The 144,179-nt window shown below is 40.0% G+C and overlaps 1 protein-coding gene across 1 annotated transcript; it reads left to right on the forward strand.

Annotated features, from left to right (window-relative positions):
• The first annotated feature begins 13,954 nt into the window (after nucleotides 1–13,954).
• hgo (homogentisate 1,2-dioxygenase) lies at nucleotides 13,955–109,016 on the forward strand. The gene is made up of 10 exons (XM_067146879.2): nucleotides 13,955–14,015; nucleotides 23,690–23,825; nucleotides 54,737–54,867; nucleotides 62,156–62,339; nucleotides 63,162–63,241; nucleotides 66,246–66,345; nucleotides 90,404–90,630; nucleotides 99,573–99,699; nucleotides 107,669–107,850; nucleotides 108,501–109,016. The coding sequence occupies exons 1-10, from the start codon at nucleotides 13,998–14,000 to the stop codon at nucleotides 108,639–108,641; spliced, it is 1,326 nt and encodes a 441-aa protein (XP_067002980.1). The 5' UTR covers nucleotides 13,955–13,997; the 3' UTR covers nucleotides 108,642–109,016.
• Nucleotides 109,017–144,179: the final 35,163 nt, after the last annotated feature.

Here is a 144,179-nt window from a genome sequence, read left to right on the forward strand (position 1 = left end):
GGTTATACTATGATTCACAAGTCCTGGAGTCGAACTAGAATATTCCTTAAAGAGGTTTTATTCACTGAAAATTTATAAGTTCTGTAACACCAGAATTAGCCAATGTCCAAAGTTCGCACTTCACTCGGACATAGTCTCGTCTTGTAGGTACGACTTCGTAACACCGGCGAACCAACATCGTCGAGGTGCAGACCACTGTCGAACTGTTGATGCACTGATGACAGTGCTTAGAATGGTGGCCCTTTTATATAAAACTGGCTCTGACGTAACTTTTCTTTTACAAAACCTTGAATATCTCCGTAATCCCTCGATCGATTTTGGAGAAATTAACACGAGGAGGCGTTTGAAATATGTACTATAAGATGCCGTTGTTTTTAAATTGATAGCCTATCTTAATTGGTTCAAGATTTAGAAAAATTATTGACTGGATGTTTCGAGAATGTATGATGTAACCTGTCCTTGATAAGCGCTGGCCAGGCGATGACGCAAGCAATGTTGTGCGGGTCGACTACTTGCTCCTGTGGGACTCAGTTTCTGTAACCGCTAGAAAAATACACACGCCAAAACTTTATGATTTCATCATAGTGAACAGTATAACAAATACTTTATGTGCGGTCAATCCCGGTACAGTACATGCATAAATTAATGAGTTATTAAACTTTATTTTCTGAATTTTTGGCGTGTTTACAAATACACCCTGCTACAGAACGTGTGTAGTCAAATGACTGCTTCTTGTTTCACATCCGAAATACTGCATGTTGTAGTGCTCCTTTGTAAACCATGTATTAGGCAACCCATTCATCATTAGTGCATGCGGTACACTTATACGTAGAAAGTACGTCGCTGGAGGACCACCTGGTAGGTATAATATATTGCTACACAAGCGCAGAAGGTTCACTGATGCTGTATTCAACTGGGGTCCGCTATTTATAGTCTCTAAACACATTTTATCCCTAAAGTAGATAAAACTATGCATATTTCGATTACAAGGACGGAATAAAAAACTATAGCCACATCAACCAGGAGTTAACGAAAGATAATCCTACTAACATGTCCGTAAAAATATCTGAATTAACCGTCTTTAAAAATATTTTTTAAATAGAAGGGAATGCAATTTTAACCCAGTTCAGGTGAGCTGCGTCAATCGATTGTATTATTTATTTATTTATAAACATCACTTTACAGCTCCAGTTTCTCGGGTACTCTTGGCGAGCATCTTCCACTCTGTCTTATTGAGATATGTTCTGTTGTTAATAACGTCCTCCAGTGTCCTTTCCCGATCTGCAATGTCCATATTTATGATGTCCATCCAGTGGATTCTTGGTCTTCCCACCATCCATTTCCCTGCACATGTCTCCCCAAGTTAATATAAGCTGTCCTTGTTGGCCCCATCCTCATTACATGCCCAAATCACCTCAATCTGGACATGCAAACCCGCTCTAACAGTGATGTCTTAATCCCAGCTTCCTTCTTAACCACGTCATTCCTTAACTTGTCCAGTTTAGTTTTTTGAATTGTGGATCTAAGGAACTTCATCTCAGATGCCTGAAACCTTGATGAGTCCTTCTTAGTGGTGGTGAAGGTTTCGATACCTTAGGTTAAGATTGGTATGAAGTACTGATTGAAAATCACCAGAGGAGTGTTCGTACTTGCTCTTGGGAGCTATTCTCCATTTATTTATTTATTTATTTATTTATTTATTTATTTATTTATTTATTTATTTATTTATTTATTTATTTATTTATTTATTTATTTATTTATTTAATCTCGATTCGTATTAGGGAGTATAAATGGTGTCCGATTACTGACAGACAAAATTTTAAAATAGTAAACGATATATTTCAAAATTAATTCACAGATTTAACATTCTTTTAGGAATTCCAAAGTTTCTTTTGGTTTGATTCCTCCAGCTCCAGACCTCATAGCAATTACCTCCCAGTGGCCGGTGTTATATTTATAACCTAAGTAATTGTTGGCAACATGGTTCAAAAATACTTTTCTTCTCCCTGTCCACCTCTCGTTGTTGTTGTTCATTGCTCTCAAAGAGAGTTGTGGGACCCATTCTAAGACAAGGTTTTTTTCTTTTTCGATGATGAACTACGATAGCCTCGCCCGTAGTACAGACGTTTGCGGAGAAGGAGAATCAGTCGACTTCCTCATAGACTTCGCACTGTTATGACGGAGACTAGCTACAGCTATTGAGCGAACTGCATTATAAATAGAATACTCTGCTTCCCTAATTCCGGATCGTCATAAACTGAGTGGTAGTAATCATTTATTGTAATCCAAATTGTTTCTGACACATGCATTTACAACATTCTTGTTGCGGTTAGTTTGGCTATTACTACATTCAGCGTTATAGACAGATATAATGAAAGTCTTACACTCATTTTGAACATTATCAATTGTTTGTCCTAGATGTTAAACAAGGACAAACACGTTTCTCGCAAAATTTTACTTTTAAATCTTATTTCCTCCTTTCTGTAAATTTTAGTGCCCTTATCACTTTCACTTTCTTTCTTTCTTTCTTTCTTTCTTTCTTTCTTTCTTTCTTTCTTTTCTTTACACTCATAATTATACCAACATTTTTGGTCACTTGCCTTTCTCTTGTTTTACAGTAATTTTATTACCAGCTATTACTGCTCTTTCTACCATTCGTATTGCTTCATGTTGTCATTTCTCTGTGAATTTCACTCGGTGTTTTCCTTTTGCCCACAAAAAACCTAAAACTTACTACAGTTTGCTGCTCCTCGCATGTGGACGATACTAGCACATGGGCAGTCCCTGCACACTAGTGACCATTCAAACCGCCAGAGCAACACCTGATCGAGTCATTGCTGTCTACTGACACAAACCTGACGTGTCACCGTACTGAGTCAGGATCGAACCCAAAAAATTGGGCTCAGAAGGCCAGTAGTATACGGTCTGAACTATTCGGCCCGGTCCAATTTGTTGTCATCGCATCTATATTATTGTTTACCTCTGTCGGAGAATAGGCAGAAGATGACAATCTCATTTATCTTTCAATAAGAATAAAAGTTTTGCTCTGAAAATCTCACATTTTGAAATAATCCAGCCAAGAAGAAGTACCAACAAGTATTAGCAAGAAAGCACTTGAGATGCCATTTAAAATAATATTCGAATACCATGAAGGAAGTATGACCAGGTGCATTTCATGCTGCAAGGGGAAGATAGCAGGACAAAAACTACTTTCGAAAAATGATGTAAGTTGTGTTAACATCTATGCACAGCTACATTTAAAACATTACAAAACAAAAGAGGGTGGAAGCGAATGCCGACGTCTACATACATGCTGCCTGCCGAGTAAATCTTACGCAACACATCCCTATTCGGTGCTTAAGTTACACTAGTAGGCAACGTCCGATTATCTTAGAGAACGTTCGACTTTTACCATGTCTAATTCATACCATTCATGTCTTGGTGAAAGCGGGCTCTGGTACAAAAATCATCAGCATGCTCGAACCTGCCTAGGAGCTCTTAATATCCGTCAACATTCAAGAGGAGCCTAAGAGAAAATCGCTATTTGTTGCTAACGATTTTCTACATTATACATACAGATTAAGACTGAAACACTTGCCCGTATTGTGGGAGCCAGGGGCGCAACGTCAGGGCCTGTAATGCAGGCGGGCCCGGGCCTTTAAGGCGCCCCACAGACACCTCAATATATATATACCAGCTAATTTACCCGTGCTTCGCTACGGAATTCTACATTGTATACAGAATTCTAGGCTAGGTAGTGTACACGTTGTGAGCAAGATTGTATAAAATTGCATAGCTCTTAACGTTGCCCTAGAAACGCGACGGGGTACTTACCAAACATATTTTCTGATATGAATACTGGGTTAGGGAATATTCATTCTAATGGTAGTATATTTAGGAATCATACTTATGGACCTTAAGAGAACTGTTTTATAATGGTTTAGTCACTTATTTCTCTACTTCTTTCAAACTACTGTACTTTCAAAATTGACATTTTTGGTATCATCATGGCAACCTGTAAATGCTTCAAGAAAGTTTTGGAATAAAATATCGTCGCTTTGTGAGGAATGCCTCGTATTCCACAATGCTCTTCCTGAATCTTGTGTTCTTTAACACTGGTCACGCCTCCCAGCCACATATGGATATGCAGTCTATCAGAACAACGTTCGTTGTGTTCATTTTCCTATGCGAAAGTGTAAAGGAATATGAACCTTAAATGCGTAAAGACTTCATGAAAATATACATTCCTACAGTATGATAACGTAAGGTTCATCTTCCTTTATAAGCTGGCATAGGGAAATGAATACAATGAACATTCTGACGGACTGCATATCCAAATGTGGCTGGGAGGCGTGAGAAGTCTTAAGGACAATAATTGATAGGAAGAGAATTGTGGGATATGAAGTATTCCTCACATAGCCACGATATATATTGTATATTAATCGTGTTGTCTTTAACAAATCAATGTCTTTCATCACAATTTAGAAATATAAAATACCTTGAAATATTCTCAACGATCAGGCAACAGGAAAACCATCTAAAATGATTTATTTGGCAAATAACTTTATTTAATAACCTAGAAGAATTTCCAGTAAGTAGTCCGACTCATTGGCTGAATGGTCAGCGTTGATGCCTTTCGGTTCAGAGGGTCCCGGGTTCGATTCCCGGCTGGGTAGGGGATTTTAATCGCCTCTAGTTAATTCTTCTGGTCCAACACTTTCCTCTTCATATTCACACAACACACTACACTACCAACCACCACAGAAACACGCAATAGTGATAACATCCCTCCATATAGGGTTGGCGTCAGGAAGGGTATCCGGCTATAAAACAGGGCCAAATCCACATGTGAGACATAGTTCGTGCCCGGGACCCCACAGATGTGGGAAAAGTGGTAGAAAAAGAAAAAGAAGAAGTTCCAATAAGTATTAGAAACAAAGCTAAGATTCGGTTGCCAATGAAGGAAATATGATCAGCTATATTTTATGCTGCAAAGAGAAGATTGCAGGACAAACAATGTATTCAAGAAATGAGGTAAGTTTTTTTTACATCTATGTGTAATATTATTTAAAACTACATTTAAATTATTTGTTGTCAAATATTAGAAAAGAATAAAAAACGAGATTTGCATTTATATGAAATTGATCGCTCTTTGTTGGGTTAAACATGCATATTTAAAGGGATCAGCCTTCCTGATTTTTTATATTATTTAGTATATGACTTTCAGTGCCGGATGGACTTTCTAATTGACACCCATAGGCGACATGTGCATTTATGTGTGAAATGTTGATTTTGAGGTAGGGAGAGGGTGAAACTTGGTGTCAATAGGTAGCTTGTAACCGTACAAAAATCCAACGCCGAACCCAGGATATATCTGCTTTATTAACTACTGTAGTATTTTCTAAACCATGAATATGTCAGTTATATTTATTTATTTATTTATTTATTTATTTATTTATTTATTTATTTATTTATTTATTTATTTATTTATTTATTTATTTATTTATTTATTTATTTATTTATTTATTTATTTATCGTATGGCTGTTAGTGCCCCGAGTGTCCGAGGATATGTCCGGCTCGTGTGGTACACCTCATTCTGTTTGACACCCATAGGTGACCTACGCGTATGGATGTGGGATGATGATGATGATTAGGTAGGGAGAGGGTGAAAACCGGTGTCGACACGTAGCCTACTCCTGCCGTATAACACCAAAGGGGCTGCTCAAATCTTTACGTCTCCATCCGCGGACGGAGCACTGCGAGGAAGTTTGGAATTTAATCCAGGCTTTTGGTACACAATCTAATGATTAGAAATTGTATTCTACCACTTCTCCTGCCCTGCCGGCCAACATTCTGATGGTGATTTTCTTTTTCGACCAACGGGACTCCAACGGGGTAACCATGATGTTAGACCATTTATAGATTTCAACGCCTTAACGATCGTGGACACCAGGCGGGTACATATAATAAACAAAAAGTATTTCAGATCACTTGTGTCAAATTTAGCATAGGTGCATTAATTACACAGGACTAATCAACAAAGAACCGAAAACAAATAGCAGTATTAGTTAGTTAGTTAGTTAGTTAGTTAGTTAGTTAGTTAGTTAGTTAGTTAGTTAGTTAGTTAGTTAGTTAGTTAGTTAGTTAGTTAGTTAGTTAGTTAGTTAGTTAGTTAGTTAGTTAGTTAGTTAGTTAGTTAGTTAGTTAGTTAGTTAGTTAGTTAGTTAGTTAGTTAGTTAGTTAGTTAGTTAGTTAGTTAGTTAGTTAGTTAGTTAGTTAGTTAGTTAGTTAGTTAGTTAGTTAGTTAGTTAGTTAGTTAGTTAGTTAGTTAGTTAGTTAGTTAGTTAGTTAGTTAGTTAGTTAGTTAGTTAGTTAGTTAGTTAGTTAGTTAGTTAGTTAGTTAGTTAGTTAGTTAGTTAGTTAGTTAGTTAGTTAGTTAGTTAGTTAGTTAGTTAGTTAGTTAGTTAGTTAGTTAGTTAGTTAGTTAGTTAGTTAGTTAGTTAGTTAGTTAGTTAGTTAGTTAGTTAGTTAGTTAGTTAGTTAGTTAGTTAGTTAGTTAGTTAGTTAGTTAGTTAGTTAGTTAGTTAGTTAGTTAGTTAGTTAGTTAGTTAGTTAGTTAGTTAGTTAGTTAGTTAGTTAGTTAGTTAGTTAGTTAGTTAGTTAGTTAGTTAGTTAGTTAGTTAGTTAGTTAGTTAGTTAGTTAGTTAGTTAGTTAGTTAGTTAGTTAGTTAGTTAGTTAGTTAGTTAGTTAGTTAGTTAGTTAGTTAGTTAGTTAGTTAGTTAGTTAGTTAGTTAGTTAGTTAGTTAGTTAGTTAGTTAGTTAGTTAGTTAGTTAGTTAGTTAGTTAGTTAGTTAGTTAGTTAGTTAGTTAGTTAGTTAGTTAGTTAGTTAGTTAGTTAGTTAGTTAGTTAGTTAGTTAGTTAGTTAGTTAGTTAGTTAGTTAGTTAGTTAGTTAGTTAGTTAGTTAGTTAGTTAGTTAGTTAGTTAGTTAGTTAGTTAGTTAGTTAGTTAGTTAGTTAGTTAGTTAGTTAGTTAGTTAGTTAGTTAGTTAGTTAGTTAGTTAGTTAGTTAGTTAGTTAGTTAGTTAGTTAGTTAGTTAGTTAGTTAGTTAGTTAGTTAGTTAGTTAGTTAGTTAGTTAGTTAGTTAGTTAGTTAGTTAGTTAGTTAGTTAGTTAGTTAGTTAGTTAGTTAGTTAGTTAGTTAGTTAGTTAGTTAGTTAGTTAGTTAGTTAGTTAGTTAGTTAGTTAGTTAGTTAGTTAGTTAGTTAGTTAGTTAGTTAGTTAGTTAGTTAGTTAGTTAGTTAGTTAGTTAGTTAGTTAGTTAGTTAGTTAGTTAGTTAGTTAGTTAGTTAGTTAGTTAGTTAGTTAGTTAGTTAGTTAGTTAGTTAGTTAGTTAGTTAGTTAGTTAGTTAGTTAGTTAGTTAGTTAGTTAGTTAGTTAGTTAGTTAGTTAGTTAGTTAGTTAGTTAGTTAGTTAGTTAGTTAGTTAGTTAGTTAGTTAGTTAGTTAGTTAGTTAGTTAGTTAGTTAGTTAGTTAGTTAGTTAGTTAGTTAGTTAGTTAGTTAGTTAGTTAGTTAGTTAGTTAGTTAGTTAGTTAGTTAGTTAGTTAGTTAGTTAGTTAGTTAGTTAGTTAGTTAGTTAGTTAGTTAGTTAGTTAGTTAGTTAGTTAGTTAGTTAGTTAGTTAGTTAGTTAGTTAGTTAGTTAGTTAGTTAGTTAGTTAGTTAGTTAGTTAGTTAGTTAGTTAGTTAGTTAGTTAGTTAGTTAGTTAGTTAGTTAGTTAGTTAGTTAGTTAGTTAGTTAGTTAGTTAGTTAGTTAGTTAGTTAGTTAGTTAGTTAGTTAGTTAGTTAGTTAGTTAGTTAGTTAGTTAGTTAGTTAGTTAGTTAGTTAGTTAGTTAGTTAGTTAGTTAGTTAGTTAGTTAGTTAGTTAGTTAGTTAGTTAGTTAGTTAGTTAGTTAGTTAGTTAGTTAGTTAGTTAGTTAGTTAGTTAGTTAGTTAGTTAGTTAGTTAGTTAGTTAGTTAGTTAGTTAGTTAGTTAGTTAGTTAGTTAGTTAGTTAGTTAGTTAGTTAGTTAGTTAGTTAGTTAGTTAGTTAGTTAGTTAGTTAGTTAGTTAGTTAGTTAGTTAGTTAGTTAGTTAGTTAGTTAGTTAGTTAGTTAGTTAGTTAGTTAGTTAGTTAGTTAGTTAGTTAGTTAGTTAGTTAGTTAGTTAGTTAGTTAGTTAGTTAGTTAGTTAGTTAGTTAGTTAGTTAGTTAGTTAGTTAGTTAGTTAGTTAGTTAGTTAGTTAGTTAGTTAGTTAGTTAGTTAGTTAGTTAGTTAGTTAGTTAGTTAGTTAGTTAGTTAGTTAGTTAGTTAGTTAGTTAGTTAGTTAGTTAGTTAGTTAGTTAGTTAGTTAGTTAGTTAGTTAGTTAGTTAGTTAGTTAGTTAGTTAGTTAGTTAGTTAGTTAGTTAGTTAGTTAGTTAGTTAGTTAGTTAGTTAGTTAGTTAGTTAGTTAGTTAGTTAGTTAGTTAGTTAGTTAGTTAGTTAGTTAGTTAGTTAGTTAGTTAGTTAGTTAGTTAGTTAGTTAGTTAGTTAGTTAGTTAGTTAGTTAGTTAGTTAGTTAGTTAGTTAGTTAGTTAGTTAGTTAGTTAGTTAGTTAGTTAGTTAGTTAGTTAGTTAGTTAGTTAGTTAGTTAGTTAGTTAGTTAGTTAGTTAGTTAGTTAGTTAGTTAGTTAGTTAGTTAGTTAGTTAGTTAGTTAGTTAGTTAGTTAGTTAGTTAGTTAGTTAGTTAGTTAGTTAGTTAGTTAGTTAGTTAGTTAGTTAGTTAGTTAGTTAGTTAGTTAGTTAGTTAGTTAGTTAGTTAGTTAGTTAGTTAGTTAGTTAGTTAGTTAGTTAGTTAGTTAGTTAGTTAGTTAGTTAGTTAGTTAGTTAGTTAGTTAGTTAGTTAGTTAGTTAGTTAGTTAGTTAGTTAGTTAGTTAGTTAGTTAGTTAGTTAGTTAGTTAGTTAGTTAGTTAGTTAGTTAGTTAGTTAGTTAGTTAGTTAGTTAGTTAGTTAGTTAGTTAGTTAGTTAGTTAGTTAGTTAGTTAGTTAGTTAGTTAGTTAGTTAGTTAGTTAGTTAGTTAGTTAGTTAGTTAGTTAGTTAGTTAGTTAGTTAGTTAGTTAGTTAGTTAGTTAGTTAGTTAGTTAGTTAGTTAGTTAGTTAGTTAGTTAGTTAGTTAGTTAGTTAGTTAGTTAGTTAGTTAGTTAGTTAGTTAGTTAGTTAGTTAGTTAGTTAGTTAGTTAGTTAGTTAGTTAGTTAGTTAGTTAGTTAGTTAGTTAGTTAGTTAGTTAGTTAGTTAGTTAGTTAGTTAGTTAGTTAGTTAGTTAGTTAGTTAGTTAGTTAGTTAGTTAGTTAGTTAGTTAGTTAGTTAGTTAGTTAGTTAGTTAGTTAGTTAGTTAGTTAGTTAGTTAGTTAGTTAGTTAGTTAGTTAGTTAGTTAGTTAGTTAGTTAGTTAGTTAGTTAGTTAGTTAGTTAGTTAGTTAGTTAGTTAGTTAGTTAGTTAGTTAGTTAGTTAGTTAGTTAGTTAGTTAGTTAGTTAGTTAGTTAGTTAGTTAGTTAGTTAGTTAGTTAGTTAGTTAGTTAGTTAGTTAGTTAGTTAGTTAGTTAGTTAGTTAGTTAGTTAGTTAGTTAGTTAGTTAGTTAGTTAGTTAGTTAGTTAGTTAGTTAGTTAGTTAGTTAGTTAGTTAGTTAGTTAGTTAGTTAGTTAGTTAGTTAGTTAGTTAGTTAGTTAGTTAGTTAGTTAGTTAGTTAGTTAGTTAGTTAGTTAGTTAGTTAGTTAGTTAGTTAGTTAGTTAGTTAGTTAGTTAGTTAGTTAGTTAGTTAGTTAGTTAGTTAGTTAGTTAGTTAGTTAGTTAGTTAGTTAGTTAGTTAGTTAGTTAGTTAGTTAGTTAGTTAGTTAGTTAGTTAGTTAGTTAGTTAGTTAGTTAGTTAGTTAGTTAGTTAGTTAGTTAGTTAGTTAGTTAGTTAGTTAGTTAGTTAGTTAGTTAGTTAGTTAGTTAGTTAGTTAGTTAGTTAGTTAGTTAGTTAGTTAGTTAGTTAGTTAGTTAGTTAGTTAGTTAGTTAGTTAGTTAGTTAGTTAGTTAGTTAGTTAGTTAGTTAGTTAGTTAGTTAGTTAGTTAGTTAGTTAGTTAGTTAGTTAGTTAGTTAGTTAGTTAGTTAGTTAGTTAGTTAGTTAGTTAGTTAGTTAGTTAGTTAGTTAGTTAGTTAGTTAGTTAGTTAGTTAGTTAGTTAGTTAGTTAGTTAGTTAGTTAGTTAGTTAGTTAGTTAGTTAGTTAGTTAGTTAGTTAGTTAGTTAGTTAGTTAGTTAGTTAGTTAGTTAGTTAGTTAGTTAGTTAGTTAGTTAGTTAGTTAGTTAGTTAGTCAGTCAGTCAGTCAGTCAGTCAGTCAGTCAGTCAGTCAGTCAGTCAGTCAGTCAGTCAGTCAGTCAGTCAGTCAGTCAGTCAGTCAGTCAGTCAGTCAGTCAGTCAGTCAGTCAGTCAGTCAGTCAGTCAGTCAGTCAGTCAGTCAGTCAGTCAGTCAGTCAGTCAGTCAGTCAGTCAGTCAGTCAGTCAGTCAGTCAGTCAGTCAGTCAGTCAGTCAGTCAGTCAGTCAGTCAGTCAGTCAGTCAGTCAGTCAGTCAGTCAGTCAGTCAGTCAGTCAGTCAGTCAGTCAGTCAGTCAGTCAGTCAGTCAGTCAGTCAGTCAGTCAGTCAGTCAGTCAGTCAGTCAGTCAGTCAGTCAGTCAGTCAGTCAGTCAGTCAGTCAGTCAGTCAGTCAGTCAGTCAGTCAGTCAGTCAGTCAGTCAGTCAGTCAGTCAGTCAGTCAGTCAGTCAGTCAGTCAGTCAGTCAGTCAGTCAGTCAGTCAGTCAGTCAGTCAGTCAGTCAGTCAGTCAGTCAGTCAGTCAGTCAGTCAGTCAGTCAGTCAGTCAGTCAGTCAGTCAGTCAGTCAGTCAGTCAGTCAGTCAGTCAGTCAGTCAGTCAGTCAGTCAGTCAGTCAGTCAGTCAGTCAGTCAGTCAGTCAGTCAGTCAGTCAGTCAGTCAGTCAGTCAGTCAGTCAGTCAGTCAGTCAGTCAGTCAGTCAGTCAGTCAGTCAGTCAGTCAGTCAGTCAGTCAGTCAGTCAGTCAGTCAGTCAGTCAGTCAGTCAGTCAGTCAGTCAGTCAGTCAGTCAGTCAGTCAGTCAGTCAGTCAGTCAGTCAGTCAGTCAGTCAGTCAGTCAGTCAGTCAGTCAGTCAGTCAGTCAGTCAGTCAGTCAGTCAGTCAGTCAGTCAGTCAGTCAGTCAGTCAGTCAGTCAGTCAGTCAGTCAGTCAGTCAGTCAGTCAGTCAGTCAGTCAGTCAGTCAGTCAGTCAGTCAGTCAGTCAGTCAGTCAGTCAGTCAGTCAGTCAGTCAGTCAGTCAGTCAGTCAGTCAGTCAGTCAGTCAGTCAGTCAGTCAGTCAGTCAGTCAGTCAGTCAGTCAGTCAGTCAGTCAGTCAGTCAGTCAGTCAGTCAGTCAGTCAGTCAGTCAGTCAGTCAGTCAGTCAGTCAGTCAGTCAGTCAGTCAGTCAGTCAGTCAGTCAGTCAGTCAGTCAGTCAGTCAGTCAGTCAGTCAGTCAGTCAGTCAGTCAGTCAGTCAGTCAGTCAGTCAGTCAGTCAGTCAGTCAGTCAGTCAGTCAGTCAGTCAGTCAGTCAGTCAGTCAGTCAGTCAGTCAGTCAGTCAGTCAGTCAGTCAGTCAGTCAGTCAGTCAGTCAGTCAGTCAGTCAGTCAGTCAGTCAGTCAGTCAGTCAGTCAGTCAGTCAGTCAGTCAGTCAGTCAGTCAGTCAGTCAGTCAGTCAGTCAGTCAGTCAGTCAGTCAGTCAGTCAGTCAGTCAGTCAGTCAGTCAGTCAGTCAGTCAGTCAGTCAGTCAGTCAGTCAGTCAGTCAGTCAGTCAGTCAGTCAGTCAGTCAGTCAGTCAGTCAGTCAGTCAGTCAGTCAGTCAGTCAGTCAGTCAGTCAGTCAGTCAGTCAGTCAGTCAGTCAGTCAGTCAGTCAGTCAGTCAGTCAGTCAGTCAGTCAGTCAGTCAGTCAGTCAGTCAGTCAGTCAGTCAGTCAGTCAGTCAGTCAGTCAGTCAGTCAGTCAGTCAGTCAGTCAGTCAGTCAGTCAGTCAGTCAGTCAGTCAGTCAGTCAGTCAGTCAGTCAGTCAGTCAGTCAGTCAGTCAGTCAGTCAGTCAGTCAGTCAGTCAGTCAGTCAGTCAGTCAGTCAGTCAGTCAGTCAGTCAGTCAGTCAGTCAGTCAGTCAGTCAGTCAGTCAGTCAGTCAGTCAGTCAGTCAGTCAGTCAGTCAGTCAGTCAGTCAGTCAGTCAGTTAGTTAGTTAGTTAGTTACAGCCGATGGGGGCCATTCACACTCAATAATATAACAAATTTAAATAAATATAATAAGATAACCATCCCAATATACAAAAATATTAAGTATCAACAGTAACTTGACAAAATAACAATGTAACTGAAAACGATAACTGGCAAGGATTAGTTACAGAGTTAACAAGAAGAAAGGTTGGAGGGACGGAAGAAAATAGAAACATAGAGAGGACTTCAAAGGAATCTTTTAATTTTGTGTTTTAAGGATGCAAAGGGTGTGAAAATGTCGACATCGGGTAGTGAGTTACCAAGAGTAGGGAGACGGTGGAAGACAGAGCGTTGTTGTAAGGTTAGGCGCCAACGGAACACATGATCACTTGATCAGTATGTCGGTTGCGTGTTAGGCGAGTGAGCTTAAGGTAAGTTCTCTTAGTGACTGACTTTCTTCTTCCCGAGAGATCCACAAAAGCAACAGTATATCACTTCCGAGTACATTGAAAGAGTATTGCATTTGGTATAGCAATTTCATATAGGTAACAAAGATCGGAGAAAGTAAACGGCTTCTCAGGTCAAGTATGCCCGGGAAGTTCAAGAAGTTAGATTTAGTTGTATTCTTACAAACTGGATAGCAAGTCTTAACAATGAAAGTGAAAAAAGTTAAAACTACTATTTAGTTGAGATATGTTTGTGATAACAGATGAGGGCCAAATAGGGGAACAAAAGTCAGCAATGGGAAGAACATAGGAGATGAAGTGTAATTTTAAAGCGTTAATGTCATTACGAAGATGGATGCACTCTGAGGCTATTAAACTAATTAATGAGAGGTTGGAGGAGATTACGATGGAACGACCTTGACCTTCATTGTTTCTACTGTAATCGTTAGGTCACTCTACCAGCGACGTGCAGACGGACAAGAATAAAAGCCACAAGACATTGTTTAATTTTTTTTTTTTTGCTAGGGGCTTTACGTCGCACCGACACAGATAGGTCTTATGGCGACGATGGGATAGGAAAGGCCTAGGAGTTGGAAGGAAGCGGCCGTGGCCTTAATTAAGGTACAGCCCCAGCATTTGCCTGGTGTGAAAATGGGAAACCACGGAAAACCATCTTCAGGGCTGCCGATAGTGGGATTCGAACCTACTATCTCCCGGATGCAAGCTCACAGCCGCGCGCCTCTACGCTCACGGCCAACTCGCCCGGTTTTATTAATTTTAATGTGTGTGCCGGGCCCGCGGTGTAGGGGTACCGTGCCTGCCTCTTACCCGGACGCCCCGGTTTCGATTCCCGGCCAGGTGAGGGATTTTTACCTGTATCTGAGGGCTGGTTCAAGGTCCTGTCAGCCTACGTGATTACAGTTGAGGAGATTGATCTAGAAAGCGAAGAATAACGACCGAGAGGATTCGTCGTGCTGACCACACGACACCTTGTAATCTGCAGGTCTTCGGGCTGAGCAGCGGTTGCTTCGTAGACCATGGCCCTTCGGGGCTCTTGCGGCATGGTGTTTGGTTTACGTCACTGCCAACGATCAAAAACACGGTGTTAGATCGAAAGGTACTTTTCCTGGGACCTTGATAGTGCCTGCTGATTGGCTGACAAGGAACGAGCCCATAATGTGGTCCTCGAGTTGCTAACTGCAGCCTCATCTCACCAGTCCGTCGTAGACACTAGTCGCAGCTGGAGTTACCATGGCGAGTGAGCTTAAGGTAAGTCCTCTTAGTGACTGAGTTTCTTCTTCCCGAGAGATCCACAAAAGCAACAGTATATCACTTCCGAGCCTCTGTAGGTTTCATAACAGCCCGCCGTACAGGAACGTACTTTGTAAACACTCTGACTATACCTTCGGTGTACAAAGCCTAAATTGAGTGACCATCCTGCGTAGCAGCGACCGACTCACGGTCCACGATAGGCCTGGGAAGCTGCACCGATCACATATGCTAGCGTTACAATAACAGAGTGTAAATTTTCCTTGGTTCCTTTCAGCACGAACCTCAGGCATGTGTAGCGATACTTGTCTTTAGAGGCATGATTTTTTCGCATTAATTTATGTTCTATTTCACGAAAAGGAAAGCATTTTTCGCGTTATTTTGCGAAATAGGGCTGACACCGACGCTTTAATTTTGCTTTAATAATTTACTAAAATTATTCATAAAAAATGTAATTGGTGATATGCAAGAATGTATTTATGAGAACGCATGGGCCCTATACCCAGGGGCAAGGTGGGGACGCGCCCCCTCCCCCCTAGCTCTCAGGGAAAGGAAAAAATCTAATATAGTCAGCTATTTTTCTATCAAGAAAATGGTTTAAAATCGGTATTACATAGAAGTGATAGGGGATAACGTGTGTGGTATTCTACCGTGGAACAGAAGTCGACATTCATCTTCCAAAATATTAAAAATACTACATACCCCCAGGTCTAGCAACCCCCCCCCCCCCACTAAATCATTCATTATTCCTTATGGAATCTTGATTAGGGCTATATAATATTATAGTCTTAATCAAGATTACATAAAAAATCACTCTTTCACCCTACATGATCATAGCTTTCACCCTATATGGCCTATAGCATTAAGGGATTTTATAGAATATTAAAACGAACAGGTATATCAGTCGAGTCGAGAAATCCTTATTCTGTCTTCCGTTTCCCTTCACACGCGTGATATCGGAAAACAATTTCAAGTTCGTTATTTTTCATTAATTTCGCTCCAGTTTTTTTTCCTACTTATCGCAAAATAAGTAAATTTCGCTTTAAACTGGCCTTATCGCTTTAATTCGCTGTAATTTGCGAAAACAAAATCACTAATTTCTTAACCAGAATCGTATGATTCGTTAAGATATCTCAAAATCACTTCAAAATATCTTTTGTCGCGCGTATTGTTAATGCGAAAAATCATGCCTCTACCTGTCTTCAGTCAGATAGTAAAAGCCCTAGAGCTCGGAACTTGGAAGCGAGTTGAAGAATAGAAGGCCTCCACTGCTTCCAGTTGCTTCTCGCTTTCATCTTATTTATCCGACCTCACTTGGCTCCTCCGATCGATTGTTTTAAGAGGAAGTACAACAGGTCAACCATTCTTTTTCTTTTTTTGTTATTGTTATTGAGCTTATACGCCGCATTGGACCACTGTAGTCAATTTCTATCCGGTCTTCTATGATGTGTTATAGTTTTTTCCTTTCTGCTCTTCCAGTATTTCTTCATTCTACCTGATCTTCCTTTTCGTTCTTCCGAATATACCCTTTCAGCTGTTTCCCTTTTATCAATTTTTGGTAGGAATCTAATGTTACTATTTTTTAATTTATTTACTTTGTTTGATTTGTTCTTTAAATCCTCCGGTCATACGTCTAATTTCTTCATGTATTCTTTTATTTGTTTTATCCAGACAGGTTGTTCTTTTTGTTTCCAAAGCGTCTCCAAAATTCTGCGTCTTAACCTGTCTTGAGGTGATATTCTCTTCTTTCTTATGAAATCCGTTATAGGTTCTATTTCCTGATATACTGCTTCATTTGGGATGATACGCCATTCTCCTTCTTTTTGGCACTTCTTATTAATGCATGTTCTTACCATTCTTCTTTCTATTTTTAAAATTGTGTCGATGTTATTCCCTTGCCATAGTTTAAATAATATTTCACATCCATAAGTAATTTCAGGTAAGACTACAACCCTTAATTAAGACCACGGCCGTTTCCTTCCAACTCCTCCCTTTCCTATCCCATCGTCGCCTTAAGACCTATCTGTGTCGGCGCGACGTAAAGACAATAATTGTAAAAGAAACTTTCTGGCCATTGTACTTCTTAGGCCGCTATCTTCATTTCTCGAAGTTTCGGAGCTCTTCAGTTGTTTTTTTTTATTTGCTTTACGTCGCACCAACACAGGTATGTCTTATGGCGACGATGGGATAGGAAAGGCCTAGGAATGGGAAGGAAGCGGCCGTGGCCTTAATTAAGGTACAGCCCCAGCATTTGCCTGGTGTGAAAATGGGAAACCACGGAAAACCATCTTCAGGGCTGCCGACAGTGGGATTCGAACCCACTATCTCCCGATTACTGGATACTGGCCGCACTTAAGCGACTGAGCTATCGAAAAATATTTCCAAAATGTATCCAACAAGGTACATTTACAGTATTCAAATAATGCACTTGGACACCTCAGTGGCAAACATAACCTCACGCAACGAAAGAAAAAAAGAAACCCTATTCAAAGACGAGGGAAAATTATGCTGGCTCCCCTGTGCAAGTGCTTTATTTTTTGGATTACTGTACTGTTTGCAATAGGCTTGATTCCCTGTCGATCGGAAGATTCGTTGTCTCTTGCAACACTAGAATCCTCTCCTAAATTACGAATGTACGAGCGAACACTGAGGTTACTTTTGTGATACAGTAAAACCTCGTTAATTCGAACTCTTTGGGACACAAAACTCTGACTTCGAATTACGTGATTTCGAATTAACTACCAACTCGAGCTTCAGAAATGCCAACTCTTGCCACGTCACAAGATATTCAAGATCAGTTACTGCATGCAAATGTATCCAACAAGGTACATTTACAGTATTCAAATAATGCACTTGGACACCTCAGTGGCAAACATAACCTCACGCAACGAAAGAAAAAAAGAAACCCTATTCAAAGACGAGGGAAAATTATGCTGGCTCCCCTGTGCAAGTGCTTTATTTTTTGGATTACTGTACTGTTTGCATTTTTAGATGTCTTGTACTTGCACGGAAAGTACCCGACGCCCTTCAAACATACGTGGCTTATCTAGCTTTCCTATGACGAGGGGAAGAACTACTGCATTGCAACACAGTACAGTGACCACATCTCGTTTAGAAACGTCCGTTTTTGGCTAGGCATTAAAAACAGTGCAGTTTGATTGGCATTGACAGTATTGTTCGATGCGTACGAATTGATTATAATTATTATGACCCACGCCTTTTCACCTGCTGTCGACATCACCAGTGCTCGCGGATTCTTGTTCTCCGCATACTGCCTGTTACGTGATATTGTGCCGTTCCTTAAAACGCTGAATACAAAGGAATTACGATTTCACTCGAACTTGGCAACTATGAAACACACCGTCGACACAGCGAAGTGAAAGAATGTGCGGAAAGCTACCCCTGCACGTTCCGGAAGACGAAATCTATCGTGACGGAGAAATTTTGAATTTAAATTGCACTGTAAAATACAATTTTTTAATGTAAATGCAGTTTTAAATTAAAAGTCTGAGACGTGTTCCGTTTAAATAAGATATATGGGGGGCAGTTTTCTTCCATCTGCGGTTACACAAAGCGTAACTGTACATCCAACATCGAAAACTTGCCAACCTCGACGCAAATAAAACCCGCGCCCCAATTTCGTGCCTCTTTTTTTAAATGCGGAGATTATTCGTGTAAATACCGTGATGATGATTATGATGATGTCTTTACGTCCCACTGCCTACTTTTACAATTTTCGTAAACGCCGAGGTACCGGAATTTAGTTCCGCAAGAGTTCTTTTACGTGCCAGTAAATCTACCGACACGAGGCTGACGTATTTGAGCGCCTTCAAACACCACCGGAGTGAGCCAGGATTGAACCTGCCAAGTTGGGGTCGGATGGCCAGCGCCTCAACCGTCTGAGTCACTAAGCCCAGCCATCCATTATTTATTTTATTTTATTTTATTTTATTTTATTTTATTTTATTTTATTTTATTTTATTTTATTTTATTTGTTGATCATTGTAAAGATGGTAGTGGTGGTGATTATTGTTTGTAGAGGAAGTACAACTAGGCAACCAGCTTCTATATGATATTAATCAGAGATAAAAAATGGAAGAGATCCGACACTTCAAAAAATGACGATATCGGCCAAAGAAAGACAAGGGTCACGAGCGCGTGTAAATTACTTCCCAGGCCTCCATACGTAATACCGTCGGGGTCGAAAAGGAGCAAGAGTTGACCAAGGGAGGTCGGATGGGAGAGATGAAAGTGAGGAGCTGGCACAAGTAAGTGGAAGCTATGCCAGTACTCAGCTAAAGACCCCGTGGTCGCCAACCCACGCTCCCAAGTTAAGAGTCCCTGGGGTACCTTTTAGTCAGCTCTTACGACAGGCAGGGGATACCGTGGGTGTTATTCTACCACCCCACACTCACAGGGGTTCATTGTTAAGAGGGGATAGTTGCTTGGTTGTATTAAACAATAGTCACCACCTTGTGGTTATGACATAGATTAGTACACCTTCTAACAAACTGCAACAAGAACGGCTTCCATTGTACTGTTAGTCCAGAATCGTCCGGCTCCTAACTAAATGGTTAGCGTGCCGGCCTTTGATGCAGGGGTTGGCGAGTTCGATTCCCGATCGGATCGGGGATTTTAACCTTCATTGGTCAATTCCGATGGGTCGGGAGGCTGGGTGTGTGTGCCGTCTTCATCATTAGAATTCATCATAGTCAGAGCCCCATCCTCACAGACGCGCTTCTACGATGTCAACTCGAAAGACCTGCAGCAGGCCTGGTCGGAGGCCACATGCGGTTATTAGTCCAGGATCAGGGATAGAGTGTCAGCCTCCGGATCCCAAAACCGCGGGTTCAAACCCCGTAGAGGTTGTCGGATCTTTGCAGGACAGAAAAAAAAAGTCCATTCGACACTCTATGAACCCCTTCCATTTTTTCTCTCTGATTAGTGTTGTACTTCCTCTTAAAACAATAATCATCACCACGACACTCCATGCCATTCGAGGTCGGCATATAAAAGATCTCTCGTAACACATTTGATGTTTACCGACAAAATTAATTAAAACTCAACCATAGAGCGCCCAACAGAGATCCGATTCGCTCTGCCATCTGGTAGGGTAAAACAGAACATTGAAACTGACACATACGCAGCCTAAATGGCGTCGAAATAAAATGCCTGCACACAGGCCATATGATTATAAGTAGTACTTTCCGACCCTTTAGCTGAGTGGTGGACGTTGAGTTCTTCGGTTCAGAGAGTCTCGGGCTCGATTCCTGACCAGCTAGGGGTTTAAATCACGTCTGATTAATTCTTCAGGCTCGGGGGCTGGGTTTTTGTATTTGTCCCAACACTCCCCACTTCATATTCCGATAACACATCACGCTACCAACACCACAGAAACATGCAAAAGTTATTACAACCTTTCACATAGGGTTTGAGCCAGGAAGGGCATTCGGCCGTAAAACACGGCCAAATCCACCGTTTGCACCCGCGACCTCACGTGTATGGGAAAAGCGATAGTAGTAGAAGTCCAGGAATACAATGTATCTAGAAAAGTAATCGGAAGAGAACACAAGCTTCTTACTAGAGTTCTGCTAAAAACAGACCATCTGGGAGATAGTGGGTTCGAATCCCACTGTCGGCAGCCCTGAAGATGGTTTTCCGTGGTTTCCCATTTTCACACCTGGCAAATGCTGGGGCTGCACCTTAATAACGGCCACGGCCGCTTCCTTCCAACTCCTAGGCCTTTCCTATCCCATCGTCGCCATAAGACCTATCTCTATTGGTGCGACGGAAAGCCACTCAAAAAAAAAAAAAAAAAAGAAACAGACCACGCAACAACCTAAGGAAGGTGTGTCTCTTGGCTAAGCAGTGATTTGCCAGAAGACAAGACGCAACATAACAGGTTTTATGGTGATCTTGGTGAAGGTCGGCCACATCTTATAGTAAACAAGTTCAATGTCATTACGTTTCAGAGAAATGTGTAAATATTTACTTTATCTCAGCATTGCAGCAGATCTGACTTCAACAAGTAGGTAGGCCTATTCTAAAATCGTTGAATGAATAATTTGCTTCTGTAATGTTAGCTGTAAACTTACCATATTATTTCAGAAGGGGATTTTTTTTTTGCTTTACGTCGCACCGACACAGATAGGTCTTATGGCGAGCATGGGATAGGAAAGGGCTAGGAATGGGAAGGAAGCGGCCGTGGTCTTAATTAAGGCACAGCTCCAGCATTTGTCTGGTGTGAAAATGGGAAACAACGGAAAACCACTTTCAGGGCTGCCAACAGTGGGACTCAAACCCACTATCTCCCGGATGCAAGCTCACAGCTGCGCGCCCCTAACCGCACGGCCAACTCGCCCGGTGGAAAAATCCTGTCTTAGCTTCTTTAATTCATTAACTATTTAGTGCTGTTCTTCTGTAAATTAATTTTGTGCAATCAGTTGGTCCTTTTTCTTTTACTAGACGTTTAACGTCACACTAACTCAGATTTTGTTTAGGCGGCAGTGGGAGAGGAAATGGCTAGGGCTGGGAAGGAAGTGACCGTGGCCCTTAATCTACAGCCCCAAGAATTATCCTGGTGTGAGCTTGGGAAACCAGGGTAAACTATCTTAAGGCTGTCGACGGTGGGTTTCGATTCAACCATCTCCCGAATGCAAGCTCACAACTATGTGGCACGTACCACGCAGCCAATTCGCTCAATGGTTGGCATTTAACAGAGCTTAAATGTGAGAGAGATGATTTACCGATTGGGGCCGATGACTTAGATGTTAGGCCCCATTAAACAAAAGGCATCACCAAGCTCGGTAGTTGCAGTCGCTTGAGTTCTACCAGTATCCAGTATTCGGGAGATAGTGGATTCGAACCCCACTGTCAGCAGACCTGAAGATGGTTTTCCGTGTTTTACTATTTTCACATCAGGCAAATGCTGGGGCTGTACCTTAATTAAGGCCACGGTCGCTTTCTTCCCACTTCTAGCCCTTTCCTGCCCCCATCGTCGCCTTAAGACCAATCTGTGTCAGTGGCAACCAGCATCATCATCATCATCATTAGATTTACAGAGCCGTTTACTCATGGCAATTGTGGCGTGGTGTGGCGAGTTGTGACATTGTTTCCACTTACCTGTAACACTGCCTTTGCCCTCACGTTCATCATTCCTATCTGTTGGTCAACTCCTGTTCATTTTCGTGTCTTTTGCCTTTCCCTTGCCGATACCTTCACTCTTCGAGAAATTGGATCTCTTCCCGCTTCCTCCATAACTAGCGTAAAAAGGGGAGGGTTATCTCATCCATCCCCATTGAAATAATTATCACCATCATTAACGGAGGGACACGAATGTCTCTCCTCTCTCCCTGATAACCCTGTTAGCCCCTTAAAACAATAGATGTAGGTAAGGCGATATCAGACCCCCAGCTGAGGATGATACACTTTCCGTGTAGTTGTGCTTGGCTCTTCCCTTTCATCTCTAATATCCGACTTCCCTAAGCCGAGTCTTGTTTTCTTCCGACCCCGATAATAGTAGGTTGAGAGGCGAATAGAACCTTTTATTTTCATGCTCTTCGTCAACCTTTCACTGATACCTTCATCGTTCGAAGCATCGGGCCTTTTCTTTTTACACCTCTGATTATTGGGTGAAAATGGTTACCTAGTCCTTTAAAACAATAATCATACCAACACCATCTGATCTAGAAGTTATTAAGTTTTCGATCCGTTGATTGTCAAGGTCCTTCCCATTCTTAAGCCGATACCCTCATGCTTTTGAGAGATTTGCCCTCCCCGTATTTTATTAGGACTAGACATAATGTGTAGGAGGTGACTGAGAGCCTTAACTTTGCTACTTGTTGGGTCATAAAATAAATACATTATTATTATTATTATTATTATTATTATTATTATTATTATTATTATTATTATTATTATTATTATTATTATTATTACACTAGCGGAAATGGAAAATGTTACACCATGAACACCTTGACCGAAAGCCACCTAACTTATACCCCAGTATTTCCATGCCTGTGAGATATGATGATTAAAATTTCATCCTCATACGGTCTAATTGTTAATACAGGTTAACGCCGTTCCAAAAGATGGCGGCTGGTGTGTGTTGGGTGTGTCTAACGTTACTATCTCTTTTCAAGTAGAGATCGTAACACAGCATGCCTAGAGGACGTGCACAGGCAGCTTATCACCATCTTTCGAACTTTGTGAAAGGTCGAATCATTGGCATGAGGGATGTGGTAACATCATACCGAAAGATTGCTCAGACAGTTGGCTGTAGTGCAATGACTGCAGAACAAGTAGTGACGAGATGGACTCAGGACAACAGTGTGGCACGAATAGCAGGCACGGGTCCTTCCAGAAGGACTACACCACGCGAAGATCGTAGCTTTCGTCGGTTGGGTCTGACGAACAGACGGATGACAGACAACAGCTTAAGTCCGAGCAGAGGTTACAAGCAGAGTGTCACAACGAACCTTCGGGAACAGATTACTGGAAGCTGGGTTGAGATCTTGAATTGCCATGCGTTGTTTACCGCTGACACCAAACCACAGACAACGGAGACTTGCATGCTGTACAGCCAGAGTCAACTGGGACATCGAGTGACATTCTTCGGTGTTCAGCGATGAGTATCGCTTCTGTTTGTGGAGGTCAGACCGACGTGAACATATCCGTAGGCGACCTGGTGAAAGGTCACAGGAAAAAAATTATCGAGGCGCATACCTCTCCAACTTGCGAAATCATGGTGTGGGGAGCAATTGGATATGACAACAGGACGGATTTGGTACGTGTTGAAGGGGGACTACATGCTCGCCAGTATGTTACAAGAATCGTAAACGCTGTTGTCATGCACTTCATGACGAGGGTACCAAATGGCATATTTCCAGCAGGATAATGCAAGAGCCCACACCGCAGATCACACCAGAAACGCCTTTGGGAATGTACGGATCCTTGACTAACCTGTCCGGTTCCCTGACCGTCACCCATAGAGCATGCCTGGGATGTGATGGGAAGATATACGGCCATACCAGTTTCCAGCCAGCAATCTTCATGAACTGACACAGCATGTGTTTTAGGAATAACAAGAAATCCCTCAAGATGACATTCGGGGGCTGTTCGCTTCCATGCCACGCTGAATACAAAAGTGTATTCATGCCCGTGGGGGTCATAACTCATACTGATGATGATGGTGATGGACAGTTCCGAATGGACTGAAAGTTTAATCATATAATACCTGTTATGTGGTTAACATCCCCACAAAGTTTGATAAATATCGGAGTGGTTCTTCTAGGTGCAACACTTTCCATTTCCGCTAGTGTATTATTATTATTATTATTATTATTATTATTATTACAGGCGGAAATTTTCGCAAACTTTCTACAACTATATTGGTTGATTATGCCTTATATATCAGTGCTACCAATTAACATAAGATAAATTAATGTAGGCCATTTGGAAATGAAATCTTGAGTAAGCTGAGGAAATTTACGCATTTATTATTTTTTAGGCAGGCAAAATAGGCACTATCAAAATTTGTATAAACTTGTTTTAACTACTTGACTATTTATTTATTTATTTATTTATTTATTTATTTATTTATGTATTTATTTATTTATTTATTTATTTATTTATTTATTTATTTATTTATTTATTTATTTATTTATTTATTTCAGTACCTAAGTGGTTTCGGCAATGAGTTCCAGTCCGAGGATCCTCGCTGTCCAGGAGCATTACCTCAGGGTCAGAACAATCCTCAGAAGTGTCCCTACGGACTGTACGCAGAGCAACTCTCGGGAACAGCTTTCACAGGTAGCCTATCTAAGCAGTGGCGGCTGGCGCACAAAGTCACAGTGTCACGTGCCCTCCCAATAATCATGAATCTTTTAATTTTTACTTCTCAGTACATTATACACAGGAAAGATACAGGTTTTAAGCTCATATGAAGGTGACTATTGCTTATAAACTGCTAAATCTGGCTTCAGGATAGAGCGTATAATCATGTATATCAGCTCCGGGTCACAACCACCATGTGACCGTCGAGCAGCCGTTTAAAGTGCATGGTCTCCAAACGTTGCCGCTGGCTATATTCCTTGGGGAAGGGACGTGCTGTTTTGAAAAAGCCTCGGTCACAAGCAAATAGTGACGAGAAGGTTAGCAGGTAGTTAGTTCTCTTGGAAAAAGAAAAAGAAAGAAAAAGCTACACAATTCTTTGACTTGTATTTCTTAATGTGCCATTGTTGAAAATAATACAACATTATACCAATGACGTTATATAGAATAAAGATATTCCTGAGAAGTACAATGGCAACTGAGAGGTAAAAATGCGCAGGCTCTGATCTACAGTTAAAGAAAGAAGAGTGGATCTGATACAGGAATTAAGGACAAGGCACACCTAGGTGTGTTTTGGCATATTGTATTTTATTGTTTATGCTTGCATGCGTAAATATGTGTATTTTAGATTTACAGTCCATTATTCATGTCTGTATTTAAACCATAACGTGTCCCTCCTATAAGCAATTAATTTAATTTAGTATTTAATAGCAACTCTTGTATTGTCACATTAGTTGTTAGTTGGACATATACTGTATATATAAAATAAGAGTTTTGTCTGTGCATTGCTCAAAATTTTTTTAAAAAATGGCATTTCTGTGTCGATCGTGCCCACAATAACAAGAATATGCACTTTTTAATTTTTCGCCATGTCTGTCTGTCTGTCTGTCTGTCTGTCTGTCTGTCTGTCTGTCTGTCTGTCTGTCTGTCTGTCTGTCTGTCTGTCTGTCTGTCTGTCTGTCTGTCTGTCTGTCTGTCTGTCTGTCTGTCTGTCTGTCTGTCACGAGAAAATGGCTGAAGAGACTTTAATCAAAATAGGTATGTAAACTCGGGGAATGAGCCACTACAATCTAGGCTATAAATAATTTCATTCCTGCCAAGTCAAATGGTAGTTTAGGGAAAGGCCTAAAATTTAATTCTCAAATATGTATGTTATTAGTGTTCCTATCGATAAATACTATATAACTAAAGTTACACAAAATTCAATTTTCGATCATTTATGTCTTGTACCGTACCGGTTATGTTAACAGAGATATTCATGAACTTCGATTTTGTTGCTAAGTCGATATCAACGAACGCCGAACCACGAGAAGATGGGTGAACAGAATTTAATGAAACTCGGTATGTAAAGTCGGGGAATAAGGAACTACAGTCTAGGCTATAAACAATTTTATTCATGCTGGATAAGGCACCTGAAATTTAAATTTTAATACTTGTTATTTGTCCTATCGAAAAGTACTACATAACAAAGTTGTAGAGAATACATTTTGCAATCAGTTATGTCTTATTCAGTTTTTGTTTTTTTGCTAGGGGCTTTACGCCGCACCGACACAGATAGGTCTTACGGCGACGATGGGATAGGAAAGGCCTAGGAGTTGGAAGGAAGCGGCCGTGACCTTAATTAAGGTACAGCCCCAGCATTTGCCTGGTGTGAAAATGGGAAACCACGGAAAACCATCTTCAGGGCTGCCGATAGTGGGGTTCGAACCTACTATCTCCCGGATGCAAGCTCACAGCCGCGCGCCTCTACGCGCACGGCCAACTCGCCCGGTTTATTCAGTTTTACCGCAACTACTATAATAAGAGTGGTGGTGGTGGTGATTATTGTTTTAACAGGACAACTAGCCAACCATCCACTATATAATACTAATCAGAGAGAGAAAAATGGAAGGGGTCCGACACTTCGAAAAATGAAAGTATCGGCATAAGAAAGACAAGGGCCGCAAAGGGCATGAAAATGATCCCTAGGCTTCCATACATAATGCTGTCAGGGTCAGAAAATATTGACGAAGGGAGATCGTAAAAGAACGATCGCTTGAAGAATAAGACAAGAGGGAGGAAAGGAAGACTCCCTGTACATTAGATGCCCCAATATCTCAAAGTCGGAAGAAAACTAAATGTGAAGGCCTACACTATCGAAAGATCATAAAACTGATCAACAATAACATTACATTGGCCATTGTTATTTGTTTTATGCTTTGTCTTTTCTGACGCCACTCATCTCTGATAGATGGGATTACTGCTGCGTATGGAGTATAACAGCCTCCCTGAATATTGGCGGGAAGTAGCTGGGGAGTTACATAACTTTCTTCTTTAGCATGCCAATCCTCTGGTTCATAAATTTTCTGATACTACTGGTCCGTAACACACTGGTTCATCATCCAGCTATTGGATCCCTACTCTGAAGCGCTGATTGGAATGAGCAGTGTGCACACTTAAAGGAATAATGGCAGAGGAGTGTTCATGGCTGTCTGCGTCCTGGTCATTCCAGCTCTGGAACTTTGGACTGTTCGTTAAAAGTGTGAAAATGTGCGTGTTTTTATTTGATCGACTATTTCATATGATTGCATTACTTTTAATCGTGACATTCCTCCTGACCACTGTAATAACCTATGTTGACCTATGTTGATTTCATTTGGGATGTAAAAGGTAAGGTGGAGAGTGAGTGTCCGCCACTATAATGAAAATTGCCCAACTCGACTGACTGGCGGTAGGCAAGTGGGCCTGCAATCGTAATGAAAATTCCCCAAATTGATTGTGACTGATAGTAGGCAATGGAAATTTCCTAACCCAGTCTTCGCATAAGAAAAGACGTATCGTGACTTTACCGTCACGTTTCTGAGGTAACGTTTTAAGAGCTATGCAATTTAATATAATCTTACTCACAACGTGTACACTACTTAACCTAGAATTCTGTATACAATGTGGAATTCGGTAGCGAAGCATGGGTACATCAGCCATTTTCTACTAGTACGACATTAAGGAAGTCCAGTTGTTCAGCACGAAAAATTCATCCCTATTATCAAATAAATCGCTTGTATTTCTTCAAGAGTAGGACTTTGAGTTATTATTATTATTATTATTATTATTATTATTATTATTATTATTGCGGGGATTTCCGTGGTTTACAGAGGTGTAAGAAGGTGCCGAGATGAATGGGTGGACAGAGAAAAGATCAGAGCAGAAATTAAAGCACTAAATTTTGACATTTTCTCCCTTTCCTTTTTTCTTTGAGTTTAAAATTTGATAGATAATCTGAATGAACAACAACAAATATCAACAGTATGGAATAATGATGAGCTCGTCAGCTCTGATAACAAGGATGACTTAAAGTCAAAAATCAGGTACAATGGAGAAGTTTTTCAATACAATAGTTTACAAATGAATGAGCATGGTAGCCCTAAAAGGTGCATTATTTCAAAGAGCATATTTACTCCACTCACTTACATCGCACAGTACTTTGAGCTTCAAACATTAATCCAATCCAGTCTCTTCGAGGCACCAATTTACACTAGGTGAACTTCAAAAACTGTGTTTACTTTCATTTCTGCTCGACAGTCTATTACACACACACCTTTAAATAATGAGAATTTAACAGGGGCAATGAGTGCCATTCTAAATGGCCTAGAAGTACAAAAGAAACGGTTTAGGACGATCGGCATAAACAAAATGCTAGTAGTCGAGACACTTGCACTCCTTTTGAAATACACTTGAAATCCTACACGGGGTTTTGGCCCGAAGTTACAGAGGCTAAGCCTATACTACAGAGGGGTGACTAGATGGCGACATATTAAGTACCAAAATAGTTTAGAAAAATGTAGAGTTTTAGAAAATCATAGTCACCCACATACCAGATTGAATGGGAATTAATAGAGGGTGTATGTGTGTTGGTATATGGCTTTCTTTTCTTTTTTTTTTTTTTTTTTTTTTTTTTTTTTTGCTAGGGGCTTTACGTCGCACCGACACAGATAGGTCTTATGGCGATGACATATGGCTTTTAGTGCCGGGAGTGTCCAAGGACAAGTTCGGCTCGCCAGATGCAGGTCTTTCGATTTGACACCCGTAGGTGACCTGCGCGTCGTGATGAGGACGAAATGATGATGAAGACGACACATACACCCAGCCCCGTGCCAGCAAAATTAACCAATTAAGGTTAAAATTCCCAACCCAGCCGGGAATCGAACCCGGGACCCCTGTGACCAAAGGCCGGCACACTAACCATTTAGCCATGGAGCCAGACTTAATAGAGGGTATTTATTTATTTATCATGTCAGAAGTACAAAGTAAACAAGACAAATTAAACAGAAGAAATTTTATACACTGGTTGACCAAAAAATTGACCACGACAAGCGCATTTGGAGTTACCCTCATTAAGTCTTCTATGGTACAAGTGAGTGGAGAAGAAGGACACAGTAGAAGATGGTCGTTAGTCTGCTTAATACCACACTTCCAGTAAACAGTCTCCACAGGAAGGCCCCATTTCTGTAGGTTGGTCTTGCATCTCGTGGTACTGGAGCGTAATCGATTGAGAGCCTTCCATGTTGTCGACTTTTCAGAATGTTCAGGAGGAAGTTCTTCCTTTGGAACCATCCATTCTCTCAAATGTTGACATTTTTCCCATCACATTGAGATTCTTGCTTGCTGTGGTGTTTCTTTAAGAGCTTCAGTGGTTGTCAAGAAGCTCTTTCTTGATTTCAACTTAGGATGTGCTGGTTGACAGGCATACAAATGGTGGGCTTCCATAGTCATAGCCTTGCTTTTCTCGTACCTAGCAGCAATCTCACGTCGGATTTCAGGTGGTGCTATACCAGCGAGACAGTGGAGTTTATCTATGGGAGTAGGTCTTAAACAACCTGTGATAATACGGCAAGTGTCATTTAGTGCCACATCCATGTTTTTGGCATGGCTGGACTTATGCCACATGGAGCAAGCTTATTCAGCAGTGGAGTAGCACAGTGCTAGCGCACTTGTTCTCATTGTGCAAGGGTGAGCTCCCCAGGTGGTGCCTCTCAGTTTCTGCACTATGTTGTTTCTGGCAGACACTTTTTGTTTCACATTTAGGCAGTGTTTCTTATACGTAAGCGTACGGTCCAGAGTCACTCCCAGATATTTTGGAGTCGAACAGTGTTGAATAGGGATTCCTTCCCAGGTGATTTGTAGGGTTTTAGCTGTTTTTTTTTTTACCGAGTTCGATAGCTGCAGTCGCTTAAGTGCGGCCAGTATCCAGTATTCGGGAGATAGTAGGTTCAAACCCCACTGTCGGCAGCCCTGAAAATGGTTTTCCGTGGTTTTCCACTTTCACACCAGGCTGTACCTTAATTAAGGCCACGGCCGCTTCCTTCCCACTCCTACCCCTTTCCTGTCCCATCGTCGCCATAAGACGTATCTGTGTCGGTGCAACGTAAAACAACTAGCAGCTGTTTTCTTGTTATTGAGATGAAATACACAGCTCTGAGTTTAGCAGGATTTGGCCTCAAGTGATTTTCACTGTAGTAGTTGATAAATTCTTCCACAGCTTTGGATAAAGTCTGTTCTACCTTTTCAAAACAGTTGGGTTGAGCATTGACTGCACAGTCATCAGCATAGACAAAACTCTGGGTACCTTCAGGTAGAGGCTGATCGTTAGTATGGATGTTGAATAACAGTGGTGCGAGCACACTGCCTTGCGGTAACCCATTCTTCTGTGTTCTCCATCTGCTTCTTTTTCCCTGAAATTCCACAAAGAATCTTCGATTTTGGAGAATATTTTTAATGTTGCACATTAGATGGAAGTCTTTGGTGATGTCATACAATTTTGTTAGAAGAAGCCGATGGTTGACTGTGTCATAACCTGCAGAAAGATCAATGAAAACAGCGCCTGTAATGAGCCGATTCTCGAAGCCATCCTCAATGTGCTGTGTCAAGTTTAATAGCTGTCATGTGCAACTTTTTCCTTCTCAGAATCCATCTTGCTGTGGTAGGCTATAAGAGATGACTCCACCTTACCTATCAGTCTCTGAAGAATGAGCCTCTCCAGGACCTTATACAGGTGACAGAGCAAGGAAATAGGCCTATAGCTTTCGGGATCCAACCGATCTTTGCCTGGTTTAGGGATAGCAATGACTCTAGCCTTCCGCCAGATTTTGGGCATCTTGCATTATTGGACACAGATATTCATTAATTCCAGTAGCCATCGCCTCATAACAGGACCAAAATTCTTGATCTGCTCTACTCGAATTCGTCTATAGAGCGTTCCAACCTTAAATTGCAGTACAGCAGTAATGGGATAATTCCGTCTCTTTCCTTCTCCCATGTTTTGCGGATAGCGCTGTCCTACTCTAATGCAGCGGGTTTGCCAAATATCCGTGAATCAGAATGTTATCGGTTAAAATGGGTGAATATCGTGTTATGTACATAATTTCAAAGGGACATTTGATGCCGTTGACAAAAAAAAATGTAAAAAAATAATTTAGTGTGAAAATGGTAATATAATGGAAAGTTTCGCCAAATGCAAAATCTTCATTGCAAAGAACTTATCATGCCATAACTCCTATTTTATATTCATTATTTTCCTAAATTTTTCACTGCTGGTAAAGAAACATTTTAGCTCGATGTAGATAACTTTATTTTTAAATTTAAATGATAACAAAATGCAGTATATGCGTTTATTTTCAGTCATGTTCAGGGAATTGTATGTGTAGGCACGAAAAAGTCAGTCGCTGGCCAGCGTCTTTCCTATTGAATTTGCATGGGAGGCCAAAGCGAGGCAAATGGTCTTCAGATATGGAAGTTATTTTTAAAACAATCCCGAAGTTCCTATCTTGCTTAGTTATTAATTTGTGACAGAAAGAATATCTCCTTGAATTTTGGTTTCGCGCGTGACTCGGCTGGCTGGCTGATGTACCGGTAGTGATCTCCCAAACATGCGCTTTTAACATTTCCAGACAGTCGCATGCAGTGCAGTGCGCATTTCGTCAGTAGTATGTATAATAGTGATTAAATACATATCAGTGACATATGTACAATTCTTGAGGGAAAGTGTATTTCGTTTGTGTGGTTCGTGAGTTCGTGCTCGTGCGTGGGGATCTAATTTCAAAGAAAATGTGCAGAAGGATCATGGCGTGCTTAAAGCAAAGCAAACGCTCTTCGAATATCGAAGTTATTTTTAAATCAGACCTCAAGTCCCTATCTCGTTATCTCTTAATTTATGACAGGGAGAACGTCTCGTTTGTTTACATTTCACGAGTGACTCGGCTGGCTGAACTTTTAAATATACTGGCGGTTACGTGCCAGATGCGACCGTGCCGGATGCGACCCGGCCTTTATCGTGCCAATAGCGACCGAGCGGATATGCACCGTGCCGCATGCGACCCATCAATCACTTACAATTGATCTGCATTAAGGGCTGTCACCAAGTGGCAGATTGCTTATTAGTAGCTAACTTGGTCTTTTCTAAAATAAAGGTCTGACACCGTTGTTAGCAGGTTCGAGTGCCGTTGGTCGAAAGAAAAATATGATAATGTTGCTGGCTTTACGTCCCAGTAATTACTTTTATGGTTTAAGGAGACGCCGAGGTGCCGGAGTTTAGTCCCGTAGGACTCATTTTACGTGCCAGTAAATCCACCGACACAAAGCTGACGTATTTGAGCGCCTTCAAATACCACCAGACTGAGCCATAATCGAACATGCCAAGTTGGAGTCGGAAGACCAGCATCTCAACCGTCTGAGCCGTCGAGCCACTTAGCCCGGATGAAAAAAAAATTTCACCATGAGAATGTAGGCCGGCAGGGTAGGAAAGTTGGTGTATAGAATTTGTAATCACTAGATTGCGTACCAAAAGCCCGGATTCAAATCTAAACCTCTTCGCAGTGTTCAAATGAAGTGAGGGATTATGATGCTGTTGATGGTGATTCGGCCGTCGGATAGGGACGTAAAGCATTGAACAGACCCCTTGGTATTATTTGAGAGGAGTAGGGTACGTGCCGACACCGGGTTTCACCTTTCCCTACCTCATTATCATAATCTCACATCCAGACGCGCAGGCCTCCCATGTGCGTCAGGTAGAAAGACCTGCACCAGGCAAGCCGAACACGTCCTCGGACACTCCCGGCACTAATAGGGCACGATAAGTAAGTAGGCCTAAGTCGTAAATAATTTCAGAGAATTAGGATTTTTTTTTTTTTTTTTTTTTTTTTTTTTTTTTTTTTTTTTTTTTTTTTTGCTAGTGGTATAACGTCGCACCGACACAGACAGGTCTTAAAGGCGACGATGTCCGACTCGTTGGCTGAATGGTCAGCGTACTGGCCTTCTGTTCAGAGGGTCCCGGGTCGGGGATTTTAACCTTCATTGGTTAATTCCAATGGCCCGGGGGCTGGGTGTTTGTGCTGTCCCCAACATCCCTGCAACTCACACACCACACATTACACTATGCTCCACCACAATAACACGCAGTTCCCTACATATGGCAGATGCCGCCCACCCTCATCGGAGGGTCTGCCTTACAAGGGCTGCACTCGGCTAGAAATAGCCACACGAAATTATATACATTATAGGCGACGATGGGATAGGAAAGGACTAAGAGTGGGAAGGAAGCGGCCTTGTCCTTAATTAAAGTACACATCGACTTTCACATTTGCCTGATGTGAAAATGGGAAACCACGGAAAACCATCTTCAGTGCTGCCGACAGTGGGATTCGAACCCACTTTCTCCCGGATGCCAGCTCACAGCTGCGCGCTCCTAATCGCACGGCCAACTCGCCCGGTAGGAAATTTATTGAACATCTCCCTTGGTAAATTATTCCAATCCCTAACTCCTCGTCCTATAAACGAATATTTGCCGCAATATGTCGTCTTGAGTTCTAACTTTATCTTCATATTGTGATCTCTCCTACTTTTAAAAACACCACTCAAACTTATTCGTCTACTAATGTCATTCTACGCCATCTCACCACTGACAGCTCGGAACATCCCGCTTAGTCGAGCAGCTCGTCTTCTTACTTCTAAGTCTTCCTAGCCCAAGATTTGCAATATTTTCGCAACGCTACTCGTGTGTTTTGTTACCAAACATTATCGATTGTTTTTTGAAAGGGATTCAAACTTAATGTCGGAGTCCCTGGTACAGCATAATTAGATTCTGATACAAATTTAGATATGACTAGCTAATGTACCCGTGCTTTGCTACGGAATTCTACATTGTATTCAGAATTCTAGGTTAAATACTCTACACGTTGTGAATAAGATTATATTAAACTGAATAGCTCTTAAAGTTACTCAGAAAAGCGACGGGCAAGTCACCATACGTATTTTCGCATGTGAAGACTTGGTTAGGAAATTATAATGGCAGGTCCTCTTGCCTACTGTCAGTCACAATCAACTTGGTAAGTTTTCATTATGATGGTAGGCCCACTTGCCCACTGCCAGTCAGTGGAGTTGGGCAGTTTGATGATAATGGCAGGCACTCACTCTCTACCTGTCTTTTTACATCATCAGAAAGACTGTCTTTGTGGTTTTGCCAACTGAAATTATCATAGGTCATTACAATGAAGTCAACAGAAATGTCGCAGTTACAAGCAATGCTATCATAATTATGAAATACTCGATAAAATAGAAAACCGCACATTTTCTGATTTTTAACAGTACTATGCTGCCGATCTAACAGTCCAAAGTTCCCGAACTGGAATGACCAGGCCGCAAACAGCCGTGAATAATCCTCTGCCATTATTCCTTTAAGTGTGCACACTGCTCATTCCAATCAGTGCCACAGAGAAGGAATCAAATGCGTGGAGTACTATGATAAATCAGTATGTTACGTACCAGTAGTACCAGAAAATCGATGAACGAGAGGAAAATCATGCTAAAGAAGAAAGTTATCTAACTCCACATTCCCCTGTGGAGGGGGGCGGTGGAATTACACCCACGGTATTCCCTGCGTTTCGTAAGGGGCTCTCAACTTGGGAGCGTGGGTTAGTGACCACGGGGCACTGAGTTGAGTCCTAGCACTGCTTCCACTTACTTGTGCCAGGCTCCTCATTTTCATCTATCCTATCCGACTTTCCTTGGTCAAATCTTGTTCTATTCCAACCCCGACGGGATTAGAACTTTTTAGGCCTAGAGAGTCGTTCGTTTCCACGCCCTTCGTGGCTCTTGTCTTTCTTTCGCTGATATCTTCCTTTTTCGCAGTGTCGGATTCCTTCCATTTTTCTCCCTGATTAGTGTTAAATAAAGGATGGTCACCTAGTTGCACTTCCTCTTAAAACAATAATCACCACCACCACCACCACCACCACCACCACCACCACATTAACACGTAGAATTTCTCCTCTAATGGTTGGCGTCAAGAAAAGCATCCAGCCGTAAAAAAATGCCAAATCTGCTACACACCCTGACCCGCAGTAAGAACCGGATAGAGCGGGGAGTAATAGAAACGAGCCCAGTGGCATCACTGCTCGCTTCTAATCAAGGCAGTCCGGGTTTGATTCCCGGCCAATATTTGTGGGATTTACGAAATGAAATACCACGCCCATTTTCCTGGAGATGAAAAATGGGAAACCACGAGAAATAATTTTCGAGGATGGCCGACGGGGTATTCGAACCCAGCAGCCTACCGAAGTAGCTGTAACTAGTCGTCCGGCAACGCACTGACCTAACCTGCTTGGTACCTTCTCCCAGACATGGAGGCGCAGCTCCATATATGGAGATATTTTAGGAAAATACTATTTATTTGCTAATGGTTTTACGTCTCACCGACACAGATAGGTCTTATGGCGACGATGGGATAAAAAAAGGCCTAGGAGTTGGAGGGAAGCGGCCGTGGCCTTAATTAAGGTACAGCCCCAGCATTTGCCTGGTGTGAAAATGGGAAACCACGGAAAACCATCTTCAGGGCTGCCGACAGTGGGATTCGAACCCACTATCTCCCGGATGCAAGCTCACAGCCGCGCGCATCTAACCGCATGGCCAACTCGCCCGGTGGGAAAAGACGTAAACGCATCACCATATTTCGTGTTGTAAAACGAGTTTCCCCCAGAAGTGTTATCTAAAGTAGGGGCAGTAGCTGCTTATAAGACTTTTTGAAATTACATTGCACTTCGTTTAGCGTACCTTATCTTGGGTGATGACACAACTTATCAAATGACAATTTGCTTGTCAACGCCGGTCGCATCCTGTCAACGCCGGTCGCATCTGGCACGGTTACAGATTATGCGGTCGCTAGTGGCACGGGTCGCATGCGGCACGGTCGCATCTGGCACGCCACCATACTGGCAGCCGTGTGCAGTGGTGTTCATTTAATCAGTATTATAAGATTGATTAAATAAAGATCAGTGATATATATAATATTTAATGGCGTGTGGCCTCCGAAGAGGCCGAGTGCAGGTCTTTCCAGTGTTGACGCCGCATAGGCGACCTGCGCGTCTATAAGAATGGCCCCCTACCTGTGATGAATTCTAATGCTGAAGACGGCACACACACACCCAGCCCTCGAGCCATGGGAATTAACCAATGAAGGTTAAAATCTCCGGGAATCGAACCCGGGGCCCTCTGGACCAAAGGCCAGCATGCTAACCATTTAGCCATGAAACCGGACAAGATCAGTGATAAATGTATAGTTCTTGAGGACAAGTGGATTGTGTTTGTGTAGTCTGTGTAGTTGTCAGTTCGTGCTCGTATGCATAGTTCTTAGTTCGAAGAAAAAGTGCAGAAGGATGTATAATGGATCGTCAAATTAAAAAGAAACGTTCCGTAGGTAAACTCAGGGGAAAAGAACGCAATATTATAATGAGTGTCCTGGATTATTTTTTAAAGACTATGAATATGAGCAGCGCAATCAGTGAAACAGCTAAAGCAACAGGTTGTTCCGAAAGAACAATCTATGCTATAAGGAAGGAACACACGCATGGTCCTTTGCGAACTCTCAGAAAAAGAAAGAGGAAAGGACGACAGAAAAATTAAATATGATGAAATTGTTAGAAGTGGATGCGTCGGGTGGTTCACTCTCTTTTATTTGCTAACACACCACCGACATTGAACGTGATTTTGAGTCGCGTAAATGGAGAAGATTCTTTGCCACGATTTTCCAAAACTACGTTGTATCGCTTCTTACATGATATAGGCTTCCGTTATTTAAGACGGGGTAATAAAGCAGCTTTCACTGAAACCGATGAAATTATTAATTGGAGGCACAGATATCTCAGGGAGATAAAACGTTTGAGGGCACAAAATAAAGCTATAATTTACACAGATGAATCGTGGGTAAATATTGGGCAGACAGTGACAAAAGAATGGAAAGATACGACTGTGAAAAGTGCACGGCAGGCTGCTTTTGAAGGGGTGAGTTCGGGACTTAGGCCACCGAAAAGCCGAGGACCGTGATTTGCCTTAGTCCACGCAGGTAATGAACATGGTTTTGTTCCAAATGCTGAACTAAAATTTTTATGCCATGAAAACATAAGGCAATTGGGCAAATTACGTGAACGAAGTAAAAAAAAATGAAAGTTTTGTGGAAAGCAGACGAATTACAGGACTCAGTAAATGGTGGGGATAAGATGTTGCTCTCCTGGTTTTAATAGAGAGTGAACACTATTTATTCTCAAGGTTAAATATTTCCCAGCAGGGATTGAACAAAGTCTTCACACTTGGCTGAAAAATTACATTTAAAAGGTGATATTAAACTTTAGAATTTTACATTAAGAAGGAAGTTTGAAACCTTCCCCTCAAGTAATCTGCCTGGAGCTGTTACATATTAAAAGACGTCTGCCATTACCTTGAGCTGTTGGGCCTTCCAACGACGGCAAGGCTGCCCCTGCCCCCTACTATGCCGTACACACACTTAAGACCGGAACGATGAAGATGGCGATACGGCCTTAAAGCGCCCAGCTTTTATAGCAACTCAGGGGGAAGTTTGCTGAACTCTCTTGAAGTAGGCAGAATGCCAGTACATACCCCCTATTTTAATTGACTATAAAAATATATACAAAAATTTCTGATTGGTTCATAACCTAAGGAAGAAGGAAACCGTAGTAGTGCTGACAATCTCAGCACATACAAAAACAATTTACAAATACTTACGATTTACCAACTTAGACAATAGCAAATTCCCTTAAACATGAATTGTCCATCCTTCCGCCAGAGGGGGAACATACTAGTGACACCTAAAGATTAAAGGTCCAAGTGTCTTCAGATACGTAGTTCAGGGTTCACAGCACAGATGGCCTTCTACTCGTAGGTGGTGGGCAGTTCAAATGGACGGAGAAGGCGTACCCCCAGTACAATTATAATAATAATAATTATTATTATTGTTGTTGTTGTATATTCAGGAATCATATTATTGAGTCCTCCCTCAGATAACTCGCATTTTAATGCAGGATACCTACCTAATTACAGTGAAACCGCTCACTTTGGACACCCCTTTCGATTGGACATATATTGAATACGCCGTTTAATTCCCTATACGTTCACATGCTAAAAATCCTGTATACATTGGACACCCCTCAACACTGAACATTGGACAGCTATTAAATGACAGTTTGGACTGGTTCAAAACTATTTTGTTTTGTGTTTTATAATGGTTTAGTGCAAGAAAGTTTAGCATTGCCAGTGGAAATGACGCCTATGATGACGATGATGAAGATGATATATGCTTGTTGTTTAAAGGAGCCTAACATCTATGCCATCGGCCCCTAAAATGGTGCCTGTCCAAAAGAATTTGAAAACAATATTTTTAAGACAGAGAGTCTTCCTGTAATTTGGCTAAGAAGTGTAACATTGCAATCGAATTTACACGGAGTGTGACGGTTCTCGACGCAATTTGCTGGATTCGTGGTGCTTGGATGGGCATATTTAATGAAACAATTGTGAAATGTGTTAAATGGGGAATTGAAATGTCTCCCTAAAGTCCTTGGCAGTGATTTTAGTGTTTTTAGTGATTTCGATAATGTGTTGGAAGTCCACGATGGTATTCCTGGAACAATTGATGGATTATTACAAAAAGTGATTTCTTCAGAAGAATGATTGTCTTCAGAAGAAGAAGAAATAGTTTGTCCCCAAGGAACCACTTACTCATCAAAATGCTGTGTAGTGTATTAATGAGTTGGAATGTTATGTATTGGTGCATAACCAATCAGAAATGATTGAAACTCTATTTGGATTATGTAGGAAAATTGAATCAGAATGTGCACATACAAAAGTCAAAAAAAAAACCCAGTCTTGTGATGTTTTTCACTAAGCAGTGAAGGGTGAGTACTGAACAGTACAATATGCAAAATAAAACATAAGACAATACTGTAGTGCTTTTTTTTAAACTTTCAGTAGGTATGAAATTCAGTTTTATACTGTATATAAATTCAAGTGCACACTAGCTCACAGTGTTTCCTTTCCTGCACTGTCAGTGAACGGGCAAGTTAGGCGTGCGGTTAGGGGCGCGCAGCCGTGAGCTCACATCCGGAAGATTGTGGGTTCGAATCCCACTGTTGGCAGCCCTGAAGATGGTTTTCCGTGGTTTCCCATTTTCACACCAGGCTAATGCTGCGGCTGTGCCTTAATTAAGGCCATGGCCGCTTCCTTCCCATTCCTAGGCCTTTCCTGTTCCATCATCGCCATAAGACCTATCTGTGTCTGTGCAACGTAAAGCAAATAGCAAATAGCAAAAAAAAAAAAAAAAGCACTGTCAGTGGACTTTCTGAAAGTCAGTAAACCCACCCTCTAGATTGGACACCCCACTACATTGGACACACATTTAAGGAACCGCAGGTGTCCAACTTAAGGGATTTTCCGTGGTTTCCCAATTTCACACTAGGCAAATGCTGCGGCTGTACCTTAATAAGACCACGGCCGCTTCCTTCCAACTCCTAGCTCTTCCCTGTCCCATCGTCGCCATAAGACCTATCCGTGTCGGTGCGACGTAAAGCAACTAGCAATCCAAAAAAAAAAAAAACTTAAGGGATTTCACTGTACATGCCTATTTATTTAATCAAAGTAAATCCTTTATAGATATTATGGACAGCCAGTGGTCAAGCACATTATACAGAGACCGTGTTCTCTGACACAGTAGACTATAGTACGATGTAGATGCACCGGACCCAATACGAAAAAACATATATATAACCGACGGGAGATTCGAGGACGTGGACTCCGATCAGGAGAGGCAGATAACAGCCTCGAACTGAAGACGTTGATTAATAATAATAATAATTCATGACAAGGAAAAACAACTAACTACCAGCAATAAAAATCAAATGAAATTAAATGAGGGTTTATTAAGATAAAACGTAAATGCAAAAAGGAAGCCACCCAAAAAAAATAATAATAATAATTGAAACATTATTACATACGTGCTTTTGTCCTTCAGGTTAGTAGAAGCTAGCATCGTAACCTTTTGAGCACAACATACCATAAACATATGGATAAACAATACCTCACGGCTTAATTGATATTTTCACATCTTTAAACACCTACAACAGGAAGGATTCTCACAGACTTATTTTGGTCATTTCTTTCCGCGAAGCAGTTCACATTTTATTTACTAAACGTTACTCAAGCCTCCATCATTATTACAGCATCAACAATGACCAACACAAGGATAAAAGATAACGCAGCCTCTCGGAGTAGAGCGAACAATAGTTACATGAAGGCAATGAAGGTATCGAGATGGCCAGGGGTGCAGCATCTCTGTACCAAAGAGCACACAAAAGGCAAAGAAAATAAAGCGGGTGTGCGCATCACCCGAATTGAAATGAAACAAAATGGCGGCCATAAGAACGAGCAAAACGGTCATAAAATAGACCAAGATAAAAATAATAAATACAGTACTCGAAGTGAAAACCAAGTATACGAGGAATAAATGAAAAGGAAACATAAATTAACTAACCGATACGACATCCTTTTAGCCCCTCGCTCGCTCTCACACATACACACAAACATTCAGGCATTGTCGACATCGGGCAACAATAGGGTCAATAACCTCTTTTCAAAACAGATCGTAAACACATGTAGTATGACTCACCTGGCCATAAGTAAGTTCCCGCACACGACGTAGAAACGTGCACACTGCAAAAATATATATATATAAGCAGGACGATATGGACCCACGGCCCACGTACAAGCCCACCAACACAGGCACTGGGTACGACGTATCTCCGTGTCGACACCCAGAGCCTACTAACATTTGGTGGCAATAAAGAAGTATAATGTCGTGCACATGATGACAATTCTCGCAGAGACCCAGTTACCTCGTCACCACCACCACAATAATGCCCGCAAACACACACCCATTCATATCGCGGGGCAAAGACGTATATCAGTCAGTCGCGATTACGAGGCACTAGAAACGGCCACAAGGTAAACATAAAATAAAAGCGAAAACACAGCTCACATTACCTGAGGTTGAAGCTGATCAATTAGAAATCAGAATATGAATACAGGCAGAGTTTAAACCTGATAAAAACCCATCGATAATTCAAAAATGCTACTCCGAGTAGAGGCGACTCCATCTTTCTTTCCTTTAGGCCATAACAACAACAAAGACATCATGTCAAGGAGATAAAAGACTAGCGGAAGGAAGGACCATCCGTTTACAAAGCAGGGGCGCTGCCCTCTGCGGTACAGTTTGGGAAATAGTTAATAGCCAGTTTAGTGAAGTCAAACGAGAGCTAATGCAAGCTCTTAGCAATCACAGATAAACCTACATGTTATGAACATGCTAAACGAGCATGTTTCATCATCCCACAGCCCCGTTTTAAAATGTGTCTTCCTTTGGTGATCAGCCAAGAGACACATTTTAAAATGAGACTCAAACCTAATAACTAGAGTGTGCACACATCTAAACCTAAAGAATCTTACATCCTAACTACAACTAAAACACACAAGACAGATACAGTTACGAGCTATGTACACAACAAGGTATCATGAAATTCTGTTCATGTGATTTTTAGGTTCAGTACTTTCTTGATTAACAATAACAGGCTGAATTAATCAGTCTCTCTTCCCCTTTTTTTTATCCCTTCTTTTTACGCAATTTATTTAATGTCTCCACCAGCGATGGTCGGAATAGCTGAGCGAAAGTGAGATTGGGAGTCCTCTCCTCTCCACGGAATCTGCATTCATTTCGTCTCATCTCCAATTCACGACATCCGATTATTATTTTTCCCGCTCCGGTCTCTCTTTTTCATCAATATTATCCCTGAAAGAAAAGGAATTTTAGAAGATTGCCAATTTTGCTACAAGCAAAGAACAAGTACAAGTATTAAACATAATATGGCAAATTAATGAAGTATTATTGGCTCCGTGGATGATAAACTTTCAACAAAGACACGAGAGCCTTACTAAATTTGTTACTTTTCAGGTCCTGTAGTTCAACGGTGACAGGTCCCAAGAATCTGACTTATCTTTTTGGGGCCCGACCATTTATGACACAGTTTGGCGGTGACCTGGTTAGCTGCAGAACTGACAGGAAACGTTTTCACCACCACCAAGTCTCCAATTTGCAGGGCGACCTCTCTTCTGCCCCGGTTGAACCGTTCAGCCACCCGGTCTCGTGCACGGATCAAGTGGGCGACTGCTTCTTTCCATTTCTGTTCAATCTCTACGTTCCTTGACGGTTTGCTCAGGTATTCAATATTCCATTTCAACTCCAATGGGTCAGCCAGATTTCTACCAATGAATAATTCTGTCGGGCTGCGGCGATGGGACTTGTGGACTGCACTGTTGAAGGCTAGAACAAAAAAATCAAGATTTTCATCCCAGGTCCGCTGATCAGCGCTATGGTAAGCACTCAGACAGGCCTTGAGATTGCGATGAAATCTTTCGACGTGTGAGGGTTTGGGATAGTGGGGGCTCAAAAAAACCTGCTTCACTCCCCATCCGAAACACAGATGGCGAAATTTATTGCCACTGAAGGTAGACGCATTGTCAGTTACTAACATTTTCGGGGGGCCATAAACCCCGAAAATATGGTGAGATAGAAGGCGAATGGCGCTGCTGGAGTTAATTTTTCTAACCGGAAACAACCAGACGAATTTCGAGAAGGCGTCAACTACCGACAGAATTCCGATGTTGCCATTTTTGGACTTCATAAGAGGACCAAAAAAATCTACAAACAACTTTTCTTCGGGGTAGGATGCAATGTCAGCGGAATGAAGACCAGTTTGACAGGATTGCGCAGATTTGCACCTTTGACATATGTCGCAACTTTTCACATACTCCAGTACATTCTTTTTCAGGTTGGGCCAAAAGAAATCCCGAGAGATACGATTCAGGGTTTTGAATTGACCCAGATGAGCACCTAGGTAAGATTCATGGTAGTAGTGTAACATCATGGATCGTAATGCCAGAGGAACGAAAACCTTGTCTTTGCCATTTTTACGGCTGCGGTGGACTAACAGACCTCGTTTGACACCAAATGATTTGTCTCGAAGAGACCCATCGGCGACACCCTTCATCAGCTCATGACATTCAATATCATTTTTTTGATGTTCGGAGATGTCTGTGAAAGACCAGGGATAACTTTGCAAAATGTTGACGCTTTCAACAAACTCGGATGGATAACAATCGTCTTCGGGTTCGACCTCACTCTCCGGCACTCCGTCGAACATGCGCGACAGACAGTCGGCCACCACATTTTCTTTTCTTCGAACGTGAACAATGGTGAATTTATAAGCTGACAAACGGAGTATCCATCTAGCCGTTCTACCGAGTCGTTTGACATTAGCGATCATCCATGATAGCGCTTGGTTGTCCGTATGGACGAAGAAATGTCGGTGTTCCAAATAAGACCGGAATTTTTCAACTCCCAAGACTACGGCTAGGCATTCTTTTTTCATAGATAGAGTACCGCAATTCAGCTCCGTGCAACAACTTGCTGAAGAATGCAATGGGGACCAGCTTCCCATCCTCATCGGATTGATTTAATACGGCGGAAACTGCAAGTTCACTAGAGTCGCACTGTAGAACGAAATCACGGGAGAAATTTGGACTGTGAAGAACAGGGGCTTGACAGAGGGCATCTTTCAACTGATTGAAGGCATTGGCTTGGGGTTCGTCCCAGACGAAGAGACTATTTTTCTTTTTGAGAAGGTTTAAGGGGGCAGAAATTTGGGAGAAATCCTTAATGAAACGACTGTAGAAGCCAACCATACCCAAGAATCTTCTAACGCCACGTACATTCTTTGGGCGAGGAAATTCTCTAATACATTTGACTCTGTCAGGGTTCACGGCAACGCCGGACTCGGAGATGACATGGCCAAGGAAATTCAGGCGCTTAGAGCAAAGAGACACCTTTCTGGGATTGATGGTAAAACCGTGCTTGCGCAAACGGGTGAGTACCTCGCGCAGGTGAGCTGGGTGTTCGTCGAAGCTCGAGGAATATATGAGAAGATCATCCAAAAAATTGAATACATAAGAAAATTTTAGGTCTCCGAAGATCGAGTCCATCACCCGACTAAGCGCTTGGCCACCAATTGAGATACCCATCGGCACTTTATTGAATTCGAAAAGCCCAAAAGGAGTGGCGAAGGCGGTGCAAGGACGACTTTTGGGGTCTAAGGGGATTTGGTAGTACGCCGAATTGAAATCAAAAACAGTGAAGAACCTTGCGCCATGAAAATGTTGAAATGCGCTTTCGATGGTAGGCAACAGGAAACTGTCAAAGACGATGTTCTTATTGACTTTTCGATAGTCGATCACGAACCTAAATCGACAGTCCTTTTTGGGGACAAGGAAAGCGGGGCTACTATAGGGCGATTTTGAGGGACTGATGACCTTCCTTTCTAACAACTCGTTTACCATTTCGCGCATGGCGCACAATTTAGGGGGTGAACAGCTAAACGGAGGGGACCTAACAGAGGTGTCGTTTTTGAGTTCGATTGAATAGGAAAAATTCTTGGCACAACCCAGATCGGCAGTCAGCACATCGGAAAATTCTTTTAACAGACCGTTCAACATCAAGGTTTGATTTTCAGTCAATTCACATGAGGCGTTGGGCAGTGGAGATTCCACGATGGCGCATGCGGTGCCACGCTGAAAGGGGGTTTCAAAGGGGTAACTCACATCAGATTTGAACCGAAAGGCAAAGGTACGACTGATGAAATCAATGGACAAACCAGTTGCCAACATGAAACCGGAACCTAAAATGACCGGGACAGACAAGTCGGGAACAATATTGAACGTCCAGTCCCATGACAAACCATGAATTTTGATATGACACTCGACACGACCCACGGCACACACCTGACGCCCATCAGCGGACATGAACTTTCCCAGGTTCTCACAGGCTGGCAGATACGTCAATTTGAGGGAAGATACAAGGGATTGGCTGATGAACGAAACACTCGACCCAGTATCCAACAAGGCATAAACTATTCGCGATCCTATCAAAATCTTGGCCCAGGGTGTAGACGAGGGGAGACCCCAGATTCGTTTATTCACACATATATAAGGCGCCAACGGCGGGCCATTACGCCAGCGCGCCTTCAGTTTCCCTGCTCAGGATTGCATCGCGGACACACGCGCCGAGTAACACCAGTAAGACCACAATTAAAACATTTGAGAGGACTCTTAGACCGGCAGTACTTTGAAATATGTCCCTGTTTACCACAATTCCAGCATTTTCTAGCAGAGGCGTTTCTTACGGTAGTTGGATTAGAGGGTTGAATGGCGTTGACATAGCGCCGAGGTGGGGATGCAAGGTCGGACTTTCGATCTGGACTGCCACAAGGCCGAGATGAAGAGGGGGTGGCACCAAAGGAAACCGACTTGATGGGTACACGACAGGCAACATCGGGAAAAGAACAATTGGAAGGAGTAGGAGGTGGACGATACAGCTTGTTCTGAGTTACTGTCGATTCGAACTCACGGCCTAAATTTATAATGTCTTCAACACAGTCAACTTGGGACCTCTTTATATATAATTTGTAGTCAGGGGCTAGATTTCGATAAAATTGGTCAAAGACCTCATATTCCAGTGCCTTAACGCTTAAACGATTGAATAGGGTTAGAATGCCTGTGGCGTAATCGTCGATACCTTCTCCAATTCCCTGAGTCCTTCTAAAAATTTCCTGTTTCAAACAATAATCCATGTCTGATAAACCAAATCGCTGCTTAATGCGGACGGCGAAATCATCCCACGACCGAATATTGCCTTTCGTCAATCTAAACCATCTCAACGCCGGCCCTTCTAACATTCCGGGGATGACGGGTACGAACAGATCGAGGGGTAGCGAGCTGCACTCTGCGATGTCTTCCACCCGCTCTAAAAATACAATCACGCAAGAACTATTGCCTTCCCCCGAAAAATGTAATTTCCATTTACGGACTACATCAAATACAGGATTAATATTCGCATTAGCGTTCGGATAACAAGCAGGTCTGGAAATAGGAGAAACGGGCTCCTCACGGTTCAGGTCAAGGGCACGATTATGACACTCAATAACATTGCCACGGTCAGGGCACCTAGCACTATCATTATCGGACGCAACTGAAGCATTAAGCTCATCAGTATCCTCCGTTTTATCTCTCACAGCGTCGGGCATTTCCGTATTCAAAACATCGGTATGTTTACTCATCTCAATGGTTTTCTGACTCTCCATTATCAACACAATGCTATTCAACTCAAATAAACACAACGCATACACGCCGCTTGGCACAACAATGCAGATAAATAGAATATATGACTCAAAATTAAGGTCAGAATAATAGTGGCTTCACAAGATAAATTAAGAGAAATTGAGGCTTCACATAAAAAGATAAGCATAAATCACCATCTCCAGTTCCATCTCGTCCGAGTCTATTACAGAGGAGACGTCCTGATCGAGCACGCATCTGCTACCATTTGCACCGGACCCAATACGAAAAAACACATGTATAACCGACGGGAGATTCGAGGACGTGGAATCCGATCAGGAGAGGCAGATAACAGCCTCGAACTGAAGACGTTGATTAATAATAATAATAATTCATGACAAGGAAAAACAACTAACTACCAGCAATAAAAATCAAATGAAATTAAATGAGGGTTTATTAAGATAAAACGTAAATGCAAAAAGGAAGCCACCCAAAAAAAAAAATAATAATAATAATTGAAACATTATTACATACGTGCTTTTGTCCTTCAGGTTAGTAGAAGCTAGCATCGTAACCTTTTGAGCACAACATACCATAAACATATGGATAAACAATACCTCACGGCTTAATTGATATTTTCACATCTTTAAACACCTACAACAGGAAGGATCCTCACAGACTTATTTTGGTCATTTCTTTCCGCGAAGCAGTTCACATTTTATTTACTAAACGTTACTCAAGCCTCCATCATTATTACAGCATCAACAATGACCAACACAAGGATAAAAGATAACGCAGCCTCTCGGAGTAGAGCGAACAATAGTTACATGAAGGCAATGAAGGTATCGAGATGGCCAGGGGTGCAGCATCTCTGTACCAAAGAGCACACAAAAGGCAAAGAAAATAAAGCGGGTGTGCGCATCACCCGAATTGAAATGAAACAAAATGGCGGCCATAAGAACGAGCAAAACGGTCATAAAATAGACCAAGATAAAAATAATAAATACAGCACTCGAAGTGAAAACCAAGTGTACGAGGAATAAATGAAAAGGAAACATAAATTAACTAACCGATACGACATCCTTTTAGCCCCTCGCTCGCTCTCACACATACACACAAACATTCAGGCATTGTCGACATCGGGCAACAATAGGGTCAATAACCTCTTTTCAAAACAGATCGTAAACACATGTAGTATGACTCACCTGGCCATAAGTAAGTTCCCGCACACGACGTAGAAACGTGCACACTGCAAAAATATATATATATAAGCAGGACGATATGGACCCACGGCCCACGTACAAGCCCACCAACACAGGCACTGGGTACGACGTATCTCCGTGTCGACACCCAGAGCCTACTAACATTTGGTGGCAATAAAGAAGTATAATGTCGTGCACATGATGACAGTTCTCGCAGAGACCCAGTTACCTCGTCACCACCACCACAATAATGCCCGCAAACACACACCCATTCATATCGCGGGGCAAAGACGTATATCAGTCAGTCGCGATTACGAGGCACTAGAAACGGCCACAAGGTAAACATAAAATAAAAGCGAAAACACAGCTCACATTACCTGAGGTTGAAGCTGATCAATTAGAAATCAGAATATGAATACAGGCAGAGTTTAAACCTGATAAAAACCCATCGATAATTCAAAAATGCTACTCCGAGTAGAGGCGACTCCATCTTTCTTTCCTTTAGGTCATAACAACAACAAAGACATCATGTCAAGGAGATAAAAGACTCGCGGAAGGAAGGACCATCCGTTTACAAAGCAGGGGCGCTGCCCTCTGCGGTACAGTTTGGGAAATAGTTAATAGCCAGTTTAGTGAAGTCAAACGAGAGCTAATGCAAGCTCTTAGCGTCCGTCGTCGTCCATGACGTCATTTCATTCCTCCCGAAGGGGAGGCGGGCCATCAGCTGAACAAAGCAGCTCTTCGGCCATGAGAAAGAAGAAAATGTAACTGGAAGACATAAGAAGAGAGTATGTACCGTACATACGTAAAGGACCGGGTTATAGCTGTGGCGCAGGGGGCCGTGAACCGCAAAGGGGCCCACAGGGCAGACCCACACCACACACACCGGGGTGGACCCCAACTGGGTACATATTTATTGAGGGAGGAGTTGGTATATCTCGGGCGCGCAATAGCAGAAAAGAACACAGAACATGAAAGTGTTACAGAAAAGAGACAAATATTCACAAGTATTGTGGAGGAATAGTGAGGGGGTTCGAAAAGGAGGCATAAGGAGAAGGACAGGGGGAGTATTGAAGAAGGAGGTAGTACAGATTAGTCGTGAGATTCGTAACGGAAGTGGCCAGGAGACGAAGAAGTTCTAAGATGGAGAGTGGCGGAAGGCTGAATGGAGACTGGGGAATTGGGGGAGGGATGGGTGGTGGCGGGGGAATGGGTGGCGGCGGGGGGATGGTTGGAGAGGGAGAAGGAGGAGACGTGGAACGAGTAAATCCAGCAAGCCGCGGGGGGGAGCGAGAACGCTCCACCCGATGGAGACGTCCCCGAAAACGGACGCCGGTGGTGAGAAGGCGGTCGACATCAGCAGGGGATTGCAAGTGATAAAAATCATTGTTGTCCGTATTGAAGATACTGAATGTAGGATGTTAAAAGGTTTGTTTTTTTCACCTATTCAATACATATAAATTTTATAAATTAGGAATTTATTGTAGATTCCACTTGAGACATGTTTCGCCCTTCATTGAGGGCATCATCAGTCAAAATATCACCTCAAGGTAAAAAATCAGGTAACTGGTTAGTACCGGTAGTAGACATGTACAAATTAATACATATTATTAACAACATATAAAAATTAAGTATGGGAAAAAAATTTTTGCACAAAAGTGATGGTTGAACATGTAGGTTTAGATGAAAAGTCAGCACCAATGTCTAAAAATAACAAAGTAGAGTTCTGCAGTGGTGCTCTGGAGAAACATTTGACGCAATCATATGAAAATAAAAAGTTTAAAAAATATTTACAATAAAACAATTAAGGGAGAAAAGGTGTAGTGTTTGGCATCAATGTTAGTAACCAAAAATTGATGTCAAAGGTTGGTAACTATACAGTATTTACATAGTTCAATTGAACAGTTGAGATAAAGTTTTTAAAAAAATATTTACATTTAACATTTAGCGTAAATGTTTGTAATAAAAACTAATGTTAATGATTGGTAACTATATAGTAATTACATTATCTAATTGAAAGTTGAGAATTTACAATTATATACATATTTACACAAGAGCAGCTGGTGCGCAAGGATAAAAACTTTTAGTACCAAGTGCGTCCTGATGTTTTAGAGGTTGGAAGAAAGAATTAGCATTGACATTTCAGAAATATGTAGAGCAGATTATTTTAGTTAAAAATCACCGGGGGTAGGGGAAACTTTTTATAGCCAAATGAGGTTTATAGGCATCAAGCTGAAAGTTTTCCAGTTGAAGCGCCGAGATCGGGACGGAGACTGGTCAGTGTGGCTGGAGATTCATGGGTAATCCGTGCGTTTGAACAACAACAATGGTGACAGTTAAAGTGGGTAATTGCTAATTAGGAAAAATGTTGTGGGTTGAAACTTCTGCTTATTCTTTTAGTTGACTTCTGTAGCATCGATTGTGATGTGGAGACATCGGTGTGAAATGCCGGTGAGACAAAATGATATTGTTCCGTGTTCATCCCGTAGTCCGCCTTATTTTATTCCACGGAACAATATCATTTTGTCTCACCGGCATTTCACACCGATGTCTCCACATCACAATCGATGCTACAGAAGTCAACTAAAAGAATAAGCAGAAGTTTCAACCCACAACATTTTTCCTAATTAGCAATTACCCACTTTAACTGTCACCATTGTTGTTGTTCAAACGCACGGATTACCCATGAATCTCCAGCCACACTGACCAGTCTCCGTCCCGATCTCGGCGCTTCAACTGGAAAACTTTCAGCTTGATGCCTATAAACCTCATTTGGCTATAAAAAGTTTCCCCTACCCCCGGTGATTTTTAACTAAAATAATCTGCTCTACATATTTCTGAAATGTCAATGCTAATTCTTTCTTCCAACCTCTAAAACATCAGGACGCACTTGGTACTAAAAGTTTTTATCCTTGCGCACCAGCTGCTCTTGTGTAAATATGTATATAATTGTAAATTCTCAACTTTCAATTAGATAATGTAATTACTATATAGTTACCAATCATTAACATTAGTTTTTATTACAAACATTTACGCTAAATGTTAAATGTAAATATTTTTTTAAAAACTTTATCTCAACTGTTCAATTGAACTATGTAAATACTGTATAGTTACCAACCTTTGACATCAATTTTTGGTTACTAACATTGATGCCAAACACTACACCTTTTCTCCCTTAATTGTTTTATTGTAAATATTTTTTAAACTTTTTATTTTCATATGATTGCGTCAAATGTTTCTCCAGAGCACCACTGCAGAACTCTACTTTGTTATTTTTAGACATTGGTGCTGACTTTTCATCTAAACCTACATGTTCAACCATCACTTTTGTGCAAAAATTTTTTTCCCATACTTAATTTTTATATGTTGTTAATAATATGTATTAATTTGTACATGTCTACTACTAACCAGTTACCTGATTTTTTACCTTGAGGTGATATTTTGACTGATGATGCCCTCAATGAAGGGCGAAACATGTCTCAAGTGGAATCTACAATAAATTCCTAATTTATAAAATTTATATGTATTGAATAGGTGAAAAAAACAAACCTTTTAACATCCTACAATCAGCAGGGGAGGCGAGGCGAAGGCGTACCATAAACGTCGGGCCATCGGTGTTGAGGATGCGAAATACCCGGCGGACAGGGAGTCCCTCCTGTTGCAGTTCTTGAAGAATATCCTGGTCCAAAACGTCGGGTGCAATCCCACGGACGACACAGCTCGGTGGGACAGATGGCGGAGAAGTCAATGTAGAATGGGCGGCAGGGCCTTGAGAGACAGACGAAGCTGCGAGAGTATCATCCAGGTGAGTTGCAGGTGACGAGTGAAATGTAGGAATGGACGGAGTGCAGGAGGTCGGGGCGGTGGACATGATAGGGGAGGAGTGACTGTACGTGACGGTAGAGGGAGAAGTAGACGGAACACAAGAAGGGGAAGGAGAAACGGAAGTTATGGTGGTAGTGGCGACAGTAGTGACGGGAGGAGTGGTGGACACGGGAGAACAAACGGTGGTTGTGGGAGGCTGCGCTAGGGAGGGAAACTTAGTTAAGAAATCAGGATCGGAGGCGAGTTGCTCAAGAATATGGGCCGGAGTAGGAAGAACGGTATGATCAGAATAGAGGAGGTATAAATAGCCGGAGCGGAGAGCGCTAGCGCACAGGCGGAGGAACTGAAGAACACCACGATGTCCGGTGAAGGTTGTCCCGAAGAGGCATCTTGAAGGCGCAAGACCACAGAAGTGGGAGTATTGTTATCACACAGCCATTGGCGAAGTTGAGCCGGAGTATAATGAGTGTCCACATTTTTAACTAGACAGGAGTTAGACAGCATGGTGAGGGAAGGCGACAGCCAACGAGGCGTCTGCCCATGTGATTATTCTTGGGCCGACTGAGCCGCAGCAAGAAAGAGTGCCACCCAGCCGAAAAAATATGTGGACATGCGTAGGCTCTTAGCAATCACAGATAAACCTACATGTTATGAACATGCTAAACGTAAACGAGCATGTTTCATCGATTCAGAAAATTACTTCCACCTTAGTTCGTCCATTCACATATCGACTTCCTCCTTCCATAAACTTTATCTGATCACAATTATCCGGAAACCTACGAAGCATGACAATGCTGAAAGTGATCTCCAAATTGGTATTCTACCACAGACAACACGCAGCTGGTTTATACAGCTGCTCGGATAAGTGTTCGTCCACATACATCATGTGAGGACAATAGCTAATAGCACTAATAACAAAAAAAGTTTATTGTAAACAAATTATAGTATGTTTTATTTATCTGAACATCTGAGAACATAATGCATAGCACTCTAAGCACTGGGATCTTTATATTTGCAGTTATTGATGGATTCTTATACAGTTCATACAGCTCTTTGTTGGTCCTAATTCTCCAGCCACCCTTCTCGTATACCGGTACTGCACCATATATCTTCCTCAACACTTTTCGTTCCCATGCATCCAAAGTATTTCTGATTTGCTGCGTAATTGTCCATGTTTCCGATCCATACATAACTACATGTTTTATAATCGTTCTATACACTGTCAACTTCAGCTGCCTTGAGATGTTTGACAATCGCAACAAGTCATGGAAACTATAATAGCATCTGTTGCCTGTCACTATTCTTGCCTTAATCTCTACTGGTACTACATTATCTTCTGTGACTGTTCCTCCCAAATACTTGAACTGATTACTCTTTCTAACCCTTCAAACTGCTCTGTCCCTCTCCACCTGGTTTTATTTCTGGTGTTGATCATATATTTTGTTTTCTCCTTACTTATGACCAAGCCCAGTGTAGCCGCTTCTCTTTCCAGAACTGTGTAGTTCTCTAGCAGGTACTTTCTATTCCTCCCAAGCATGGCTATATCGTCTGCAAATGCCATACTCTGGAACGTTCTGTTGAATATAATGCCATCTAATTTGCCTGGCAGTTTGCGCATGATCCCATCCAGTACCAGATTAAAAAGTGTCGGTGATACAGAATCTCCTTGTTTTAGTCCTTGATTGATTGGAAAATTATTGGTATATCTGCCATTTGCTTTTATTTTGCAACTGGTGTTGCTTAGAGTCATTTTCATGAGTCTCCTAACTTTGGTGGTATTCCCAAATCCTCTACCACCTTAACAAGCCCCCTTCTATTAACACTGTCATACGCTGCCTTGCAGTCTACATAAAGTTGGTGAACCGTTACGTTGTACTCGTAACACTTCTCCATTATTATTCTGAGGGTGAACATCTGGTCCGTTGTTGCTCTTTCCTCCCTAAACCCACACTGGTATTCTCCTATAAAGGCTTCTGCATATGGTCGTAGTCTCTTGTTCAATATCCTAGCAAATACTTTGTATGCTGCATTAAGCAATGCTATTCCCCTATGATTATTACACTTTGTCCAATCACCCTTTTTATATATTGGTACAATAATGGCTGTGTTCCAGTTTGTTGGTATTACCTCGCATCTCCAGATATTCTTTATCAATCTATGCATTTCCTTTAATAACTCTATACCACCATACTTGAATATTTCACCTGGTATCTTATCTTCTCCCACAGCTCTATTATTTCTCATCTCCTTTGCAGCTTCAGTTACCTCTTCCAATGTTGGTTCTTCTTCTTCTTCTTCTTAGCTGTCCTGTTTTTCCCCCTGTTCCTCATCTTCCCACTCATGGGTTTCATCCGATTGCAGCAATTCTTTGAAATATTCTTGCTATCTTCCAATAATTCTCATTTCATCACCGATCATCTTTCCTTCTTTGTCCCTGCATATTGTTGTACAGGGCTGCCATCCCTGTTTTATCTCCTTTATACCTCTAAACATTCTTCTTATGTCCTTTAGTTTCTACATTTTTCAATGTCTTTCAGTATGTTTTGCTCAAATTCTCTCTTTTTTCCTTCTACACATAGTTTTTACTTCCCTTCTCTTTTCTTCAAAGTTCTCTCTGGCAGCCCGTGTATCCTTTTGAAGCATCTTCTTCCTTGCACTATTTCATTCTTCTATTACCTTCTCATATTCCTCATCATGCCACTCCTTTCACTTATCTCTGTTTTCCTGAACCAGCTTTGAGTCCATTGTTTGCCGTATTGCTTTTTCCATTTTTTCCCAATGTATCTCAGGGCTTTCCTCCTCCCCAACCGTTATCACTCTTATTGCTTCTTTCATTCCTCTTTGAAATCTCTCTTTCTTTTTTCATTGGTGCTGATTCTAGTTACATTATACTTTCTATCCCTTTCTACTTGGTTATAAATGGTTGTTGATATCCTCTGTCTGAACTTAACCAACACCATGTAGTGGCCTGAATGAGCATCTGCCCTTCTCATCACCCTAACATCCCTTATATCTGTGCCATGCCTTTTTTGAATAAGCACATGATCTATCTGATTGACTGTGGTTCCATCCGGTGACATCCAGGTTCCTTTATGTAATGTCCTTATGTGGAAAAATAGTGCTGCTTATGGTGAGATTTTTGCTTACCACAAAATCAACCAGCCTTGTTCCGTTGTCATTGCACTTTTTGTGTAAACTATACTTTCTCACATTTGGCCGATACACGGTTTCCCTTCCAACCTTGGCGTTCATATCTCCTAGAATCACTTTGACATCATTTTCAGCAATTGTATCATATGTGCATTCTAGCTATTCATAAAAGGAATCTTTAACCTCATCAGTCGTCTCTTCTGTTGGAGCATGAGCACAAATCAATGTCATATTGAAGAATTTCATTTTAACTCTCAATGTGCATATCCTGCCATTAATTGGTTCAAAGTTCAATATCGCCGCCTTGTATGTTCTGTGTACAAGGATGCCTGTTCCAAAATTAGCTGTCCCACTACTACTACAAAACATTGTGTAGTGCATGTTTCCTTCCACCTAATCTCCTGCAAAGCTGCTATTCCTATCTGTTACTTCCTCAGTTGATCTTTTACCTTCCTGAAAGCTCCTGCTCTATTTAAACTCAGTACATTTCCACGTAGCCATTCTTACATTAGTCCGTGTCCATTGCTTGGTCGTCGCCATTGGGACTGTCCGGTTTCTACATGTGCTCGACATTTTTGTGATTACTTATTTTTTCCTTGGTAGAGAAGTCACCCCTGCGCACAACCAACAGGGGGTCTGCCCCTTCACAGCCTGTTGGGTGGCTGTCTTTTCTATCAGGGATGTTCCCTTAGCCTTCATTTATAACCATATTCATTTTAATTTCTCCGAATATCTAGTCAGCCTCTCTGCCTTGGGTAGACCCCCCTGTGGATGGGAGTTGTAGAATAACACCCACGGTATCCCCTGCCTATCGTAAGAGGCGACTAGAAGGGGCCCCGTGGGCTCCCTACTTGGGAGCCTGGGTTGGCAACCACGGGTCCCTTAGCTCAGTCCTCGCATTGCTTCCACTTACTTGTGCCAGACTCCTCACCTTCATCCATCCTCTCCGATCTTCCTTGGTCAACTCTTATTCTTTTCCGACCCCGATATAAGGAGTCTTACATTTTCACGCCCTTCATGGCCCTCGTCTTTCTTTGGCCGATACCTTCATTTTTCGAAGCTTCGGATTCCTTCCATTTTTTCTCTTTGATTAGTGTTAATAGAGGATTGTTGCCCAGTTGTACTTCCACTTAAAACACCACCACCAGTAGCCAAAACTAACAGTATATTTCTTATTTGTCCTAGCTCCTAGAAGTGAAAACCAGAGATCGTGGTTGTATCGTATCCGACCATCCGTCCTTCACCAACCGTTCGAAAAGGTGAAAAATGGCCACGTTACTCACGACTGGAATGAACAGCCACCTAATCCCAATCAGGTAAGAAAATATAAATAACAACATGATTGCATTTTTTAAGGCAATGATGAAATTAAATAGTCGCAATAACAGCTCTACAGCAACCATCTACTGCAAATTCTTGTGTAATAATTTCTTCACCTGCAATAGTAAGAGTTCTATATGGGCCGCTGACCATGATATTTGGCGCCTTAAAACAGCAATCGTGAAGGCGTCCACTTTTCCCTGTCATCTTTCATTCCAGCAACACTCTCCATTTAATTTCATCTGTCAGTCATAAATCAGCCCCAGAGGAGTGTGACAGGTTTCGGCCGCTAGATCAGGGCATCATTCATTCCATCCCTGACCTGGTCTAATGACTGGAAACAGGCTGAGGATTTTCAATAATAATAATAAGAAGAAGATAATATTCGTACGGCCTCAGCTACCGTGTGCAGACACTTTTAATTTGCAAGCAGCTACGCTGCTTGAGCTTCAATTTTGACATTCCGTTTTACTCTACCAGATGGCAGAGGAACCAGATTTCCGTTGGGCAATCTGTGGTTGAGTTTTAATTAATTTTGCTGGCTAAACACCAAATGTGTCACCAGAAATCTTTTATATGCCGACATCGTATGACGTGAAGTGTCGAATGGACGTCTTTCCACCCTTCAAAAAATTGACTACCTCTGCCGACTTTGAACCAGTGATCTTGTAATTCGGAAGCCGATACTCTACCATTGATCCACAGAGAGAGATGGTATGGAAGAGTATTTAAATGCTAGTCTCTTGACATCTTAAAAAAAAAAACATTTCCAGGAATGAATTGCGACAATCTGGTGTCTCGTAAAACCGTTTAGTAGTTGGAAGGATGTAAAATTATTATTATTCTTTCATTTCATTGTCCGTTTAACTTCCAGGATAGGTCCCTCCCCCCTACCTCCCCACCCCCGGACTCAGTGGAGCTATTGCCATTACAACACCTTTTTAAGGTCCACCGATCCAAGACGGGATTTGAATCTGTGAACTCGGACTCAGAAGGACAGCGACTCAAACAACTGAGTCACATGAAAAGGAGGCGTTTTTACTTATTGTTATAAACAGAAACAGTTATTATTTTTACAAATGTTTTATGAGGAGCATTTATTAAGACATACATTTTCCAACTGTCCTAGGTCTCCTTATTTTAGAACTTTACTTAAGACAGAATTAAGAAAAGGCATGGGATGGGAAAGATACAGTCTTGTTTGTGGGTGCAATAGAGTTGGCCTTGAGTCTCCCGTAATCGAAATGTCTGACCTGGAAGGTAGTCACCTTCACAGGGCGTAGTACGAAAGTGGTTTCTTTTTTTAATAAGACAAATTAAATGAAGATGAAGATTCTCTTTCCTCACAAACAAACAAAGAACGATAATATTAATTTTACGATCAATTTCAATAATGCAGCCAGTTTATGTTAATTAGTACAGAAACTATGATTTCAATTGTTGGATATAATTACATCATAATAATCATAACCATCAATATCTATTGAAGATCCATCACCGCACTCTGTACGACCAGCTTTCTTTTCATATCCCTCTCCCAAGGAGAAGTCGTATCCATGCTACTGCCCTAGACTTACACTCGCACCCACTGAAATTATTTTCTGGGCATGCTACTGTAACCACTCACCATTTAAGGCACAAAGTACGCCCAAAGAATGACTGGAAACTCAAAATACACCACCATAATGATGCATTTATTGTACAAAAGTACTAAAGAAAAGTAAGCAAGCTTAGGGTTCGTGGGATTTTAAATCTTATAATAAACATTAGCAATGGGATCCACAGTTTTAAGTAGAATCCAAATCAATAGAACGTGACTTTCCGTTTCAAAAATTTTGCATGCATCGACTGCAATTCAAGCCTTGGCCACCTTGATGAGAAGATAAAACCATTGGAACTGAGCTATCACACCCGCCAATTAGAAGTGTTACCCACACTTTTTATGGTGCTATTGATGTCCCCTGACATTTGACAAAACAGACAGGGGTACCATCTTTAAAAGAAGTCACTAATATGACACAAAGGGAGGAACTAACGTGCAGCTCACAATCCTGTCACAGTCTTCCCAAACTGCAACTTAAATGCAGCAAATCTCTCAACCATGGTACAACCCAACAATCGCTGTGGCAGGGTCCCTGGAACATTGTTGTATCCAGGAACGAAGATACAAAACCTGACACGATGATGTAAGCTTGCAACTGTTTCTGGCCCCGTTATCTCTGTGGTCATGTTCCGGTCCCATAGAGAGTAATCCTTTGCTAATTACCCTTCTCCTCATCTCTTGATATTTGTCAACATGCAGTTATATTCCAAATACTGAAGCCTCAACAAAGGAATATCCCTGTGCATCACAATCCTAAGTGCTTTCCTTTCATTCAAGGTCCTTCAAGCTGTATAGACTTGGAGAATTATGTAAGGCCCTACTGAGCATTGCTAGTAGATTCTTTGTCACTTCATTAATTTAACATTTTTGTGTAAATTCTTAATTTGTTCATACTATACATAAAACAACGGCTGATCCTCACTCTAGTTTCAGGAAGTCTTTTGGGAAGGGCTGGGCTATGCCAGTGGCTGGTGGTCAGAGATGGTCTGCGATAGGTCCCCAGTGACCATTTCATCATCAACACTCGATTCCAGTCCATGTGTTCCATAGGTGTGGTAAAAGAACTGGACTTCTTGGAATTATTCAGTTCCATAGATATCCCTCTATCCTCCAAATGTGTTTATGGTAGTTTCTGGTCCATTTAAATTGAAAATATTTAGATGGTTTGCAAATTTAGTACAATTTTCAAATTTTCAACTTACCTGTCATGAAGTTATAGTAACTAATGGTAACTAGTATGATAGAGTTCAATGATACAAATGTAATGATATGATTTATAACATTTTTTCACCACAGAGTCGTGAGCTATATTAATTTTACCACATTACAATTTTGCTTTAAACATAAAATAGTGGATGCCACTCGCCTTGATGTCGCCTATTATTGAAACTATATTTCAAATAATATTTTCATCATTCTCATTTATAGTTGAAAAGTAATAAAGCCAAACTTAGTATACATTCCTGTATGATGCTCGAAATACTACGCTTGGCACAGTATGTGAACAAAACAAAAGATGTATTCTGTGTCAAAAAGTAGGCGGTGGATGACAGCCGTGAACACCAGTCAGACAAGATGATGCGTTGATTATCACTGCACTGTTTTTTCTCATTATTCTTCATTCATAAAACTTACTGGGATGATATTTCTCTCCGCCATCAGTGCGTCCTTTTTTCTACTTCACTACTGTTTTGGATGGTAGTGAATTACTTCACTGGAGCACTTTCAACTACTTTTTGAGCAGTTGTCCTCGTCGGCTCCGACATGATTCTTTGTTATCACTCATCATCATTAATAACGTCTGTACCACTTGGTGACAGAATCTGCTACGTGGTCCCACTCCATTTAGTTTGGTTGTGGGACATGCTGGGATTTAGATTTACACTCTTTATATTGTGTAGCACTGTAGCTCGTGAATCCATTGTTACTAAGCCCGTCACAAGAGCCCCTGCGACATCCAGAATGTAACTTACTTTGCATTTGGATTAGTTTCTGCATGCAGGATTCATTCACACGTCAGATTTTGTCTATTGTTGTCCTTGATTGCTGCAATGTCAAATCTTTGTCTTACGTCTGCCTACAAAACACAATCCAACCAAGTGAAGCTGGCTGACCATCTTTGTCTCCATAATGCTTAGTCGACATTCTTCCCTATCTGTAGTCCGCCAACATATTGTGTAATAGGGTGCAACATGTCCAACAGAGAAAATATATCAACATGTCTCTGGAACATCTTTTCCAGTAGCATGATATGTATGTGGCAACATGTGAGTAAGAGAATGTCTTGTACAACAACAAGAAGTCTGAATGTTAATCTCTGGATAATCTTTAGCTTGCCTCTGTTCACATTATTTCTGCCAGATGCATTCAGTGTGCTATAGTGCATAACTTTTAGCTAATTATTCAATCTTATAAAAAAAATTCAAAACAGTGAGTATGAGCACAAGAAACAAGATCATCATTTTTACGACGAATGTGAAGTTGAGTTTCTCTTTGTTATGGTGTAAGACAAAATTGTTTAATTTGTAGCACCTCAATATCCTTACCATTAAAAGCTAGCTTGGAACATCTTTATAGTTCTCTTCATCATAGTAAATATGTTGTTGAAATTTGTTAACTCAAGCTTTAGGAGATTAGCAACTTAACCAAGCTCTCATTCTAACAACATCGCTATTTCACTCTTCAAAGTGAGCTATGAAATAGTTTAAAGAGTAAACAATTCACTGAAGGGATGTTCATTAAAGATTGTTTCCTTCAATGGTAATCAAACCATAATGGTTAAAATAAACTCACCAACAAGAAAAAGTGAAACACCACGTATTTCAGACAAAATTTAGTGTTAGTCCATTTGAAACCTTGTATATATTAAATGTTAGGACATTACAATATGACAACGTATCATAAGTTAATTAGCAGTTGTCAACTACATGTTAACTCCATTCAAATCAGACTTAAACCTAAAAGAAATTACTGCTAATGTTAGTAAAATTCATTCAATATGAGCAACTTGTCTCTTGAAAATGAGATACTAATTCTGAATTTTTTTTTTTTTTGAAAGCCTGCACAGACCAAGATTAATTTTCAAAGTTAATGCTGAGAAAAAAATGTCCCAACTTGAGAATATGTAGTCAAATGTTACACTCGTGCTTTGGTTCAATTTATTTGCATTTTCATATCATAAAATGATAAGGAATAAGCAACGTTCCAATGTGACTGATGGTCACCTTCAGAATTCTCTAAAACTCGCCCTCACCCAGTATTCACCTGTCTTTCAACCCTGCTGTTTGACTTGCAGACCCAGAGTTCACACTAATGTACACGGTATGGATTTACAGCATATTCACTGCATACTGATTCTATTGCAGTATTTTAGGTTCTGTTGTAAAGCTGTCATTTATTATTTTTATATATGTGTATCTCTCTCTCTCCTTGTATATTTATATGATGGAATGATGATGGGGAATGTGGTAAATCATTGCTAGGTTTGATAGCAGAAAGTAAATCACAACCTGTTTAAAACTGGTTATGCCTGGGATAGACGACAGCATGACAGAACTTCCATTTGATGCATTCTTTTCATCTGGCATGCATTGGTGATGCCTGTCATCCACACTTCATTTGGCAGCATTAATCCTTGCACTCACTTCTTCATTAAGTTACCTATCATCAGCCATCATATACTGATGATATTACAGTTAAACATTATCACTGGGCCAATGATCTTCAATGTTAGGCCCCTTAAAACAACAAGCAACAAACATCATCACTTGCAGCAGATCCTTACTAACAATTTGATTGTTCCAATTTCTCGTGGGTGTTGCATCGTACACAGGGTCTTTATTTTAAAGATGTGAGATGTAGCATGATGCTAGTCGTATGGTGACGTCATCTGGTGCAGTCATGGTAGTGGAGTTATCTGCAGCCTCAAACGACAGCTGAGCATGGTGATGAAATATTAATATGTGAGACTGCTAAATGAAGTCGCCTTTTTTATACACTGACATTAAGCATTTTATTAGAATAAGAGCATTCATGTTTAATCTTAGTAATGTTTTATTCTGTACAGTCGCTATTGAATAAGCAGGTTCATCAAGAGCTCACGATGACCTATTTAACAGGTCGAAACCGGTACTGTCTTTTAATGTAATTAAATTTTAGACACTTTGTAAAATAAAGTATTGAATAGATGGAAAACTCTCATTCTTCATACGTGTGTGCTCAAACTATCAATAAGGACCATGAAGCTGATAGATTATAGTTATACCATCAAGGAGTGCCAGTTTCAATTTATTCGCAGATTTTCTGGTGTCCATCTGCTAAAATAGGAATATGGTACATAATACAGTGAAGAACTTCCACACCACCAGGTCTATTTTAACAAGAAAAATAGGAGATGAACTGCATTAACAGAGGAAAAGCTTGATGTAATAGGATCTCTCCTTTAAATCTGTCTGATTGTTACCTGTGGGAGATGACGAAAAGAGAAGTGTTCGCCAATAACCTTTAGGCAAGAGAAGAACTACAGGAGAATATTTAGCAAGATATGTCGAACATTCCACAGGCTGAGATTTACTGACTGTCTGTAAACCTGTTTAGGAAGTACCAGACGTATTTGACAGCTGAAGGACATCACTATGAGCATCTACTTTAATACCAAGTAACTTTTCAGTCTCTTAATCTGACTAGAAATAGCTTCCTAGGACTGTTATTTGATACTAAGTAGGACACAATTTACTGGCCTGCAGATGTGATGCACAGTTATAAAATAAAGATCGTTGTTTCATTTTCTCATTTTTTAAAATCAGAGCTCATACTGTTATTTTTGGAGATTAGAATGACATCATCATCTTAGAGAAGGGCCCAAGAAATTAGTTGGTGCCAGTCTACTGTAACAATGTCCATCACAAGAATGAATAGAAGTGGTGGTGGGGCCAAGACCTATTAAGCTTTTACTATAATGCAATAGTTATCAGATGATAGTTTCTTGATACTGAACAAACCAGTTATACCCAACAGATAAGGTACTGCAAGGCACCCTGTTGTAAAAGTCAAGTCATGTGGTAAGCAATCAAAGATTGCATGATGTAGGAAAGTGCGATACAGTGGCTTTTTCTTCTCATGATGTTTCTTAATCAGAACTCATACAGCATAGATTGCATCAGTTTTGCTGCAATTTTTCATCAATCTCGACTTTTGGTCATTTTTATTCATTATTCTTAATGCTTTTCAATTTATATATTGTTTCATGTGTCTTCTTTCTCTAGTGATTTCAGAATGACACAAAGATGATTTACGATCTCCTGATAGTATATTGGATTTCTTGTTGTTTTGATATCCATGAGACTTGTTCCCAATTCAGTAGTTCTTCTCCATGAGTACATAAGCACACTTGGCTTTTTAATATGAGCTCATCCATTAGACGAGTTAGGACTAAAGAAAATTTTGTAAGATGTTATATCATAATATATTTTATGTATGACAGTACTGAAGAAAACAACATTTTCAGTGAAATTCAAGACCTTCCTCAGATCACTGTAGATCTGCTTGTTTGTCATTATGACCTAACATTTAAACACTGAACTGTAGTATTTTGTCCATCTGGCCAGTCAATACACACACAGTGCATGCTGTTCCTCATATCAAATCGATAATCTAAAAATCCTATGCTTCTTATGTGACAGTTACGATGGAAACCGTTCGACCTTCCAAAAGCAGGAGAAAAAGTGGATTGGCTGCAAGGTCTTCACACAGTGTGTGGTGCAGGGGATCCAAGAACACGGAATGGAGTCGCTATACATGTGTATATGTGCAATGCTCCCATGGGGGATAAAGCATTCTACAATGCTGATGGTGACTTCCTCATCGGTAAGGACTTTCGTACTCATACTGTATGTTTAGGGTGGTGTGCTGAAGTGAATATTTCAAAAATTAATTTTTAATAGAAATAAAATCTTGATTTCATTTTAAAACTCTGTATGTGTTTAATATCAACTGGAACAGAAGATTATAAAGGTCATTGATTCAATTGTGCCAAATGTGGAGGAAAAGTGGGAAGGTTATTTAACAAGTTTGATTTACATGGCATTGAAGAGGTACCTTTCTGGTGAAGCATTCCATTAAAAGAAATAGCTAGGATATTGCCCAGGAAAGGGAAAGAATGTATACTTTCCACCTGAATTTCAATTTGCATTAGGTCATAGTTTGCTAGATATGAAACATTCCCATGAAATAAATCCATTATTATTGAATCTTCTACTCCCACTGTCATCAGTTATAAGAAAGATAATCCACTTCTCCTTCTGAGTCGAGTAGAGATCATTTTGTCTCTCGCTTCTTCATCCACTGTTCTTGTAGAAAATATTTCCATTAATGGGCATAAACTCTAAAAAGATATTCATATACTTCCTTGTGAAGAATGAAGACAAACTAGAATAACATATGTTTTAGATACATGTCTATGTATCAGAATTAATAGTCATAAAACACTGACATATGCAAATGGGGTTTTTCAATTCCAGAACAAATTTGTTCTTGATATGAACTGGTGTTCTCTATGCTCAATATTGTGTTAATTTCTCAGTATTGTTCCTCTGTGATTTTGGGCTTATTTTATATTGTTTCCACTTTATGTACATAATTTGAAATGAATACATAACAGAATCATGAACTTCTACTTCTTCATTTCAGTTCCCCAGCAAGGAACACTTCACATCACCACAGAATTTGGCAAGATGACTGCTGAGCCCAATGAGATCTGTGTCATTCAGGTATATAGACTCCTCCATTTTATTTTTAAAAATTTAATCCATTTACCATCCAGGGTTGGTTCCCCCGTACTACACAAGGGATCCCATCTTTACCACCTCAGGGGCAGTGTCCTGGAGCGTGAGATATTTGGTCGGGGATACAACTGGGAAGGAGGAGCAGTACATTGCTCTGCTGGCCTCATCTGCTATACTGAACAGGGGTCTTGTGGGGGATGGAAATATTGGAAGGGATAGACAAGGAAGAGAGAAGGAAGTGGTCATGGCCTTAAATTAGGTACCAACCTGGCACTTGCCTTGAGAAGAAGTGGAAAAACCATGGAAAACCACTTTGAGGATGGCTGAGGTGGGAATCAAACCCCCTTTACTCATTTGACCTCCCAAGGCTGAGCAGACCCCGTTCCAACTCTTGTATCACTTTTCAAATTTCGTAGCAGAACCAGGAATAGAACTGGGCCTACGGAGGTGGCAGCTAATCACACTAACCACCACACCACAGAAGCGAACAGAGACTCCTTCAATACCAACATTATTATTAATAAATACTGTAAAATTTCAATAAAACGATATACCAGTACTTGGCTCTATTCAAAACATTTAAATTTATATGTTTAAAAAATGGATGAGCTTATTTGCAGGTACTGTACCTGTATACAGTATAAAAGGCTATTTACAGGTAAAATACCAACACATAAAATGCTATCTATGGACACTTTACCTATGTATAAAATACTGTTTGCAGGTACAGTACCATCATACAAAACACTATTTGCAAGTCCTTTACCCACGTAGAAAATGGGATTTTTTGATGTCATATTGGCATGAAAGGTATTATTCTATTAAATGAATATATATTTTATTGTATTAATATTTTCTCAATACAACTACTCTAGTTGTTAATGTAAAATGGATATTAATGTGTGAGAGCAAATTTGTTTTACTACATAATTACATTAAAATTCTTAGAATAAAAGTGCTGATATTTTACAGGTAAAATAAGTTGAAGATTTTTCACAATCAGAACAGCCATCCAGTATTAAACACTATGTATCTTTTGAAAACAACTGTTCATTAAAGTTCTTTTGGCTTTGTCAGCCTTATCTAAGTACGCCTATATATTATAGTGAACAGAGGTGGAATTTTTTTTTTTTTTTGCTGTCTTTACTGTCTTTTTACTTGGACTGTTTTGACTCTTTCCTGGTTCTTGTGTCTTTTGAACAGCTGCTCTAGGCCACAGTGGTTTGTCAGTTTTTTTTGCAGGTGATTATATCTTTTTTGTGGAATTTGGTCCGCATTTTCACGAAGCGAGTGTGCACATCTGCTTAAGTGAGCGCTTAGGTCTACCAGAGTTTTTATTCTTTTTTGCAGTCAAATACAATATATGCAGTAATAAAAGTTAAAAGTCATTTCATAGAAATTTGTAAAGTCTGAAGCCATCTCAGTCAATTTATAACCAGTGGCGGCGATAAGGACCCCGCAGACCCATGGCTTGTGAAGGGCCCATGACTGTTTCTTAATTCAGTAACTGAAGAGTGATTTTACATGTTGATAAAGGTACGGCACACAACACAGTATTATTTGTATTACAGAGGGTTATTCCAAACTTAGGTCGTCGTAGTGCAGAGCTTCTTTCGTCAATATGAGTACGGTAGTTATTTCTGAAATAATGTGGGTTTCCCAACCTGTTCCAATGGCTCGCTGCCATTCATAACAATCAAGAAGGCTTTTGAAATAATTAGCCTATTCTGAGAACCCAGTAGTCAGTGAAGATGCAATAACAAAGACAATCTCCTTATCTAAACTCTGAATACTGAAGTTTTGAGTCTGTTTATAACACTCAGCAGTCAGTGTAGCTAAGTAGGCCTATGATGGACAGTTGAGTTGTAAATAGCAGTAAATTGTTTGGTCCTCGGAACAACATTATTTCTCAATACTGTGATGGTCCACATTTTTTGGTTTATTGCTATGTGCATTTCGTGTGTGTGTGTTTTTTTTTCATACCATGTAAGTGTATTACATTAATTCCTTCGAATTTGAAAACAAAATTGTGTATTTTTTTAATAAGCTGATGCAAAATGCAAACTCGTGTCCTCATCCCGAGGTGGTGCAGCTCTTTTCAGGTACACCCCCATTGGAGGTGAGCAATAAGCTGATGTGGAAATTTTATTTTGCTTTGCCTGTATAGCCTATGTGGTGTTTCAGTTTGTTATTTGACATTTGAGTTCATTCAAATTAAGCTACCTTTTTTATCATTATTGTTGTTGTTGTTGTTGTTGTTGATGTTGTTGTTGTTGTTGTTGTTCATCATTATTATTATTATTATTATTATTATTATTATTATTATTATTATTATTATTATTATTATTATTATTATTATTATTATTATTATTATTATTATTATTATTATTATTATTATTATTATTATTATTATTATTATTATTATTATTATTATTATTATTATTATTATTATTATTATTATACTGTTGTTGCTATTCTTGTTTATTTGGTATTAAATTTATGTTAATGGTTTGATTGTGCAAAATATGAACCAAATTTAAAGTGTACCTACCTTGTAAGACATTATTTTTGTTGATCAAAGACAAGCTAGTAAAATGTCTAGAGTGGTTCTTGTGATGATATTAAGCTTAATTCATCAATAAAAATTTGAACTAACCTTCCTCAAAATGATACTGTATTTCCAAAAATAGTCCTTTTTTTCACAAAGTATTATCTGCATAATGGGCACATGCCACAAATCTATTGCTCTTCTTTCTGTAATATTTAACAGATTGGGTGTAACATTGTTCCTTTACAAGACAAGTTTCACTAATTCAATTCCAAGCCTCATTTTTACACAGTAGAGACTTGCACAAATTCCTCTTTCCTGTAAACTTATAGCTCCATGGCATGTGTATCTCTTCCACTGGGCCCTTCCACACAAATAGGAAATATTTATCTAGAATAAGATACATTTTTGGATCATCAACATATTCTAAATTTCTTACAGCAAGGAATCCGGTTCAATGTGAGTGTACTGGAACCATCACGTGGTTATATCTTGGAGGTGTTTGATAACCACTTCCATCTCCCATCGTTGGGCCCTATTGGTATGTAAATGTACCCCTACTTATAAACTGCCTTTGATCTTTCTTAATTGTAGAGCAAGCAACAAATTCATCTTTTTTCATTTACCACAATTAAACCATCATATTAAGACAACAGACAAGTCACATAAATATTTATGCTTTAAATAATAATAATAATAATAATAATAATAATAATAATAATAATAATAATAATAATAATAATAATAATAATAATAATAATAATAATAATAATAATAATAATAATAATAATAATAATAATAATAATAATAATAATAATAATAATAATAATAATAATAATAATAATAATAATAATAATAATAATAATAATAATAATAATAATAATAATAATAATAATAATAATAATAATAATAATAATAATAATAATAATAATAATAATAATAATAATAATAATAATAATAATAATAATAATAATAATAATAATAATAATAATAATAATAATAATAATAATAATAATAATAATAATAATAATAATAATAATAATAATAATAATAATAATAATAATAATAATAATAATTGCAGCCTGTAGCCATATTACAAAATTTCAACATAAGCACATCACTCAATTATTTTATTTGCTATATAGCACTACTGTCATGATTTGGTTTGGGCACGTGGTTATGTGATAAATTCCACATACGTTGTTACATACCTCACACATGCAATTTTCATCTGGGTCATGGAACATTTTCGGGAGCAGATCCTATGCTTGAAACCATGAACTGCAAGCCTGGTCACGATTTGTTGTATTACACAGAGTGGCTGTGTTCATCTTCAGTCTAGCATCACATTTGTTGTGTAAAATTCCACTGGTATGTCTTGCCTCTTATTCTGTAGATCTTGGAGCAGCTTCTTGTAATTTTTCATAGTCAGTAGTAGTAGAGTTATCCACAGATTTTCTATCAGGAACATTCCTATTGAAAGCAAATATACCAGTCTGGACTTGGTTTTCTTCAATACTCCGAGGGCTCTTTTGAGAAATCTGGATTTTTACCTCTTCCAATTGCCTGTAGTTAAGAAATTCCCATATTCCACATGTTAGAACGGGCAGTACCTTCGTTTGAAAAAGTGCCATTGCTGTTTCAAGTGATATGAGATTTATATGTCCAATGTCATTTATAGCTTTTATTGCAGCAAGTGATTTTTTTTTTTTGCTAAGGGCTTTACGTCGCACCGACACAGATAGGTCTTATGGCGACGATGGGATAGGAAAGGCCTAGGAGTTGGAAGGAAGCGGCCGTGGCCTTAATTAAGGTACAGCCCCAGCATTTGCCTGGTGAGAAAATGGGAAACCACGGAAAACCATTTTCAGGGCTGCCGATAGTGGGATTCGAACCTACTATCTCCCGGATGCAAGCTCACAGCCGCGCGCCTCTACGCGCACGGCCAACTCGCCCGGTGCAAGTGATTTTGATCTTAGGTGTAACCTAAAGCTTCTTCCTGTAACCTGTAGGTTGATGAATAGGTATCTATTTTCAGTTCCTTGCTGTAGCATATCACTTGGTCTGAACCTGCTGACCTATCACTGTTTCGGTCTCATCTTGATCGTAGTTGCTCGCTTAGCACCACCCGGGGGACACGTGCAGGGTAATGGTAGGTAATACCTGCGGACGTGAGCAACAGTGGACTGTCATAAACGACCTCTCGGTCATGATAACCTATATTCGTCGAACAGTCCTTCTAAGGACTATGAATTTCAAACACGGAAGATCGGCCCACAGATCAACATCTGCCAGTTTAACATCGAAGGCATTAGTAGAGCCAAGAGTGAGTATTTATCAAGCATTTTACAGAAGCACTCAGTTGACATTGTTGTACTACAGGAAACACATACAGAGAACACTGAACAGTTATTGGCAAGGGGAAAGATACCAGGATTTAAAATGATAGCAGCTCACGACCATGCTCAATACGGAATTGCTACTTACATTAGAAATAACATTTGCAACTACAGTACCCTACCAGTAAGCGATCATCCAACCTATTTCTCCACCTCAGTACAAATAGAACACATCATGGTAACGAATATTTACAAGCCACCCAATGAAATATGGCCTGATCCCATTCCCATAATACCCTCTCATAATAACATCATCCTTGGAGATTTCAACAGCCACCATACATCTTGGGGCTATAAGCGAGATGTTGAAAATGGAACTAAGGTCTCAGAATGGGCAGAAGTAAACAACCTTGCACTGATATATGACCCCAAAGATAAGGGAACGTTTCACTCTGGCCGTTGGAAATGTGACTACACACCAGACCTTTGCTTTGTCTCGCACAGTTTTATGTTACCATCTTGCCGTGTTAGGAGACAAGTGCTCAATAACTTCCCGCACAGCCAGCACAGACCCATAATCTACCAAATAGGAATTCAGATCCCAGTTATACAATCTACACCCAGACCTCGCTGGAACTTTCAGAAAGCAGACTGGGTTGCTTATGCCAAGTCTACTGATGCCAACATCAGATGGATTAAACCTGTCCCAGAGAACTACATGAGGTTTGTTGGCTTAATAAAATCAGCAGCAAAAACCTATATTCCTAGAGGATTCCGTAAAGACTATATACCGGGATGGAGTGAAGAGTCCAGCAGACTGAGTAAGGAATTCCAAGAAAATAGCAGTCACGAGAAAGCAACAGATTTACTACAATCACTTGATCTTGCTAGAAAAGAGAAGTGGGTGAAGACTGTAAAAGACATGAATTTCACCCATTCCAGCAGAAAAGCATGGTCACTTATTCGGAAATTAGATTCCACATCCATACCACCAAAGCAACATTCCCCAATCAAGGTAGAAGCAATAGCAAATCACCTCGTTTCCACCTCTAAAACAAGGAATAAACTGACCACAAAATGGGTTAAAACTGAGCTTAAACGGGCAAAACGAGAAACACAACCGAACGCAACCTATTCACAACCTTTCACATCACAAGAGGTCGATGAGGGATTAAAATCACTCCGAAATGGCAAAGCTGCAGGACTAGATGGAATCTACCCAGAACTACTAAAAAACTGTGGTCCAGCTACAAGAAGATGGCTTGCTGCATTCTTCAGCTCCATACTTCAGTCAGGAAGACTTCCCCCAATCTTCAAGAAGTCAAAAATTATTGCCCTTCTGAAACCAGGAAAGGATCCAACTCTCCCACAAAGCTATCGACCTATAGCTCTACTCTGCGTCACCTACAAGTTATTAGAAAGACTGATACTAAACCGAATAGCACCTGCCATCGAAGCATTCCTTCCAGTTGAACAAGCAGGATTTCGACCCAGCCGTGACTGCAGTGACCAAGTACTGTCCTTGACCACATATCTGGAGGTTGGTTTTGAGAAGAAATTGAAAAGCGTCTCTGTCTTCTTAGATCTTACAGCTGCATATGACACAGTCTGGAGGGAAGGTCTTATGCTTAAACTGATTAAAGCTGTTCCTTGCTTAAAAATTACTACACTAATTGACAGAATGTTAAGCAACCGACTATTTCAAGTTCACTCAGAACACAACAGAAGCAAATTCCACAAAGTCAACAATGGTCTGCCTCAAGGGTCGGTTCTATCTCCTACTCTCTTCAACTTATACATCCACGACCTGCCTGAAACAGTGTCCCGAAAGTTCATATATGCGGACGATATTTGCCTTACAATTCAACGACCCAACTTCGCAGAAGCTGAAATAGTTCTTAACCGAGACCTTGAACTGTTGGATGACTACTTTCAAAGATGGTACCTTCATCCCAATCCACAGAAAACAGTGACATCTACATTCCATCTGAACAACGCAGAAGCAAACCACCATCCAATGGTATCCTTCAAGGGCCATGAACTACAATATTGTGCCAATCCCAGTTACTTAGGAGTAACATTGGACAGGTCTCTTACGTACAAAAATCATCTGCAGAAAACCGCCAACAAACTAAAAAGTCGTAATAACATTCTCCAACGATTGGCTGGAACTTCCTGGGGAGCGGATGGAAACACATTAAGGACAACATCTCTGGCCTTAGTCTATTATGCAGCAGAATACTGCTCTGGTGTTTGGCTTAACAGTGCTCACACACAGCTAGTAGATTCACAACTTCGTCAAACCATGCGAATCATAACTGGTACACTTCGTGCTACACCGACCCAATGGTTACCGGTTCTCAGCAATATACTACCTCCACATATCAGGAGACAGAAGGCCCTTTTTCAGCTATGGACCAGAATGCTAAAGAATGAACGTCTACCTGTTCATGAGGATATCAGACAGAAATGCACACGCCTGAAGTCTCGCCAGCCTGCTTGGAAGACAGCCGTGAAGATAACATCTAGTGAATTCAACCCCACCTCTAAATGGTTAACAGAGTGGTCTTTATCCCCAGCTCGGGCAATAGTGGATATTAATAACCCATCCACAAAGCTGGCAGGCTTTGATCTGCCACGTTGCACCTGGAGTAGACTAAACCGCATGAGATGTGGAGTAGGTAGAACAGCATCTACTTTACACACCTGGGGCTAGTCAGTTTCTCTATACTGTGATTGTGGGGAGGTTCGACAAACAATGAAACATGTAGTGCAGGAATGTCCACTCCGTGCTTTCACTGGCACCATGGAAGACCTCAACACAGCAACACCCGAAGCAGTGAAGTGGGTGGCGGGTTTGGACATTCACATTTAGTGACATGTACATCACTCGCACTCAGTGTGTATATATGAACTGTCAGAGTTGATAGGTGGATAGCGATGTAAATATATTGTGTTTTCTTCTTGTACTTTCAAACTTTGTAAATTGCTTTCTTTGACTGTATAGATATGATAATTTGTATTTACTTTGTACTCATCTTTCACTGGTTGTGTAAATAGTTTATGGGTTGTCATTATTCATCATACGCCGAATAAATAAATAAACCACTGTTTTGAAAAATTATCATTTCTGTCTTGTCCTTATAGATTGTATGTAACTTCATTTTTATGAGCCCAGTCACATAATGCAGTGAGTTTCTCTCACCAGAGGGCCAGCAGGCACACCCAGCTTATCTGCCTCCAACTGACTCATCACTTCCCGCTCTGCGGCACAGCAACAAGGAGAGCACCTCGCTCACTTTATCTGTGCGTAACAAGAGATAACACAATTAAAATTAAGAATGTAAGAATTAAGTAAATGAGTAATTAAGAATTAAAAAATAGCTCATACCTTATGACAGGAGATGTTGGAAACGTTCTTCTCCTGCATCCACACATTTCTGGCATCATCTTAAGAACCTCCGATTCACACGCATAAGTTCGTCTTCCGTAATTGAGGCTATTTCCCTCCGGATATGTTCTTTCAGTTCGTCCAGCATGTGAGGGTTTCTTGCATACACTTTATTTTTGAAGCTCTCCCATGAATAAAAGTCACAAACAGTTAGATCTAGGGACTGTGATGACCATAAGTCATACTAATAACACAGTCTTAAAAAATTTCCTCAATTAAGTTTAATGGGTCATTAGCTGATGCACAGTGGCAGAGTCTTGCTGAAAATATCCATGTCAACAGTTAGTGTCAGTTAGTTCATAAAAAAATGGTTTGAGTATATTGAAAACCTACAATCTGTTTACCAGTCTTTGACCGGGTCAGGGATGTGATGAATGAACCAGATATAGGCTATTATTACAATGGGGTCGCCACTCCTAAGGTGATATTAATGACTGATAGATGCTATGAAATGAGAATGGAGAGTGTTGCTGGAATGAAAGATGATAGGGAAAACCGAAGTACCCGGAGAAAAACCTGTCCCGCCTCCGCTTTGTCCAGCACAAATCTCACATGGAGTGACCGGGATTTGAACCACAGTATCCAGCGGTGAGAGGCCGATGCGCTGCTGTCTGAGCCTTACATATTTATGCATTAATTGTGCCCTGAAAAGAGATAGGTCTTCTAATTCTGTATCCATTCTTTGCACACCATACTGCGATCCGTTCATCGTGTAGAGGAATTTCGTATATGCGAGGTTTTTTTCTGTACTCCAATATTTATTATTCTGCGTCAAAACATACCCATGTAAATGGAAATGCGCTTCGTCAGAGATAAATATTAAACGTGGATCAGTTATTTCATCATGAACGTTTTGCAACATCCAATTACAAAAACGTACCCGCTTATCATGATCAAGCGGATGCAGTTCGTGTACTACAGTTACCTTGTATGGTTTCAATTTTAACATTTTCGTAGCCCGCCATGCTGAGCTCTTCAAAACCCTGCCTTCTTGTCCAATTCGTCTTAGGGATTTTGTAGCCGTATATTCTAATCTTTCTGCAATTTTATTTACTTTTTCCTCATTAAGTACGGTACATGTTTCATTAACACTTCGCTTCTTATCGAGTAAAGAACCAGTTCATCTCAATTTGTTTACGAGTTTCCGCACGGTCTCTATACATGGAGGGCGTACACCTGGAAATTGTGTTACAAATCGCATAACGACTTCCCTGCAAGACTCTGTTTTCACATAATTATCGTACAAACATACCGTGTACACGTGTGGAGGCAGTATGAGAATTATACCCCAGAGTAACACTTCACAACTGTAGCACAGTTGGAGCAACAGATCAACACTTAATACATGTTCTAAGCACGGACCTGAACTGCGAAGTGAGGGCATTCCTGTGCTCTTGCTGCACTGTGTAATGGGAAGTAATGAGTCAACGGAGGCAGATAAGCTGGGCGCACCTGCCGGCCACCAGATGAGAGAAACTCACTGTATGTCTACTGTCTTTGAAAGTCATTTATCTGCTCTGAAGCAATTGCCATAGGCCCTATCATCTGCATATATGTATAATTTAGTCTTCATTGTTTCCCGGATTCTGTCACCAGCATCATATGTGAGCAATATTCATACTTTAAAACAGTCTACAAAGCATATAATCATCACAGTTCTTACTGTACAGGAAACCCTATGACTTGATAGTGTTTTCACAAACATGGTGGTGGCGGTGGCGGTGGTGATGGTGGCGGTGGCAGCGGCTGTGGGAACTGTCCTCTCTAGTAAGAATGTCCATGTTTGTCCTGACATTATTTAAGCAATTCTCTGAAAGAATGTGATAGATAGCAAGAAAATTCTGTCATGACCTACTGTGTAGATGCCAAGTTATTCGTCTTATTAATCTTCAGCTACTTCTGCAATTTTCACTGAAGGAAAACTATTTTTTGAACAGTTTGACTTTCTTCCAATAAAACTTGTGTCTTAGCATTCAAGGACATGTTCTGTAATGCTGTTTTGATTCAGCAAGTTAGATTTCTATCTCATTGCTCCAAGTTTGATTTATGGTTCAGCCATGGAAGGTTAAAATCCTGGTATGAATGTTGGAATACATTTCACTTAATCTCATAAGAACAACTGAGAATAGAATAAGATTTAAATGTCACTCTCAACCATTCTAGATATAGGTTCCTCCATTTCATCTTCAGGAAACTGCTGAGATTATTCTTAGAATACAGGCTGCAACTGCTTCCTACCTATAGTTCCAGTTAATTACAAATAAACACATCAACACAAACCCATGCTCATACAAGTTATCAGGATAAAAATGCTTTAAAAATCTTCTATTACAGAGACAAATACAATTTTATTTCTTGCATAATAAACCTTAAATTGACCTGTTAGCTTCATCTTCTTCTTTTGTGTTTCTCATCTCTTAACCCCTGTTTTTATCCTTTTATCTGTGTCTTTTTTCTTTTCCTGTGTTTATCTTACTACTGTCCGACTCGTTGGCTGAACGGTCAGCGTACTGGCCTTCGGTTCAGAGGGTCCCGGGTTCGATTCCCGGCCGGGTCGGGGATTTTAACCTTAATTAATTCCTACGGCACGGGGGCTGGGTGTACATGTTGCCTTCATCATCATTTCATCCTCATCTTGACGCGCAGGTCGCCTACTGGCGTCAAATAGAAAGACCTCCAACTGGCGAGCCGAACCCATCCTGGGATATCCCGACACTAAAAGCCATACGACATTTCATTTCATTTCATCTTACTACTGACAAAAATGAGTGCAAATGGACAAGACAGGAGAGTGGTTGAATGGTGACTATATTTCTAGGTAATAGAACTCTGAATCACTATTGCATATTCCTCTGGTGGTTGTGTTGTCTGAGTAGGAGGAGGAGAGTGTTGGGACAAAGAAAAACACCCTGTCCTTGAGCCAGAAGAATTAATCGCATGCAATTAAAATCTCTGACTCAAGACCCTCTGAACTGAAGGCCTCAACATTGGCCAATTGGTCAACGAGTCAAACCAATACTAAAAAAAAAAAAAACTGTTATTATTGAACCATATGTGTTTTCTTTAAACATGTACATTTAAATAATGTGTGTTAAACAGTTTTTTTCTATAGTATTTTTTTTCTCTTTTTTTTTTGTTCAGTGTAGTGAGACTGTCCTTTAAGTAGACAATACAGACCACTATAGGTCATTAATACAGTCAAGTTTACAGATTCTAAGTGGTATGTTCAGAGCTGTCAGTGGAAAGATGGCGTGGAATGACATTAGTAGACGAATAAGTCTGAGTGCTGTTTTAAATTTAGGAAAAATCACAAATGAACATAAAGTTGGAATTCAGGAGGACAAATTGGGGCAAATATTCATTTATAGAAAGAGGAGTTCTTCTCCTTCTGTGAATCTTTCTTGAGATGGGTATCAACTGGACATCCTCCATGATTCTCTGTCCTGAGCATCTTGTTTCAGTTGTTCATAGCTTCTCTCTTGTTTAACATCTGTTAACATTCCAAATCTTCTTCTTCCTCTTCCTTTTCTTCCATCTATTTTTCCCTCCATCACCCTCTGTTTAAAACAAATTCTACGTAGTATGTAATCCAACCACAATATTTTCCTCTTCCTTATCGTTTTCATCAAGTGTCTCTTCTCCCCTACTTTTCTTAGCACGTCATCATTTCTCACTTTATCTGTCCACTTCACTTTTTCCATTCTTTTCCACAACCACATTTCAAAATTTTCCAAATACTTTGTTTCTTTCTTTCTTAATGTCCATGCTTCAGCTCCATATGACACCACTCTCCACACAAAACACTTTCTGAACCTCTTTCTTAAATAAATAGGGATTGCCTTAGATGTCAAAAGCCCTCTCATCTTTCCAAAAGCTCCTTTTTGCATAGATATTCTGCTTCTTACTTCTTCTGTACAGCTTCCATTCCATGTTAACAAACTTCCCAAATATCTGAATGATTTTCCTTGTTCCAAATTTATTTCTCTCTAGTGTTATATTAACAGCAATCTCCTTCTTTCCTGTTCCCATCACCTTAGTCTTCCCAGTGTTAATCTTCATTCCAAACTCATTGCCCACTCTCTCAACATTTTCCAACATGACTTGCAGATCTTTTTCTAATTAATTTAATACCACTACATCATCTGCGTATTTTATGGTCTTTATTGGTTCTCCACCCACTACAATGTCCCTTGCTTTTTCCAGGGCCTTCTGTAACAGCTTTTCGGCACATATATTGAACAAAGCCGGTGACATGCAACATCCCTGTCACACTCCTCTTCCAATACCCACTTCTTCTGTTTCATCTACTCTAACCATCACTTTCTGATTCTTATACAACTCTTTCATCAGTTTTCTGTCTTTCCAGTCTACACCAATATCTTTCTGAACCTTCATCAGAACATTTCCCTATTCACTTCTAACATCCTTTCTACAATCATCCTTAGGCATTCAATTGCATCTCTGGTTTTTCTTCCCTTTCGAAAACCAAACTGGTCATCTCCCATATTCTCCTCTATTTTCTTTTCTATTCTTCTCAGCACTATCTTGGTCACTGCCTTAGTAACATGACATATACAACTAACTGTTCTATAGTCTTTACATAGTTTAGCATTACATTCTTTGATAAGGGAACCATAATGGTCTTAAGAAGATCTTCTGGCCAAATGCCTGTGTCATATATTGTGTTCACCAGATTGGTCAGTCTAACTATTCCTCCATTCCCTAAAGCCCTAATTGCTTCAGATGGTATCGGGTCACAGCTCATCGCTTTCCTTTCTTTTAGGTCCTGGATTGCCTTGTCCACTTCCCATTTTTCTATCCTTGGTCCTCTTGACTGTTCATCACAATCCTGCTCATTCTACAGTATCATTGTTCCATCATCAGCTTCATAATCATATAGATCTTTTATATAGTCCGTCCCCACACCTCCTTACTTCCTTCTAAACTTGATGTCATTTTTCCTTGTTTGTTCATTATTCCTTGCTTGTTTATTTTTCTTGGTTTTCTACTCATCAGGCTCCTTGCTGTTCAATACATCTCTTCTATTTTTCCTTTCATTTCCAACTTTTCTATTTCTTCACATTGATTTTTCATCCATTCTTTCCTGGCCTTATCAGTCATCCATCTCAGCTCATTGTTTAGTTTTCTGTATTGTATTTTTCCTTCATCTGAGGAGTCATTTTTCCATTTCCTGCAATCATCCATTTTATCTAACACCTCCCTCATTATCCATTCCTTTTTATTTCTTTTCCTTCTGACTTTACCTACTTCTTCTTCTAATGTTTTTACTATTGCAGTCCTAATGGTAAGCCATTCCTGTAATGCATCCGTATTAATTCTCAAGTTTTCCAACTTTTCTTCAGTCCTTCTTATATATGTCCCAGTATTTTCGTTCTTCAGTTTTGTTACATCCCACTTCCTTCCAGGGTGTTTACTTCTGATATGTTTCAGTCATGTTCTTATATCTGCCACTAGCAAGTTGTGGTCTGTATTTGATCTTCCCCACGGAATGCTTTAGCCATTTTGATGCTGTTTTTGAACCTTTGATTGAGTATAATAAAATATATCTGATATCTGGCTGTATCACCAGGACTCTTCCATGTATACAGCCTTCGTTTATGATTCTTAAACCAAATGTTAGCAATCCAAAGGTAAAGGCTCTTGCAAAAACCAATTAGCTTTTCTCCTCTTTCATTCCTTCTCCCTAATCCAGGGCCTCTCAAACACCCAAAATCTCATGCGTGCAAGCTGAGGTGCAGAGGTCCTGTGCACAGTGCATCGGTCCCACTCGGATCGGCTTGGACCAGCGCGTCGTCTCGGGGCGACTCGGCTAAGCTCGACTCGGCTCGGATTTGGAGCGCTATGGAGCAAGTGGGAAAGAGGGATACAGGTGGAGCGAGCGAGACAGGCGTGAGCAAAGAGAGAGACAGCGCTATTGCTCCAAATCAAGGAGTGGGGGTCTGCACTCTGGTCAACCAAGCGAAGTCGTCTTTTGCACCGTGCACCACGCAATGCACTGGTGCAAGCACCCTGAGAGGCCCTACCCTAATCCATAATCTTCGACCACATTACTCTGTCTTCCACTTCCCACTACACTATTCCGATCTCCCATCATCACAGTTCTTATTGGACCTTTCCCGTTCTCCTCAAATACCTCCTCTATCTGCTCATAAATCTGGTCTACCTCTTCCTCATCCGCACTCGTTGTAGGCATATACACTTGAATGATCAGTGTGTCAACAGGGTCACTCTGTATCTTGATTGCCAGTACCCTATCACTTAGAGGCATCGCCTTAATTATATTTCTATCAAGAACTTTTCTATACAATAGACCTACACCTCCTTGCCAGTGTTCTCCCTTACACATCATCTTGTAATCTTCAGATACAAGCTCTCCTTCTCTTTCCCATTGCAATTTACATAATCCTAAAATACTGATGTTGTATTTTTCTATTTCCTTCTTCACATTCTCCAATTTAGCTTTCTCATTCATCGTTCTGACATTCCAAGTACCAATCCTCAACAATTCAGATGTCTTCTTCTTCCCATTCCGCTTAACCTTTACATCGCATGGCTCTCCTGATACAGCGCCTACCCAGAGATCCGAATGTGGGCCTATTACTCTGGAATTGAATTTCTTCTCAGGAACATAGATTTTGTCCGCTGGGACTAGGGATACTGCAAGAGTCTTCAATGCGGTGGTTTCTCCTTGCCTTCTGCATCCTATGCCATTGACCTCCAATAAGTTCATCCACCTTTAGGGATGATTTCTCACCACAAGGACAAGAGGACGCCCTTTTCTCCACCTGCTCATCCCCCCTCCTAAGAGGCTGTTTGGCTCTTTGTAGAGCGGGACCACTTATACCACTGGTCGCCAGGTTTCTTTAAATTATACTTGTATTTATTCCTGAGTCCAGGGTTGCCACTTCCACCATCTCCACCATCTCCACCATACCAAAGTCCACCTTCTCTGCCGTAGATGCCGTTGAGGTCTTCACTCGTAACCCTGAGTTAGGACCATTACCAGAGGCTACACACCAGGTCAGTGTGCTCTGGAACTCACATAGGCAGGAGTGCAACTCCCTGGGTAGGGCTGCCTCTGAAGACGGTCCCTACCTGCTACCTTGGAAGACGAGTTAAGGATTGGAATATTTTACCAAGGGAGATGTTCAATAAATTTCCAAGTTCTTGATAAACAACTGATAGGGAACCTGCCATCTGAGCAACTGCCCTAAATGCAGATCAGTGGTGACTGATATCCAGCTTTCTCCTTATTTTAGTTCCATGGAGATTGCCTTTCTCCTTTTATGTTTTCTTCCTATTTCTCCCTCTTTTCACACTGACCTGCCATTGTGTTTGTTTGGTTTTTTTTTGTTTTTTTTTTCAATGTTCCTGTCTTTCATTTGTACTTGTCTGATCCTTCCCATTACCTTTAGGTCTGCTGGTTTGGCTTTGGCAATCAGGTCCTCTGTTTCATTTTCTGTTGTAGACATATCCTTTTTAAACAAACTTTGAAAAGACCGAGGACAAAATATTTTGTTTCATTTTCCTTTAAGCCACAGACTGGTTGGGTCCTTGAAATGGGGAAACCTTAGCTTAGGGGACAGTCTGGAGATAAAAATCATTATTTTGGTCATTTTGGCACAAAAAATAAAAGGCTGAAATTGGACTTTCTTTTTTCTTGTCACGAAGTTATTCCGTTGAATTCAAACAATTTATCACTTTAATAATGTTTTGTTTGCTAGCCTGCACAAACCAGAAATGGGCATGGCATCTGCTTGGCTTTCGTTTTCCCACCAATTATAACTTTACATATTATTCCCACTTTCTCCCATAATATTCTGCCAAATGTAACAACATTTGTATGGTATAATGTACCCTTCAGAATGTCGATCAGCGGTAAGCTCCTCTATCCTCTTCTTCTACCACGGTGCTCTGTAAATAAAATATACTTACTGCTAAGAGACCCATCTGCTTGGGACACTATCAGTTCAATATTCTTCTTCTTCTTCTTCTTCTTCTTCTTATTCTTCTTCTTCTTCTTCTTCTTCTTATTATTATTATTATTATTATTATTATTATTATTATTATTATTATTATTATTATTATTATTATTATTATTATTATTATTATTATTATTATTATTATTATTATTATTATTATTATTATTATTATTATTATTATTATTATTATTATTATTATTATTGCTCACAAGGATAATAAGTACTACAGGTACTGTTACTACCAAATGCTATAGGTACTGTTACTACCAAATGCTAAAGGACCAGATTAAAAGTTCCACTAATTAATTTATTCCAATTGAGATTAATTAAAAATCAGAAATGTTAAGCACACCAAATATTAGAATGGACTTGGGCTGTAAAATGGCCATCAGTAGCTTGGTTAGATCATAACAAGAATTTTCATAATCAATTAATTTAAAATTGAAATCCATTATTGACATCACAGATGTGCAATGTGCACCACTGAATGGCATAACCTAGATTATCATTATCAGCAATGCCAATACAATAGTTGTTATATAAAAGAAATCTGAGCAGTGTAAAAATGGTATCTATTTGAATTAACGGATATCAGAATTTAAAATCATAAAAAGAATTATATTTATGCATGTGAATATTGACACCGTTCTAATAACCAATTAAGAGTTTCCTGAGAACACACCTGAGTTTAGGAGTTCACTGCTCCCCATTACTTTATTATTATTTAAATTCCCCTAACCTTAAATGTGGTCTCAACTGACCTTTCATGCTCTGGTATCGGAAGGATACCCAAACAACAATTATATACATGAGCATTTCATGAATCACTGTGTAGTCACGACAGATTACCTTAATGAAAATTTTCATAATGAAGTCAACAGAACAGACCTGCCTAACATTTAAACATTAATTAAATATTCAAATGTTTAACCCTACCAGGTTTGCATGACTCACAATCAATCAATCAATCAATACTGATCTGCATTTAGGGCAGTCGCCCAGGTGGCAGATTCCCTATCTGTTGCTTTCCTAGCCTTTTCTGAAATGATTTCAAAGAAATTGGAAATTTATTGAACATCTCCCTTGGTAAGTTATTCCAATCCCTAACTCCCCTTCCTATAAATGAATATTTTCCCCAGTTTGTCCTCTTGAATTCCAACTTTATCTTCATATCGTGATCTTTCCTACTTTTATAAACGCCATTCAAACCTATTCGTCTACTAATGTCATTCCACGCCATCTCTCCGCTGACAGCTCGGAACATACCACTTAGTCGAGCAGCTCTTCTTCTTTCTCTCAATTCTTCCCAACCCAAACATTGCAACATTTTTGTAACACTACTCTTTTGTCGGAAATCACCCAGAACAAATCGAGCTGCTTTTCTTTGGATTTTTTCCAGTTCTTGAATAGGTAATCCTGGTGAGGGTCCCATACACTGGAACCATACAGTTGGGGTCTTACCAGAGACTTATATGCACTCTCCTTTACATCCTTACTACAACCCCTAAACACCCTCATAACCATGTGTAGAGATCGGTACCCTTTATTTACAATCCCATTTATGTGATTACCCCAGTGAAGATCTTTCCTTATATTAACACCTAGATACTTACAATGATCCCCAAAAGGAACTTTCACCCCATCAACGCAGTAATTAAAACTGAGAGGACTTTTCCTATTTGTGAAACTCACAACCTGACTTTTAGCCCCGTTTATCAACATACCATTGCCTGCTGTCCATCTCACAACATTTTCGAGGTCACGTTGCAGTTGCTCACAATCTTGTAACTTATTTATCACTCTATAGAGAATAACATCATCCGCAAAAAGCCTTACCTCAGATTCCACTCCTTTACTCATATCATTTATATATATAAGAAAACATAAAGGTCTGATAACACTGCCCTGAGGAACTCCCCTCTCAACTATTACAGTTTCAGACAAAGCTTCACCTACTCTAACTCTCTGAGATCTATTTTCTAGAAATATAGCAACCCATTCAGTCACTCTTTTGACTGAATGGGTTGCTACACAGTCACTCTTTTGACTGAATGGGTTGCTATATTTCTAGAAAATAGATCTCAGAGAGTTAGAGTAGTACCTTTTACCTTGATTATAAACACATGTCTTAATTCTATTGTTTTACACATACAGTCCTACACATTTACAACTCTACACAGGTCTGTTCAGCGACTTAATTATTGATAAGTTGCAATGTGCTTGGATGCTGTAAGTAAAATGTAGTTTTAAGAATGTAACCAAGCTGTCTTTCTCCCATAAGGTTATTGAATTCATATTTACATTAGAGTCCTCCCACATTGACAAAGCAAACAAATTAAATGACAAAATGAAAGAAACAGCTGAGCTTCAATTATCAATATCCTATGATCTAAAATACACTCCTGAAAGAGAGGGCATCCTATTTTACAGTAACTAATGTATAGTATTTACATCAAGCTGAAAGATCATATACAGATTAAAGTAACTTCTATCTCTGGTGCTGAAGGCATCTGTCATTTAAATGAATGGAACGTGGCTTAACTACCATATCAAAGAAAATCAGGTTCAAAAACAAATAGGCATAAAAATATGTACGACTGAGAAATCCACAAATTATCCAATGTTATCCTTTCATGACAAAATTACGAATGAAAAAGTCAATCAAAATGCCTAGACAAATAAATAAACATTAATTTAATCTCTGTAGAAAATGTTCCTGGGTCATGGCTTATTGTTACAATTCACGAGCGTAAGTAATATAATGTAAAATAATTGGGTATCAATTTAACCCTGCTTCAATACCAGAGTACACAATCTGGGATCAAGTCAATATCGATTAAATGTTCACAGTGCATCCGGATGTGAGTATGGGGGTCTTATCTCATGTATGCGAGCATCTTAGACCTCTACCTGTTTCTATCTTTATTACACAGTGGCTAGTTCTTCTTTATTTTATTTCTTATTTCCTCATAGATTCCCATTTTCTCCTATTATTTCATCAAAGCATCATTACCATTCTTCCTTAATGAGCGTAGACTAGCTCATTGCCTGTACACCAGACTATTTCTATTGGTATCTCAACGTATTATTTCCGCTTCTTGCGGAATTTCTCTCTTTCTCATATTTCTCATTTATTGCTCAATTCCCATCTAGACATCCGATCTGCACCATGTTATTTCACTCAATGATACGTGAAAATTTCTTTATTACAAATTCCCAATTATTTTTATTACTGCGTGGCCAAACAAAAATGACGGTTCCTCACAGGGATATAAAATTATCCACCTATTCTGACCTTATGATGGGAACCTCGTAAAATTCATAACTAAGAGCCAGTTAAACCACACATGCAAATCACAATGGCACATTACTTGATTTTACCAAATTTTTATAAGTACTTGTTAACTTGTCATAAAAAACATCATAACAAATTTATCATTATGTTTGTTGCAGTCTTTCACTATAAAAACTATCATCCACAACACAACATCATATTATTATTATTATTATTATTATTATTATTATTATTATTATTATTATTATTATTATTATTATTATTATTATTATTATTATTATTATTATTATTATTATTATTATTATTATTATTATTATTATTATTATTATTATTATTCCAACGGCCGTAGCCGTGTTGAAACACCGGATCCTGTGAGATCTCCAAAGTTAAGCAACATTGGGCGTGGTCAGGTGTTGGATGGACTGCCACGCGCTGTTGGTTGGGGTAAGGGGATGGAGAAGCGGAAAGGAACTGGCCACCCTACCGCACGTAAACTCCGGCTCAGGAACACCTCTGCGGAGATTTGGACATGCCTTCGGGCAGAATAACCCTCACCTCACCATTATTATTATTATTATTATTATTATTATTATTATTATTATTATTATTATTATTATTATTATTATTATTATTATTATTATTATTTGAATCATCTAGATTCAAAACCCTCTATGGCAACTTTTTTTCTATATGGCATTTATTGCACATCCCGGGTTTTTTTTTTTTTCCCATGAGCATATGAATTGAGTACTCTTAGGAGCAAAATCCACTATTTTCCACTAGTTTTACACATTTAAAAATTGGAGTGAGGTTCAAAACCCACTAAATATATATACAATTTTAGGTTCAAAAGCCACTATAGATAGTTACAGTAGCCAATGAGCAAGCATAAAAGTAGTCACGAGATTTGTGACTGAAGCGATTAGAGCCAATAATGGGCAACTTGTTCATCTATAATGCTGGTTTTGTGTTGATAACAAGATTAAACTGAAGGCTTTTAAAGTGAGTTTGTGAGTGAGTTTTTTATGTATATAATGTCAGACCACAATCAGTACGCTTCAAAAGTGGCTCTTCATGAATCAAGGACACAAATTAGGCAGCCAGAAACGTGGAAGCGGAATGTAAAGAAGAGAGAAAGGTATTCTACCAAGGGTCTTCCTGAACAGCCAACATGTGGACACAGTTTGACAAAGCTCAAGTGCACTTGGGTAAGAATGCATGACATAAAGAAATTTCACGAGGTATATTACAGTTCCTGAAATAAAATTCAACACGATTATTTCATTCTCAAACACTGTACTGTGGTTAAAGCAAAGAAAACTAAAGGAACAAGGTGAAATGTAACCTACAATTACCACATACATGATTCAGTAACTGGATCCCTAATTCCTGTTTGCAGAGAAACATTTTTAAAATGCCTAGGGCTGAAGAAAGACAGAGTACAGGGTGTACTGAAAAGACTCACATTTTGGGTGGTAAAATTCCTGTGGAGAATAGAGGTAGAGATAGGAGAAGTAAAATTAATTCAGAAAAAAGAAAAGCTGTAAGGACATTTATCAAGTCAATCAGAGCAAAAGAAAGTCATTATTGTAGATCAAAGAGCATCTGGGTGTACTTTCCTCCAGAACTGAACATAAAGAAACTGTGGCGGATTACAATCAATAAAGTGTGCTTAAACTAAAGGAATGCTTTTTTATAAATATTTTTAACACTAATTACAATATCAGATTTGGGACCCCCAGGGTAGATGCTTGTTCAAAGTGCATTGAAATAGGAGAACGACTAAAGGTAGAAAAGAACTTTAAAATCAGGCAGACCGAGCTCGATAGCTGCAGTCGCTTAAGTGCGACCAGTATCCAGTATTCGGGAGATGGTAGGTTCGAACCCCACTGTCGGCAGCCCTGAAAATGGTTTTCCGTGGTTTCCCATTTTCACACCAGGCAAATGCTGGGGCTGTACCTTAATTAAGGCCACGGTCGCTTCCTTCCCACTCCTAGCCCTTTCCTGTCCCATCGTCGCCGTAAGACCTATCTGTGTCGGTGCGACGTAAAAAAACTAGCAAAAAAATTCAGGCAGCAATTAATAACTGAAAAACAAGATCGACTGAAATACAAAGAATTTTTTTTATATTTTAAGACAGGATGAACTTAATGTTCTTTCTTTTTCATACAACTGTGAGAAAAATTTTCCTCTGCCAAAGGTTCCAGACCAGTCTGCCTATTTTAGTAGACAGCTGAATTTCTATCATTTTGCGGTAGTACGGGGTCATTCCAAAACAAAACTTCACGAGGACAATGTACACTCATACTGCTCAACAGAGAATGAATACCCCAAAAGCTCAAATGAAATACCAAGTGCTGTTTATCACACTTTGTGCAGCACATCTATGAATGGGGTACACACTGTAAGGCTCATCGCAGATGGTTGCGGTGGGCAGAACAAAAATTAAATTAAAACATTTATTGCAGCAAAATAGCCATACATTAGTGAAAGGTGTTATAACAATTTAACACTTGCACCATTGGACGCATAGTCTCTGATTGATCTAGTCCTCTTGTTGCAGAGTTCTAAGTGATATCGTTCACATAACTGTCCACATAACTGTCCACATAATGTACACTTGCATGAGTTTGACGGTTCGTGGTATGTTGTGTTTTCGCAGATGACATGGTGGAATCCATGTACTGCAAGTCTTGTAAACACGTGCCTCATCTCAAAATTTGCTGCTGTCCATGTACGATCGATCATGGCCCCAGTTCCATAGAATTCCGTGGGTACTTCTTCTCTTTTCCTTATTAGTGTCCTTAGTAGGTTCTCCGATGCCGTTGTGTTAGGTAGGGGGTAAATTGTCCTTAAATCCTCTATGAGGAATGTTTCCCGCGCAAGAAGGTAGACTAATCTGGATCTTGTTGTTTTTGCCACTCCGATTGCTCTTTTGATGTATGTTGCTTTAACTCTTTCCAGTGTTGCTAAGTTCTTTTCATTCAGGTGTGTCCATATAATTTCAAATCGAAAATCGTTCCAATACTTACGTATGGCAGAACAAAAATTGCACTATGATTTGTATGGTAAGTAAGTTGCTGTCCTGCGATGCTCCTGCTTCAGTACAAAGTGCACAATTCATATTTCCTGTAGTTGGACATTCGTTCACTCCTCCCAACAGGGTGTTTGCAAGAGTGGAGAAGGAAGTGAGAAAAAAAAGATGTCATTGTGGAACCAAAGGACTATGAAGAAATTGTGCAGAATCATGGAAAGCTTCACAAGTTTGGTGATAATGGCGTACGTGTTTATGACTGGAAAAGCGAAGCAAAGCAAGTATTCAAGAGTGTTGGAAGTTGGCATGTCAACTTCAACTCATGCAAGAGGTTTATACTATTCAAAACCAAAGGAAACATTGAACTACAAGGAGAACCAAATTACCAAGTTAATATAGGTGTAAGAAAGTTCATTACTAAGAATGGACTCAAGGCTTCCGACATCCTTCCTACGACTGTGACATTAGGAAGATATTTAAGTGCTGCAAAGGTAAATGACATCCACCAACTTCTATTGAAACATTATGGACTGCAGTAGAAAGAGTTAGAAAAACTCCAGTTTTATCTATTTGAAGCTCCAGAGGTTGATCTTCAGGAAGATGACTTGGTATGTGAACCACTGGAAGAGAAAGCTCTGCATATTTAAACTTTGTTTCCAAATTTAAAATTTGTTTATTGGTACTATCATTTTGTGCAATTTTTTCAGTGAAAATGTTACTATTTCTGTGATTAAATTAATATATTAAGTTGTATGCAAACTGAAGGATCAATACATGGATTAGAAGTTCTGCAAAACTTAAGTGTGTTATCATTTTCTGGTTAGGTACAAAATCCACTATTTTAAGCAACATTCACCATTACTAAGTTAAAAACGCACTATGCAAGAAAATTAGTTGCAAAACCCCCTATACGATTTTATCATTAATCATTATGTTCAAAATATTTTTACTACTTACAAATACTATGGCTCAATCAATTCAGTTTAGGATGACATAAAGTTTTCATAAGTTTTGATGATGCTTGTTGTTTAAAGGGGCCTAACATCTAAGGTCATCGGCCCTTCATCAGTTTTGCGTTTATAAATGTATTATATCATAGTGTAACATGTTTTGCCTTCTCCTGTAAAATTTTAATATCTTGCCATAGAGGGGGTTTGAATCTAGATGATTCATTTGACCTCTATTTATAATTCTCAAATATGATTTAAAAATTCCTGGACACAGATAGATATAAATCTAGATTTTAAAACAATATAGTGAAACCTTCTAGCATGCAATGAAATCCATACGTTAAGCAAATAGCTTGATTTAATGTTGGGCCCTCAACGTTAATTCACGCCATGTTCACCAATTCTGGTATGTGATCTACAATTTTACATCTAAAGCAAATTAGCTGTCCTTTATGAAGCCTTAAAATAAATCAAAACTAGGCATAAATATCTCTAACGGACGACAGCGTGGTTGCGGCTATAGTTGATTATTTACATATTAATTGCAATAACATTTCAATAATTTGGTACTTACATTTCTCCAAAGCTGCATTCAGTCAGGCTCTCCCATGCACCACATGGTACCTTCCTGGTACTTAAACCATGTTAAACATTAACATTTCCGTGGTGACGACTGGTGTGTATCCCATTTGGCACATCTTATAATCATCTACTTCCTATCAGCTGGTCTGAATATGCGGCAAAACGAGACTCTTGAAAGCTTGGTCATATCTGTCCCTGTTCTGATGTCTGGCTAGGAATTGTTGTCTGCTCGCGTTCGTTGTCCTCTGCCAGGCTGGTCACTGGTATGTCCGTAATGAGTTTAAAGACCTGCTCCCTCAATCGAAATACAGGTGACCACACAAGGGATTTACCAACTGCTTCCTTACTACCTGCAGAAATGTTCTGTTAGCCTTTGTGGAATGTCATTCTCTCCCCTTTACTGTTCCAAAACAAACCGGCAACTTGTATTTCTCCCATTGACTTGCGATATAAACATGGTCCTTGGCAATAGCCAATGATTATGTTAAGAAAATCCTATTTCTCCATGGCGAGTGAATAAATAAAGTTTATGAATTATTCACATACATTTTGATTATCTGGTTGCAATTCCTGATTATTCTGTAACCTGGTGTTCCCTCTCGTATTCAGTTGAATACTCGCACGATTGACTTTACTTGTAAACTGAAGTGCTGAAGTGTACTCACAACAAAGTACTGAGTGCTCACTGCTGAATGGAATACCGAATGTTGAACTGATGACTGCAGAGTACCGACTGACCGACAGGTTTGATGCATGTCTGTTATATGCCTATGGTCCAACTACGTGATTCTCACCCAACTTCCGGTGATATTACGGAACATCACAATTTTATCCATTGGCTTCACTAAGTTATGAACCTGTGTCTCTGGTTTCTTATTTTTACCGTATCACGGTACGGAGTAGAAATTCTGAGTACGATCATACCGTTTTGCCTAATTCACTTGGCGTCAGTTGAATTAAACATTGGCCATGTGCTTAGTGGTGCGAAAGTTGTTATTTCCAGAGGCACCCACACTATACACACATGATCAATTGCACATAATGCTTATTGTTTCACTCACATTATACTTAATTCCACTAGGTCCACCAAAAATTATCTTCATTTTAATACTGTGACTAGAAACCCAATTTACATGCTATCTGTCACAAATTCATGAGATAGACTAAAATATTCCCAGCGGGAATCTCAGCGGTTTAGAATGGAGCAATGTGATTGGTCACGCCATTTTTCTTTGGGGTCTACTCGTCCAATTCCAAAGATTTTAGCCATCTTCTGTCCTTTTTGTGTATCTTAAGTTTCCCTGTCTTTCACAGCCTCGTGGAAAGTTTTCAGAAAATGTTCTCAGGGTGTGGTGACCATCTGTCCCCATGGGTGCAGCGGTCGGAAGTTCTCAGGCAATATCAGGCAAAGTGCATTTACGACATAATTGTTTAACAACCCCCAACAAAAACATGCCTTACCTGTGTCAAGGTGGCTTAGCTCTTCCACGGTGGTGGGTTGTGAACAATCTGCAGTCCTTGCTAAAATTGTCGAATGTAAGATTTATACAAATAATCTGATGAATTAATGTATTCCGCCATAGCGCCTAAGGCAATTTGGGTGCAATATGTATCCCAGCTTTATTAGAAAATCTGTGTATGGAATTTTTGATTGCAGAATTTTTCCAAGTAATAGGGATCTTTAAATCCAAAATTTTGGAATATAAAATTTACACAAACTTTAGTACAATCTATCTCCTTGTAAAAATTATGTACAGAAAGATCAATTCACAGTGTTTTTTTAAGAAGTATTATCTACCTAATTCCAAATTTTCATTAATATCTCAATTAAACTGCATGAAAAATGGAATTACAAATTTGAAAAATTTTTTAAAAAATTTTAAAAATGTTTGGAAAATTTTTTAATTGTATGTGAAATAAATTGTTGTGATAACCCTACTTTTATTCAAGCGACTTTCCCACAGAGTTTTGTGAAAATCTATACATTAGATAAAAATATATGTTTATCTCCAGATTGTCCCTGTAATGAGTTATAGCGCATGCAACAAAGTAAGTAACAAGTACGACCTTGCTAATTTCATGCCAGTTAACGCTGTCAGGTTTGACCACTTTGTGAGTTTCCTATTAGTTAAAGTTAACCAAAAAAGTAATTTATAGGGGTACCTGAATGCTATTTCCCAGCACTATCCATACCTCAACAGCTTTCACACTGTTAGAGCCATGAAGACTATGTCACCAAAGAAATCTCCAGTTTAGTCTAGCCTGTAACAATTACCATTAATTGACAAAGCTAAAAATAGTACCATAATCCACCCCATGGTGCAACAGCCCCTAAGGACCATGGCCTACCAAGCGATCACTGCTGACCATCATATAGATCCTCAATTGTAATCACGAAGGCTAAATGGACTTCGAACCAGCACTCAGATCTAGGAAAAATTCCCTGATCTGGCCAGGAATTGAACCCGGGGTCTTTGGATAACCAGTAGGCACGCTACCACTACACTGCGGGGCCAGCATAGTACCCCAGAATCCAAAAAAATAGTATGCATCTATATAATTATTAGAGATTAGTTTAGTGCATACAAGTGTCTGACTCCTTGGCTGAATAGTCAGCATTAAGACCTTCAGTCGAGAAGGTCCTGCGTTCGATTGCTGGCTGGGTCAGGGATTTTAATCGCATCTGGTTAATTCCCCTGACTCGGGGACTGGGCGTTTGTTCCAACACACTGTACTACCAACCACCACCGAAACAAACAATAGTGATTATATCTCTCCACATAGGGTTGAAAGGATATCCAGCCGTAAAACAGGCCAAATCCACATGTGTGACATAGCTTGCACCAGCAACTCCACCAGGATGTGGGAAGAGTGATAGAAAAAGAAGAGAAGTTTCTGTGTATAGCCATGTAAGTCACTCTATCTTTTCTCTTATTGTTCGGCAGGTGCTAATGGATTAGCTAATCCACGGGACTTCCTAACACCTGTGGCATGGTTTGAGGACAGAGACATCCCAGAATACCAGATAATCTCAAAGTACCAGGGGCAGCTATTTGAAGCTGTACAGAATCACAGCCCATTCGATATAGTGGCATGGCATGGGAACTATGCTCCTTACAAGTACGACCTTGCTAATTTCATGCCAGTTAATGCTGTCAGGTTTGACCACTGTGTAAGTATCTCATTGGTTAAAGTTAACTGAAAGACATTTTATAGATGTAAGCCATATATTATAGTATTATTTATTTTTAAGAATCAATCTAACTACCAGGTGTATGCATAAGTCATTTCCGGTTTCACTAAGAGATGGCACCAGCAAACAGAACGCATTGTATGAATTTGACAGATACATCAGATTGTTCGTCTGACAATGACCTACCAACACGCACAAGTTGAGTCCGCCAATCACTAGCGTCTGTGTTGTATCGTTCAGTGATCATGTCGACATTTGTGCCTGAAAAAGAACATTTGCGGCACACATTGCTTTTCTTATTTAATCAAGTGAAAAAGGCTGTGGAAAGTCATTGTTTGCTGGTAGAAACATATGATGAACACGCTCCATTGATTAGAACATGTGAGACATGGTTTCGACAATTTAAACATGGTGACTTCATTCTGAAAGACAGTGCACGCTCTGGTAGACCACAAAAGTGCGAAGACGAGCAATTGCTCTTGAAGCTCGGCAAAACCATTAATGCACAATGCTATCGCCAACAAATTATTAATTTATATCACGCATTGATCGAAAGACGACTGGAATGGGCCAGAAGACATGGCAAAGTGATTTTGTTACACAACAATGAGCTGTCTCACACAGTAAAACCAGTGAAAGACACATTGAAATCGCTCGAATGGGACATCCTTCTGCACCCGCCTTACTCCCCCTTGACCTGGCACCATCTTACTATCACCTCTTCGCGTCAATGGAGCACGCGCTTGCAGAGCAGCACTTCAGCAATTTCTAGGAGTTGGAAAATGACTCGACGAATTATTTGCCGCAAAAGACAAGCAGTTTTTTTGGCATGGTATTCATAACGTACCTGAAAGATGAGCAAAGTGTGCAGTAGCTGATGGCCAACAATTTAGATACTGTAAACAAACAATTAATTTCCCTTGAAAATTATGTGTTTTCTTTACTACTGGCAAAAACTTATGCAAACACCTGGTAGATATGTAAGTATTACACTTATAGTAATGAGTGATTAGATAAAAATATTCAGTAAAACATTCGTTAACTAATTTCCTGTCTATTGAAGATCAGTTTAATCAAAACATGTAACTGAACTTTTATGAAGAAATGAAAAATTTATACTACCACTTTACTGAGTTCATGAAATACATCATTCATGTACGATGTCAGTATGCTCATATAACTTATTCTAATTCGAACACTTTGTAACCTAGCTTATAACTAGAGCCCGGATTATATGTACTTACATCTGTTCCCACGTATGTAGCTACAAGAAAAGCTAAAATGTCAGTGAATCGCACTAAAAGGACCAGTATTCTAGGAGTTTTAAAGTTACATATTTTTACATATTTTGATGTATAATAAATATTTTGATAAATATTACATATTTTAAATATTTTGAAGAATATTGCACATTTGAAAGAAAACACAATTCTTTTTTCACTAATTTTACATCAATTTAAGTTTTTTTTTTTTTACTTAAACACTTGAAAATAATTTTAAAATCCTGTACTGTATGTCTCTAACATCTAAACAAAATTTAATAATTTAAAGTGAAATATTCTGTCAAAGAATCGCATCCCTTACCTATGTCGATGGTTTGTACATCACCTAAGAAGTATCGATACATTGTGAAGGGTGGGTCAATGACATATCGCTGTACTATGCTGAAAGACACAAAGTGAAAGTTACCCTGCAGCTGGGATGACTGCTAGGCAAAAACAACCTGTGAAAGAAAACACTTCCTCAAATTATCTGACTCACACTTAGTGAATCGCTATGGCACCAATCACATCCAAACTAGACTCAAAGTTAAAAGACTGGATTTTGATTGATAGAGCCTTTACAAGTGATGGTAAAATCATGCTATGCAGAGTGTGTAATAAATGTATTGGGTGCTCCATGAAGTCACAATTAGAACAGCATTTAAAAAGTGGTCTTCATGTGAAAAATAAAAAACGTGCTCCATTGAAGAAACAAGTTCTTCTTACATAAGGGGCATCATCATCATCATCATCATCATCATCATCTTCTTATTCTTCTTCTTCTTCTTCCAGTTAATTTAATAAAGATTTGTGCATGGAAATGGTTGTTGCAAATATAACATGGTATAAACTTGAAGTGCTGAAGTTTCAAGAATTCCTACGCAAGTATTGCAACTTCAGTATTCTGGATGAATCAACACTTTGCAAAAACTATTTGAACTCCTGCTACATTAACACGATGGAAATGATTAGAGTTGAAATTGGCAATTCATACATATGGATTGCCGTTGACGAGTCGACCGATGCCTTGGGTCGTTTCATTTCTTATCTCCTAGCAAGTAAATTGGATCCAGAGACTCTGTGTTAGTCTTACTTAATTTACTGCAAACCACTGGAACAGACAAATCATGCTACAGTTACGTGATTCATCAACAACGGACTTAAACAGCTAGGAATTAATGAAGAAAAAGTGTTGGTGCTCTACTCAGATGCTGCACCCTGTATGCTAAAAACTGCAGTTGCGTTGTCTGTGTTTTACCCTAATATGGTCCACTTCAAATGTTTGGCACATGGATTACCTCGAGCAGCTAAGACCATAAGAGAAAAATTTCCTAAGTGAATGGTTTAGTATAATCAACAAGAATAGTTTTCCACAAACCTCGCTATTGCAGGCAGTGCTACAAGAAATTGTTACCAGATGTGCTTTTACCTCCACAGTCTGTGATCACCAGCTGGAGAATGTAGATAAAAGCTGTGAATTTCTTTAATGAACATTTTGAAGCAGTGAAGTCAGTGGAGGAAACATTTCCTCCTGAAATTGTAGCATCTGTGCGTGAGTGTATGAGTGCCTTTTGAGTTTCAAAGGTGGCGTCATTGATTGCATACATCACAAGCCATTTTAGTTGGATTCCAAACAGCATTACAAAGTTGGAAACTTCTGGACTGCCCCTTCATGAATCTATGTCTATAGTGGAAGATGCAATCAGTAAATTGAGTGTTGTGCCGGGAGCAATTGGTGAGTATGTTTCAGTAAAATTCAATGATGTATTGAAAAAGAACCCAGGACACAATTTTTTTTTAAATGTATGCCAAATAGTTAATGGTGAGTCTGTGCATCTCCCTGAGAATGAGAACATATCTTCCAGCATCATTCCTCATTCATGTGAAGGTGAAAGGTGTTTCTCTGTATATAAGAACATCCTAATAGACATAAGGCATTCAACGACCACAGAAAATTTGGAAAAATATTTAGTTATTAACTGCGCCACCAAACAAAAATTAGAGGTTCAATAACATCTGCACTTTTAACTTTTTTGGTTTTGCTTCCTTTTCTGTGTACAAGAATACATCAAATAAAACTTAAATATCAAGTTACATATTTTGTCAATTTTAGCTACATATTTCTCATTTTTATATTACATATAATCCGGACTCTACTTATAACTATTACACCATTATGAATTTATTTTTATTCAGGTAAATCAAATTGGTGGGTTAACTTCTGTGACAAGTTAAAACGTGAAATTAAGTAAAATTAAGTTATATTAGGGAATTTAAGATTTGCCTACCCCAAGAAAAAGCCAGAGCTCCCGGACAACATGATCTACATGATCCTGAATACAGAATGAAGCTACCCTGTGACGCACTTCCCAAAGGTAGCCCGCACTAGGTGGTGCAAAAGAAAACAACACAGTGGGAAGAATTAACCAATGAATGCACAGGAGTTATCTTTCTATTTTATTTAAACCAATCAAATTTAAATTTTTAATTCGGCACTGGTTATCTTGTCCTTGGACACTTCTCAAAGCTTGTGTCTTGTGCAACTTTAGCAAGTCCCAAAAAGACTGTCATGTGCGGTACCAAGTGTCCCACAAGTTCCAATGATTAGAATTTAGATAATCTTAAATATTGATGTTCTTGAAATTGTGTTTAAGTAAATAATTAAATAACTGAAATAAATACACTCGCAGTACAGGTACGTTATGGGCAAATATAGAGAGAAAGTGATTCTAGATACTGTCACTAAACAGACAAGGTCAACAATACAGCATTTGAAACTATTTACACAAGTGGTTCTCAACCTTTGATAGATTGTGGCCTAGTAAGCTGTTTTTCTATAAGATGCCAACAAATTTACTCATAAGTATGCTTAAAATTTTTAAGTTCATACATTTCACTAGTATAAGTATTAAGTATGGTATAATCATAAAGGGTATGAGCACACTAATAGTCATTTCCGAGTAAAACAATAAAAATTACATTTTAAAAAGTTAGTGTGAATGATGTGAAGCGTGTAATTTACTCCATCAAGTCAGATGCTCCGGGTAATGATGACATACCTTTATCTTTCATAAAAAGTATTATTGGTGCAATATTACCTATTCTGATGCATATATTTAATCATTGCCTCGTACTGTGTCAGAGTATGGTATTGTCATTCCCATTCCTAAGAAGAATTTACCTAGTTTACCATCAGATTATAGCCCTATATTCATTCTCCCACTCCTTTCCAAAGTACTAGAATGCTTACCACATGAACAAGTCCTTGCTTACTTAACTAACTACTCATTGCTTGACCCTCACCAATCTGGTTTCAAGAAAGGACACAGCACAACGAGTGCCTTACTGAAAGTAACTGATGATATCTGACACACAATGGACACTCGACGAGTAACTGTACTGGTTCTACTCAACTTTTCTAGTGCTTTTGATACCATTGTTTCTCAACTGCTATTTTTTAAATTTGATTTGTTAATTTCAGCAAGACAGCAATAAACTTTTTCAGTTCGTAGCTCAAACATCCCCGTCAGTGTGTCACAGTAATTAATAACAGATCTGAGTGGCTTAACAAACCCCTCGGCATCCCTCAAAGGTCTGTACATGGACCACTGCTATTTGCAATTTACATACATGATGTTGCCAAATTGATTATACACTGCAAGTATCATCTTTATGCTGATGATCTGCAGATCTACTACCACTCAAGAACTGATAAAATTCAGGGTGCTGTATGACAAGTTAATGCAAATTTAAATCTTATAAGTAATTTTTCATTGAGTAACAATTTGAAAATGAATCCTCTTAAAATACAAGCAATAATCATTGGCATTTCGAAAAACTTACGCGTCTTAAAACAGTACAATATTCCTCTTATAGCACTAGACAATACCATTATTCCATATTGTAAATCAGTCATGAATCTTGGTGTAGCTATAAGCAAAACATTAAACTGGTCACATGTGACGAATGTGTGCAAAAAGATATATCAAAGCCTGCAACCCCTGAGTGGTTTAAAAATATATATCCTTAGTCTCTGAAAATAAGCTCATTCAGTTACTTTTGTTTCCAATTCTTGAATAATGTGATACAGTTTTTATTGATATTAGTAATGAGCATGGCATGAGACTGCAATGTTCCCAAAATGCCTGTATCAGATGTGCATTCGACATACATTCACATGCCCACGTATCCTCATACTATAGACAGTTATCTTGGTTACAACTGAATGACAGACGTAGACTCCATGCAACTACTTTGGTGTATCAAGTGCTTTCTGAAAACACTCCTCCTTATCTATCCACCAGATTTCGCTACCATAGTTCACGACATCTGTTCAATACCCGGTTAGGCTGTACACTAGAAATTCCTGTATATCGAACTGCAACCTACAACAGATTGTTCACGATCACCGCCACGAGCTGGTGGAATGAACTCCCCAATGACATCAGGGAAGCTAAATCTAAAACAAAGTTTAAAATCCTCTGCCAGCGTCATCTTATAAGCATTTCCAGTATTTCTTGAGTGTGAATGAAATGCATAAATGAGAGTGAATATGTGAATATGGCTGTTTATTGTAACGTGTTGCAGTTTATAATTTATACTTTAGTTAGTTTAGTTAGGGATACTTTAGTTAGTTTATACTTTAGGCTGTAAAGATTTAATATCTTTAAGGTCATTTCAGTTTTTATACTGTTAGTATATAAGTTATTAAAATGTTAATTCTTACATTGTAAAATTGTAAAAGTTATATTGTAAATTATTACTCACTCATATACATTAAGTGGTTAAGTGTAAGAAAGGGCCAGGAACCCTAACTTTGCAACAACAACAACAACAACAACAACAACAACAACAACAACAACAATAATAAACTATGAAAATGAGCTGACATGTCTACAAGTTAATTAACTACAATCACTGAATTAATTTTAAAATGCAGTATGTAATTTCCTCAAGCCAGCAGCATTAATTTATTCATATTTATTTTCATTGACACATTATCCCATTCTGACCATGAAAAGCTTATAAAATTTATAATGTTGATCATTATATATTAAACTCATTATAATGATGTTTGGTTAAAAAAGGAATGGGAATTTTTTTTTCTAGTGGCTTTACATTGCACCGACACAGATAGGTCTTATGGCAACGATGGGATAGGAAAGGCTTAGAAGTTGGAAAGAAGCAGCCATGGCCTTAATTAAGGTACAGCCCCAGCATTTACCTGGTGTGAAAATGGGAAACCACGGAAAACCATCTTCAGGCCTGCTGACAGTGAGATTCAAACCCACTATCTCCCGGATGCAAGCTCACAGCCGTGCGTCCCTAACCTCCTGGTATGGGATAAATGATAATGCACTGTAACTCACCACAGAAGTCAGCTGAACAGGGGAACAGGGAACTTCTAGGGCCCTGGGACCACTACGATAGCTGTGAAGGCCCTTCAGGAACTCTGAAAAAGTGGTGGCAAAAGGGGCTCTGGTTAAGACGCAGCAGATCGTTATGCTTGTTAGGTTCCAAAATGGGAAAATAAATAAACAAATAAATAAATGCAATGTAAATGTTAATCTTATAGCAGATGTATTCCACATACTGTATATGAGTTGATTATGTTTGTAAGTACAGAAGATATTATGAGTAGAATTTTGTGAAAAGAAAATCCTCAACCTGTTTCCAGTCATTCGACCGGGTCAGGAATGGAATGAATGAAGACCCCATCTAGCGGTGAGGATAGGAATTGTGCCGGCTGCCAAAGCCTGTCGCACTCCCCTGGGGCAATGATTAATGACTGGCAGATGAAATGAAATGATATTGGAGAGTGCTGCTGGAATGAAAGATGACAGGGAAAACCGGAGTACCCGGAGAAAAACCTGTCCTGCCTCCGCTTTGTCCAGCACAAATCTCACATGGAGTGACCGGGATTTGAACCACGGAAACCAGCGGTGAGAGGCCGGCGTGCTGCCACCTGAGGCACGGAGGCTCCAGAATTTTGTAAATAATATAAATTTATTAAGGATGAGCTGTGTGTTTAATAGAAAAATGGTTAGTGTAAATTGTTCAATACTGTATTTTAGGAAAATGTCTTCTTCTCTTGTTAATTTAAAATTTATGCTAGATAATAATGTATTTTCGTGTATCATTTGCCTCCGAGGTAGACACCTCATTTTTGCAAATAAACGAATTTGATTTGATTTGATCTGAACAGGAGAAGGATGTCAACTTGTTGGCGAAACACTTATCAACTACATACACATGCCAAATGATTTGCGTAATGCAATGCATGAAATTTTATATACAAAAATGTATGAAGCAAGGATTTAAAAACACAGCATAATAATTTTAAGTTACTGAAAAACTTAACCTTAGTTTATTTATTTATTTATTATTTATTGATGTCTTTATTTGTGGCGAAGTTAGGGCTCTTGGCCCTCTCTTACACTTAACCACATTATGTGGCTTAATACTGAATACAAACTTAATATTCAAACTTAACACACTGTATATAATAATAATAATAATAATATAACTTAATATAGACTAAAACTAAAAGATTACATCCTAAGTCTAAAATTAGAAAAATAAATTCAATAACTACTCTAGGTGGAATTCATATAATATAACAGTAATTTATGTAAACTTTTGGGAACTATTTGCTCCAGACATTCACTCACATATTCACACATAACTACATGATATAGCCTACATATTCAAGAGGAAATCTTTAGTCTTTTGAAGGTTTAAGTTATTTATTTATTTTGTTTTATTACACCTGAGAATTTTTAAGATTTTAGCAAGGCTAGCAAGACTAGCAAGACTTCTGTTACCGTTTTCTGTCTGTTAGTTTGTTAATTCTGGAATGAATTGAACTGACAGCCAGATGCAGACTGTCAAAAGGTTGTAAACAGTTTCTCTGTTTTATTTTAAACAAAGTAATTGCAGAAAATGCAGTTTGACATGATATGTAGTAGAAAAATAAAGAATTGCTACTTCATATAAATTTGGATATTAATTTTTCATTCTTATCCAAAATTTTGAATTATTAATTTAGTTCATGCAAATTTGGATATTCATTTTTTCATTCTTATCCAGAATTTTGAATCATTACAGATTTAGAAGTACTTTCAGTCCTTTGATGATATTTTTTTAAGTTGAAGCATTTCTTTTCTGGGAAATGTCTGTCTACTGTACCATAATTCTTACAAGCCTGAAACATAAAGGTCTACTATGACCTGTACCGTTAAAACTTGCAAGGACAAGTTCCTTCCTCCTAGCCATCTTTGGAAAGCCCAGCAATTAGTGATACTATACAAATGTAATATAACCTTGTGAAATCTTGGAATTAGTGTAAAAAATAAAATGGAAATACAAATCTAGCAAAAGAAAAATAAGTTAAACTGGAAAATAGGTACTTAAAATAAACCTGGTGGAAAATATGCACTAATATCAAAATAGGCACTTTTAGCCATTATAAAACTGCTTTTATAGACCTAAACATTCATGAAACATGTATAATGAAAAAATAGGTATTTGTCTAACATCCACTATCTACATAGCAGGTATCCACCTTTAAACTGCTTAAAATTAAAGTCAATAATGAAAAATCATGAAGTGGAGTCATATCTAGCATATAATAATATTATTTTTCTGTTTCATTTTAAGGATCCTTCAATCTTTACGGTACTAACTTGTCCATCCAATAAACCAGGGACAGCTGTGGCAGATTTTGTGATATTTCCTCCACGCTGGGCTGTCCAAGAGCACACCTTCCGGCCACCGTATTATCACAGTGAGTATTTAACGATAGTAAAAGTCAGTAATAACGGAAAGGAACAAACAGGAAGCAAATCAAGTCATATATAGAAACTAGCTGATGTACCCGTGCTTCGCTACGGGATTCTCAGAGAGACTGACTTGGTGGTATTCATAACTGAATTCAACATAGGTCATTACAAAAACGTCAGTAAGAATGTAGCGATTGAAAGCAATGTTATCATATAAAATACTCGATCAAATGACAAACCTCACACTTTCTCACTTTCAACGAACAGTACTACGGTGCCGATCTAAGAGTCCAAAGTTCCAGAGCTGGAATAACCAGGTTGCAGACTGCCATGAACACTCCTCTGTCAATATTTCGTTAAATATGCACACTACTCATTCCAATCAGTGGCTCAGAGTAGGGATTGTATAGCTCAAATATTATGATGAACCAGTGTGTTACGTACCAGATATATCAGAAAATGTATGAACCAGAGGAATGGCATGCTAAAGAAGAAAGTTATCTTACACCCCAGCTACTTCCCACCAATATACAGGCAGGCTGTTACAGTCGGTACGACCAAGCGAGTTGGCCGTGTGGTTAGGGGCGCGCAGATGTGACAAAACTCTTATTTTATATGTATAGATTACATTTCAGGCCTTCCCCTAAACTACCATTTCACTCAGTGCAAATAACATTATTGATAGCCTAGATTATAGCGACCTATTCCCCGACTTTGCATACCAATTTTCGTGAAGATACAACCACTAATAAAATAAATATTTGACAATTAAATTTTAGTCCATCCCATAAACTACCATTTTTCTCAGCGTGTATAGCCTATATTGTAGCGACTTATTTTCCATCTTTGTCTAGCGATTTTCATTAAGATACGACCACTAGTAACAAATATTTGAGAATAAATTCCAGGCCTTCCCCTAAACTACCATTTCACTCAGCGTGATTAAAATAATTTATAGCCTAGATTGTAGCGGTTCATCACCCGACTTTACATTCCGATTTTCATAAAATTCTCTTCAGCCGTTTTCTCGTGATGCGTGTACATACATACATACATACAGACAGACAGAAATTACGGAAAAGTAAAAAATGCATTTTCTTGTTACTGTGGACATGACCGATACGGAAATACCATTCTTTTCAAATTCCGAGCAATGTACAGACAAAACTCTTATTTTATATGTATAGATTAAATTTCAGGCCTTCCCCTAAACTACCATTTCACTCAGCGTGATTAAAATAATTTATAGCCTAGATTGTAGCGGTTCATCACCCGACTTAACATTCCGATTTTCATAAAATTCTCTTCAGCCATTTTCTCGTGATGCGTGTACATACATACAGACAGACAGACAGACAGACAGACAGACAGACAGACAGAAATTACGGAAAAGTAAAAAATGCATTTTCTTGTTACTGTGGACATGACCGATACAGAAATACCATTCTTTTCAAATTCCGAGCAATGTACAGACAAAACTCTTATTTTATATGTATAGATTAAATTTCAGGCCTTCCCCTAAATTACCATTTCACTCAGTGTGATTAAAATAATTTATAGCCTAGATTGTAGCGGTTCATCACCCGACTTTACATTCCGATTTTCATAAAATTCTCTTCAGCCGTTTTCTCGTGATGCGTGTACATACATACATACATACATACATACATACAGACAGACAGACAGACAGGCAGACAGACAGACAGAAATTACGGAAAAGTAAAAAATGCATTTTCTTGTTACTGTGGACATGACCGATACAGAAATACCATTCTTTTCAAATTCCAAGCAATGTACAGACAAAACTCTTATTTTATATGTATAGATTAAATTTCAGGCCTTCCCCTAAACTACCATTTCACTCAGCGTGATTAAAATAATTTATAGCCTAGATTGTAGCGGTTCATCACCCGACTTTACATTCCGATTTTCATAAAATTCTCATCAGCCATTTTCTCGTGATGCGTGTACATACATACAGACAGACAGACAGACAGAAATTACGGAAAAGTAAAAAATGCATTTCCTTGTTACTGTGGACATGACCGATACAATAATACCATTCTTTTCAAATTCTGAGCAATGTACAGACAAAACTCTGATTTTATATATATAGATATAGGGACTTATAACAGGATAAACACAATGAGAGATCAGTGACATAAGAGGAAGAACTAGGACAAACACAATGGCAGATCAGCATCGTAGGAGGAAGAACAAGGACAAACATAAAAACACAAAAAAAACAAGGAAGTACCATATTTCTTTGAATCCAAGATGACATTTTTGTCTCAAAATCTCATGTGAAAAATCAAAGGCCATCTTGCATTCGTGACCTAACAGTAATGAACACCACTGAAAGCTACCATGGTAACCACGCTGCTTCTGTGAATATTGAATTTTCACAACCGCATTGTAATCAAAACCGATTTTCAACCTATTAGGTCGTGTTACGTACATTTAGTACGTGTTGAAGAGATGTTAAGTACAGAACAAAAATGCCCAACCGGACACCAGTAGTGCCAGACCTGTAGCTCAGATCCTTTCCAACAGAACAAAGATGGCCTAGGCCACCATAGCTCAATTGGTAGAGCAACCGACGCGAAATCAGGAGGTTGTGGGTTCAGATCCCACTGGTGTCCGATTGGCCATTTTTGTTCTGTACTTAACATCTCTTCAACATGTACTAAATGTATGTAACATGACCTAATAGGTTGAAAGTCGGTTTCGATCACGCTGCTTCTCTTCACTCCCTGCATGAACAAAAGTCTTTATTACACCTATACATCGCTAGCCGTGGCAACCGATTGTACAGTGCCTCTGTGTAACGTCACTGGTTCTCAGGAAATAGTGAAGAGAGAATGACATTCTATTAGCCTCTACAAAAATGTTTCTCAAATCTGCAGAATGGCATCGAAACATGCAAGCCTTCAAATTCTTAGAAAGGCCATGACTACTCAGTGGCAGAGTGGCAGTGACACTTAGTAAAATTCATATTTTTATAGACAGCAGGAATCTTTCCGTCATGGATCGTCATATTGTAAAGACACGTGGAATAGGTATTACCAATAAATTTTCAACAGGTTCTCATCGATAGTATGCTGCCAATTTTAAGTTAATGGTTATTAAACATGCGAAAATTAAGAATAATTGTGCAGCCACAAGGAAATACAACATAACTAAAGTTTGGCGTTCATGTGAAGACAAAGATAGCCAAGAAAGGCATTCATTGATTTCATAAAGCACTTTTTAAGCCTGAGTTTTTTTAAAGGAAAAAGTGAGGGTCGTCTTGCATTCAGGGTCATCTTGGATTCAGAGAAATACAGTACCTTGCTGCCATCAAATAGATAGGTTCTCTTTTCATCAATCCCAATATTCTTTTACATCCATATCTTCTCATCTCCTGACAAGCTGCAAGGGTTGAGAGCTCATGTTAGGGGCCAAGTACTGGTGGTGTCCAATGGAAAATGGACTCGAAAGTGGGGAGTGGCAAAACTTTTATCTATGGAGGAAGATTTAAATAAGGACGAAACGAGTGCAGATGAGGAAGTGCAGGTGGAAAAAGGATGGGCATCAGGGAGCAGACCCGGAGAAGACAGGGTTGGCTTTGAAGAGAGGGCAATAGGAGGTGGTGTGACGAGTGGTTCTAGTATAGAGTCAAGCTCTGTGGCATCTCCAGTCCAAACTCTGTTGGAGAGAGTTGAGGAGGCAACGAAAGGGACAATAAATGTTTTGAAAGAATCGATGCAGTGCCTCGAAAGACAGAATGAGTTAAAGAAGACTCCTAGCAAAGGAGGGGGGGGAGGGGCTTTGAGGAAGGGAAGAAGCATGAGTTTAAAAGAACTGTGGGGAAAGAAAGACAATAAGGAGGAGGGTGTATTAATGAGAAGTAGAAAGTGAAGTAAAGAGAGTCATTAATTAATAGAGGATGGAGAAAGATAGTAAATGATGTACGGTTAAAGTTATTGAGTGATATTTGTATTTGGGATAAAAGTGTTGATGGTAAGTGTATTAATTGTATGTGAGCTAAGAGGGAGGTAGTCATTTAATTGTAATTTTTTTTAAAAAGAGAGTGATGGTATTAGGTAACTGTATTTGAATTGTCTTGTGTTCTGTATACATAGACCAAAGGTGTTTGATAAGGTAAGAGGTAATTGTATTTGAATTGTTTAGTTATGTTCAAGGAGATGATCATCGTGATTATGAATGGAATATGTTCGACAAGAGGTATTTGTACTTGTTTTGTCTGGTGTTTTGTATATATAGGCCAAAATTGTTTGAGTGATGTGGTTGGCTGTTGAGGATTTGTTATTTGTAAGTGGGTGACTCAGTGGTATGGTGGTGAAAAGAGAGATTGTTTTATAGAGATGGTATGATGGATAAGGTGGAGTCTGTTTGGGTCTGTAAATATGTGAAACGTTTGATTGTTAAGAGAGGTAGTGATGAGGTGCAGTTATTTCAGCTGATGATAGACCAAAGATGTTTGGTTGATAAAAGAGGTAGTGGGGTAGGTTATTTGGAAGAGGTAGGCTTGGTGGTATGGTGGAGAAAAGAGTGGCTGTTTTATAGAGATGGTACTGTAACAATTGATGGATATGTGTTTGGAATGTAAGGACGTTTGATTGATAAGAGAGGTAGTGATGAGGTGAAGTTATTTTGACTGATGTTGGACAGTTATGTTCAAGGAGATGATGAACGTGATTATGAACGGAATATGTTCGACAAGAAGTGTTCGTATTTGTTATGTCTGTATATATGTGAACTGTTTGATTGTTAAGAGAGATATGGATGAGGTGAAGTTATTTTGGCTGATGATGGATAGTTATAGTGGTTACAACTGGGAAAAGTAAATTAAATATTATTATTTATTGCACGTTTAATGTACAGCACACTATTGCAGTAGGTTTATGTAATGCCTTGGCTGATTCAGCGAACTGGCAGTAGGTCAGCGAGTGTATGAGGTAGTATCTACGGAATGTGCAGGTTCGCATGATTCAGCCAGAAGAGAGGAGGAGGTCGCTAAACCTCCTTGTGCTAAGTTGCCATTTCTATTACCACGGGCAGCCCCACGCCTTATGGTAACCGCCACCAATTATATGATATTCATCAGTCTCCACCGCTCAGTGATCACGGCGGGGAGGTCCTACTAACCATTCTACAGTTATCCTTTTGTCAATCTTCAGGCCCCAGCCAGCAGTCAGCACTGCTGGGGGGGTGGGGGTGGGGGTGGGGGGGGTGGAGAGCAATTAGCCCTTGCGCAGTGATCACTGTGTAAGGATCACTAAGGTAGGAAATACTGTAGATCTGGAGGGAAATAATAATTATAATAAATAAATAAATAAATAAATAAATAAATAAATAAATAAATAAATAAATAAATAAATAAATAAATAAATAAATAAATAGTTCCACTTTTACCAGTTCTCAGAAGGCATTGAATAAATGCTGACTTTCAAATCTTTGAATAAATGTCTGAATCTAAATTGATGTGCTTTGTTTTCATTATGAATTCCAAGGCAACGACAGGAATATCATTCAAGAAGTTGTATTAGTATTACTTCTTCTACCATCACCATTATCCAGGGAGCTCTTGGGGGTGGACTGTAGGTCAATGACCACCATCCACTTCTTGCACCTTCCTGGAGAAACAAGAGATGCACATCACTTCTGGTGTATTCCCTAGCTCATTGTCTTGATCCACTTTGACGCTTCATGTAGGCTATCATTACGGTGGGCTTACCGTATCACACCCAAAGGCATTTTATATCTAATTGCCATGTTTCGAAGAGGCCACACCTAACCTGGAGAACAGATGCTCCCTGTTGGATTTCAGTTGCATTTCCTCCATTGGAGGACCAGCACTCGACCAAAGGAGTTCCGCCACTTGATACCATTGGCCCCTTCAGAGAGTTAGTTTATTACTAAGAAAGGCTGTATGTTACCTCTGAAGGTCTACTTTTATATAATTACTCATGAATTTACACCTGTCAAGAAAGAAAGATATCAACTTTTGCAGTACCTAAGGATCTGACATATTTGCTCATTTGTTATTCTTGGGAATAACACAAATATTAAGCAATTTCTACTTTAGTAAGTTACCAGGGTGTCTACAGGTCATGAAAGTAATGAAAAAGTCATCATTTGGAGTTTTGGTCATGAAAGTCCTGAAAATAGCCGTTTGTTTTCAGGTCATGAAAATAGCAAATGAAGATACATTAAGTTTACTAGCCTCTACAGTGAATAAACTGTCAATGCCAAGCTCCTTTTCATAAACACATTTTATTTCCATCATCATCATCATCATCATCATGTCTTCTTATCCAGCAGGGTATAGTAGTTCTCCAACTTCCTCTCTCCTTCCACTATTCTTTTTCTTTAATTTTGTTCCATTAGGTATCAGCCCCATGTGGATTTCATCAATGTCTACTGCTTTCCTCATTTTTATCCTTTTAACGGTTAATTCTGCCATTAACATTGTTATATCATTTTCTATTTCTGTCTCTTCATACTGTATCACTATTGTCTCTCACACACTATTTGTCACATTCAGGAATTTGTCAAAATAGTCTTAACATGTTTCCTTTACCTCTTTTGTTTTATTAGTATGGTAACTCTCAACCTTCATCATTTCTCAGCTTTGTGCATATTATTCTTTTGCTTCTCACAAGCCCATATAGCATTGTTTTGCTTCCCTCTACTTCCTCTTCTATCTCTCTTGTGAATTTCACTCAGCTTTCTTCTTTTCTTCAGTTACTATTTTTCTTAATTTCTTGGTGCTTCTTTTAACATTCTTCCTTTTCATTTCTATTCTGTTCTTGCCTTGCTTTCTTTTTTCTTTCACAACTTCCTTCACTCTCTTTTTCCACCATGGTATCTCCTTTTATTTTACTCTTGTACATGTTCTAACACAGGTGTTCTTTGCACAACTTACAAATGTCTCATTAAACTTGGACCCTCTCTTGTACATTTTTATATTTTTCATTTCCATACTTTTATTTTCTTCTCTTTTATTTCCTTCATTCTTTCAATTTTTCTTACTCTCATCATTGTTACCACTACTGGATGGTCTCTGCCAAATGCTTCTCCCGGTAGGGTAAGACTTCTGGATATTGTAATTAACACGGTGACACCCTTAATTTAAAATTAATTACTAAATACATATAGGTAGGATCTTTTTTTTTTTTTTGCGCTTCATTGGAAGCGCAATATTTTTGTGTAATTACTCTGCTGAATGTATTACATAAATATAAATAAGTCCGCATCTGTGGTGTAGTAGTTAGTGGAATTAGTTGCGAAGCCCGGAGGCCCGGGTATGATTCCTGGCTCTGCCACAATATTTCAAAAGCAGTACGATAGTTAGAACGGGGTCCACTCAGCCTCGGAAGGTCAACTGAGAAGAGGGGGGCTTCGATTCCCACTTCAGCCATTCTCGAAGTGGTTTTCCTTAGTTTCCCCACTTCTCCCTCAGGCAAATGCTGGGATGGTACTTAACTTAAGGCAGGCCATGGCTGCTTCCTTCCCTCTTCCTTGCCTATCCCTTTCAATCTTCCGATCCCCAACAAGGCCCCTGTTTAACATAGCAGGCAAGACCGCCTCCTCCCCAGGTGTATCCCCCAACACAAAAGTCTCACGCTCCAGGACACTGACCTTGAGGTGGGATCCCTCACTGAGTCCAAGGGATAAACTAATCCTGGAGGGTAAATGGATTAAGAAAGAAGATAAATAAATTAAAAATTAGAAAGAATGCGAGCAGGGACACTTGTTGAAAGTGCCAAATGGTCAAGGTTTGGGCATTTTTTCTAATTCATTATTGATTGTTTCAATTAAGTCATGAAATATTTTAAGAAATGGTCATGAAAGTTGTGAAGAAGTCAAAAAAAAAATGGTTTGCTCAAATCTGTAGACACTCTGGTTACTCAGATCTATTGTTATTCATCTAATCCTGATATTCTGTTATTATTGTGGCTATAATAGGAAACTGCATGAGTGAATTCATGGGCATCATCTATGGTAAATACGAGGCTAAGGAAGAAGGCTTTCAGCCTGGTGGTGCTTCTCTGCACAGCATGATGACTCCTCATGGACCCGACTCTCAGTGTTATGAGGGAGCAGTGACGGATCCACTGAAGCCAACACTGATTGCTGATGGAACACAGGTAATAATCAGGTCTCTGAATGCAGGCAAAAGGGCCCTGCATTATCAGTAATGACCAGACACCCACTGAAAGGAAAGTAATCTCATCCCATATGTCACTCAATCATGTTGTGAACCTATGTAAGGTCATGAATGCTCGATGTTCACTAGCTCCTTCTGTGGATCAGTGGTAGACTCTGAATCCCAAGGTAGCAGGTTCAAACTTGGCACAGGTAGTAGAATATTTGAATGTTGGAAAAAAGTCCATTTGACACTCCAAATCAAAAATAAATTGAGTAAAGAAACAAGCAATTTTAGGCTGTTTTTACAGAACTGCAATTAGGCCGGAAGTGATTTTTGAAATTTGTTTTTTTAGTTTGATAGAGCTATCCAAGACTCACAATTTGAATCCTTTATTTGCCCTTTATCCCTTCAACTTTCGGCACAATTGAGGAAATTGCTTAATTTTACGTTTTTCGTAGTGTGAGGACCCTACTTTGTCTGCTAGAAATGTTTTCAGTATTAAAATAACACACACACACATATATATTCACTCTCTCTCACTTACTTCTGAGTGCCTTCCTAGTTTTCTATGATCCCACTTTCAGGGTAATTTAAGGTTTGTGAGCAATAATGAAATTATTTATTTACAAAATGTGTATTCTATTTCAGGCTTTCATGTTCGAGAGTTCTTTCAGCATGGCAGTAACAAAATGGGGATTTGATGGCTGTCAGAAAATAGACCCTGCCTATTTTAAATGCTGGCAAACACTGAAGAAGAACTTCAATCCTCACTGGAGACCTGAGAAATAAAATGGAAGTCAACATTCAATTATCACCAAAATGCAGAGAATTCTACTGTGTTTTCACACAAACTTGTACAGAGTTTTCCATTATTGATTTGTACATACAAGTATATGAACAATCTTCATAATCTAACACACATATTAAGAAAGATACCCAAGATGGGTGGCGGTCATTAACCAAGAAGAAGAAAAGCATGTGTTAAGAAAATATGTATCAAAGAAAAATAGAGTGGTCTATTGGCTAAATACAGTTCCTTTCAGTCTATTTTCATTTAGAAGATTATATAAGTGATTTTGTACTTTTGCTAATTTTCAGAAATGGCTGTATCATTAAAATTTACACAGCAATTGAAGGGATATTAAACAATTATTATTATTATTATTATTATTATTATTATTATTATTATTATTATCATCATCATCATCATCATCATCATCATCATCATCATCATCATCATCATCTTCAGGTCTGCCAACAGTGGGGTTCGAACCCACTTTCTTCTGAATGCAAGCTGAGAGCTACGTGACCCAAACCGTACATGAAAGTAGCAAGAATGATTGCTGCTACAAACAGGTAGGAACAATGACAGGAGAGCACTCGGAATGAAGACATAAAAGTCAAGTTAGGAATGAACTTGACAGATGAGGCTATATTTATAAGCTATAACTTTCATTTTTGTTCTGTATGAAGTTAATTTATAATAATAAATTGTAATATGATATGTAATATCATTTACTTGATACATTGTATTATCAATTTATTCCGATAATATGATGAAGCTGTACACATAAACTGGCTTTGGCAGTGGGGTAATGTGAGGCAAATGGAGGAGGAAAGACTACCTAAAAGAACAATGGACTCAGTCCTGGAGGGTAAGAGAAGTAGAGGAAGACCAAGACGATGATGGTCAGACTCAGTTTCTAATGATTTAACGATAAGAGGTATAGAACTAAACAAGACCACAGAGCTAGATAGAGGATTGTTGTGACATTTAGTAAATTCAAAGAGGTTTGCAGACTGAATGCTGAAAGGCATTAACATTCTCTAATTAAGCTAACATGTGGATCCTAGAAGATACTTCCAAAGTCATTGAGTTAATTAAATATTCAAATAAATAAACATACCTTTTTTTACAATTTGTTTTATGTCACACTGACATAGATAGGTCTTATGATAATGATGGGATAGGAAAGGACTAGGAGTGGGGAGGAAGCAGCCATGGCCTCAATTAAGGTATAGCCTGGTGTGAAAATGGGAAACCATGGAAAAACACCTTCAGGGCTGCCGACAGTGGGGTTTGAACCCACCATCTCCCAAACACAAACTCACAGCTATGTGACCCTAACTGCATGGCCAACTCACTCAGTCAAGTAAATATTAATGGTTTACATACTGTAGACTAAATTTGTTAATGTATCAATACATGATTTCAACTGCACGCTTCATAATCTAACCTTGCAATCACCTTTAATAATGAAATATCAAGCTTTACTTTTATCCTGTAGTTTCTCTTACAATAATGTTTGATGGGGGTGCCAAAATGGGCTGTGTAAAGGCCACCAAGCACCCTAAATCTGGGCCTGTATGAATGCATTTCCAGAAAGTGAGAGCAAATGAAAAATATTTGACTTCATAAACCATAATCTGCTCATATTCAAATCATCCCACATGTATAATATTCATGGCAATCTTTTAATTCTTATAAAAACTAGGGTTGTGGCACTATATATCAAACACTTAAGGTTACTCTATGAATTATTGATCAGTATTTTTTTCCAGTGAAGAACGGGCCACTGAAATAGTTATAAAACTTTAACACTCCAGTGGCCGCGCAAAGAAATGTCACGTTAGTGGTCGCGCGGATCACAATTGTGATCCGTACTTCCTTTGTGATATAAGGCTATTCTATGATATTTATTCAATGAATATGATTATGCATTGTGAAAAGAATTTTATTTTCTGTACAATATAATTATGCATGCATTTATAAGAAATACCTCAAAAATTACCGGACATTGTGATTTGTCTCACTTACTCCCTACATAAGGTTTTTTGAGGTATCTCAACTGTCTGGTTCATTCAGCCATCAATTTATATTCTTATAGTCATCCATTTTGTGCTTATATACCAATAATTAATATAAACTCATATAACAGAGTAGATATATGCACATGAACTGAGATTAGACACCGTAATAAGAAAACAAACAAAGTCAAAAAATATCACATTAGTGGTCGCACGGATCACAGTTGTGATCCACAAGAATAAATTGCTTTATAACGCAACAACCATCAGTCAAGGTTAGCAGACTACTGCGTTATCAGAGAGGGGATGGGGCGCGAGGAAGGTACACAGATGCTCAAAGTCAACAGTCATACCAAAAGGCAGGAGCGGAAAAAAACTAAACTGCTGGATCACTATTGTGATCCGCGCGACCACTGGAGTGTTAACGGAACATCTCCTGGTTGCAACTAGCTTGTTCAGACTTTTAAAATGTATAATTTGTAGGCTCGAGGCGCCCTTAAATGCAACAGTTGTATTCCTTCATATATCGAACGGTCTGCGTTATATATCAATCAGTGAGTTCTTATTTATCGAACATGATTTTTATATATCGAATGGCAAGGTTTTAAATGGAAATTCTAAGTTCCCATGGAGGGAATTAGATATTTTTCCACCAATAGAGCATGTCAAAAAACAGATCAGATGTAAGGCTTTTCAGGCGTTTGCTCTATTAACCAGCATTTTGTCTTAGGTCTGACACTAGACTCATCAGAGTGGGATGTGTCAGACCCTACCCACTGACGCTGGGGTGTATGCAGGTGAACTTATCAGAAGTCCATTATAAGAGGCACAGTCTGATAATTGCATTTATTCTAAATCACTTTACTTTAGACATTATATGATTGTAATAACGTGAGCAAAATAGAACGATTCTTAAATATAAATCAAAAAAGTAGAGGAAGCAATATTAATACACATTAAAATATCCTGAGAAACACAGAAAAAAAACACACACACAGAGTTTCTTATCTCTACCCGTCCAAAGAAAGCAGAACATGTCTTTAGTCTTCCTTCTTTCTTTTCTTTCTCCTTTGAAGATATCGCATATGTTTTCCTTAATCTAAACTCAGATGTTATGTAAACTTTTTGATATCCTTATTTTGCAATGAGATGTGTGAACTGTTGGATATTTAAAGGGCATTTGATATATAGTGCCATTACCCTATCTTCTCAATCATCAACAGCGAGTCATGCTTTCAGCCTCCATCTCCTCCTGACTGAATATCTTGCCTAAGGAGGAATTCTATCATCACTGCTATTTTTTCTCTTTGTAGACCACCTCACAGATCAAATAAAGAGCAGCCTGTGTTCCACATAGTGAACTCCAGTGATTGTATTTGGGTGACTAGATGGAAACTCAAAATTGAGGCTATCAGTGCAATAGTGGCCTAACCTACATTCTGAGAAAAGTTGAGATATTCACACATTACATCTCTTTAATGCCTTTGCTGGCAGGACCTAGTGTTTACGGTGCACTATGTCTTCTGGTATGGGCAATTTTGTTACTTTCATTGATCTGTCTCTGTCTTATCCTTGGCTTTGACAATATGAAAGTGACTGAGGTATGAGCGATGCTAGTAATGCCATTCCTTGTGCAGCCAGTCCCTGCTATGAATGGTGTGAAAATGTTGCTCATAGGGTTGGTTGGTGCATGCATTTCAGTGGGCTTGGCAGACTGATATGTAATAGCAAAGTCTGACTGTAGCCTCTCAATGTAAGCTACTCATGACAGACTTAACATCATAGAGGTGGAGGGTTAAATGTCCCCCAAAAGATCAAGTGGTGGAAGACTGGATTGTGCCTCTTGCATTATGTAAAAATAATGTCAAAACAAAGAAATGGATTATGTACTCAGATCAATGAGGCAGGCAAAATGTCTATATAACTTATATAAAATAACTTGTCCCGACTGACTGATTTATCAACGCCGAGCCAAAACTACTGGACATAAAGAAATGAAATTTTCGGGATACATTCATATTAACACGTAGGTGCTCGGTAAGAGAGGATTTTTGGATATTCCTTCGCTAAGGGGGTGAAAAGGGGGGTGAAATGTTAAAATGAGTGTATCTATATCTCAAAACTTTAAAAGTTTACAGATGTAAAAATTGGTATTTAGAATCTCCTTTAAAAATAAAGAAGCATGAATTTTTTGTTTTCAGAAAATCCCGATAGGAGGGGTGAAAAGGGGTGAAAAAGGGGTTGAATGCCTTAAATGAGGACACTTATATCTCAGAAACTGAAGATATTACAGGCCTGAAAATTGGTATTAAAATATTAAAATATTAAAATTCCTCCCAGTCTGTCTGACGTAAGAATTACAACTGCTGCAAATAATCCTTTATACTCCTGATTTTGAAAAAAACTGCTGAACTTGTTTATGGATGTGGCATTATGTAAGACTTGTGCATTCCTATTCTTGGTTTTGGAAAGTAGGTACTTTTACATCATGCTTTTTAAAGGTGTTGGTGACTTCGTAAATTTGTTCGTTGAACGTAAAGATAGAAAGGAAGGAGTTGTTTTGTTTATCTTCTTTTTCAAAGTGGTAGAGGGGCGATATTTATATTTAACTTATTGATTACTTTTTCAATAAAGAAACTGTTGTATCCATTAGATTTAGCTATATTACAAATGGTGTTCAACTCATTTTTGAGGTCTTTTAGACATTGGAATATTGAAGGCTCAGTACACCATGCTGTTGTACGCTGCTCGTTCTGAATTTGGGGGTGTAAAGAATCTTGACGGATTGTAGTGACTGTTCGGGTGGGTTTTCTGAAAATCTTATTGGGTGCCTGATAATAGTTAAGTAAAAAATAATAATTTTCCATTCAATTTTGGATTCAAGGATTCGAGAGGACAGTATAGACACAGTACAGCGTAGTAGAGACCTACTGCCCGAGGTTGTGCCGGCATTAAAGTTCAACTTTGTGCATGAGTGTAGAGTCCAAACGTACCCGCACGGTACAGCCAAGAACTCTTAACTCCGACAGCGGTATAAATCCTGCATTCTAAGTTATATATTATATTATAAGCTGTACTGACTGAGTACTGTGTCTATACAATTTTTTTTTTTTTTGGGTACCCGTAGCCCGCTACCCCGGCGTGGCAATCGACACACTCTACATTGCCTCCTACATGCTATTATTTCTAAGTAGAAAGAGATAGCAAGGAAAGTGGGAAGTGATACAAGGAGTATCTGCCTGTTTCCATGTTAAACACGTTTGTATTGGTAGGATGGTGTTAAGGTATGGTATTGAAGGGTCAGGGAAAAACCACAGAGGCAGAATAGAGAAAGAACCTACATGTAAAACCTGACATCTTTTGACAGCACATGCAAGGATGTGGGCTGGAAAAGTCCAGAGGTTGTGTTAGTTAGGAGTATGTGTCATGCAATCATAACCATTTACATAGCTTTTGTCAATTATTACGGGGAATCAGTCCTTCTTGTCACTGCCTGGTGCGGCTCGGGTCCGCTGGCGTCTGGGCTTTGGGCCACAGGTTAGTCCCTTGGTCCAGCAGCCAACGGTCCCTGGTGCCAAGTCTCCTTTAAGGAGAAGGGCAGTAGAGCCAAGCCTTACTGAGTGTAAGGGGCTTCTTCTTTCTTGCCTGATGACGTCCCTTCTTTGCGGTGTTGATGGCACACACTATATACATACATCACATCATATATACATTAATACTATTCCTCTGTAGAGTGCGGGCCGCTCTTCCACTCTCGTGTCCAGTAAAACAAGTAGATTAAATAGGTGAATGGTATTTGCAGGGGTGGGTTTTTCCATTCACTCCCTTGTCACTGGTGGGGGGCGGGGATGGATTGCGTCGTCCCTTATTATGGCTGTGTTGCCTTCGTCATGGTGTATTTCTTCTCTCAATCCTCCCTCGCTTGGTTCCCTGTGGTGTCTAGATCTGTAACATAATAATAATACAACATAACATAATCTAGGACAAGGATACAGGTAAACAGATATGTACATATATACAGGTGTGTGCGTGCGTAGTATTAAGTGGAGCGGTATAGTGAGTTGGTGTCAGCTTAGGAGGAGGGGGCGTTTTTGGACTCCCGGCCTCCTTACCCTGTGGATGAACAGAATGTGTTTCGGCGTGGGGTATTTAGTGTATAGATCGACGTCGTAGCGTCCTATTCCACTGACTAGTGGGTTGATCTTATTACCCCATGACTTCGTGTACATTCGGATTGTTTGTTTTCGTATGTGTTGCCTTATCAAGCTGACTTTCGCAATTGAGCGAAGTTGGCGTATTGGCGTGTCATACGGGAGTCTAGCCGCTGCTCGAATGCATTTGTTTTGTATCAGTTCCAACTTATCCAGATTTGTGATAGCAGTGTAGCCCCAGGCAGGGGCTGCGTACGTTATTATTGGCCTAATTAGGGCCTTGTACATGTTGATTGCTACTCTCTTGTTAATACTGGATCTTTTATTCAGTATGGGATAGAGCTGTGACAGTCATGCGTGTGTTTTCTGCTGGATGTCTTTAATGTGATATAGCATGGTTAGTTTTCTATCTAGGACTACTCCTAGATATTTGACCTTGTCGTGCCAAGCTATATCTCGATTGAATAGTTTGAGCGGTTTTATATTGGCTGGCCTGTGTGTGCGTCTGTTCTTCCTAGTGAACATCACAGCTTGGCAATTTTCAACGTTGACCTTGATACGCCATTTGGTTAGCCAGGGCTCGAGGGTTCGCAGTGCTACTTGTAGTCTCTTTTGGGTGCATGCTAGCTGAGGGTGTTGTATTGTGATAGCAGTGTTATCCGCATAGAGGTGCGTGGTAGTGAGTTCCGCTGTCGGCATGTCATTCGTGAATAGGATGAACAGGATTGGCCCTATTAGTGACCCTTGGACTACGCCCGCCCTGATCGGTCGCGTGCTTGACAGTGTGTTATGAACATCTACTTGGAACTCTCGGCCTTCCAGGTATGATTTAATTAATCTTATGTACCCTGGGTGGAATTCGAGGTCTATTAATTTCGCTAATAGGCCTTCGTGCCAGACTTTATCGAATGCCTTCTGGATATCAAGGAATACCGTGCCTGTGTCCCTCCGCTTGTTTAGTCCGATGGTCGCTTGTTCTAGGACCCGGGTAAGCAGTTGCGGGGCGGAGTGGCCGTTCCTAAAACCGAACTGTTCATTTCGAATGATTCCTCTTTCCTTGATATGTACTATTAGCCTTTTCAGCAGTATTTTCTCAAATACTTTGCTGAGGGTGTCCAGGAGACTGATGGGCCTGTAATTATTAGGGTTAGATTTGTCCTTGCCTGGTTTGCCAAATACAAGGATTCTCGCCTTTTTCCACTCTTCCGGATAATACTGCAATTGGAACATTGCATTGTATATTTTAGTGAGTAGTGTATTCAGTATGGGATAGAGCTGTGACAGTCATGCGTGTCTTTAATGTGATATAGCATGGCTTTCGGAGTTAGCTTTTTGAGTATTATGTTCTGAATCTCGTCTGGGCCGGGTGCCTCCTTCGGGTTAAGGTGATCTATTATCCACTTAATTTCGTGGATATTCGTCTTCTTAACCTCGGGCTTAGGTGCGTTTGCTAGGAATTCCGCTACCTTGGCCTCTGTTTGGGTAATGAAGGCGGGGTTTGACGGTTCGTCTTTGGGCGTAAAGGCCTCTTCCAGTGAATCGGCTATCACCTCGGCTTTATCTTGGTTTTCGTATACTGGTCCGTTAGGTCCCTTAATTGTTGGGATCACGTGTGGTTCTTGCGTGAAATATCTCGCTAAGTTCCACACCGGTCTGGTATTTGTGTCAAACGTACTCAGTTTGTTATTCCCGATCCGCGACCTGTATTCCATTACTTCGATTTCGATTTCAGTTCTGAGTTCACTTTTACGTATCCGGTCTTCATCGCAGTGGTATCGGGCCCAGTTGCGCTAGTGTTGGTTGCGCGTGCGTATTAAATCTTTAATATGGGCCGATATTTCGATGTTAGTGTGTTGTTTAGGTTTGTGTACCGGGATACTCGCAGTTGTGGCTGCCTGGATCGCATTTATGAGTGTCTTTAAGGATTCATCCGTTTGGGCTGGGTTTACTATTTGTATGTCTTCAGTCCCTTGTAGGAGTGAATCGAGTTTTCTTTCGAATTTACCCCATTTGGCTGCTTTATAGTTGAGTCTGCGCTTGGGGTTATTCTCAAATTCCTCTGGGTTCGCGTCCAGTGTAAGTATCACTGGTTGATGCCTTGACCCTAGGTCGTTAATGACCTTTATGCTGTGTCTATGAGGAATATGTCGCAGTAGGGCTATGTCTAGAATATCGTCGACCTGTTCGTTTAGCGCTAGGAACGTGGGTTCACTGGGGGCTATTACCACATAGTCCTGGGATAGCATGTGGTTGTAAAGCCTGGTGCCGTCTGCGTTAGGTTTCAGGCATACCCAGCTGGCGTGTTTCAAGTTTAGGTCTCCTCCTAGGATCGTGTTCAGTAGTATAATAGGCGGATTCGGCGGCCTCCTCCTCCTCCCGCGGGAAATTTGAATTCTGGCGGGAAATTTGAATTCATGCGGGAAATTTGAATTTTGGCGGGAGATTTGAATTTTGGCGCGAGATTTGAATTTGTAAACAAAGCCACGTGCTTTTTGACAGCTGTCATCGACAACAACGCATCGCTAACCTCACTGCTGCCATCTTGACGGGCCTGAACCTCAGTAGTACCAACGTAACCTGACTAGCGCGTGGTAAACAAAGCCACGTGCTTTTTGACAGCTGTCATCCGCCATCTTTAAACCACAGAGCACTGTGCTGCCCTCTTTATCGTAGTAGATGTAAAATTCGTCACCTGTCATCGGCAGTGCTGCCATCTTGGCGGGCCTAAACCTTAGTGCTACCAACTTAACCTCACTAGCGTGAGATAAACAAATCCACGTGCAGCTGTCATCCGCCATCTTTAATCTATAGAGCACAGTGCTGCCCGCTTTAGCTACTTACCTTTGAAATGTGGTACGTCACAGCTGTCATCCGCCATCTTGCATCCGAAACCTCAGTGCTGCACTCTTTAGCTAGATACCTTTGAAATGTAGTGGCGGCAAATTCTTTATGCTCTTGTTTGGAAACAAAGCCACGTGCTTTTTTGACAGCTGTCATCCGCCATCTTTATTCCATAGAGCAACGTGCTGCCCTCTTTAGCTACTTACCTTTGAAATGTGGTACGTCACAGCTGTCATCCGCCAACTTGCATCGCAAACCTCAGTGCTGCACTCTTTAGTTTGAAATGTAGTGACGGCAAATTCCACGTGCTCTTGTTTGGAAACAAAGCCACGTGCAGCTGTCATCCGCCAGAGAGCACCGTGCTGCCATCTTTAGCTAGATACCTTTGAAATGTGGTGGCGGCAAATTCCACGTGCTCTTGTTTAGTAAACAAAGCCACGTGCTTTTTTGACAGCTATCATCCGCCATCTTTAATCAATAGAGCACTGTGCTGCTATCATGCGGGTAATTTCGTCAGCTGTCATCCACCATCTTTAATCTACAGAGCGTCGTGCTGCTCTCTGTAGTAGCGGGCAATTTGAAAAGTTCTGTTACTTGTCATCCGTCATCTTTAATCAACAAAGCTTCGTACTGCTATCTTTAGGTACATACATTTAACATGTGGTGGCGGATAATTTGAAAATTAAAAAAACTTCCGTTGGCTATCATCCGCCATCTTTATTCAACAGAGCATCGTGCTGCTATCTCTAGCTACATACATTTAACTTGTGGTGACGGCAATTTGAAATTCTATCTAGATGCCATCTTTAATCAACAGAGCACCGTGCTGCTATCCCTTTGAATTGTGGTGACGGATAATTTGAAATTCCGTTAGCTATCATCATTAAACATTAGTGCATTCGCTAACCTAACCTCTCATCTACTATCTTGAAGGAGATTATACGACACCTCCTCTACCTCCTGCTCTTCCTCCTCCTCCTCCTCCTCCTCCTCCTCCCCTACCACCTGCACCTCCTCCTCCTCCTCTGTCAAGGCATAACTTTATCGAACACGCATCGCGAAGGCAAGAGTGTGCAGCGATATGCATGTTTAGACTTGCGGATTACGAAAGAAACATAACAAGACTTGAATCGAACACTGCACTCGATGTCGTTAACTTCAACATGTGATTAAAACATTGTCTGGTGTGTTCAGAACACTACATAAGTAGAATCGAACGCTGTACAACATGTTAGGGGATACCTTTGTTCTAAGAAGATCAGATTGAAACATAACAAGACTAGAATCGAACACTGCACTCGATGTCGTTAACCTTAACATGTGATCAGAACAGTGATTGATGTGTTCAGATCACTAAACAAGTAGAACCGAACACTGTACAACATGTTAGGGGATACCTTTGTTCTAAGAAAATTAGATTGCAACATAACAAGACTAGAATCGAACACTACACTCGATGTCGTTAACCTTAACATGTGATCAGAACATTGATCGATGTGTTCAGATCACTAAACAAGTAGAACCGAACACTGTACAACATGTCAGGGGATACCTTTGTTCTAAGAAAATTAGATTGAAACATAACAAGACTAGAACCGAACACTGTACAACATGTTAGGAGATACCTTTGTTCTAAGAAGATCAGATTGAAACATAACAAGACTAGAATTGAACACTGCACTCGATACAACATGTAATCAGAACATTGATTCATGTGTTCAGGTCACTAAACAAGTAGAACCGAACACTGTACAACATGGTAGGGGATACCTTTGTTCTAAGAAAATTAGATTAAAACATAACAAGACTAGAATCGAACACTGCACTCGATGTCGTTAACCTTAACATGTGATCCGATACAACATGTTAGGGGATACCTTTGTTCTAAGAAAATTAGATTGAAACATAGCAAGACTAGAATCGAACACTGTAAGAACATTGTTTGATGTGTTCAGAGCAAAAGTACAACTTCAATGATTTACCTAGTGTAAAAATCAAAAACACACACTGTGCGCATATCGCATAGCTATCTCGCCTATCACTTGCCTAGTATGAAAATCAAAAACCCACTGTGCACATATCGCATAGCTAACTCAACACTTCAAATGATTTGCTTGGTACGAAAATGAAAAAAGCTATACCGCGTAGCTAACTCGTTCATCACACTGCTAAGACGCTTAGTAATTGCAAATACACTGATATATGTCATACGAAAATCAAGAAAGCACACTGCGTAGCTAACTCGCTCGGGTCACTCGCTTAGTAATTGCAACACGACTAGAACACTGATACACGTTACTCTATTTTTTCTCGAAACACATACACACACGGATAAGAATGTTGCGAGATACTACATACTTACATGTTTTTTTAAAAAAAATAGGGGATGAAAGATCATAAATTATATGTACACATGTCTCCTCCAAGTTGTAAGACGAAATAGACGCAGTACTGCGAGTTTCCGCTCTAGCTGGCGAACGGAAGTGGCATGATATCTCAGCAAAAAAAAAAAAAAAATATTCGTGAGCTTGCATACACGCAATTCAGACACAATGATGGATACCGCGATTCAAATCCTGGCAACTTATGCCGTCAGGAAGGGCATCCGGCGAGCATCTAGCTGTAAATCCCCGATTCTCGTGTTAAAAAGAGCATCTAGTTGTAAAACAGATTCTTAATCCGAGTTCTTCAACGTCAGGAAGGGCAACAGGTCGAAAACAATAGTGTATGATGTAAGAGGCTAGATACTGCTAGTTTTGCGTCAGGAAGGGCAACTAGTTGTAAAACAAATTCTTGCGATTTAAAATCTTAGTTTTGCGTCAGGAAGGGCATCCGGCTGTAAATCAATAGTTCATGATACAGTGATTTAAAATCTAAGAAGAGCATCTAGCTGTAAATCCCCGATTCTCGTGTTAGAAGTTGTAAAACAGATTCTTAATCCGAGTTCTTTGACGTCAGGAAGGGCAACCGGCCGAAAACAATAGTGTATGATGTAAGAGGCTAGATACTGCTAGTTTTGCGTCAGGAAGGGCAACTAGTCTTAAAACAAATTCTTGCGATTTAAAATCTTAGTTTTGCGTTAGGAAGGGCATCCGGCTGTAAAACAATAGTTCGTGATACAGCGATTTAAAATCTAAGAAGAGCATCTAGCTGTAAATCCCCGATTCTCGTGTTAGAAGTTGTAAAAAAGATTCTTAATCCGAGTTCTTTGACGTCAGGAAGGGCAACCGGTCGAAAACAATAGTGTATGATGTAAGAGGCTAGATACTGCTAGTTTTGCGTCAGGAAGGGCAACTAGTCTTAAAACAAATTCTTGCGATTTAAAATCTTAGTTTTGCGTCAGGAAGGGCATCCGGCTGTAAAACAATAGTTCATGATACAGCGATTTAAAATCTAAGAAGAGCATCTAGCTGTAAATCCCCGATTCTCGTGCTAAAAAGAGCATCTAGAAGTAAAACAGATTCTTAATCCGAGTTCTTTGACGTCAGGAAGGGCAACCGGTCGAAAACAATAGTGTATGATGTAAGAGGCTAGATACTGCTAGTTTTGCGTCATTAAGGGTAACTAGTCTTAAAACAAATTCTTGCGATTTAAAATCTTAGTTTTGCGTCAAGAAGGGCATCCGGCTGTAAAACAATAGTTTCTTGATACAGCGATTTAAAATCTAAGAAGAGCATCTAGCTGTAAAACCCCGATTCTCGTGTTAGAAGTTGTAAAACAGATTCTTAATCCGAGTTCTTTGACGTCAGGAAGGGCAACCGGTCGAAAACATTAGTGTATGATGTAAGAGGCTAGATACTGCTACTTTTGCGTCAGGAAGGGCAACTAGTCTTAAAACAAATTTTGCGATTTAAAATCTTCGTTTTGCGTCAGGAAGGGCATCCGGCTGTAAAACAATAGTTCGTGATACAGCGATTTAAAATCTAAGAGGAGCATCTAGCTGTAAATCCCCGATTCTCGTGTTAGAAGTTGTAAAACAGATTCTTAATCCGAGTTCTTTGACGTCAGGAAGGGCAACCGGTCGAAAACAATAGTGTATGATGTAAGAGGCCAGATACTGCTAGTTTTGTATCAGGAAGGGTAACTAGTCTTAAAACAAATTCTTGCGATTTAAAATCTTAGTTTTGCGTCAGTAAGGGCATCCGGCTGTAAAACAATAGTTCGTGATACAGTGATTTAAAATCTAAGAAGAACATCTAGCTGTAAATCCCCGATTCTCGTGTTAGAAGTTGTAAAACAGATTCTTAATCCGAGTTCTTTGACGACAGGAAGGGCAGCCGGTCGAAAACAATAGTGTATGATGTAAGAGGCTAGATACTGCTAGTTTTGCGTCAGGAAGGGCAACTAGTCGTAAAACAAATTCTTGCGATTTAAAATCTTAGTTTTGCGTCAGGAAGGGCATCCGGCTGTAAAACAATAGTTTCTTGATACAGCGATTTAAAATCTAAGAAGTGCATCTAGCTGTAAATCCCCGATTCTCGAGTTAGAAGTTGTAAAACAGATTCTTAATTCGAGTTCTTTGACGTCAGGAAGGGCAACCGGTCGAAAACAATAGTGTATGATGTAAGAGGCTAGATACTGCTAATTTTGCGTCAGGAAGGGCAAGTAGTCTTAAATCAAAACAGATTCTTAATCCTAGTTCTTTGACGTCAGGAAGGGCAACCGGTCGAAAACAATAGTGTATGATGTAAGAGGCTAGATACTGCCAGTTTTGCGTCAGGAAGGGCAACTAGTCTTAAAACAAATTCTCGCGATTTATAATCTTAGTTTTGCGTCAGGAAGGACATCCGGCTGTAAAACAATAGTTCGTGATACAGCGATTTAAAATCTAAGAAGAGCATCCAGCTGTAAATCCCCGATTCTCGTGTTAGGAGTTGTAAAACAGATTCTTAATCCGAGTTCTTTGACGTCAGGAAGGGCAACCTGACGAACAATAGTGTATGATGTAAGAGGCTAGATACTACAAGTTTTGGGTCAGGAAGGGCAACTAGTCTTAAAACGAAACAGATTCTTAATCCTAGTTCTTTTACGTCAGGAAGGGCAACCGGTCGAAAACAATAGTATATGATGTAAGAGGCTAGATACTGCTAGTTTTGTGTCAGGAAGGGTAACTAGTCTTAAAACAAATTCTTGAGATTTAAAATCTTAGTTTTGCGTCAGGAAGGGCATCCGGCTGTAAAACAATAGTTCGTGATACAGCGATTTAAAATCTAAGAAGAGCATCTAGCTGTAAAACCGCGATTCTCGTGTTAGAAGTTGTAAAACAGATTCTTAATCCGAGTTCTTTGACGTCAGGAAGGGCAACCGGTCGAAAACAATAGTGTATGATGTAAGAGGCTAGATACTACCAGTTTTGCGTCAGGAACGGCAACTAGTCTTAAAACAAATTCTTTCGATTTAAAAATCTTAGTTTTGCGTCAGGAAGGGCATCCGGCTGTAAAACAATAGTTCGTGATACAGCGATTTAAAATCTAAGAAGAGCATCTAGCTGTAAAACCCCGATTCTCATGTTAAAAAGAGCATCTAGTTGTAAAACAGATTCTTAATCCGAGTTCTTTGACGTCAGGAAGGGCAACCGGTCGAAAACAATACTGTATGATGTAAGAGGCTAGATACTGCTAGTTTTGCGTCAGGAAGGGCAACTAGTCTTAAAACAAATTCTTGCTATTTAAAATCTTAGTTTTGCGTTAGGAAGGGCATCCGGCTGTAAAACAATAGTTCGTGATACAGCGATTTAAAATCTAAGAAGAGCATCTAGCTGTAAATCCCCGATTCTCGTATTAGAAGTTGTAAAACAGATTCTTAATCCGAGTTCTTTGACGTCAGGAAGGGCAACCGGTCGAAAACAATAGTGTATGATGTAAGAGGCTAGATACTGCTAGTTTTGCGTCAGGAAGGGCAACTAGTCGTAAAACAAATTCTTGCGATTTAAAATCTTTGTTTTGCGTCAGGAAGGGCATCCGGCTGTAAAACAATAGTTTCTTGATACAGCGATTTAAAATCTAAGAAGTGCATCTAGCTGTAAATCCTCGATTCTCGTGTTAGAAGTTGTAAAACAGATTCTTAATTCGAGTTCTTTGACGTCAGGAAGGGCAACCTGCCGAAAACAATAGTGTATGATGTAAGAGGCTAGATACTGCTAATTTTGCGTCAGGAAGGGCAAGTAGTCTTAAATCAAAACAGATTCTTAATCCGAGTTCTTTGACGTCAGGAAGGGCAACCGGTCGAAAACAATAGTGTATGATGTAAGAGGCTAGCTACTACAAGTTTTGGGTCAGGAAAGGCAACTAGTCTTAAAACGAAACAGATTCGTAATCCTAGTTCTTTGACGTCAGGAAGGGCAACTGGTCGGAAACAATAGTATATGATGTAAGAGGCTAGATACTGCTAGTTTTGTGTCAGGAAGGGTAACTAGTCTTAAAACAAATTCTTGAGATTTAAAATCTTAGTTTTGCGTCAGGAAGGGCATCCGGCTGTAAAACAATAGTTCGTGATACAGCGATTTAAAATCTAGGAAGAGCATCTAGCTGTAAAACCCCGATTCTCGTGTTAGAAGTTGTAAAACAGATTCTTAATCCGAGTTCTTTGACGTCAGGAAGGGCAACCGGTCGAAAACAATAGTGTATGATGTAAGAGGCTAGATACTGCCAGTTTTGCGTCAGGAACGGCAACTAGTCTTAAAACAAATTCTTGCTATTTAAAAATCTTAGTTTTGCGTCAGGAAGGGCATCCGGCTGTAAAACAATAGTTCGTGATACAGCGATTTAAAATCTAAGAAGAGCATCTAGCTGTAAAACCCCGATTCTCATGTTAAAAAGAGCATCTAGTTGTAAAACAGATTCTTAATCCGAGTTCTTTGACGTCAGGAAGGGCAACCGGTCGAAAACAATAGTGTATGATGTAAGAGGCTAGATACTGCTTTTTAAAATCCTAGAAAGGCATCCTGTTGTAAAACGGATTCTTGTGATTTAAAATCTCGCGTCAGGAAGGGCAACCGGTCGTAAAACGAATTCTTGCGATTTAAAATCATGCGTCAAGAGGAGGCACTCGGCTTTAAAACATATTTTTAATCCCGGCCCTGCTACGTTAGGAACCACATCTAGCTGTAAAAACAGGAGCTTCAAACATTTACAGTTTTAAGCTTTAGGAACGGGTTATGGGTTACTTTTTTTGTTATACTGCATAGAACACTATCTTTGAAGTTGTATCGGCGCAGTCATTCAGAGCGAGGTATGGAATGCATGTGTTGGCTGAAATTGTACACTCGGCTTCCGGCTGTAGTAACCTTGAACGAAGACACTGCATGGGGATAGGCTACTTGTAACTCACCGTGTAAGCTCCTAACATAAAATATCATGATTGTACGGAGAGGTTAAAACACACAGTACCAGCATATAGCCCCCTCCTATCGAAAGAGCCTGCACGGCGCCGGCATGTAGGCTACTCCTGTTGAAGGAGCCTGTACAAGGTTTAACACCTGCCATCAACAGCCCTTACTTAACGCTGGCTTTTTGCACGCCCTCGAAACTACCTAAGAATGTAATATACAATAGTAGGGAGAGGGTAAAACCCGGTGCCGGCACATAGCCTACTCCTACCGAAGAAGCCTGCACACAGCTTAACGCCTCCATCCGACAAATGAATCACCCTCAACACTCTTGTACTTACAATCATTTTTGAAGGAGTCTGCATAAGGTTTAACGCCCCCTATCAACAGCCCTTACTTAATGCTGGCTTTTTTCCACACCCCGCCTCTTAGATCATACACCATAGTTTTACGAGCGGTTACCCTTCCTGACTAGGATTTTAAATCGCAGTATACGCGATAAATTTGTTATAGCGGGTTTTATAACTAGATATCCTGGTACCGACACATAGCCTACTCCTACCGAAGAAGCCTGCACAAGGCTTATTGCCTCCATCCGACAGATGAATCACCATCAACGTCTTGTACTCGAAATCATTTTCGAAGGAGTCTGCACAAGGTTTAACGCCCCCTATCAACAGCCCTTACTTAATGCTGGCTTTTTTGCACACCCCGCCTCTTAGATCATACTCCATAGTTTTTGACCGGTTACCCTTCCTGACTAGGATTTTAAATCACAGTATACGCGATAAATTTGTTGTAACGGGTTTTATAACTAGATGTACCGGTACCGGCACATAGCCTACTCCTACCGAACAAGACTGCACACAGCTTAACGCCTCCATCCGACAAATGAATCACCCTCAACACTCTTCAATCATTCTCGCTACTTCGGGAGATAGCAGGTTCGAACTCCTACTGTCGGAAGCCGTAAAAAAATAGCAAATGCTAGGCGAGGGATCTGCGCAATCGTCATAACATGATCTAGCCGGATGCCCTTCCTGACGGCATAAGTTGCCAGGATTTGAATCGCGGTATCCATCATTGTGTCTGACTTGCGTGTATGCAAGCTCACGCATATTTTTTTTTTTTGCTGAGATATCATGCTACTTCCGTTCGAAAGCTAGAGCGGAAACTCGCAGTACTGCGTCTATTTCGTCTTACAACTTGGAGGAGACAACATGTGTACATATAATTTATGATCTTTCATCCCCCTATTTTTAAAAAAAAACATGTAAGTATGTAGTATCTCGCAACATTCTTATCCGTGTGTGTATGTGTTTCGAGAAAAAAAAAGAGTAACGTGTATCAGTGTTCTAGTCGTGTTGCAATTACTAAGCGAGTGACCCGAGCGAGTTGGCTACGCAGTGTGCTTTCTTGATTTTCGTATGACATATATCAGTGTATTTGCAATTACTAAGCGTCTTAGCAGTGTGATGAACGAGTTAGATACGCGGTATAGATTTTTTATTTTCGTACTAAGCAAATCATGTGAAGTGTTGTCGAGTTAGCTATGCGATATGTGCACAGTGGGTTTTTGATTTTCATACTAGGCAAGTGATAGGCGAGATAGCTATGCGATATGCGCACAGTGTGTGTTTTTGATTTTTACACTAGGTAAATCATTGAAGTTGTACTTTTGCTCTGAACACATCAAACAATGTTCTTACAGTGTTCGATTCTAGTCTTGCTATGTTTCAATCTAATTTTCTTAGAACAAAGGTATCCCCTAACATGTTGTATCGGATCACATGTTAAGGTTAACGACATCGAGTGCAGGTTTCGATTCTAGTCTTGTTATGTTTTAATCTAATTTTCTTAGAACAAAGGTATCCCCTACCATGTTGTACAGTGTTCGGTTCTACTTGTTTAGTGACCTGAACACATGAATCAATGTTCTGATTACATGTTGTATCGAGTGCAGTGTTCAATTCTAGTCTTGTTATGTTTCAATCTGATCTTCTTAGAACAAAGGTATCCCCTAACATGTTGTACAGTGTTCGGTTCTAGTCTTGTTATGCTTCAATCTAATTTTCTTAGAACAAAGGTATCCCCTGACCTGTTGTACAGTGTTCGGTTCTACTTGTTTAGTGATCTGAACACATCGATCAATGTTCTGATCACATGTTAAGGTTAACGACATCGAGTGTAGTGTTCGATTCTAGTCTTGTTATGTTGCAATCTAATTTTCTTAGAACAAAGGTATCCCCTAACATGTTGTACAGTGTTCGGTTCTACTTGTTTAGTGATCTGAACACATCAATCAATGTTCTGATCACATGTTAAGGTTAACGACATCGAGTGCAGTGTTCGATTCTAGTCTTGTTATATTTCAATCTGATCTTCTTAGAACAAAGGTATCCCCTAACATGTTGTACAGCGTTCGATTCTACTTATGTAGTGTTCTGAACACACCAGACAATGTTTTAATCACATGTTGAAGTTAACGACATCGAGTGCAGTGTTCGATTCAAGTCTTGTTATGTTTCTTTCGTAATCCGCAAGTCTAAACATGCATATCGCTGCACACTCTTGCCTTCGCGATGCGTGTTCGATAAAGTTATGCCTTGACAGAGGAGGAGGAGGAGGTGCAGGTGGTAGGGGAGGAGGAGGAGGAGGAGGAGGAGGAGGAAGAGCAGGAGGTAGAGGAGGTGTCGTATAATCTCCTTCAAGATAGTAGATGAGAGGTTAGGTTAGCGAATGCACTAATGTTTAATGATGATAGCTAACGGAATTTCAAATTATCCGTCACCACAATTCAAAGGGATAGCAGCACGGTGCTCTGTTGATTAAAGATGGCATCTAGATAGAATTTCAAATTGTCGTCACCACATGTTAAATGTATCTAGCTAGAGATAGCAGCACGATGCTCTGTTGAATAAAGATGGCGGATGATAGCTAACGGAAGTTTCTTTTTATTTTCAAATTATCCGCCACCACATGTTAAATGTATGTAGCTAAAGATAGCAGTACGGAGCTTTGTTGATTAAAGATGACGGATGACAAGTAACAGAACTTTTCAAATTGCCCGCTACTACAGAGAGCAGCACGACGCTCTGTAGATTAAAGATGGTGGATGACAGCTGACGAAATTACCCGCATGATAGCAGCACAGTGCTCTATTGATTAAAGATGGCGGATGATAGCTGTCAAAAAAGCACGTGGCTTTGTTTACTAAACAAGAGCACGTGGAATTTGCCGCCACCACATTTCAAAGGTATCTAGCTAAAGATGGCAGCACGGTGCTCTCTTGCGGATGACAGCTGTCAAAAAGCACGTGGAATTTGCCACCGGCATAAAGAGGGCAGCACGGTGCTCTCTGGCGGTTGACAGCTGTCAGAAAATCACATGGGTTTGTTTCCAAACAAGAGCGTGTAGAATTTACCACCACCACATAGGGGGCAGCACGGTGCTCTCTAGATTAAAGATGGCGGATGATAGCTGACAAAAAAGCGCATAGGTTTGTTTCCAAACAAGAGCACGTGGAATTTGCCGTCACTACATTTCAAAGGTATCTAGCTAAAGAGTGCAGCACTGAGGTTTGCGATGCAAGATGGCGGATGACAGCTGTGACGTACCACATTTTAAAGGTAAGTAGCTAAATAGGGCAGCACGGTGCTCTCTGGCGGATGACAGCTGCACGTGGCTTTGTTTCCAAACAAGAGCACGTGGAATTTGCCGCCACTACATTTCAAACTAAAGAGTGCAGCGCTGAGGTTTGCGATGCAAGATGGCGGATGACAGCTGTGACGTACCACATTTCCAAGGTAAGTAGCTAAAGAGGGCAGCACGGTGCTCTATGGATTAAAGATGGCGGATGACAGCTGTCAAAGAAGCACGTGGCTTTGTTTCCAAACAAAGAGCATAAAGAATTTGCCGCCACTACATTTCAAAGGTATCTAGCTAAAGAGTGCAGCACTGGGGTTTCGGATGCAAGATGGCGGATGACTGCTGTGACGTACCACATTTCAAAGGTAAGTAGCTAAAGAGGGCAGCACTGTGCTCTATAGATTAAAGATGGCGGATGACAGCTGCACGTGGATTTGTTTATCTCACGCTAGTGAGGTTAAGTTGGTAGCACTAAGGTTTAGGCCCGCCAAGATGGCAGCACTGCCGGTGACAGGTGACGAATTTTACATCTACTACGATAAAGAGGGCAGCACAGTGGTCTGTGGTTTAAAGATGGCGGATGACAGCTGTCAAAAGCACGTGGCTTTGTTTACCACGCGCTAGTTAGGTTACGTTGGTACTACTGAGGTTCAGGCCCGTCAAGATGGCAGTACTGAGGTTAGCGATGCGTTGTTGTCTGTCAAAAAGCACGTGGCTGTCAAAAAACACGTGGATTTGTTTACCTCGCGCTAGTTAGGTTAAGTTGGTACCACTGAGGTTTAGGCCCGTCAAGATGGCAGCAGTGAGGTTAGCGATGCGTTGTTGTCGATGACAGCTGTCAAAAGCACGTGGCTTTGTTTACAAATTCAAATCTCGCGCCAAAATTCAAATCTCCCGCCAAAAATTCAAATTTCCCGCCGGAATTCAAATTTCCCGCGGGAGGAGGAGGAGGCCGCCGAATCCGCCTATTATACTACTGTGTTTCGATTTAGCCTTAGTACCGATTCAATGTCTTGAGTGTTAAGATTTTTAGGTCTGGAGTATACCGATATGACATTGACGAGTGTTCCTCGCACTGGCATGGCAATTCCGCATGCCTCTAGCTCGACCAGCTCTGGCAAGTCTAGTTCCATGTGTTTAATGTCCTTCCTTACCAGAACTGCCACTCCTCCGACTCTATTAGCCTTGTCGCTTCTGTGTAATTTGTAGCCTCTTAATGGTGAACCTCTTCCCCGGTGGGAGGAAGGTTTCTCTTAGGAGAGCTACGTGTATAGTGTTCGCGGCTAGGAAGGCTTCGAGTTCGTATTTTCTAGACCTGACGGCCTGGCAGTTCCATATTAGAACTCGAAGCTCCTGCGTGTTATTGTTGTTATTATTGTTGTCATCGTCTTGCTGTTCAGGCATCTCGGATCAGGAGGTCTGAGATCGCATTAGCCAGGTCCCTTAGCCAGGGGAGTGAGAGCATGTTGGCCATCATAACCCCAGTGGTTATGACTGCCTTGAGGCTCAGGTTCGGGAAGAAGGTTTTCAGGATTTCTTATATCCTTTCCCTGAACGTCCTTACTGCCATGCTCCCTTCTGGTAGCTGTGCCTGTTTCTGTGTTAGTGGTGTAGGTGTGGTGTCGTGGGCGGGCGTAGGGGTGGAGGTGCGGATGCCTGTTCGCTATCGGCAGGTGTCTTCTTGCGGGGGGTGGAGCTTGCCGCAGGCGGGCCCTGTGACTGCTCGGAAGGAGGTTGCGTGGGCTTTACCTGCCTGTGACTTTTCGCTTGGGGCTAGGCCTTCTTATTATTATTGGAAATCTTGCTCTTATTCTGGACGGTGGTAGGGGCTGGTTGGGCTGAGGGCCCGGGGTTGTGTTTACCCTCCGTCCGTGTAGGTTTAAAATTTAAGAGCTTTCCGCCTGATGGGCTCTGGCTGCCTGAAGGGCCTTGTTTTTGACCCTTTGTGCCTGACGGGCCTGCGGTACCTGAGGGGCCAGGGTTCTTTCTGAGTGAAGATCTTGCACCTGAAGGGCCTGCTTGGGCTTTAGGGTTGCCACGCTTGTCACCCTTTGGCCCTTTGCCTTGGTGGGCGGCTTCGAAGTCCCTGCGGCTGGGACACTCCTTAAAATTAGCCGCGTGTTTCCCCCCGCAGTTGGCGCATTTGGAGTGTGCGCGGTCGCTGCCGTGGGGGCAGTCGCGAGACAAGTGAGAGGCAGCGCATCTGCGACATCTGGGCTCTGATCGGCACGCCGCCCCTGGATGGCCATGCCTCTGGCACACTCCACATTGAGGGCCAGTGGCTGGGGGACGGTATGGCTCGACCGATACCAGCATGTTCGCTAGCATCCGCATTTTCCTCAGGTTTTCTGCTCCTGGGGTGTACGCCACGGCAACCAGGAATAGGTTGCCCTTGGCTGGCGTATTGTCTGGTCGCATCCGCACCAAGGAGAATGCGGGGATCTCCTATGCTTTCAAATCAAGTTGGATTTCGTTCGCATCACTTCCGTTAATGGTGGTCCTCACTACGAACCGCTTCATTGTGCTATTGCGCAATACTTTTACAAAATTAATATACAGCCCTTTTAGCACTCCGATAGCAATACCGTAGCTCTCAAAGCTTTGCATGTGCAGCCGGATCGCTTCGTGTGCATCAACTCTCGGCCTGGAGAAGTAGTATTTTCTCTGGTCATGCGGTAGCTTTGCGAGGAGCTCCATTTCTAATGTTTTGGTATTGGTGGTGTATACCGTGAGTGGTGGCGGGTAGACCCCTTACGGATGATTGGTTTTGTCTGGGGTGGTTGTGTTGATTTCTGAAGCGTGATTTGTGTTGGTGGTGCCACAATCGTCTTTATGGAGCTTTCGGCTTGGGCACTCGGGTTTCGACCCCTGCCTTGCTGCGCCTTGCGGTTCAGAGGCTTGGTGTACTTCCCTCTCTCCTCGCCTTTGCTCCTTCTCTCCCTCTTGGCCTCCCTAAAACCGTTGTTCTGGTTTTCCAGTCGAGTGGCTGGGTCCGAGGTTTCGGTCGCCCCGCGCTCGCACGGCTCCTCTCCCTCCGAGCTTTCAGAATCGGCGTACTGGGATGTGTTTGATGCATCTATCACCAGTTTTGCCTCGTCTGAGTCTGAGTCAGAGTCAGATTTGCCGGCTTGCTTGGGGGGTCGGACTTTACGTGGTGCCCTCCGCCTAGTCCGTATTTTCTTGCCCTCTTTCCTTTCCTTGGGCGCCACCTCATCACACAGGTTGGCGCAACTAGGTCCCGCTTTCCCGGCGTCCGGTTGGCTTGCCACTAGGTTGGGGTTGGGGGCAAGGTCTGTGCTGGGGGGAGAATAGTCTCCTGTTCGTGTTTGTGGGTCTCCCCAGTCACTGGCTCAGTGGAGTCATGTGACTGTTTTTCCCAAGTGTGAGTTCCGGCACTTCAGGGTCGAACCCCGGTTCCCGTTCACTCACACATAGCGTCAGGCCCTCTGTTTCGCACTCCCGGCGCTGCGCGCTCCTGCCTCGGGGCTCGGGTCGTTGGCCGGCTTGCCAAGTGGACAGCAGCTGCACCGGTATATGCTTACCAGCGGCTACTGACGGGGTGGTCATGGGAGTTGTCCTGGTGGTGGTGGTGGTGAGCGCAAAGTACGGCGTGGCGCACCCCGTTACGTGAGCGTCCTCTGTCGGGTTTACTTGCACAGAATCAGGGGTGAAGTCTGCTCTGCGCTCCTCCGCGCATTTGGCTCACTGCTCACGGGGGGCACGCCGTGGTGGATCGCCACCGGTCCCCGCTCGGCCGGGTCCTTGGCCGTAGCGGGGGCCGTTAGCGCTGAGCTGCGCGCTTGCGGGCACCCATCCAAGTACTGACCAAGGCCTATCTTGCTTAACTGCGGTGATGGGATTTTCAATGGAGTCAGCACGGCATGGCCGTTGGCAACCTGTGGTGGGCTCCCAGGAGACATGTTAAGGACTAGGCCCTTAAAGATGCCCCTTATGGTGATATAGGGCTGGTCAGCCCCACCCTACTGGGAGTGGTTGGCGGGGAGGGGTGCGCTGTGACAACTGCGCTGTACCCTTCGCTGGTGGGCTGACGGCCGTGGAGTGAGTAGATTGCCGTGATAAGGCAGCCCCTCACTCTCCGTCAGTTCTTACAGATCGTCGTCGCTGTCTGTAATGGCCCCAGACTCACTGACAATTTGCTCTTTCCTAAGCGCATTTTTGCCCTTTTGGAGATGAGTCCGGAGTCGTGTGTTTTTGTGTGGGCACATTCGAAAGCGAGCTAGTGGACGCGGGATGATCCGTTGTTAAGCGGGTCCCTGGGCCACAGAATCCCTATCTAACCCTAGGTACCGGGGAGCGGTAACCGGTGGGGGCAGGTAGTGTAATATCTCGAAGGTCTCTGAAGGTCTCGGTGAGAGGAGAGAGACCGCGGAGCGAGAGGCACGTACGTCCTTCCGCTACGACAGTCAGCTGCTCCTTGTGTCTATACTGTTTTTTTTTCATTTTTACGGGGGGGGGGGGGCGTAGCCCGCTCTCCCGCCGTGAGCATCGACTCAATCTACATGGCCTCCGACATGCTATTAATTTCTAAGAAAGAGATAGCAGGGAAGAGTGGGAAAGTGATACAAGGAGTATCTGCCGGTTTCCGAGTTAGACTCGCTACCACGGCAAGAGTTTGTATTGGTAAGGTAGTGTTGACGTGTGGTATTGAAGGGTCAGGGAAAAACCACATAGGCAGAAAGAGAACGAGCCTACATGTAAAACCTGACATTTTGTGATAGCACATGCAAGGATTTGGACTGGAAAAGGTCCAGTGGTAGTGTTAGTTGAGAAGAGGTATCATGCACCAGCTAGCCATGAACCATAGTCTCGCCGTTCCATCTGCCAGGGGATCAGTCCGTCTGGGCACTGCCGTGACTAGCGCGGGCCTTGCCGGCTGCGGAGCCATGCGTCGAGTACCACTAGGGCCTGCCACACCGCACCACCTCCTTGGGGTCCCTCGTACCCAGTCTCCGATCCCGGAGAATGAGGCCAAGCCCGCCGAGGCGGGGGCTTCCTGGAAGGGGGTGGGTCATGACGCCGGGCCACCTTCCTCTCTGCTCGCGCCATGGCCCGGTAGACTGGGCAACTGCGATGGGAGGCCGGGTGGCCCCTCGCGCAGTTGGCGCAAACCGGCGCCTCCTTAAGTGTCGCGCAGGCCGTGTAGTGGTAATCACCCCCACAACGGTTGCACTTCACTGGGAGCCCGCTGCTCTCCTGCCGGTGGCCCTACCTCAGACAGCGGAAACACTGCAAATGCTGCTGCGGGGGACGTTTCCATCTCACGTGGCTGCCGCTACCCGCTGAGGTCCTCTCCTGATTTGTTCCTCGGCAGACTGCTGTCCTGGGAGCAGTCCTGGGTTGCGGCTGGGCGGCCCTCTCCTGGTGGGCCGGCGTCTTCTTCCTCCTGGTCCTGGGGGGCGTCGTCTCCTTCCCGGTGGTTGCTTCTCGGCAGGGGAAGAGGCCTCGTCCTGGTGGCCCTCCTCCCGGCCTGGTGACCCCGGGGTAGCTGGCGGCTCCGCTGCGTCGCCGTCATCTTCCGTCTCCTGGTTGGCGACGGCAGCGTCGGTCGGTGCTAACACTCGACTGTGTTCTCTGTCCTGAGGGGCGCATATCGAGGTCTGTAGCTCGACAGACATGCAGGCAGACTGGGCCTGGGCAGCAGTCTCTGAACGCCAGGGGGCGTCCTTCTCCACTGCTGTGCTGCTGTCCACCATCACGGGCGCGTTACTGGCTTGCGCCCGGGTAACAGGCCCTTCCTGGTAGGCCTGCGTCTGCGACCACTTCGCCTTGGTAGGTGGTCGACGATCCTGGTTGGCGGCCTTCTTGGTCTGCGTGTACTTCGTAGAGTACAGCCTTCCAACTGGAGTCGCGCCGTCGCGGCGCTCGGGAGCGCCGCCGTCGTACTCGTTCCTCGGCTCCGTCTGTGTGGCTGCCTCCTGGTAGCCTGAGACGTCCAGATGCTCCCTGAGTCCTGGTAGCCGGGCAACCTGGAACTCCTGGGACGCGCGCTTGTCGTAGACCTTGAAGCTAGCTGCGTCGTTAGGGCGAATGATGATCGCCCAGGCAGGGACCATACGGCCAATGATCTGCAGGATTGGCTCCCCGATGGACTCCGCGACCGCGTTGAGGTGGTCGAATACTCTCAGCCTCCCCTGGTGGTTGTCCTCCCCCCACCGGTTGAATACCACCAGCCCCGGGCGTTCATAGTGGGGGGCTTCCATCGTGTAGAGCGCGTCTTGTAGATTCTCGAAGGCTGCCTCGTAGTCGTGGTCGACCAGTCTCACTGGTAGGGTCGGCTTCTCCATCCTGGTCCTCCTGAAAGAGAAATAGCGAGCACTGAAAAGTGCTCAGCTCTGACAAATGCTCTTTCGAAGATGTACTAATAAGTACAAGTGCCTGGCTGATACTTAATAAGTACAGAGCGCCTGGCAAGGAGAGAGAGATCGGAGCGAGAGGCACGTACGTGTGTCTATACTGTCCTCTCGCTCGTCTTATATACCCGGGCTTGACCCTGTGCATACACGTAATTGAAATTAATTGATATCTTGACGTTGCGATATCTCCTTAAATAAAATAGTTATTAACATGAAATTTGGAATGAACTATCTGTTATTGTAAACTACACGGTCCCGTTGTCCGTTAGTCGATATCTCATCTGGAGACGGAGATATAAAAAAGCTTCCAGGCGGTTCTTTCTGACGTGTGGGCCACGCGCTTCGTGACGTCGTAGTTGTGTCTTAGCAGGTTGTGTCGCGAGCTCGCTCGCCGGAAGCGTTGCATCATAGCCCGCCAACGCGCACAATTTGAAAGGATGAAACAGACAGCGCGGTCGCCAGTTCGATCACGGGTTTTGTCTGCACATTGCTCAGAATTTAAAAAGAATGATATTTCTGTATTTACAGTAACAAGGAAATTAATTTTCTCTCATCTCTCTCTGTATGTATGTATGGGCATCACGAGAAAATAGCTGAAGGTAATTTAATGAAAATTGGTACGTAAAGTCGAGGAATGACGCACTACAATCTAGGCTATATAAATAATTGTATTCACGCTAAGATTTAATTCTCAAATATTGATGTTATTAATGGTCCTATCGATAAATAGTGCATAACTAAAGTTATACAGAATTAAGTTTCCGATCATTTATTTTTATACATTTTTTCCGTACCAGCTATGATAACAGAGATATTAATGATTTTGATTTTTGTTGCTAATTCCATATCAACACCGAAACACGAGAAAATGGGTGTGAACAGAATTTAATAAAAATCGGTATGCGCTACAGTCTAGGTTATAAATAAATTTTATTTGCACTGGGTGAAATGGTAGTTTAGAGGAAGCTGCCTATATTTTTAAAATATACCTATGTCATTGGTCGTATCGGAACGGATTACATACCGTAACAAAAGTTATAAACAATACAAGTTCCAACCATTTATGTCATATACCGACTATGATTATAAAATTCATGAATTTCGACTTTCGTTGCTTAGTCTATATCAACGCCGATGGTTTTTGTCATGATTGTCTTGAGGTGTAAAACCGCGCGGTCACCGGTCCGTGAAGACGATTTAAAGAAAGTGAGAAAAAAATAGTGTAGAAATGGTCGTTTGAAGAGTAAGACAAGTGGGAGTCATGAAAGAACGAAGGACTGCCTTTACAGTAGATGCTCTTAATATCCCAGTTGGAAGAAAACTAAATGCGGAGGCCTACAACATAGAAAGTTCATGAAACTGATCAATAACATTACATTGACCACTGTTGTGATGTGATTTGTCTGTTCTGCTGCCACTCATTTCCGATAGATGGAATTACTGCTGCGTCCTGAGTGAAACAGCATACCTGTATATTAGCGGAAAGTAGCTAGGGAGTTAGATAACTTTGCACATTCTATAGGATTGTCCCATCAACGAGTGCCATATAGCACTGTTACATCTGTATTAAATAATGAAAAAATAAATAAAAATATTTTACTATCAAATTTGTACTGTAATTCAAAGGAGTACAGTGCAACCTCATTAGTGTGTTCCTCATTAACACGTTTTCCCGCTTAGCACGTCGTAAATTCGAAGTCCCGATTCTCATCGTATTAAATCTATATAAAAATACCTCACTTATCGCGTCACGGATTTTCGCTATTACCACCTACCATATCTGCCAACTGTATAAAACCAAAAATCAGGAGATTTGGATATGAAAATCAGGAAAAATCGGGAGGAATCAGGAGATACAATTTCTAAAAACTGCTTACTCTACATGTCTTGCGCAATACAGGATTTCTATGGTATATTATAACACTTATTGTCTTGCGGTGTAAAACCGCGGGGTCACCGGTCCGTGAAGATGATTTAAAGAAAGTGAGAAAAAATAGTGAAGAAATGTTGTTATTCGAGGCTACAAGGCTAAAAATTACACTCTCTATTCCCTCACAGAAAGTATGTGAGAGATGATTGGTCTCTGATAAGCCTTCTGAAAATGTATGAACTCATGCTCAACACGTGTGAATCAGTCATGCACTTAGATGCCATTACTTAGCAAATGCATTGATTAATATATTGCATCACGCACCAGCGCGATTATGCGGATTGTAATGTTATTTTTATCAACTAATAAAATAAAATTCGCCAGAATTATCTCCAAATGGCTCCTAAAATCTCTAGAAAAGTCTCTAGTTGCTATCGTTGATATTTTGTTACCGTACCAAAATACTAAAAAAAGACTCTAAATCTGGCAACTAGTCTCTAGAATGGACTAGACTGATGTGAACGAACACGAACATAGCACGCGAGAACGAAAGATTGACAATCGATATATGCGTCCCGATATACAGGTTTCAATGAAACATCGCACATTCGCGCGCATTTCTCGTTAATAAGCGTCGCCATTTCATTTTAAAGCGACCAATGAGCGAAGGACTTCCGGCCATTTTGCGTACAAAGCTGAAATGGCGGGATTTGATAAGAAATGTTTGAAGTTCACCAAAACGTAAGTTAAAATCGGGAGAAATAATAGAATAATCGAGAGGCGGGAAAATGTAGAAAATCGGGAGTCTCCAGCCTAAATCGGGAAAGTTGGCAGGTATGTACGCTTACATTTTTCATAGTCCTAGAAATATTATTTGTCATCCCATGTGAAAGGAACACGATTTCCAACTCGGCTAAGAAAGAGCCCTCGCCACAGTTGCGGGATAACAGAAAAAGACCTTGAATTCTTGAACTTCACAGGATAAGTTGCAACTTTGGGGAGCAGACCGTTAGCCTCAGGAATGTTCAGTTTTGCTTGCCAGTTAGCAGGAACATTACTGAATAACACATTGAGCCTGTTTGTGCTTGTATTTCTCATTCCATTCAGAAATTACAAATGTATTTTGTGTTAAGTGATACAGTGAAGGGTAGCGAATATTTGTCGTCTAATTGAACACATCTCGATTAGGAACATAATCGTGTGAAGTTGCCTAGTGTGGTGCATACCAGTACTGTATTTGTCTTGCGACAGCCTATTTATGGATTCGGAAAAAGTCGTGAAATTCCTTACTAACGAAGAAAAGATTCGAATTAATCAGAAAATGGGTTGACACCCGCGTCTCTAAGCGCACAGAGGTAGCGTGAATGTTGAAACTCGCACCTTCGGGTTTCGAATCGATCATTCGAGTTGGTCGAATCAACGTTTTGTCGATTCAAAATGGTGGGCAAACTAAAAGTCTCACATAGCCGAGGTCGATTGTTACCTCCAATTCATTGTCTAAGAGTGCGTCCAGAAAATAATGTAACCCACTGGTCCTAAATAAAAGTCTTCTACTACCATTTGTTTAAGAACGATTGTGATCTGCAACAATACTTTCGATATATTTATGGGTCCCCGTGCAAATGTTTTCATATTTGTTGTCTGGTGGTTTTTACACCTTTCAGTGCACTGTTATTTTATAATCCCCAGCGGAAAAGGTTTTCATAGTGATTGGCAATGCTCTCGCTCGAGACAGACGTCACAGATCTCGAGACTCTCGAGACCAATTCTCCTGTGTTGCGAACTGTGCGAAATCCCAGTAACTACGAGTGTAAACTTGATAATATACCAGCAGCAGTTATTGCGTGAAATAAGGTTCTCATACGGAAACGTGCGAGCCAATATATTTTGTCAAAAGCTTGGAAAAGTACTGCATGTTCAGCTATGAACCTCTTAATACCATTAACGAAAGTGAAAACAGTGTCAGTATCTTAATCTGTTCACGACTTATTTGAAACTAGCTGTAGTACCCGGCCTTGCCCGGATAGTTTCTCAATATTTACCTTTAAGATTTGCATTACCAGTTAGTTATGTGTGATGTGAATTTTTATAGAATTCCTTTTTGACTTGCAGATTGATATGTTATGATCTATTATGTAGTTTTAAAATTATTTAGATGTGTATGATTTCAAGGTTTAGATTATTTAGTTTTCGAGTAAAACTTCGTCCTTATGGAAGCTCGAATCGACTGGGAAGTATTTGATCCTGTCAAAAATTAATAAGTGACAACTATATGTATTTAGCCGTCGCACTATAGATACGATGTACAGGATTTCAACTGTCAATGAGACTGTCCCCCTCCCGCCCTCCACCACTAAGAGATATAAAATCTGGATTGTCACTATTTATCTCAGTGAGCCAGAAAACTGTAGATTCGACACTGTTTTCGAGTATTTTTATATCTCACTCCCCCTCATCCACACCCCAAAGGGGGCTGAACATGAATTTAAAAAAATTCGGAGTGTCACTAATTATTTCAGCTACCACGAAAACTATGGATTCGATAATATTCTAGATTATTTTATACCACCCTCCTCGCCCCCTGCCCATAAGGGTGCTAGGGGTGTCTTACCCTCACGCGGTTTGTCTCCTGATACTAATTGATAAGTGTACCAAGTTTGGTGAAATTGCTCCAGTGCTTTAGGAGGAGATGTGTCATTTACACACCCACACCCACACACCCACGCACACACATACATCAATTTCTATATATAGTAAGAAGAAGAAGATAATATTTTTATATGTGGTTTTTCGATTAATTTTATATTTCACTCCCTTCGCTCCCCAGCAAAAATCCGGAGTAATACTATTCATCTCAGAGGCCCTGAAATCTATGGATTCGAAACTGTTTTTAATTATTTCTATATCTCAACCCCCTTTGCTCCCCACCTAAAAGGGGGCTGGACTTTAAAAAATTCTAGAGTATTACTTTTCAACTCAGCGACCCCGAAAACTATGAATTCGACACCATTCTAGATTATTATTGTAACTACCCCCCCTGACCCTCTCCCTTAAGGGCGCTAGGGATGGCTTACCCCCCACAGTGATCGTCTCCCGATAGTAAGTAATACGTGTACCAAGTTTGGTTGAAATTGCTCCAGTGGTTTAGGAGGAGATGTGTCATTTACACACACACTTCCATTTCTATATATAGTAATATTTTTATACTCGTACTTCATCCCCTTTCCATCCCCGCCCAAAGGAGTCCTATGAGTGCCTTACACAACAGTATATTTTTTCCAGATATTAAGTCTTATTTGTACCAATTTTGGTTGGCAGCTATGCCCAAACGTACATACATAATCTCACTGCTCTAGAATCCTGGAGCTGACGTTGCCATGGTTACGGCAGTTCATTTCTTTATCCGATTCCTAGAGCAGGGGTAGTGTGGTGCCAATATCTCCGTAACGGTTGGTTTTAGGGCCTTAAAACAGGGTTTTCGGGCCCGTAGGGCTTACCGAGTTTTGTTCTTTGCGTCAAGAGGATCAAATTGAGCTTTGTCTCGTCCTTATACGACAAATTCGTTATTTTGCCTATAATAGTATAAGAGAACATAAAACCGTTGTGGTTTTCCTATAAAACCCCCGTTTTTTCAAAGCTTTTAAAATGATATGCATATCGAAACCTTCCCCGGGGTGAATATACTCTAAATATGAAGTTTGGTTGATATATATCCAGCCGTTTCGACGTGATGGTGGAACAAACAAACAGACAAACAGACACGAACAACTTTATTTATAAAAAGATGGACATCTTAGCTGAAAAACCCTGCATAATTTGTGAATAACTGTAGATAGGATGTACACCTACTTGGATACTAGAAGCTTGCATTATTCGAACTTGAGAGGGAGATAAAGGTGTTTTGTAGTGATGGGCAACGCTCTCGCTCGAGACTGACGTCGCAGATCTCGAGACTCTCGCGAGAATCTCGAGACCGATCCTCCTGTAGTGCAAGCTGTGCGACGTACCAGTAACTAAGACTGTAAACTTGATAGTGTATCATTGGCAGTTATTGCATGAAATAACGTTCTCATATGAAAACGTGTGACCCAATACATTTTGTCAAAAGCCTGGAAAAGTACTGCATGTTCAACTATGAACCCCTTAATACCATTAACGAACGTGAAAATATAATGTCACTATCTTAAACTGTTCACGACTTATTTGGGGTGGACATCTTAGCTGAATAACCCTGCATAATTTGTGAATAACTGTAGATAGGATGTACACCTACTTGAATACTAGAGGCGTGCATTATTCGAACTTGAGACGGGGAAGATGTGTTTTGCTACATATGAAACCCCCATTACACATGAGTGGAAAACGTGTAATCTAAAATGCCCGACTTTGCTCCAATTCTTTCAGCAGAGGTGATGGGCAACGCTCTCGAGACCGATTCTCCTGTGCTGCGAGCTGTGCGACGTCACAGTAACTACGAGTGTAATATTGATAGTTATCATCAGCAGTTCTCATATAGAAACGTGTGTGAAGATAAATTTTGTCAAAAGCCTAGATAAGCACTGCATGTAGAACTATGAGCTTCTTAATACCATTAACGAAAGTGAAGGCAGAGTGCCAGTATCTTACACTGTTCACGAGTTATTTCAGGTGGACTTCTTAGCTGAATAACCCATGTTATTTGTTAATGATTGTTATTAGGATGTAAACCTATCTGGATGCCTCATAATCGTTGTCAGCACGGTAGCTTCTTGTGATTCAGACCGGGCCGGAGCTGTTCTGTGACGATTCCTTTTCATTTATATTATGCGTTTGTAAGTGCCGGATCATTCCAGAAGTATTTCTGCCGACGTACCGGTATTTTGCTTCTTTTGAACAAGCAGCACAGCAGGCTGTGCTATGTGACATCTCTTCAAAATAACCGACATCCACGACCTCATTGCGTTTCGTACATCGTCTTCACGTTGTCGCGTACAACTAGACACAATTTCACATTGCACCGTCATATATCGAAGTACCTAATTATGACGTGAACACTCTATAACATTGTAAGGAATTATTTCCTTCGTCACCAAAATATCGGTAAACACAAGCAGTGATCATATATTATTGAATGTGGGGTCTGATAATGATGTACACCTACCTATCGAAAGAATTGGAGCAAACTGAAGCATTTTAGATTATACATTCTACTCATGCGGAATGGTGGTTGCATATGCAGCAAGGCGCATCTTGCCTCGTCTCGAGTTCGAATAATGCACGCCTCTAGTGTCTAGGTACGTGTACCAACAGTAGCCGACAGTTTTTGTACTTAAACCACTCATTCTTGTACCTACCAGTGAATACAGTGCGAGAATGCGTATCCTTTATAATGACTTTATACTGCGTCAAAATAGACCTCGGTAGAAATGAACGCCCTAGTCGCTTGTTGACATGTATTTACGAAATGGAGAAGGCCCGTGGTTGGCTATTCGCATACTCGGCACAAACAACATTCAGCTCCGTCTACCTGTAGGCCTACGACACGCTGCTCGCCGCACAATGCGGGGACAACGCTCTCAAGATCTCTCGGAATTTCTCGCGAGAAATAGTGCCTGCGCTAGTCTTGAGAAATCCCGAGAATAATCTCGAGAACTCGTCTCAGACTGCCCATCACTAGTGTTTTGCTGGGTATGCAGCCACCATTACACATGATTGGAACGTGTAATCTAAAATGCCCGAGTTTGCTCCAGTTCTTTCGACAGGGGTGATGGCTAAGTCTCGCGACCGATTCTCTTGTGTTACGAGTTGTGTGACGTCCCAGTAACCATGAGTGTTAGCTTGATAGTATATCATCAGCAGTTCTCATATGTAAACGCGTGTACCGATAAATGTTATCAAAAGCCTAGAAAAGTACTGCATGCTGAACTATGAGCTCCCTAATACCATTAACGAAAGTGAAAACAGAATGTCAGCATCTTAAGGGCACCCGGAAGGAGTGAAATCGAAAAAAAATAATTATTTTTTTGCAGTTTTATATACCTGTGACATTCTTCTATCGAATACTTTTTGTTTCAGACCTCTGCGACATTTGAAAGGGTGTTAATTTTTATATTACCTGGAGTGGTGCAGATGACGGGCATGACATGTCCTCGAACTGATGTAACATAACATTACTTTCCATTTGTAAGCGGTGACAAAGACTCTGTTGAAGGTGTTTATGTTTCAGAACGTGGTCATTTTCTGCGAGAGGATATTACCTGTGCTGCAGGAAAGTGCAACTTTCAATTGTTGGCCATCCTGGACGGCAGAATGATTGAGAACAAAACTGCATGTGTTTGTTTGTTTTGACGGCTTCTTTTAAAACAGGATTCAGCTGCTTTTTTTTCGTTTGGTTTTATACATTGAACAGGATGCGTAGACATAGTAACAGGATTTTCAAGGTGCGCAAGAATGTGGGAAAGAGGAAAATCACTGTTGTTATTCCAAACGTTACAAGTGTGTGTTCCCCAACTTACTACAAAAAAGATGCAGAATGAACAACCACAGCACGGTTTGTGTCCAAAAGGAGAGGACACGTGGTGCAAATATCATAAAAATGAAGGAAACTACGACCACAAGCACAGTCTCCCGTATGCAGTCGTGGAATCCATAAGGCCAGTCTTCAGAGACTTATCCTATGATCCGGAAATGCCTTCTAGGTAAAACCCAAACCCTAACGAATGCTTAAATAATGTGATCTGGACTCGGATACCCAAGAGAGTATTTGTGAGTATAAAAACACTCCACTTTGGTGTTTATGGTGCCGTGGCAATATACAATGGGGGCAATATCTCGAAGAGGGAAGTTCTACAAAGACTTCGTATACCGGTACCTCCAGGGCACAACACTGAAACGAATGTCAATTATAGATAAGGAAAGAGAAAGGAAAGCAGATGCAGCAGAAAGGGAGCTGGTGAAGCTTGGAAGACAGAAGAAAGGAAGTGTAAATAGAAGATTACAAGATGAGATGGAAGAGAATTCAGATGATCGTCTGTATGAATGTGGAATGCATACGGAACTTTGAGGCTTGTTTCCTGAAAAGTCGTTTTTTGTGTATCTAAGGAACATTTATTCGGATACCACTAAACGTACATTAACCAAACTTGTAGGTGGTATGTAACTAATCATTCTATGTATTTTAATACGAGATTTTAAAAATCAAAGGTACGATTTCTGAATTATGGAACAAAATGTCTCATTTTAAAACCTAAAATTTTGATGTTCACTTAAAAATGTATATTTTAAAAAAAAAACAGAAGCTATTAAAACATAATGTCGTCTATCTACGAG

The sequence above is a fragment of the Anabrus simplex genome, chromosome 1, assembly GCF_040414725.1.
Source record: "Anabrus simplex isolate iqAnaSimp1 chromosome 1, ASM4041472v1, whole genome shotgun sequence".
Lineage (NCBI taxonomy): Eukaryota > Metazoa > Arthropoda > Insecta > Orthoptera > Tettigoniidae > Anabrus > Anabrus simplex.

Coding starts and splice junctions, on each gene's coding strand:
- hgo (XM_067146879.2), top strand. Junction 54,868..62,155: donor AGCCACCTAATCCCAATCAG/GTAAGAAAATAT, acceptor CTTATGTGACAG/TTACGATGGAAACCGTTCGA. Junction 99,700..107,668: donor CCGGCCACCGTATTATCACA/GTGAGTATTTAA, acceptor TGGCTATAATAG/GAAACTGCATGAGTGAATTC.